This window comes from Vanellus vanellus (genome assembly GCF_965231255.1).
Source record: "Vanellus vanellus genome assembly, chromosome: 3".
NCBI lineage: Eukaryota > Metazoa > Chordata > Aves > Charadriiformes > Charadriidae > Vanellus > Vanellus vanellus.
In genome coordinates, this window is record NC_138907.1 from 63,530,925 (window position 1) to 63,660,532 (window position 129,608).

Here is a 129,608-nt window from a genome sequence, read left to right on the forward strand (position 1 = left end):
GCCAGACTCGAGCTAGCTCCTCTGGAACAGGGGAAGGCAGCAGCCAACCTGTCCTGATGTCCCATGGACCCTCTGGGGCAGTGGGACCCTGCTCTTTGCCAGGAGCATGTTGCACTTCCTAACTTTTGGCTTCTTGTAACTTGTTCTTTGTTAAGAGGAACTGGGGTCTCGAGGAGCCCCATGCGGTAGTTCTAGGGGCTTCTGGTTGCTTCTATAGTAGCAAAATAGCAGGCACAGTGGCAAGCTTTGAAGACCAGCTAATGTTTCATTTCAGTCTAATTTTCAACATTTCTTATATGTGCATACAAACACAGGTGCAGATTAAAAGATACTCGTGAAAAATAAAACCAGTAGCCTGGACTTTCCTTCAACTTGGAGGCATCGTGGTAGATTCTTCACAAGTCCCATAGCTGACTCTGTCCTTTTCAAAGGCAGACCAATACAAACCTCTTGCTCCCATTGTTATAACTCAGTTCATCCTATAGACTCACTGCATGTAGGCCCATGAGACTGCCTGTCTTGAATTAAGCACGCAGGTATTGCTCAGCTTCCAGCCCTTTCCTCTCACAATAGAACAAAGAAAGAAACTATAATAAATAGATAAATAATTTTTAAAAACCCACCATCAAACTTAGCAGGGAAAACAAGACGCTTGGCCAAACCTAGTTGTCTGGGTGAACTGACATTTAATTTACCCTGATAACACATCAATAATCCTCTGTGCTACAAAAGAACTATGTGGTTCAGCTTGTTCGCTCTTGGGGTTAGTGCTGAAATCCCCTAGCCACACGCTCAGGAAGGGATCCTTTTATCAAAAAGCTTTGCTCTTTGCACCACAAGTATTGTACGTAGCTGATATTGCCCCTCCACTATACCCTTGAATAGGACTGACTGCAGTGATGTGGCAGCGACGTGCTGACAGCAGAACTTAGCCCCACTTTGATGGGATAATGCAGACACACAGATTTGAGCTAATCCATTCCAGAGGGTTAATATCAAGGAGAAGGTCTCTGTGGACATTACTAGCTTGGTGGCAAAACTCCGCTGGTCCAAATTCAAGAGACTAGTCTCAAGGAGGGCACTGTATTAGGATGCTGGGACAAAAGGAAGGAAGGGTTCAGAGGCTGAAGTCGCTGGCTCAGCAACAGCAATTAGAGCTCACCATAGTTCTGAGGTCACATATACCAGCAGGGACTCCAGCTGTATGAGAAAACAAAAATGTGGTAGAGCAAAAGGACTATGAGGAAGAGACAAGGGTTTGAACTTGGCTGGAGGAGTCCGTCTCCAAACAGACCCAGCACGAGTGAAGGTGGTGGTATTAGGCACAAAGGGTAGAGGGGACAGATTTTGTGCTTGCAGCTGGTTAGGGAAGACAATAAGCTCTGCCCTTCTCTTTCTGGAAGGTAAAAGGACACCCTGTTCTGCATTAAAAAAAAAAAAAAAGGAAAACAGGAGAATTTCCATACTGGAAATTCTTACCCCACCTGTGCAAATACCTTTGTATCCATTGGCAACAAATCTGGAAGGTGCATCTGCTTCCAACCAACACACCAACACCCACTGATCCAACCTCACATGCTCTTACTCTATGCCCCCCCATTTTACCAGATCATAGAAAGGGAGGAGGAGGGAGAAATCCAGCGGATTTACTCTAATCCCTGAATGCAGCTTTGGATCTGCTTTGTGTGGTCTCTAACCCGCCCCCTGGGCTATGTAAACAATATCCTGTGCTGAACAGGCCATTCTGTGCAGCCCGTGGAGAAGAAAAAGGAGACAAAGGGTAGTGAGAAACAGAGACAGTATAGAGTTTAGGTAACCATAATATAGTAGTGGCAGAGTTTGTATTTTATGCCAAAGAAAAAAAAAAATCCCACCAATTTTCTTGGCTTTCTTACTAGAACTTGCTGAAGTTAAGAGGCAGAGAGTGGTTTTACAGATTCTGACACGTTCAGCCAAATGCTAGAGCAAAAAGCTCGGGAAATACCTTTCACATTTGAATGTACAAAAAAATACATCTCATGGTTTGTATCAGCCTGGCTTTCTACACGCCTAGGATTTCAATGTAAGTCTTTGCCAAACATAAGGAGTTTTTAAGGGTGTTAATCACATAGCCCTTTTTACAGAGTGCGAAGTGATTTGAAATCATTGGGGAGCATTAATACCTTGCGGGGAGAGTTCCAGGTTAGAAAACTGCAGTTTGCAGCACTGTTAAGACATATAAATCACTTCAGCTAATGTGGAATGTGATGATTTGAAACCATCGGGTTTGGAAATGGAAAAAAGATGTGATCTTGAAAGATTCAAACCGCTTTGAATATGCTAAGCCCAATCCTACAGCTCTGATTGAGACATATTCAACAAACATCAAAGTACAAGCTGCAAGATCAAATACTTTCTGCTGGAAAGCTTCCAGCAAAACTTAGCCTTTCTAGCTCTGCATCTATTTGGAAACACCGGGCCTAATTGTACAGTAGTTTGTGCTTGGCATAATCACCTGCTGTCGTGCAAACTGGGCATAAAACACCTTTTCTGATCTAGTAATAATTGTACATCTTTTTGCCATCTTTGTGAGGTGCAAAGCCACGGTGAACAAATGCTTTGTTCTGCAAGGAGAAAGAAGTTGGGGAGACAATGTTCTTGCTTCCACGAGATTGCAAGGCTGTAATAAGCAGAAAAAGATGGCAAAATGAAGGGCACCCACAAAATTGTGCAAGTTACATAAAATGGAAGTAGAAAAAGAATGGAAGCCCAGCAGCTTTATTCCTACGAGCAACATCAGCTGAGGAGTAGGAAAACATTATCATCTTTACCATCTTGTCCTCTAACCTTGCTCACAGGCAGTCTTGAGGACTGCAGGGAAAACACAGCTTGCATCCAGTTTATATATTATTTATGCTCAACCTGCACTGTCTGAGACCTAGTACTGTGCTAATAGGAAATTTTAAGAGAGGAAGGCTCTAAAAAGGATTTAGGAACAAACAGCTGTCAATTGGTGATGCTCAGTAAGATGTAATTAGTGACACTGGATCAGACAGGGTGCATTTAAACATCACACTCACTTCTAAAAGCCATTGTGTATCCACAGAGAAAAGAATGAAACACATTTCTAAGTTTACCAAATTTCTAAGCATACCAAAATCGTTCTTCTGAAGAAGTTTCCCTGCCTTTTGCCATGACTTAGTTCAGCAGTAAGGATGGTATGAGAGACCAAACTGCACTTGTATGTGCAGGTTGTGAGGAGTTACGTATTTAGCTCGACTAATATTTGCTATTGCAAAAGATATCGACCTTTTTTTGGAGGAGCTCAGTTGCTACCTCTGCCTTGTAGCACGCCTTTGCAAGTCTGGAGGGGAGTGGTGACAAGCGCTCTGCCTGTCTTCCATGGAGCTCCACTCAACCTTCGATGACAAACTGTGTTTTTCAGGCTGCTGTGCTCCTTCTGCTGTCTGCGTTTGCACCGCCAAGATCCTGCCAAAATAACCGAGCCCGGGCCCGAGCCCTTCCGAAGGGGGAGGATGGAGTGTGCTACCAGGAACAGCTCATACAGGGATCCAGAGTGAAACTCTGCTTATCTACCGTCCTCGGGGAGGACTTGTATGTATATATGCTCATCCATATGTATGTATGCTCTTACACACAGCGCTTACATAATATGCTTTAGACTGAGGTTAAACACTCTAGAATTATAAATAACACCTTCCATGCAGCCTTAATTTGGTTCCTTGTGTAAGTGCAATAAGAGATAACCTTTAATTAAAAGTTCTTTTTTGTTGTTCTTTTTTTTTTTTTTTTTTTTTCACAGGGATCTTGTCATATGGTGAGAACAGCGATAAGAGAAAGAAGCAAGATTGGGAAGCAATGAGGCTCCTTGCTTCCTTTGCTCCACTGTGTAGGAAATGAAACTTCTGCAAAGAGCAAAGGCAGAAGGCTGCAGGAGAGAGCACGTCTTTTGGAATAAAGCAAGCGAATCTTACAAAATAAAACTGAAGTTGTGTCCGTGCCGCTGCTACAGACTTCCTCCCCGACCGTAACCACAGTTCCCTCAGTCTGCCTCACAGATAGTGAATCTACAGTTTAGGCAGGACAGGGCGGAAAAGAAGGGCCAACATCAGAGTGTCTGGCAGCTTTGAAAAAAAAAACCAGCAAAGACCGAGTCTTTGTAAGAATTGGAAGGCACAGACACAGGAGACGTCACTCAGTAGGATTGGGTACCTACTAATATCCTAACTCTATGTGGTATGATACAGTTCTTCCATAATAGAAAATTTGCATTTGGCAAAATTCCCCTTGGGACAGTTTTTAAGCTGGACTCCAACACGTGAAACACCCAAGTTTTCGGAAAGACCAGTTACTCTACTTGAAAACGACAACAGAAAGTACTTCCCCAGTTTTTCTTCCCATTACCAGCGGTACATTACACGACTTCATTTCGGAGGCGAGCCAAGGAGTAGCTTAGCAGCTTGTTAGAAGGAATAAACTGAAGACATGAAGGCATCTGCATAGCAGATGTCACCTGAGCAGTCCCAGGCCTGTGCTGGGCTGTGCCTGCACGTCCAGCGTGGCCCTCAGCCTGCGTTGTGCTGACACATCCCTTGGCCGACGGACAAATTCGGCCACCTCGTTACAGCAGAGGAGCCTGCAGGCAGCTCCCGCTCGGTTCCTGGGATTATGCCACCCCCATGGCCTTGCCTTTATCTGCAAGTGCAGCAAGAAGTCCTCCTGCAGACATCCTTTAGGAATAGCATTGTTTTCTTGTATGGAAATTACTCAGTAGCTCGAAGGACCAAAAAGGAGGAACCTTTCCTTGGAGGAATCTGCCATGGGAAAATCTGTCTGGTGCCTGTCCGATGCTGCGCAAACGCGGGGTGCCCAGCACCTGAAGGGACATTAGAATTACTCGCTGTCTATGTTCCTCTCTTTATTCTATCTTAATAAAATGGCCATTTTATTAATCCATTTGTCATTGGACATTTCCTACTGAGATACAGAAAGAGCATCTCTCTCTCTGTCCCACCTCACCACCACCCCGGGTCCAAAACAACGTCTTATATGACAAGAAAAAAAAAATATTTGAAAGCTACTAAATGTAAGTTTAGATGATACCATCATTTGCACCACTACATCAGTAAAGCAGATGTTCCAGTCAGGACTGGGTTAGCAGTGTATAACATGCATGGACAAATTCAAAGAAACAATACTTACTCTGGAGAGTTTCCATTCCACAGAAAAGCCCTTGTGCTACCTGAAAAGCCACAGGGATGGGCTCTGTGATGAGATACCTTCACAAGAGCTTTTTCTAGGATTTATGGGCTAAGACCTCTCAAAAGGTTATTTTGTCTACCTGTTATGCAAGGACGGAGATACTTTGTAATGTAACAGGTAGGGTTATGCTATTTGGGCTTCAGGGGATGGAAGAGAGCAAGGAGGGATGTAATTCTGTTTAATGTAAATGTCCTTGAGATATAAACTCAAAAAAATAGAGACCTCTAAAATGGACTGCTGTTTTTACAGAGACACAAACTCACACTTCGCTTTCTCCAACGAGGGCAGAGATGGAATCATAGAATAGAATCACAGAATGGTTTAGGTTGGAAGGGACCTTAAAGGTCATCTAGTTCTAATCCCCCTGTCCCCTCCCACTAGACCTGGTTGCTCAAAGCCCCATCCAGCCTGGTTTTGAACACTTCCAGGGGTGGGACTTGGACAGTCACCCCAAAAGCCACATCTCAGAGCCATGGGAGGTGGAGAGGCAGCACACCCACCCCTCCCACTGCAGACCACCAAGCGAGGAGGAGCTAGGCGGGTGCTTCCCAGATGGGAGATGGCAGTGACCCCAGAGCAGAGAACCATCTTACAACTGTGGGCAGGACGGGGCTGAGCACCCAGCAGGACCTCAGGCTCACTCAGGCTTTTCAGACTGGGCTACCTGCGTTGGGGATGGGAACGTCCATAAATAGTGAGTGCAGTGATGAGACCTGCGATTTTTACTCTGATTGCCCCCTTGCTTCTATAGCCGTGGCCGCACACGTGGCTTGATCGCGTCTGAACTGCCCCATTAACTCCTAAACGTTTGCAAAAATAAAGGTCCTGTGAAATGCAGAAGCATTCTTAGAAATTTGATGCAAAAAATGTATTTCACTGGTGCCCTCACCTTAACAGTAAAATACCCTCAGATTTTAGATTTAATAAAAACCTTGCCCTTGTACTATAGACAGTGGCTTGGAAATAGGATCCATTCACAGGCAGAAAAAAGGGAGGCAAAGAAAAAAGCACCTCGAGCATTCTTTACCAAAGAGCTTTCCAAAACCTCATCTTTACATCAGCCTCTTGATATTTTTGCAGCCTGACTCATAAAACGTTGAGTGTGTGTGGGAGAGGTAGAGTGGGAGTGAAGGGATGGCACTGCCATTTAAAAAATGATTATAAATAGATAAAATGCTAACTGTCTGCATTTTACCCTCAAGACACCATTAACTGGCCGAGATTATTGCCATCATCTATAACCAATAATACAAAGATGATTAGTTTTGTTTCTTAAATTTAAAGGAGAGTGTCATAAGACTTGACAGCAACACACGCAGCTTGCGAGGTGTGGCTTGCAAGTTTGGGTGATTTTTCTTTTTTTCTTTAAAATGGAGATTATCAACATAGCAATTTAAAATACGTGCTTGCACAATCGCTAGCAGTCTGGATTGCAAGAAAAGAAAAATTCGCGGTGTCGTTTACTTCGGGCTGTTTATACCGTTTACTTCCTCTTGCTTCTGCCGAAGCGTGTGGGTTTCGTTTTCCCTTCCACAGAAGCCCCGGGTGCGTTTCACCCCTGGCTGTCACCCACCACCACATCCTGCCAGCGCTCGGGTTGGGCTGCGGACCGCCGGGGGGAAGCTCCGGCTTTGACATCCAAAGGCGAAGCCTGCCGTCTTTGGATGTTTTAAAAACGTCAGAGAAGCATGTTGGGTACAGAACAAAACTTAGTGATGACAGTGGGAGTGTGGTATCACCATTTTTTTTTAACCCTTCGTTTTCTGGGCTGCATGTTGTTATACTTTTAGGACAGGAGGTGTTCAGCTATGCCAACAAAGCTGTCAAGACCCTTTCTAGGGCGCATGTCTATGAACGGGGTCCCAAGCATGACTGGGAGCTCTTTTTCTCACTATGTAAAGTATCTGAGAGGGAACCAAGCTGGCATGTCCTACGAACTTATGGGTCCCTTCCAACTTGAGATATCCTATGATTCTATAAACTCCCAAATGTGCTTATAGAGAACAAAACAATTCTGAGGAGTCCCACTAAGGCAGTTCCTTACTATCAGGCCAGCTGGCGGGGCTTGCTTGAGTGTAAAACACAATACAAATGTAAGCGCACAGAGCATGCATTGTGTTCCACAATGCACGCAGAGACGGGTTAGGGAATCCCGCTCCTGGCCCTGAGCAAACCGTTCCACCTCGGTGTGGCTGCCACAGGAGCATAGACCAACTGCCTAAGGAGCCCCAGGTACCATTTCTTACACACTGACTTCTCTTCCTCTGCTGACATGTTTTTCAGTGCACCAGGTGCCATGTCGGGGTCAAGGACACAGGGCCCAGCAGCAACCTGTGCTCATCTGCTGCAGGTGCTCACACCCTTCCAGACAGAACCATTCCCCAAGACAACGAAAGGTCTCTTAGTGGACAATCAAGAAGAAAATTACAGACATTTCTGTGCAGGGCTGAGGACTACTCAGCGTCCATGCTTCCCAGCACAGATCCTGGGGGAGTTTAGGCATGAGTGTGGGCTGATCCCCTGTGCACATAAGTCTGGGACAGGGACTCTGGTGTTCAGCGCAGACACAAGGTGGCAATGCCTCTGGGTATATGGAAGCTCGCACGATTTTAAGTTCCCCAGCTCCAGTCAAACCGTAGAGGCCTGTGGACTTGGAGCTACCTGAGTGCCTTGCAGATGTTATGAATCACATACATACTTGAATTTAGGTACTCGAATGCCACCAAAGGTACCTATAATGCAATTATAATGCAAGATCTTCGGATCTTGACTTCTGTGTCAGCTGCCACATAGTGTTGAACTCCTGCTGAACAGTGGTGCCTTCAACTGCTGTTGCCTTTATGCCTTTTTCTTTTTTCCTGAGAAAACCGAAAGCAGATTTCCAAGAAAATCATACTGTGCTCCAAAATACAACTTTATAAAGGAAGCTTTTCAGAACATTAGCTACAGAGACAGACCAAGACTAATAAAGACCTGGCAATAATATGTCTTCTATCTCCAAAGCTTAACAAAAGACCTAATTCTGCAAAACACAAACTCTCAATTATTCAGCAAAGACCACAAAATGCAGCTCACTATATTCCCATTCAAAATAATTATCATTTACTGAGCATTTCCCCACTGGGAAAAAATAGTCAGGTTTTGAGTACATGTTGTATCAATGAATACACATAATATGCATATACAAATACATGGTACATACTATTGTCCTCTCTGGAGAACAGCTTTGAGGATGGCAAGGTGGCCCTAAGACTCTTAGTGTCACTCAGCTTGCAGTGGTTGTGGTCCAAAAAGGAGCAAGGTCATGGACATAATGCTGCTATATTTGTGAAAATGCTGTGCTCGCAAACGCCCAGGTCTGACTCCAAGCATTTCTCCGAAAGGAAGTTTGATCGGGATCTGATCTGACAAGACTTTGGAGCGTGTTTGGAGATCGCACTGCTCCCTCCCCAGGTACCAGCCTGGTATTTAACCTCCCCAAGCCGCTCAGGTGCTCTGGCGGAGATAAGCATAATTTGCAATGACATCTGGGCTACGCTGCAAGATAACGCTTCTTCTGGTGCGTTATTCAAAATACCTGCCAGGAGACGAGCTTCAGCTGCTTAAATATGCATCTACAGTGCATTTATGGCTAAAGCTGTACTCAGAGTGGCAGAACTAAACTGAACGGCCACTCTCGGGAAAATTTTATTAGAACAATTTCACATTAAACAGTTTACATAACTAGTTCTTAAATACACTGGCTTTCTAGAAACACTGTCAATCACTTATCCTGAACTAGACCATTCCACTTTCTTTTTTAAAAAAAGGAGTATCTGGAAATATTGACCATACGGATTCCTGATACCATTGCACTGGAACAACTCTTCAACCTGCTATTGATTTTCTTTGAGAATGTCATTTCAGATCAAAACACTGAAGACATCTTGCCTTGAAAATCAAATCCTTAGGAGATCAAAGTTGTTATGGGTGCTGGAACTTTGAGCAAATGCAGACTGCCATTTTTTAGTGTCACCTGTAACATTAAAAGTGTTGACTTGGATCCTGTCTGCATGTTTTGGAGAGCACTAAGCAGTTCTTTTGTCCTTGTCTTTTTCTCCAGTACATAATAAATGCACCAAAGGGGACAGTTTGGCTCTTTATCATAAGCTTAATGGACGGTTTCCAAAGTAAAAATTGACTGCTCTGTAGGGAAGCAGAAAAAAAAAAAGCCCAGAGTATTTTGGCATATATCATCATCTTTTGGGTTGCAAAAGAAAGTATGTCATACCGACTTTTGTCCTGACAGGTATTCAGGCTTAAATATGTCACTGGGTCATCAAACTCATATACTTCAACCCGGCCAGATCATCTGTTCCAAATACCTGTCAGAACACTGAAACATATTTTTTGGTCTAGGGGTTCATTTTCCTTCTAATTGCTTTTTTCCTATCTAGTCGGACCCTTCATGGCCGACTTTGAAATGAATCGCTTTCTTACACATCAGAAAAAAAGATCCATTACAGAACAAGTGTCCCCTATTTACTTGAGAAGGACATGAACAAGAATATGAATTTTGCAAAATTATTGACTTTGCCAGCTTCCAAAAGAAATGCATGTTCGTTTTTTTTTCTTTTTTTGAGCACTTGAAACCACAATTCCCATCATACAATTATCAGACAGAGGAATTTCAGGCAACACCGAACATGAATTATGTTGCAGGGTGTACACCAATCCTTTAGGACTTTTGTACTAGGTAGAGGTGATACAAAGATATCGTTAATGGTTACTGTTTTGATATGGAGCCATAAGGCCAGTCCTGTGGCATTCACTGGTTCACGGTGCATTATCTTAGCAAAGGCTCTGCAACTGTTTAAACACACTTAATAGTGACAGAAGAGAATCTCAATCTATTTCTGAAACGTCCCACTATTTTAAAATAAAACTGCTAAGTATCAGTAGAAAAATCGGTTTTCAGCATGTAAGAATTTCCTGCTACTCTCACTCTTGTTCTTTCCTTCAAACATTTTTCTGGGAGAAAGAAACCAAGTAAAGATAACCAACTTTGCACAGATATGAATGGCAAAAGCGACATTGCTGTCACCGAGAGAAATCTATTGAAGCAGAAAGAACACCCCCAGCAAAGCTTTGGAGGGCAGATGAGAAACAAGCAAAACACAACATGCATTTTCAAAATTCATTCCAACATGAGAGAGGTATGGAAAAGATAACATTGCATACATTTCAAGCCTTCATTTGCTCAAGTTGCCAGCAAAAACCTATGCTCACAGGAGAAATTGCTGCGAAGTTTAAGATGTTACCACCCCCTCGCCAGAGGTTACGCAAACCTGCACCTCAGCACCTTCACAACTCGGTCAAAACCGCTTTGAAAAGCACATTTATTTCCAGTCACTGGATATTGCATGGCAACAGCTGAGGTGAGTATATATACTCCACTCCATCAGTTACTCTAACCATCCCTGCTAAAAACATCTTAAGTAACATCTAATTAGTAATTCAGTAATATCTTAAATTGTACCAGCTAGATTTGCCTGGAGCTCACCTAATCTCTCTTTGAGGTTCCACCGCACTCTCAGATCTTATGTAGATGGAGACTGAATTAGCTAAGCTACTCTTCCACTAATTTCCCAGCATTATCACAGGCAGGTAACAGCCCTACTAACAACTCTTTTAGGCTGTTGTCAAAGATCTCTGCATCTTCCTACTTCCTGGCAGTCAGGAGAATAACTGGCTATTTTGGAATCTCTGGTGCTCCCAGCTGACCTACAAACTTCTTTCAGACCCATGGCTGGCAAGGTCATGAACTCATCACAGGGGACTGCTGACTGTCCTACCGTTTACAAAAATAGGTAATGCCTTCCCCATAGTTAGCTTTTCTATTATTGTGTCAAGTGCTCCACTACATCTTGTGTCCAGGCCATTTGCCATGGTAATTATTTCCTTCACAGGGGCACGGTCCCACGCACATGAAGCAATGTTAGTATTTTATTTTCTCTGCAAATAAAAAAACAATTATTAGAAACAAAGTCCACAATGCTTGCATATAACCTGAAGTGAAGAAGTCTACACAATTCTGGGGCCAGTAGACACATTAAATGTTGCACCAAAAGCAAGTTCTTGGATATACATCCTTGCAAACATTGCTCCTCTTCTGCTTTCAGAAACAAGGAAAACAAATCTCATCTCCTTCGGGCAGTACAGAGTCACATTCTCCTCTCGTTGTTCAGATTTCTTTGAGTGCCAAGTTTCTATGTCTCCTTCTATTCCCAGAAGCCCTGAATACACTTATTAGCATTGTTAAGAAGATACATCCAAAATGAGAGAGACATAAAGGTCTCTTCTTAGTCCCATCTCAGCTCCAACTCAGCACTGAGCCTTAAATTTATCGGGGTTTGGTTTTGTTTATTTTGAGGGCTTTTTTTTTTTTTGGTTTTGCTTCTGTTTTTTTTTTTTTTTAACTAAATTTTCAAGACTAAGGCCCCTTCAGTGCTTAAACTCGCACAGAGAACTGTCATGGCTGGGGCAGGCTGGTGCCCTCCCATACCAAAACCAGCATCTCAGACAATCACAAAGCATTCGTTATCTGTCAGCATACTCAGGCTGTCCTGTGAAGGCAGACAATGACTCAGACTTTCACCAAAATAGAGGCAGAGGAAAAACAACTGTGGTTTTCTGGTAGCGCAGAGCTGCCTGGTCTCACCCCTAAGGCAGAAGGCCTGGGTCTCAGTCCCCCTTCTTTCCACCTGTGGAGCACAGGATTGCAGGTACTTGTCAGCTCAGGCCTGGAAGCAGAATAGCTGCACTGGAGTGGTAGGGGACTGGAGCCAGTAAGCTGTGCTGAGCTCCTTCTCCACTCCAGCTGGCTTGGACCCAGACAGCTCAAGTTTCTCTGCGTATCACTTCCCTGCTCTCCAGATTCTGGGGCCAGCACGGGCAGAGGCAGCCCAGATCTGTTTGCACACAGGATTTAAGTTGTTTTCCTGTTGCGCAAAGCAGAGCAAACAAAGATGAAAGGGGCAGCAGCTGGAATTACACAGCTTGTAGAGATCCCATAACCATGCACGTATTTCCTGTATCTGGAAATAAGGAGACACTTTCCAAGCACTTTACTTAGCCACCTTTTACAAGTGCAAGGGGAAATTAACCCATCCTGGGACTTTAAGAGCTGCAGCTGCAGAGTGGAAGCACAGAGCAGTAAGCAGTTTGCTTACCCGCTGCTGCTTTCCTCAAACAGCACTTTCTCCCTACTAAGGGAGCATTTTTACCTGCTAAGAAGAATTAGCAGCAAGCCAGAAAACAATCAAAAGGCCTTTATTTCCCCCTCCCCTCCCACTTTCTGCCTGGAGTGATTTAGAGAAAGAATAATTTCTGTGAGGATAATAATCACAACCTGAAGCTACTGTACCATCTTCTGGTTAACACTGTATGAAGGCACTGAGAGACCTCCTCACCCACTTCCTTCAAAAATCTAGAGGACAAAAAAATGAGAGTATATTACACTGCCAGAGGCGAATGAGGTACATCTATAATTCGTGGCTTTTTGTGCACAATCTGGTCACTTCAAAGGACGGTCATTCTTCAACTGAATCATGTTGCAAAATTATTTCTATCTCACTGTCATGCTTTCTGTACAGTTATTTAACTATGTTCCTTACAGGAATTCAGTTTGCTTTAATTTCAGATTGCAAATAAAAAGAGAAATAACACCAGTAAGAATTACATAAATTTAAGTATGTGCTTTTATTTTATACTTTCATGGCACATTTTGATTTGTAAACATTAAATTACCAGTCCTCTTCTTCATATGTTGAAAATAACCACCAGACATTTCAGAGCATTACCTGAGATTTTAAAAAAAAAAAAAAAAAAAAAAAAAAAAAAAAAAAAGAGAGAGAGAGAGAGAGAGAGAGAGAGAAAGATCTGGCAATCTGGCATCTTTTACCTTACTCACATACAGTACCATTTTAGGAAGAATTATAAAAGGGAATGTTTTCCAAAATAGGACAGTTTCCTTTTGACTATAAAGATATAGAAAATACATCAAAACACCTTAGAATGATCAGCCTTATTCAGAGGATGTTGCAAGTCTGTCTCAAACAATTCTACTAATGCATAGCTGAAACACTGCATCAGTCCTGCAGCAGCATGATATCAACGTTGTCATGAACACCTTGTAGAAGTAGCTCCCCTTGATAAGTGACAATTTTCCGTCGTTTTGCAGCCTTAAGAGTTCCCACTAGGGCTTCAAAGAGGTTGGCACACTTTTCATCAGCAAAGAGCACACCAAATTTCACGCTCACTTGTCCATCAGCATCTAAATCAAAGATACAACATGAAAACACATGCAGATTTTCTTTGGGTTAGGAGATTACTGTAACAAGCACTCAGAACACAGAAAGTAAACCCCATGGTGTTTCCCAGTTTACTGGGGGATATATTATAAATGCTGATAATAAACAGTAGGCAAAACTCCTGCTTGGCATAACTTTCCCTTTTTTCCAGAGATTCAAGGACCAAATACCTGCTCTGTGTATTTTTACTAATGACTTTCTGAAACCCATGACCAGCACAGGCTACTGAACCTCTTCAAAGCATAAGGAGGAAATTAGTTTTAAATCATTAAAATGTTCACTTTTTTCCCATTTATTTACTTATTAATATTTAAAGTTCATATTGAAAAAGGTGCAATGTGAATTCACTTCTCACATAAAGCAAGAATTTTAAAATATATGTTAAAGTTAGCTAGGTTATTTCTAAAAAGCAGATGCAGTCACACAAAATGCAAGATGTATCCACTTCGGCGTTGAGAAACAAATGGAACTGAACTGAATTGCCTCAGAACTGAAATATACAAGCAGGTAGAACATTCACAAATTGCATAAATATTTGTAAAGAAAGAGAAGTTTTAACAATGAAAAACAATCTTCATAGAAAAGGCTACGATCTAAGAAAGTTTAAGGAAGGTTGGAACTACATCCATAACTCCTGGATTAGTTTTAGACATACAGATCAATTCCTTCCAAATAATACTACGATGAACAGAACTGAAGTGTATGAAGAGAAGTTCAGAAGTTACCAAGGAAGGAGGTGGAAGGAAAAAGTGAAACTTTCTTCTTTGATGGCTGTAGCAGGTATTGGAAGTCTAAAAGAAAAGAGTCATTTTGCAGCTGATTTTATCGGGAGCTGGGTTTCAGGCCTACATCCTCTGTGCTGCAGAGGCTTAAACGTTTAACTTCGTAACAGAACTACTTTAAAGGATGGGACACAGGGAATACCATACAGTCAAACATTAAGGAAATAAGCACGTTTTCAGGTTACCTGAGCCTGTTTAATTAAATTTGCTGAGTTCATAGGTTGATAAAACATGACTATATCTGTATGACATGTCTGTCATATACATACATGTATGTGTAATATTACTACATCTGTACAGTCAGAGATATGACAATACTTACTTTTGGTCCCCAACCGCCGAATCTCCTCAACTAAGAGGTTAATTTCATGCTCCACATTCATTGTGGTCTAAAAAGCAAAATAAATTTTGGTAAAGTTATTAGGAGACCTGTAAACCTTTTGCACTGGTCCTGGGCTGTTCTCAGTTCATCAGGAACGTCACAGCACTTTGTAAATCCCAGTAGCCTGGAGACACATGGCTACAGGATAATCTGAGATTTCAGTCCTGAACAGATAAAGAGCCTCCACACCTCCATATTTGAGAGGCTCTGAAGAGAAACTACAAACTAAGTAAATTCTAAACACAAATATAAGGAGCTAATCTCAAAATATGAAAAATGTGGGAAGGTCAGGGCCGGGGAGGAGGGGTTGTTTGTTTTAAAGAATGAGGTCAAGCTGCCACAGAAGCAGAGCATCCTGGTAATGTCACAGGTCTTCAGGGGCTTTGCAACTTTCTATCAATGCCCTCAATAAAAATGGAACACCTTCCTTTAAATTCCTCTCTGGAATATGTGCTAGATTTGGGTTTTAAACCACACCACAGCTTTCCACTTATCCTGGCAAGATACTGCAGACAGCCAGCTGGTTACAGCAGGTTTGCACACGCCATGCTTGAAAGGACAGCAGCTACTGCACGCCTGCTGCTAGAGCTCAACTGAACCAGAGACAAACTATGCAAGCGTCCCAAAAAGGCCAACATATACTTCCATTCATAGCAATCCCAAGGAACTACTACACTGCCAAACTTACCCTGTGCACCTCTTTGATGTGAAACAGGGCAATTTTCACCAGCGTGCACCAATGCCTTGCAACAGTTGAGCCATGTGCAACTTAGTAGATGGCAACACTACAGTCACACAAAACACTACTGGGCTACAAAGCATCCATGGTTAATAACTGCAGGCACCCAAAAGGCGTTTTGGGGTCTATGCTGTGCAAAGCAGCACCAACACAATGAAACCTTTAGGCGTGGAAGTCCTTAAGCAAAAACTGGCATCCACATTAGCAAAAGAAACCAGGCCCTGCAGACACAGCAAAGTATCAAAAATGCAGCTTCCGCAGGCGAACAATGCAGCCTGGAACAGCAGCTATAAAAAGAGCGCCTGGAACTGAGCACTGTCCAAAAGGGGCTTGGTGAGCACCAAGACCCTCTCACTGAATAAACCAGGAATTCTGCACAGATTTGGTAAGTAAGTGGAGTTAAAAACTTGACATCTGGATGCATCACAAACTCTTCCTAAGGCAAAAGCTTCCCCTCCTTTCTTTTTTTTTATTGAGTTAAAATACGCAAGAGTGACATAGTTCCACCTCCTGACCCCTCATGATTTATCCAAGAGGCAAAAAACCTTTGTAACAAAGTCTAATTTTCAGATCCCAAATTCACTTGCAAAAATCTGTCTTTTTGACATGCAAAATTGAGCAAGCTTAGTATCAGCATGGGTTTCGGGCAAAGCCGCATCCAAACCAAAGTTTCACCCCTAACGCATGGCAACGACACACGTTCAAACGGTGGATGTCAAGAGACTAACAGCTAATGTTGCAAGAGGATGCAAAGCTGCCACAGTACCACCCCTGCAAAGCTGCCTTAAAAGGGCATGGCAACAGGGCAGCAGAATTTTGATTGCTTTGGATGATTCTGACAAACTTTTAGATTTTGTTTAACTGAGCACTGAATAAATTGTTACAAGCCACAGAGGAAAATATCTACCAAAAAGCTTACACTATCGTTATTAATTTGTCAAGCTGCCAATTTTAATATTGCTTGTTACAATGGCATAATTAGCTTCTCCTTAAAGACATTCCTTTAACTTTGAAGGCTTTTTTACTTTAACTTTTAAATCTTTAAATCAGCGTTAATTTACAATTCTTTTTCCTCATACACATACACTGCCAATTTAAATAGCAACATTTAGAATAAAAAAAAAAAATTAAAATTCTGCATTATTGTGCAACACTTTTGAGATCAGAGAAGCGTTGCTGTGTGTGCGGAGCAAGGGAGAAGGGATTCCAGGTATTTTAAGCACACTTAAATATTTACTTCATATTGTCATATACGCGACACACCAACGACCAGAAGTGCGCGCCAACGATTAAACTCTAGTATTTCGGATGGCAATACACTGCTGGAAGCCAGCATGATTTTTTCAGTACGTGCCACGAAAACGAAACTTTCTCTTTATTTGCCGGAAATCCACCTCACGGTTACCGAGCACAGACCCATCCTTCCAACCATCCGCACCGACCTCTCCCGTTGCAGACCCTGCAAACAAATACCCGAGAAGACGGAAGACGGCTCCGCGGCGGCCCCGCGTTTGGAGGCAGAGCGCGGCCCGTCGTTCCCCCCGCTCGCCTCCCCGGGCTCTGCCGCGGCCCGGCCGGGCCGGGGCTCCCGCCGCCGCCCGGGCAGCGCCTCTCTCTCCCCGGAGCGGAAGGAAGGACGGCTCTCGCCAGTGCGGCACCCCCGGGCCCGCTCCCCCGCTACTCACCCGCTGTCGCCGCCGCTGTCGCCGCGAGGGGCCGCCGCCGGCGGGAGCCGCCTGAGGCAGCGCGGGGGCAGGGCGAGGGGCGGGCGGCCGTTACCCGCCCTCCGCCGGGGCTCCGCCCCGCCCGGCCGCCGCGCGGAGCCGAACCCGCTCCCGGCAGGGCGCCCCCCCGGCGCCGCGGTGCGGCCATTTTGGGTTGGGCCGTTGCTGGCTGCAGTGGGAGTCGCGCTGCCCCGCCAGGGTCCGTCTCCCCGTGGCGTGCGAGGGCTCGAGGGCTGGCGGGGGGCAGCGGCCGGCGGGCATCCCCGCCTCGGGCGCTAGGCCCGGCTCTGCCTCGGCCCCTCGGAGGCGGGCGAGTTGGCAAGGCCGAGCGCTGGCCCTGTGTTCCCGGTTGAAGGGCTGAGTCGTTCTTCGCACCCCTCACCTGCCGTGAGGACCTCACTCCTTTCTGCATCAGTGACTCCCAACTTTGTGCCGTCTACAGGTTTCCCCAGCGCACCGGTTTCCTCCGCGTCTTCAGTAAAATGCCCCCCAAGGCCAGCTCTTCCCTGATGCCCTCTCTTCCAGTAGGTCCGCTCCCGACATAGTATGCTGTGTTGCGCCTCATACTCTCCATCCCCGCTGGCTTCCCCGGGTGACACTATGCCGTGTTCTTTTCTTACACTCCTCCCCACATTAGTTTTCTCCTAGAAAAGCAGTTCTTTCCAAAGACAGTGAATGAGCTAGGTTTGTATCATTTACCTTTGATAAAGTCATGTTGCGGTTTATCTAATTTTTAATCCAGCGCCACGTCCTTGCACTCTGCACTGCAGAGAGAAGGCAATTTAATTTCTTCCGTTTTGTATCTGGGTATTCACTACTGCTCTTGCCTCTCTTACTTCCTCTTCACCTCGCAGAAATGTCTACGTCTTCTCTCAAGGACAGAGGCACTAAACCCGCAAGCTGCGTTAACTCCCACGAAGCAGCGAGGCTGCTGCCAACCCGCTCCTCAGAGGCAAGGCTCACACCAAACGCCTCTGGAAAATTCTCACTGGCACAGCTCAAGGCATTGCCGTTCCCGGCTGTCTCTCCCCGCTCATTGTCAGGCATGACTGCCCCTGAAGCAGAGTTGGTATGAGAAGCTATTTCCTGTCCCTGCAGTTCACTTTTTCATCCATTAGCTTCTGAAGGTGAGACTGAGATGCTCTCTCAGGCTGTGAGCTGTGCCAGTTAGGTCTGATCCCTTACTATAGTCTCCCATCCCTGGTGTAAGGATGAATAAAGAGCTAACAGCACCTTAACCCACTACAGCAAGCTCTGCTAGGGCTCATTTGGCAGAACCTGCAGCAAGATAAATCGATTTGCACAGTGGAAATGATGCCAAGAAGATCAAATTCTAATCACTCTAGGGATGTATAACTGCAGTCCAAGCCCTTTCCTTTTCGGAGGGATTTTTTTGATGTTGGTGTTTTTACTAAAAGATTAACTTTTCCTTAAAATGATCACTGTTTATCAGTAACAGAATCTTTGGATAGTCAAAAAAAACCCCATGCTGCTTTCTGCTCAAGGAGCTCAAGCAGGTGATAGCATATCAAAACATTTTCTGGAACAGATTAGCTGTATTTAACATCAGTAAGGGGTGCTCTTTTAAAAAGAAAAAAAAAAAAACCAAACACAAACCCTGATAGTTAGGAAAACAAGTTAAGATTGAAAGGGCTACATTCCTAAGTTGATAATGAAATTAATGAAATTTAAATGTCTGAACTGAATCATAAGACCGTGGAGAATCCTCAGAAAAATCTGAAGAGCATTGACGCTCTGTGCATTTGATGGCATAGGTGCTCATATTAAGGCATACTGCTTTTCTTAAGATCATAATTTTGTTGGCCAACATAATGCTAAATACTACAGTAAAAAGGATAGACTTTTAAGGAAAATCTGAGATAAACCTTTTAAAAGAGAATCTGATTAGTATGTTAGCAAATATGGCAAATATTCCAGTTATTTAGCAGTATAGAATAAAAGTGCTTATTTTCTGTTTTGATTGTTAAGAACGTGCTTTCAGTTGTATCACAAATATACTCAAGATTTCTTAATCATCAGAACAGCATTACATTTGCACAAATAATGTAGGCCTTTGCTCTGCGTAATGTGATTCTTATTATGGATAATTTATTTTTGATCAAGTGAAAGTTTGGGACTTTTCAGACCAAAGGTATTATTATGATTATGATGAAATCTATGTTAGAAATTATTTTCTAAGTCTGTTTTGAATCATAGCCCATATTTTATAAGCAGATCAACTATACATCTGGGAAAGATGAACAAAAATCTGTAATTTCTTATCTTATTTTCTTTTAACCCTTTTTTTTGAGGAAGTACAATTTTTATTTTTTTTAAAATTCTATGTTTTGAAAAGTGTCATGTACCCCAGTATTGGTCCCCAGGAACACACCAGGAGATTATCAAAATACAGTATGCTTTCATTACTATTTCTTTCATGGCCCTTCCTTGTCATGTAATATGAAAATAATTCTAGGTAAATCAGTGCTCAAAAACATCTGTCACCGTGACAATTAAGGGAACGGTGATGCTGCCAAAGTATGAAAATGAGCTGCGCAGCATCAGCACTAGGTGACTGATTATGTCCTTACAGGGGCAGCAGCAGTCAGCAGGAAACGTGAAAATCATGGAGATGGTGAGTTTTGGTCATCCTGCTTCCACAGAATGATACTTAAAAAAAAGAAGGTGCAGAATAGTTCTTTACAAGCACACAGGATACACATGGAAATATTGCTTATGCATATTTCATATCACTGGTTAAGGTCATCATTGGACTCATAATTCATATTCCCCTTGCTGCATTTACTAAGAGTGCTCCCCAAAAGTCATGAGATTCTGCCTTAAAACAGACTATTCTAATTCGACCTTCCTTGGCATCTCACTGTACTGTTACTGTCCCCCCAGATGCACAATTTTACATCAAGATAGCCAAACAGAGGAATGATGCAAGATTTAAAAAACATAGCTTGAGAACATCACAGTAGATGTACTGGATCTGATCAATCAATCAATTTAACCCAACATTTTGCCTCCAGCAGTGACCAAGAGCAGGCATTTAGAAACAGTATAATTAACAAAAAGTATCGGCGTTTATTGAAAAAAGTCATTATTCTGTCTTCTCCTTTCTCCATCATGTTCATGCCTATAGCTCTTCCATCACTCATCTTATTTTCAAGCTGAAGAGCCCTAGTTTTATTTAATGATGAATGCCTTTCCATGCTGCTGATCCTTCTTGTTGTTCTTTGTAATTTTTCAAATAATTCCGTGTTCTTATTTGGGATTGAATTAGTAGAACTGTCAGCATTATTCAGCATATGGGCTATAGTATATTCAATGACATAATGATTCCCAAAACTTTACTTGCTGTTTTGAAAAGTGCTGAGTACTATCCGTACTGATTTCAAAAACTGTTTCTAAAGTGTTAGTAATTAATTGTTCTTTCACAGATAATTAGGATTATTTTTCCCCCAGTATATTACTTTGCATTTTTCACCGGCTGTTTTACTGTGTGATTTGAAATAGGACCACACAAACTTTGTCACCTCTTTTCCCATATCATCAATGACAACTTTGAACAACACAGGTCCAAACAGAGATGGTACTAAGAGCACACTAGTAACCTCTCTCTCTCATGGAAGTTGACCACCAGCTCTACCTCTTTGTCTCCTCTTACCTTTCAGCTGCTTATTGATTCTGAATGGAGCCTGTTTTCTTACCCCATGAGAAATTAGTTTTGTAAGTATTTAATGTTTACAGTAACCCTGTTGTAAACATATCTGTTGTAACAGGTTTCTCCAGAGACAGGCATGTAGCAGCATGGGCCAAACCTGGAAAATGTAGGAGAACGTTACAAGGCCATTTGCTAGGTAATGGTCTTTCTTTTTTTTCTGTTTTCCAGCATATATTAATTAAATATTCTCACTTTACTGGTATTTCTTGATAACCTGTGCTGTTTTTGTTTTGCACAATACTGTTGTCTTGAATTTTTGTTGCATTATATGTGCTTGTGAACAGGCAGACATATGCACCCCACGTGCATCCACACAGTTTTCTGTTGAGATCCTCCCCAGCTAAAAACCATTAGAACTGCCACCATGATTTGCAGACTTCACTGCTAGAAGAGATTGTCTTATCTATCTTCTTACATAGTACGGGTCTTACTTTGTTCTTCAACACGTTTTTATTTGACTTGTTGATTTAGTAGAGGCATGAGTTTCTGCCACATGTGCCTGCATCCAATCCTATTGCTTTAACACTCGCAACTTATACCTGTGCAAAGTGCCAGAGATTTTCCTTACTGTCTCCAAAGCTGGACAGTGCTGTGATTCAACCAGGAGCGTGCATATGTGTCTTGTCTCAGCTCAGCCCCAGCACGTATCTGTGCCGTTGGCCTGCCGTGAGTCACTTCTCCACCTGGGTGTGCCATATTATGCAACCCACAGTAGGGCTGTGACTCAAAATGAAGTCGTAAAGCCACTTCAGCCCAGGCTAAAACAGGTCTTTAAAACTATGTCTTCGCATGACTTAAAGATTTCAAGTGGTAAAGGATCTACTACATTCCTTATTCTTGTGGACTTCGTAACAACACAGAAAAAGTAAGGTATCTTTTTCCTAGTACAAGACAGGGCCTTTGGCTGCAACAGGGCATTAAAAACCACAGCAAGTGAATGCTGTTACAGAAATCTGAGGGGAGTAAGCAATATTCAGAGAATATTGTTGTTAGAGATAGTCAGAAGAGCAACTATATTGTTTGAGACAAGCCAGTCAACCAGGAAAATGGCACTCTATTCTCTTACAAACTCCATATCCAAAGCATCTCCATCATTTTGGTCCAATTATTAGTCTTACTTGGCCACTCTCTCTGTCTTAAGTCAGCAGTTGTTTCAAGGGAGAAAGTTTTTTTACCAAAATGAAAAGTATAGTGATGGTCTGGAAAACTTTCCGATAATTTTCCTGTAAAGCCATGCTTTAAAATATGAATTGTGTGGGCCCTTAGCTTTACTTTTCCTATAATGACCAAAATAGCCCAAACCAAAACCAAAACAGAACAGCAAATACCTCACTTTCTCTTTTTTCTCTCTTTCTTTTCTCAGTGAGATGAAAAAGTAACCTAGCAAAACATAGGCATTTCTTTTAACATAAAAGCAAACACGATGGACTAGCCTCAGAACAAGAGAGACTACAAATATAAACACTGTGACTGCTGGTAGTCTTGGCACTTGAATGAGCACTTCCATTGAGGTAAACTGAATGATTCACTTAGGCTGTTACTCCCCTGAATCTGTCCAGGAGAGGGGTCTTATTTCAGAAATGCCCTCAAGGCATCACACCCTTCTTGTTATCCACTAGGTGCCTCAAACAATGTAATGCTGCTTCTTCCTAAATTAAGCATGTAAATCTTTACTACAGTTGAACAGAAAAGGAGTACTTAAAATATTGTTGTAAATCACTGAAATTACTTGCTCTACACCTAACCCACAAGTAAACCTCTGTATGGAATGACAGAAAGATGCTGTGTCAGTACAGGCTAAATGACTGGGCCCATAATCTTAGTTATACAGTACACACTGTAAAAAGAACTATGAGATGACTCTAATCACGTGTCTGAGAGTAGTTACTCGAAAACTGTAAGACTGAACTGAAAACCTCCCTAAATATGCACAAAGTCAGAATTAGTAGGGGGTTTATTTTGAGCGCGGGAGATGCTTTTCTGCACAAGAGGATGTGAAGTGAAGAGGATGTGCAGTAAAGTCTTGAGGGAGCTGAGTATCAAAAAGTGTTTGGAGACAGTTTACAAAGAGAAAAGGGAATATATAATAAATATATAACTGATACAGATATCAGCTGAAGCAGCTGATTGCATTCAATGTGTTTTATGGTGTTCTTTGCTGCAACAGCTGAATATCTGAGAGAGGAACATGAAGACTACTTTTTCAGATTCCTGGTATCAAAAAATCTCTTGTAACAAGGGAACAGCAGTACATGTCCTGATATCTACGACAGCATGGTAACAGCTGAATCATCCAGTCCCTCTGTCCTCTTGTTTGGTATGCATCGTGAAAAAAAAAATCACCTCCCCTTCTGCCTTTCCTTCTACATATATACATACACATACTGACATTCTGGGGACTTTTTCAGAAAACCAAAAATACTGGATTTGCATAAAGATGTCAAATAATGGTAGCGAGATGACAGTTACATTTATATAGAACTACTATTCACATTCACATCAAATACAGCTCTAGGTGTAATATCTTTATTTATTAGTTTCATATGAATTGCCTTCCTAAAGCTCAAGTATTTATAATGACTCATGACAGAAGTACATCAAATCTTTTCCTGAAGGAAATCTTATTGAAATGGAACTGTGGATTGACATTTGTCAGAATGCATTTACTTAATATATGAAATCTTGTCAGGGCAAAACTCATTATGTTAAATTTTTTTTTAGTGAAATGTCAAGACCTCTGGCTGGCCATATAAGCATGGTTCACAGAAATTTATAGTTTAGTTGGCTAAAAAACATAAGTAAACTTTCTTTATCACCAGATTAATGACAGTTAATAATCCTTTAATGCAAAAATCCTCTTTATAAGCATTTTTAGGGATAAACCTGTAATTTTATTAGTCTATATTCCAGGTTCTTAGCTCAAAAACTGTGTTTAAGGTGCACATTGGATCATTTGAATCTGATAATCTTCAAAATTACACTGAATTTATGCTCTATTTTGAACTTTATTGGTATCTGCATATGGGGAAGTGTATTTTCAGAGTCAAGTTTATATATAACCTGCCTTTTAAGAATTCTTTGGTTTCAAGATACCATGCCAGCTCTGAAATCCAAATGAAGTTCAAATTCGTAACAGATCAAACTTTATTAATCTCACTGGCACTGCAGCCACAAGTCTTTTTGACCCTAAATAATTTGATTTCCTGCTGTTTGAAACTGCAACAAAGAATGACGATCAGACTCCCAACGCAGCTTCCCAGAGCACTGCTAACAGTCTCACCTATTGACCAAATACCCCAGGAGGAATTTCTGTCATGGTGTAGAAGGTCAAACTGTATACTGATTTCAAATAGTAGACAAATATCTACCAGGGAAGTACTATGAGAACATCACATTAATTTACACTTTTAAACACACCATATGGTTTGATAACAAATGATGTGCCAGTTTTCTTCTTCATCTAACACCTAAGTTTTATGAATTTTCAAGAATTTTTAATCTGCAAAGTTAATTGTAATTGTGAATCCCAAAATTCTGGGATAAGTCTTACCCTTTTAAACTTTTCTTTGAGGAAATTTTTGTCCAAGCACCTCTGACATGATGGAGAAGCTTAGATTTAAAAACATAGTTAAGAAAATTACTTATAACCATCTTCTTGTTTGGTTCATAGTTATTGAATGTAATTGTGTTGTATGTATATAAATTATATTTGCTTCTCAAGGCGTTGTGATGTCATATTTTGAAGAATATATTATTTGTTCTCTGTCACACGAGTAGCACAAATGAATCTCATTTCCCTTACTGAAGGAAGCACAAAAGCTGCCTTGCACATAGACAAGTGTTTTCTTTGTGAACTGTTACAGAAAATTCCCAATGGACTTCCTCTGAATCTAAGTCTTCTTTATGTAAGTTTAGACCAGCTTCAACTTCCTTCTGCTATCAGGAACCAGCACATTACTCCATTTTATAAAGTTTATTTCCATTTTGAATTTAATGGAAGTTTATAAAATAATATTAGATGACATGAAAGTATGCTTCTGATGGTGTGCAAATTTGGCAGAAACTGGGGGGGGGGAGCTGAGGATTCCAGAATTTATGTATTTGTTTCTGCTCTAAAAACCCTAAATAACTGTAATTACAGTGCTAACAGGAAACAGAAATGGTTTTATTTTTTCTTTAGACAATCAGTTGCATCATAGACTAAGCAAAGTAAGTCAGTGTAAGATGAGGAACTTCCCAGCTACATAAACAAGGTATGCATGTCCATCAGAAGGAAAAGGTATGTGTGGGCACAGGTACAGTATTTGGGATAAGGTACAGAGGAAATATTAGCCATCTTCCTCAGGAGTACATTCAGGACAGGTGGAGTCTTAAAATGGAAATAAAAAAACAGAATAGGGACTTGTTCTCAGTTATTTTACAGAGTCACATAGCTGGAATTGTAAGAGGACAGTTGACAGAAGTCCTCTGGGTGGAGAAAAACTGGAGAAACAGACTCTAAAACAGAGGCAACTGATCATTAGGTCAATCTGTGGATCAGTTCTGTCTAGTATTAGGGAGGCATGCAAAGCCAAAGACTCCAGCCAGCCAACTTTCCCTCTTTCCTCTTATTGATTTATTTCACTTGCCTGTGGAAGCAAAGGGGAAAAGAGATCTGATGGGAAAATGTAGTGAGAGCCTAACCTCTTGTTTTTTCTTAAAGGGTGGGTTGTGACCTTTCATGCTCTAATCCTTTAGAAGACTTCCCTTGACCTCAGCTGGCAATTTCTCAGTGCAACTTTCAGAAGAAAGACTGACCACGTTGCACACTTGTTTAAAATGGCTGATGTTGCACTAGGATGTACATCAGCCATGGAAAACCCTTTATCTGCAGATGCTAGTAAAGTAGGACTCTATGAACTGCACAGAGAACAATCTCCCTGAAAAGTCTGTGGACATTTAAGAAATCATTGGGAAAAGTGCAGTGGCTAAGATTCCGGGTAGGAGTTGAAAGATCCCTAATTTTCAGTCAGGATTTTAAATTGTATTACCCGTGTATAAACCTTACATCAGTATTCATCTCACCAGACTTTAGCTACCTGAAAGTAAGGTGTCTATTTTAAGTTGGTTACTTGACTGACTCTCTGCATGTACACAGTTATGTCTCTATAGTAAAAAAGAGCAATAAATACCTTGCCTTCCAAGAAGCACCACTATAGAGAGAGTTTCAATAAGTAGGTCAGAGATGACAACTAGCTTTTAGATAGCTGAAGACACATGGGACAAATAATAGTTCTTTGGTCACAGCTGTAAGCCGAGACACACAAACCAAAGTACCAAGGCTGTATTGTTGACCCCATTCTGTCAATTAACCAAAGATTCTCCAAGCAAACACACAAATTACCCTCAGTATTAACAGCTCATCACAATAAAAAATAGTCATCAATGAAGACTTGGTACATCAGTTAATTGGTTACTACAGATCAGAATGTTTCTGTTACAGAGGCGAACACAAGGTGGAAAAACTAGCATCTCACACCAGAAGAAACACAGGCATTTTTTCGTTCACTTACTTTCTAAGGAATACACATCCTTTATTTCATTACTGGGAAATAGAGTTTGTATGCGTTCCCAAGCCAAAAACTGACTGCACAGGCTATTTTTCTCACAGGTCAGATGTGAGGAAACAGAGCCATTTCACTTCCTTCCAAATCTCTATATAAAGAGAAGAGGAAAATGGGACCAGACCTATTGTTCTTACAGTTTCCTGCCTCCTTTTTCACTATACCTCATTCGAAAAAGCAAGGGTCTGCCACTTTGAGTGCATCATCTCTATTTAGTGTATTTGGGTATCTAAGAATATATGAATGGCTCTTGCAGTACACAGACAATATCAGAAAAGCCTTTGTTTGATAAGAAGGTCGTACATCAAAGGTAGCCACTGCCTCTGTTTTTCTTTCATATAAAATATAGTAGCTCTTCATTCAAACTGTTCTCTCTCTTCCAAGATCAAACTATACAAATAAATAACCTGCCCACAAAATCACAATAAACTATTTTTGCGTTTTCTCAGCTGTTTTTCCTAAGTCATCGGTCATTTGAATGGCTGCAGTATGTTGATCAAATATAAACAAGAGAAAGGTTTGCATTATGAAGCACATTTGGCCCTTTCTTGGCTACACTAGTCCCAGGCTTTTTGCCAGGGTTGCAGCAATTCTCATTGGAATGAACTGGGAAGTGGTACAAGAAGTTTCTGCTCTCTCTCAGCAACAAGATCTAACTAGAGATGTGGGGAAGCAAGCATGAGCCCTCTGTACACTCCCAGCAAGCCCTGCTTTGCTGTCTGGTGCTATTTCTTCTACCTGTACAAGAATCTCCGCAAAGGAATTGCAGGGATTGTGCCTGAGGCTTGTCCTCTCTGTTTCTCAGACACCTATCAATACAAGCACTATCCAAACATTTCTAAAAGCTGGCCATGAAGTAACCTACTAGTACATGTCTCTGGGTCAGGAGAGGAAGAGGAGGATGAGATAGCCTGCTACCTTCTAGCACCTGTTCAAACTAGGAGATGTAGGCTGCCACCACACCAGGTAATAGCAGTGCTTGGGTTCCTGCAGAGAATCAGCGTTGCCTTTTATCACAACCGTTGTTTGATCTGTTGGGCAGTACAGAAGAGAGACCAATTTGGGACATAACAAAGGCACACAACAGTTACAGGAAAAAATGTGTGGCTAGCAAAAGATGCAATTGTCTCTCTGTATGTATGCTCATATATTCATTCTATCCTGCCAGTTTCTAATACGCTTATTTTATGATTAATTTAAAGAACTGTAAGATCTGAACCTTTTTTCTAGAAGGAACAAGGAGAAATAAAGTACTTGGCAATGATTCCACTTAAATTCAGAGAGCTGTAGCACTACGTAGGCTTAGCCCCAATTCTACCAAATACAGTCCCTCTAAAATGACTGGAACAGAACATGATGTTTCAAAAATAAAGAAATGTAATTTATTCAGAGCATTTGAATGTGTGTTAATTAAGTATGTTTCCACTCTGCTGAAATAATAGGTTTAATTCAAATAACATTTATTGATTTTACATTACAGGGCTGTCATTAGCATTTGCTAACCAAGTCAAGTTTAGCAGGAAGTTATGATGGTAAGAGTTTTGCTTCAGGAATTATTTATACACTAACAGGAAAACTACATCTTTCTTCCTTGACATCTTGAGTCTCTATTAAGAGAGACTGAGATCAATTTGCATTAGCAAACAGAAGTAGATTCAGTTCTGTGTATGTTGTATATATCTTACTGTCAAACTCAAAAAATGTTTTTTTTTGTGAATACGAATGGTAATGCAATGAAAATGCTACCATATTTCAAAATCAATTTCTACTCCCAAGTACCCTAATGTAAATGCAAAGTTACCCTCCTCAATGTGATTGAATTATTCAGGGCCCGCTGCGAGCTGGCTGCCAGAGGGGCAGCCACAGCCAGGGCCCAACTCCATCCCACGGGAGCTGCCTTCACCTGAGGCTCTGCCACAAGGCCTGGTCGGAGCTGCAGCCCCACCACATCACAGCCCTGCCTGTCCCTGGCCATGGGACACACATGCAGACCTCCCAGCCCTGCCCAGTGCCCTGGCTGGGGGCAGCAGGATGGGATTTTCATGGGCAAGGATGGCCACTGCCTGTCTTGTCATCACCCTTGGCTCCCGGCTTTCTTTGGTGATCTCTGACAATAAATGTGGATAAAGAGATGTAATTGGAAATAGATCTTCAAAATAAGTCAAGATGTTCGGAAGGAAAAAAAAAAGACGAGGACAGAAAAAAATAACATAAAAATTAGAAAGTGTGAAGAAATTAGTCTGTAAAACATATTAGAGCAAAGCTATATATAGAGAGAGACCTTTAATTATTAGATTCCTTCCTACAGCCACCACAGATGGAGCATGCAGCATTCTTAATATCCCTCCCATACCTGACTCAAACAGCAGTGCAATAGCATAACAGTGTTGTTTTTAACAAAAGAAGCAGATTTGAAAGCACACTGGGGTGTTTCTGATCTAGAGGACTTTAAGAAAAAGAAATAAACCTGATTATTGCTATCTTAAACAAATACAAGACACAGAGGGACTTTTACATTTTATTTATCTTAACATATCAAGAGCAGCCCACATCACCATGGAGAAAAAGGAAGGGATTAAAATCCTTGGGAAACTGATCTTAATGGAACACAGCTAAAAGAACAGGCTGAGTCAAAGTCTGACCAAGAGGCAGAATCACACTGTGAAATAACAAACTGGTGAATCCAGAACAGAGAAGGTACCAAAGCACAAGGAAAAGGCGAGCTGGAGTACAAATCCCAAGACTACCAATATTGTGGAGGATTGTATTGCTAGTGTGAGGAAGAAATATGTAGAAAGAAAGGTTAAAGAAGGGAATTAAAATCCTTGCATAACTGATTAGGCTACAAAGCTGGTGAGGGGTCTGGAGGACAAATCTTATGAGGAATGACTGGGGGAACTGGGGTTGTTTAGCCTGGAGAAGAGGAGGCTGAGGGGAGATTTCATCACCCTCTACAACTACCTGAAAGGAGGTTGTAGAGAGGTGGGGGCTGACCTCTTCTCCCTGGTGACAAGTGATAGGATGACAGGAAATGGGTTCAAGTTATGTCAGGGGAGGTTTAGACTGGACATTAGGAAACATTTTTTCACTGAAAGGGTTATTAAACATTGGAATAGGCCGCCCAGGGAGGTGGTGGATTCGCCATCCCTGGAGGTGTTTAAAAAAAGGGTAGATGTGGTACTTGAGGACATGGTTTAGAAGTGGTTTTGTCAGGGTAGGTTAATGGTGGGCCTTGATGATCTTAAAGGTCCCTTCCAACCTCAGCAATTCTATGATTCTATGATTATAATTGAACACTGTTAAGGAAAAAAATTAGTAAGAAGGAAAATAAAATATAAGTGAAATGGAAAAGGAAAGACACATTTATACATACAGCTAAAAGCAGAGCATAGGAAAAGGAAGGAGGAGTGAGTATGTGTGTAACATGGGAGAAAGAGGTGTGAAATTTTGCTTTCAGGAATTCTTCCGACTTCATAACCAATTTCTGACAAATTCAGTAATGTGCCAGAAGTTTCCTGAAGCAGCCATTAACAACCCTTCCAGATAGAGATCATTAGTCAATGGAATAATGATCCATTAGGAAGGGATAACATCCTCTTCCATCAGCAAGTTGCAGTGCACTTCCACATTCAGGGAGCAAGAGGAAAGAATAAGAAGTATGAGAACAATGAGAACTGCTCAAGAATCCAGGGAGATGGGAGCTAAGTAAATAAAGGTAGTGAAGGAGGTATAAGACTGTTTTCAGACTAGCTGGGGTTTCAGTAATGTAAGCTTTAGGGCTTCAAAACAAAGAAAGATATTGAGGGACCACAAAGGTAACCCAAATAATTAAAAAAAAAAATTTAATATAACCTTATAATACTTCAAGGCAATTGTTATCAATGTATAAATAATTTTATGATGAATTATGTATGTCAGATAGTGCCAAATATCACAAAGAAAAGTTAATCTCTTACCCCTCCTGACTCTACAGAGAATATATTTATAAAAGAGGATGTAGACACTGCCGTGAATAATCTGGAAATAAATATGGCAGCAAGACCAGATGGATTTATACTTAAAATGTTGAAAGTCTCTGCAATGAGTTTTAATTTCTTTAAGAAGAGACTTATTTGATAGTATCATGCAAGCAGGAGGCATCCTCTCCTTTTGCAAACACATACACTTGTGCTGGGGTGAGGGTAGATGCCCCCCACCTTCTGATATGCAGAGATGAAATCTCATGTAGAAATCTGCCAAAATCATAAAGGAATAAAGGTTTCTCCTTTCCAGTATTTTCTACTTTGATTTTTTTAATCAAAAAAGTTTTCCTTTAGAGGCTTTCATTTTACTGCTTAGTCCTTTCAACCAATTGATGTATTTGAAAGAGAAAAGGGGGCAATTTTTAAAATATGTGCAACTTTTAAAAGCACCACAATAGAGACACACAAATAAAAAGCTTAAAGGAGAGACTGAGGAAAACTGAGCAGGCGCAATGGTGAATGATATGGAAAAGATATTATTCATTCTCCATTGAGGAAATTTACACAGAGAAATATTATTAAATACTCCACAGATAGTAGATGTCTCCAGCCAGGATCCCATACATATTTCAGTGGTGACACAGCACATGAGGGAGGCTGCTGAGAAAGAAGTTATTATTTTCCCTTCCGGGATGTGCCTGCACAGAGGTGCAGGAGGGACCAGAATGACCACATTGTGGTGAGTAACAACATCGCTTTAGATCCACCGTTTGCTTGGTGAATGCTCACTGCAAACGTACTCTCCTTGTGCAGAAGGAAAAAAACAATACCTACTTCATTGTTACTGTCTGCTACATGGCTTTGTGTGGAAAGGATTTTTTCGTTCACCATGGAAAATCTCATTGCCTAAAATGTGGTACTCCCTTTTGATGGAGAAACAATCCCACCAGGACTGGTAGAACAGAGGGTAGTTCTTTGAAATATTGATGCTGTTTTGTAGAAGGTAAAATCAGCAGCAGGTGAAACCCGATCATATGACAAAATTGATGTTTTTCAAAATTGCAAAAATGTAAACATCAAGGTTGGAAGGAGGTTGTAAACTGTAACACACAGAACATACACACAGAAATATACAAAGTACAAACATCTGTAAAGTGTCTATATTTGCATTAAAATGTTGCTTCTATACAAAGGAAATAAGGATGCTTTTAGAAAAACAGAACGGGGACTTCTTTCATTTGTAAGTGTTAACACCATTCTCAAAATATTCTTCTGTCTAGGAATAAAAGACCCTATCTCCAAAGGTATCTTCTTTTTAAAAAAGATCAGGCAGTAACAACAGAACACCTCTAAAGTCTGAGACAGCAGGTATTTTTAAACATCTCCTATTCATTTCCAGCCTTAATCTACTTGTCTTTCCACTAAAGAATCAGGATAGAACAAGTTCCCGTAACTCCTGATGAGATGTGAGTAAAGGAGTATATTGACAGAGACTGTAAAACCTGCTCCACAGCATTATGTATGCGTAAGTATTTAGAAAGGCAATGACAAATAACCTCGGGGCCATTTTTCTAAACTTGGGGAACCAGGTGCAAGATGGAAAGTGGCCCCAAATACATACTTAATAAGGTTGAAAGTTATTTGAAGGTGTTTTAATAAAAAATAAATAAATTTGAGCACATAGCTTACTTTTGTGTAAATAAGGTAGTACATGAGACCCACTAACTATAATAAAAACTTAGAGATTCAGAGGCCCATCAAAAGCAGGTAGATCCTACACATGGCACTCCCATGACACTTGATGAAGACAAGACCCTGCATATGTGTATGAATTATGTTTATTTTTAGAAATGAGTCTCAGCATGTACAACACTAGTTTTTAGAAACCAATGTTAATTTCACAGCTGATAAAAGATACTGAAACTTGAGCAGTGTTTTAACTGGCATTTCCTATAAATGCATAAAGCATTACTTTTTTTTTTTTTAGTAGCAATAGATGTACATATTTCTGGTCACATATCAAGTTGTAAAAGTATTCATTTTCTGAAAAAAAAAAAAAGTTTTATTGATGTATAATTTGGCTTTGATTCTAAGGGTTGTTATGGGCAGCAAAACAACCTTGCACTACCTTCCGTCTGGGTCATTAGACTTGGCCATCCTACGACAATGATGATTTTCTCTGACTTTGATCTCTCAAAAGGATAACTGCTTTGATATCAGTATATGTCATCTAAGAGTTACTTCACAGAAAGTAAAATACAGTAAAATTAGGCACCATGTGGAGAACAGCTTCTCTTAGCTATTCAGAGTTCTGAATTCTAAGATACATTAAAAGGAGAGAATGAAAGGTATAATACCTAAAAAGCCAAGAAAAGTTCCTCTTCTTGCTCTGTTTAAATCATAACTCAAGGCAGTTAAGTTTTTAATGTACCAAAGGCTGAATCTACTATATCAAAAATGTATCACTAATGATAAATTTTGGTGGGTATTTTGCCAAAACCCTTCTTCTTTGCTTATCTAATACCAGCTCTGGGAAATGCTGAGATACAGATCTTTCCAAACCAAAAGAACTAAAAATAGAGATATGGTTTCATTGTTTGGGTCAGATGCACTGAAAAGTGCTAACCCTGCAAGTGCTTTCCCCGTTAACCACTGAAAAGTGCAACTACAGAGAAATTAATATATCTTACAAACATGCAGGAATACTATTTTCCTTAGTTTGTCCTGTAGCAAACAGCATATACTCCAGCCAAACAAAACAAATCCTCATTGAGAATCCACTGAAAAGATTTAATTTTTTTATCTCAGTAGACGCTAAGTCTGACCTGATGGGAACGGGTATTGTTCTGAACAGATCCCTCCTCAGCCTAGAGGTCTGCAAGGGGCCTATTGGGTGGGGGGATCCCACAGCCAAACACAGAAACATTGTATTGGGACTCTCCAAAGCAAAGATGGTCCCCCAACATATAGATCTTGCAAATTAGAAATGAATTTGCTACACGTCATGTCATTCCTATTCTTTCTGCTCAGTCTTTGAACTAGCACAAAGCAAGAAGGTAAATTTACGGTAGAGGAGTTGGAAATGAGACTCAACAACCTCTTTTCCAAAATAGCTACCAAAACTGTTTCAGACTGGTGCTGTACGCAGTGAAAAGCCCAGCATATTCCCCCAAAGCATACATACAGCTCTCCAGTAAGCAATGACATGACATTTTCACATGACACATCAAGCTTTTAGTGAAATATAGTTATTAAACTTACTTCAGAACTGTTTGGCATTTGGACATGTGGGAATAGTCCATTCTAGCGAACCTCCTCTCTGTATTCTTCTTTGTGCCTTGCACAAACTGTGGCAGCCAAATGATCATCATTAATGTCAAAAGAGTGGCTCCACTGCAAAAATGCAAATAATAAAACAGCAACTCAATTAAGATGTTCAGATTACTTTTAGAGATAAAACTCAAAATTATCTTGACAGTAAAAGTATTTTGGGGTCTTTACACTAACTTATGAAGAACTTTATAGCTACAGATATATATTAATCTTTCTAACTCCAGTGCCTGAACTAGCATACAATCACTGAACCTGTAAGAAGCAAAGGCATTGAACCCAATCATCTGCTAATAAGTGATTTAAAAACCTCCTTTACAAATGGCTCTGTATAACTAATAGAATTGCTGTATGCAATTTAGCTGTGGAGGAAAGGTTACATTCGTTTTACTTGCAGAGATACTGATGTGACAATAGCCCCAATTAAGTGACCTACAATGCTAAGATGGCCTTATCTAAGTCTATAAAACCATAATAACTAGATATAATACAAAAAAGCTATTTTTTATAGCCCATTTTGAGGAATTTTAACTAAGAAATGTGATCAACCTGTGAGGTTTCATGATTAATATCATTTGGGGTTGCAAAAGCTTGATAATAGTACATTTCTGGGAAGATCCTTTTGTCTGTTTAACTATAAGCTAACATACACTGGTTTTCAGTGAGCAGCAAAAAGATATACTGCATATTTCAAACAGCAAAGATGAAGAGGCAGAAAGGAGGAGATGCTTAAGGGAAGTAGAGCAGTTGGCAACCGCAATCTGGAAAAATTGGAAGAGTTGTGAAGGAAAGTAAAGTGGAAAAAGGGAAGAAGGATAAATTAAAAATGAGAGGATGCCTCTAAGTCTGAAGTACTGCACTGCCACCTTAGTGGGATTTAAATCAGATCAGGTAGTCAGACGTGTGTAGCAGGAGACCATGGCATTCCGCATAGGCCCTCTACTCGGTCAGGGACGTCAGACTCCCTCCAGAAACCAAAGCAGCTTAGAGGGAACTAACTTGGTTGGTGTAGTGTAGTGAGAGCATGGATGTACCCAGAGAAACACACAAAATCCAGGAAAACACAGCCAAGAGATACAGAGAGCGAGACCTCTGGCTGAAGGGATACATGAGCTCTTCTCTATTCTTTCTTGGAAGACTGATGTACGGAGCGATTATCCAGTCCACTTCTGGTGTGTTAGGTGGTGCTGCTGCATAAGGCATTGATGGTTGGGAGAAACAGCATACTGAGGAAGGCAATCACTTATAGCCGGGCCTACGTAGCCGAACGGGTAATTCCTCACCAGTTAACCGGCAAAACCTGTACCAGTGGCGCTCCCGCGTGCCCCGCGCCCCGCGGAAGGCCCTGCCCCGCCCCGGCCCCTCCCGCCGGTGTCGCCCGGGCAGGCGGCCGGCACTCGCCTGCTTTCTAGACCGCTCCGCAAGAGCTGAACGCTGAGGAGCTTCTCGCAAGCAAGGCAGGCGGCCCGCAGAGCCTCGCGGGGCCGGGGCGGCTGCGTGGGCGGCGCTGCCGCCGCGCACCCCACGCGGAGCTTACCGGGGACCTTCCCCGGCGGCCCGCGGCAGTCACGGCCAGGCCAGCGGGCGGCGACGCCAACGCCGCTGTCTGGAGGAAAGCGGGGGGTCTCCCCCGCGGGGAGCCCAGCGCCCGCGGCCCAGCGCTGCGGCCCGCCACCCCGAGGGGTCCCCCTGAGGCGACCCCTCGCGCGGCGCCCGGTCCGCCCCGCCACACCCACAGGGGGCGCTGCCGTGCCCGCGCGCCCCGCGCATCCGGGGCTTGGGAAGGGGGTGGTGCGCACGGGGCGGCCACCACGCCCCCTTCACGCCTCCCGGGGGCGCCGCCGATGGCGTTTGTACCGTGACGCGAGGAGGGGGCGGGCCCGCAGGCGGCGGGGAACGGCCGTTGGCTCTTTTCCCCGCTAACCCCGCCCCTCCCCACACACACAGCGGGCCTGGCGCTTCCGCCGCCGCTCGGGCGGTCGGCGCAGGCGCAGGCGCGGGGAGGGGGGCGCGCGCAGGCGCGCCGCTGGGTGGGCGGGGCGGGTGGGCGGTTGGTGGCGGGCGGGGGGAGGGGAGGGAGCAGAGGGAAGGTGTGAGCAGCCGCTCGCGCGCGGCGGTTGGCTGGAGCGCGCGGCGGCGTCCGTCCGTCGGTCCGTCCGTTCCCCCCGCCTCCCCGCGACGGGCCGGGCGGCGCGAGGCGGCCCCGCGCGCTCACCGCTGCCCCCTTCCCTCCTCCCCCGCCGGCCGGGCCGCCGCCGTTGGATGTGGGGTGGCGGCGGCAGCGCGGAGCGGAGCCGGGGTGTAAGATGGAGGGCCTGACGCTGAGCGAGGCGGAGCAGCGCTACTACTGCGACCTCTTCTCCTACTGCGACACCGAGAGCACCAAGAAGGTGGCGTCCAACGGGCGAGTCCTGGAGCTCTTCCGCGCCGCGCAGCTGCCCAACGACGTGGTCATGCAGGTAACCGTTGCGGGGCCCCGGGGGAGGGGGTGGGGGGAACGGCGGGCCCGGGCACCGCCCCGCCGTGACTGCCGGCGGGGAGACAGCCCCGTCCGGGGCTGCCGCTCCTCCCCTTCCTCAGCCGCCCCGGCCCTCGCCCCCTTGGCTGCCCGGCAGCCTTTTTGCCGGGGGTCGTCTTGCTGGCGGTGGCGGGCCGGGGCGGGGGGAGGCCGGAGCCGGAGCCGCCGGGAGGCTCGGGAGCTTTGTCCGGCCACCTGAGCCCGGGCGGGAGGGGAAGGCTGAGCCTCTCCGGCGGAGAGGGAAGGGCGGGGGGTGCAGGCAGTTGCTGCGCTGAGCATGCCTGTAGCAGGGCCCTGCTTATGTGCTTGTGGGGCCTCTGGCTATAAGGCTAGGAAGGGGCTGTAGGTAATCTCTGCTGGTGATGTCTAGCAACTGGTAGGCAAGTGTCTTGTTTTCTTGGTGTCGGCGGAGGCCAGCCGAAGCGCGAGAACCTCAAAGCATTTTGGGGATGCGGGGGAGATTGATTCCCACAGTCTGCTGATGAAAAGCAACACGAGGAAATCTGGGTTTGTATATCGTTGGGTGCGACTGATGCTGATACACTCCACCTAAGCCGTGCAGTCTTTTTTGGACATCAGTTCCCGGCAGGTATTAACTTACCTGTAGTCATCAAAATATTTCTAACAATGAAGAATGCAGTGTTAAGAATGACACGGGCCCATACTTGCAATATGTATGTGCACAGTTTTAGCACTTACTTCCTTGGTCAGCTTACGTCTAAAAGGTGTAGCAGTATTGCAGAGCTGCCGACATAGAAAAGGAAAAGTCTGCTCTGATATAACTTGTGTAATTATTTTAGGAAAGTATTTCCAGTGAATCATTCTTATGAACAGCTATTTGTAATAATTTGCTGCTTCTGCAGTTCCCTCTGTCACTGTTCAATGCTTTCAAGTTTATGTAGTGTTTGAGTTGCTATGGGTAAAACAGTATCTAAAAAGCCCTGCTGTCTTGTGCAGTTTCATCCTCAGTCTAGTGAGATAAGCAGCGCTTTTAACAGAGCATTAAAGTTACTGTAGCCGGAAATACAGTACACAAATTTCAGTGTTCTGCAATTTAGTACCAGATTTCAGTACAATACTTAACTAGGGTTACTGTTTTGGGCTCCTAAGAGCAACTTGGTTTGTTCAAATGAGTTTGAGATGCAAAAAAAGTGGAAGAGGGATGAATAAGAAATGATTCTTACTGGTAAAACTAGTAATCTCTTATTTGATGACTTGCTAGACTGGACTTAATGGTAAGAGAGTCTGCATGCTCAGTATTATGAGTGAGGTTTCTCAAGGGCCACCCACTGCTACTTTTTGTGTGTGGCCAACCAATTTCAGAAAAATCATCCCAGGAAAGTGGGTGTTTACATGTTTGTTGTGTTTAAAATCTATTTTCCATCAAACTTGTCTGGATCACTGTAAAGACAAAGTAGGCTAGTGCTAGAGATTTTGGTTTATGCAGGGATTTAGTGCAAGGACTTGGAATTTTAAATACAAATGGCCACAGATTATATCCTTATCTGTTGCAGAGGAGGTCAGATATTTTCTTGCAAAGTAGATCACATCTGAAGAAGAGAAACTACTCAGGCATCATTCCATGGGTTCTAAATAAATTAACTCAAGAAGCAGACCTGGCTTATCACTGTAGTGATCTCAAGGAAAACCTTGCAGTTAAAACGGCAAACAAGATATTAGATTGCCTGAGGAATGAGACTGTAAATAATACAAAGAAAGTCAAAATGCCCTTAGCAGCTTGACCCACTACAAATATCTTGTGCAATCACTGCTGGTAACCTGTAAAGTACCTTATACTGTGAGGGGAAAGTATCTAGTTGTCTAGTTATATTATGTTCTTGAAGTATGGCTGTACCTCAGGTTAACAGAGGCATGAACATTGGATGGGGGTTCTTCCAAGGGAAATTGCATTTGATGCTTTTGGAAGCTGTGGCTTTGTAACTGAAACCTTTAGGTGATACAACTTAAGAAATAAAGAAAACGTGTGAAGAAGATGGAATTTTTGTTTGACCACATGGTGATGTGTTCTTACCTGTTCATTTGAAGCACCTGATGCTTGTGGGGAAAGGAGCTTGATTCAGTTACCCAATTCTTATATAATCCTGGAATGCAAGTGTAGTAGTAGTCGTCACGTGAATGCTAAGTCCCTTTGTAGGTGTGCAAAACATAGTACAAAATTACCACTCTTCAAACTCACGGGGACCAAGCAGTCCAGAGGAACTACCTTGAATTTTTTTCCTCTTCAGTAGTACAGTTCTGTAGATACCTGTGAATGATTCAGATCTGATTCTGTTGGAAATGAAAATGCATGCATTTTTAGACCCACAACTTGCTTTGCTTGCAAATCTGTTGTTTAAAGGCTGCATACACACGTAACCTTTCCAGCAAAGAGTTATGTTTATGTGAGATATATGTCTTGCAGCAGGAAAAGTGAATGCATGTGGCTAATTGTTCCTACTCGTTCTCATTTCTGTCTCTAAGGGACACTGTCAACTGTGTATTAAATGGGAATAAATGAACATTTAGAGAGAAACAATTACGTTTGCTGCTTAAAAGTCATATGCTCACAAAGCAACAAAACCCTCGAAAAGAAAAGCTGTATGTCCCCTTAGTACACATCTACAAAAGCACAGCCTTGTTACCAGAACAAAAATACCACAAACTCTGTTACAACCTTAACTGCACATGTGAGAACACCAGCCTTTATTAACCCATATTTCTGCCTTTTTGTGCACATCCTTGAAATTATCATTAAGGTAGAAGATTTGCATAAAACAGCGAATAAAAGTATGTGTGTTGGGATAACAGGTCCAGCTACTTCACAACAGTTAGATGAGTCTTTAAATTGCTCTCAGGGTGTGGTTTCACATTGCAGCTCAACCATCTAATGGTGAGTTGCCACTGAAGGAGGTGGTTCAGTCTTCCCTCTTCCCCCAGCCGTGTGCTCCTGCTTCTGCTTGCAAAGACACTAGTGCCTGTCAGATGCTGGCATCAAGAGCTATGCAGGCAGAAAATTAATCAGTTTTTTGTTGATTTTAGCTCTGTATGTCAGTGCTGGCACAAGAAAGGAGGCAGGAAAACCATTTGCTGATGGAAGGGAAGAGGAGAACTTTCCTCTTTCTACTGTAATTGAGTATTTCAGTTGTGACCTAGCGTGGGTTTCGTGGTAGCTTAAACCACTAGAAGCTGGAGCTGCCTTATGCTGGTGCTGACATTCATTTGACAGTGAGCTGGTTCAGGGAGCTTGTTCCACCAAAAGTTAGGGGGTTTTGTCAAGTTATTTTTCACTTGACTCAGCTGCCTGACCTCGTGGCTCAGATGTACGTGCATCGGTGTCTGTATTGGCAAGTGGTACGACACAACACAAATGATGATGAGGAGCTGCTATCTACCCTGTATCTGTATTTCAGAAGCTTTCCTTTGATAAAGTTCTGGCCTGGTCCTGTAGACTGAATGTTAGCTGAGATTCATTAGGTGCACTCTTAGGGTGTATCTTCTAGGTTAGCTTCGTACAAAAGAAATCTAGTTGCCTATGCTGGAGTGGCTGCACAGTAAGAGCCCAGTGGGGGTGGTCAGGAAATTGGCTTCAAAAGCACAATTTGCATCTGACCTAAAATGCTAATGTAGGTATGCTATTAAAGTCAGTTCTTGGTACCTCTGTACTGGTGGTGAAGTTGCTTATAAAAGCTGTGGTCAGCCAAAAAATGTATTGTGAATTTCATTAGTTGTGCATGGAATTAATATAAAAGTTGTCCCATTTGTTCAATTTGTAGAATTCTTATTTGGGTAATTTAATCACAGAACGTTTTATGAACTTGCACTCTTTTCTTTGAATCATAGAAACTTCACAAGACAAGAAGCAAATCAGTTTTGCATATGATGCTCATCTGAAATCAATGAGTCAAGGCATCTTGCTTTAAAATATGTTACTATAAAACAACAAATATGCAAGTATCTGGACGTACCTCCTCTAAAAAGAATGAATTGTCATCTTGAGTGTTGGCATTGTACAGCAACGTTACCTGGCTTCTAATTTAGTGTTAGAAAGTCTTTGAAATGACAGATGAATCATACTGTTATGTCCAGTTTCTTCAATTACAATATGCTTGCATTAGCCCATTAAAAACCTAGTGTAAAGCCTATTTTTGGGTCTTGTTAGCCAGTTTCAAACTTTTTTTTTTAATTTCTAAGGAGTTTTTACAGACAGATTGGTTTTGATTGTTCTTTTGTCATTGATGGAAAAAATGTCTACCTCAACTCTCTGACGGAGTTTGCTGCCTTCACATCAAAAGTTGTAAGAAAGTGCATACCTGTGATGCTCATGCTTCGTTGTGAAGTCCAGGCTCTTAGCGTAAAGCCTCATTCATCAGCTACAGTTTCTGTGCTGTGCAGAAAGCCAGCTAACATGCAGGCATATGCTGTCTTCTGTTGTTCTTGGGGTGATAGCTTTTGCCAAGCATAGGGAATGGAGAACATGGAATGGTGGTTTCCTCAGATGCCAGAGCTCATCTGTGGCATGCGGTGCAATTGTAATTGGAATTATAATCCATAGGCAGAACATGGCAAAATGAAATTGCACATTCTTAATTTAAAATGTTGGCCTCTGTTGGAGAATGGATGTAGAGAGAAAGGGATCTAACAAAATAAAGACTTGTTCACAGTGATTTTATTATTGCAGTTAGTGTTTCAGTGAATTTTCCTACACAAAGGCTACCAGCTTACCAAATCAGTAGAATTTACTAAATGGCTACTGCAAATGGAAGTTGAGCCGTGCTTAGGATTACCTGTGTGGTGGAGACATGCAGAAGACTCAACCTCATTCTGGTTAATTTGCTGAATTTATTATCTCTTCAGAGCTGGTGGGGTAAGAAGTTAGAATACCTTATGTGCTGCAAAGCCCATGTCTTCCTTTCAGTGTATATTTAAAAATACATAGCACTTTCAGATCTTTAAAAAAAAAAAAAAGTATGCTGTGTAAAAAGCTTTCCTCTCTTAATACTGACCTTTACCTAATCTGTGAACGAGCCCAAATTTTAAAAAGAGATCACTTAATTGAATTCAACCCATACATTTTGGGTTTATATTTTTTATTTTAAAGCTTACAGTTTTTCTATGTGACATTACTTTAAGATATAATTAGTTTAGATTTCTTCTGAGGCAATATTTACAACAGGTCATTACTAAGGTGTTCTTCCAGTGTAGAAATGTGTACGTGTAGCATTTTTCTTACTTGTTCTTAATATTTTGTTAGCCTGAGCACCATAAAGTTGATAAGTCTATAGCCTTTTAGGATTATAATCATAGATAATTTATATATAAAATTTATATATAGTGTTTATATATTTAAAGGATGTTTGTACATACATTATGCTGTATCTCACTTCTCGTTTAGGAAATAAGAATTGTTAGAAATCTGTTGTAAATATGAACAGTATCTGGATCCACAGTTAAGAATATCCAGTTTGAGTTACGTATTTCCCCCCCCCCCCCCTCAAATGTTATTGTAATAGAGTATTTTTCTTTCCTCTCTGCTGAGCAGTAGGTTAGTTTTGCTTCTCTGTAATGATGAGATATATAAGCAGTCTTATTTTCTGTGAGTGCCAGAAATGGCTCTTAGTCTGCTTTGTGTCCTGTGAACTGTGCTTTGAGTTTTCTGCAGAATTCTGGTTAAAATGTTTACTTTAATGATGTTACCTTCACAGAGACTACAGTGGGCTGCAAATTGTTTTCTCTTTACAGTTAATTAGAGTAGTCTCATATCAGCAGTGTTTAGTCAGAGAATATTCTTTGTTTTTGAAATGAAAGGCAGGAAGTTAATAGCAAAACTTTAGCAGTGATATTAGGTGTTTTAGACTTATATTTGTTTTTAGCTGATTTCTCTATGTAATTGACTGGCATTCATACTGTATAGTCACTTACATAGTAAATAAATCCTTCATAATTCTATATGCCAGCACAGCACTCAGCTAATTTCAAATATCACAGATCAGCTTTGTTTGCAAGCAGTTTCTTTTTTTCTTTTTAAATGTGCCGTCAGACGACAACAGGGATAATTAATGTCCATTTTGACGTAACTGGATAGAATTCTAAAAATCTCTTCAGAAATATCAGGGGCTTTGGCAAATGCAGCTGTCTTAGAATCACGTGAGCTGTACAAAATTATGGATTGTAAACTTGATCTTTTTCCTGTAAAGATGATTCTTTTGTATTAGGAGTTTTGAGCACTTCACCCACTCTCTGTGAAAAATGGCAAACGTGCCTTCATCTTAGTCTAATCTTCAATAAATATTATTGCAGATACCATGGAATTCGAGGACTTTTCTGTCAGTCTGTATGACTTTTCAATTGTATTTGCTAGCTTTCAAAATATTACTCTTTACAGACGAGTTACACCTAGGTCATAAATATTTGCTGTTTAGATTAGTCCTTCTTTTAGAATTCCTGGACTTCAAATTGGAGTTTTGCTCTTTGCTTAAATGAGTTTGAAGTCAGAAGTGACTGTAGTCAATACGTTGACTACTGGATTTTTCTTGTTGGAGTTCCAGTAATGATTAGCATAAGAATGTATTTCCCACTTGTTCTTTTTCCTTTATCATTGGTTTAGACCATAGGGATATTGTTAAGCCAGCGGTTGTCATTCTTTCTGAACTAATGCACTGAGTTGGTGATTGTGTTTGTGACATGCTTGTTTTTCTGTCTGGGGTTGGTGTCTAAAGAGTTAAATTATCCCCTGTACTTGTTATACAAAAAATACATTATAACTTTGACATGGCTGTCTGTGTATTGGAACTGTGTTTTGATAGGTTAAAGGACTTGGAAAAGATGACAGTGTGACCTGAATTTCTGGAATGATTGACTTCTGACATCTAAAATGCTTCTGAAGTATGGTAACAAAGCAAGGAGTAGATTCAGTTTCAAATACATCTTTCAACTTCAGTAATCTGAGAAAAGGGTGGCCATGACAGAGCTGTGTAAAATTTGGCATCAGGTGCTGACTTTCTCCTGCTTCAGACTATTAGTTGTGAATTTTGTAGAAAGTCTGTTCTTACTGCAATAGTGCGTGAGACTTTTTTCTGAATTAAAATGTCTTAAATTAGTTAAGACCTGGTGTTAGCAGCTGTATTCTGAATCTCAAATGTAGCTCTGTAATTGTGCAGTTTTTAAAATTTTAACTGAGGTTTGTTTAAACTTTGATAGACACATTGTTAAGACTTGTAAAGGCGTTACTGGGAGAAAGAGAGCAGGGCACAGCTAAGTAACTAATTAACACTAATCAGATTGATGCTCAGAGGAAAACAGATTGAGATGGAAAAGCTGCATAAAGTAATGGGTACAGTAGCTTTAGGTAGACTTGTATGGAAGTGCTCAGATTATCAAGTCCAGATCGGAGCAGTCCTATTTGGCCTGGCCACAGCATGACCACTAATTCTGGGATTGGAGAATGCCTTAATCTTCATTTTATGTTAGCAAAAAAGCAGAAGCTTGTGTTTATTCTTTGAGGCTTTTTTGTCTTAGTTTTGTTTTGGCATAGGTGATGTGTGGAGAAAATATTAAAATGAAAAAAGTAACAAATTAATTATTAGCAGGTGGTATCGGTCACTGGAATGCTTAAATTATAAAGGAGCTCTGAAAGGAATCAAAATGTCTATATAAATGCTGCTCTCTTCAGCGTGTAGTGCTTAAGTAGTAATTTTGCAGGAAAAATATTCAACTTAATGCTGCATGGGAAGAGCATCCACAATTAGAACATTCATGTAACCTCCCTTGCACTATTTGTTATTGGAGTAGTAATTTGAAATACTAAATTTATTATTGTTGTAATATACCTCTCCAATGCCTGCTGAAGCTAGATACTTTCTTGGCACTTACATGGGTACTTTGGCTGCTACTTTTTGTTCCAGAAAATACAATTGCTTAAGTCTTACAGAATCATCCTGGAGCCTTAAACCGTCACAGACTGGCTCAGGCATTGAGAGTTCTTGCTTAAGTGTGTTTCTTCATCTATTGCTTGAACTCTTCATGGCACCACCAGGAGAATGGAGACACCCTTGTTTTGAGGGCAGTTCTTCTTAGCAGCCTAATACGTAAATATGTCTTTCCCTTCTAAGGAGGGTTTCTTTGGGTAAGGCAAAGAAGGAGGAGTTGCAAGTGCTCTTGATGTGACATTCTGTTCAGTTGCCTCATTTCAACCCTTTCTGCCCCTCTTAAATGCAAAACACACAACTTTCTTGAGGCTGCAGCCTTACAAGAAGTTTAGAGTTAAATGAACAAACTGTTGCTACCAGCCACATGTTCCTGTGTATCTTGTAGCTGCTGAGGTATTCAGTGGTTTACAATAGACAGATTGCGTTTAATAAAAGAGCAGATAACTAACACAGTAACTTTTTGCTGGCTTACTGAGTAGAGTGATCGTACTATGTGGTCAGGTAGATGAGCAACACTGCTCAGGAGTGGGTAGCTATGCAGCTGAGAGCATGGGAGGGAGGAGCTATTTAGGTTGAGGAGTAATGTAAAATTGCATAGGAAGAGGAGACAGGTATGTGGAATATCTCCTTTTAAAAGAACTACTTAAAGAATTAAAAATGGTTCTTGTAGGTCCCCAGGCTGTCTTTTGTTGCTTCAGTGTTTTTTTTTATTTCCAGTTCTTCTTGCTGCTTTATTACCATTACTGTTCATAAGGTACCTTTCTCATGAGCACTCTGCCAGAAGAACAGCAGTAGAGACCTCTGCCTTGAGGTCTTACAGCTATGACGTTTTACTTGGGAGGGTAGTAGTTGCTTTCTAAGGGAACGTTCATCTGGCTGTCTGGATTTCCCTTTGTTAGTGCTAATGTACATGTCAGAAAGGAATATGCTTATTTATTCTGTCCTCTTTTTGAGGGTATTTGGCAATAATTTATTTGAGTTATAGTCGAGTAGGACATTATAGATCTTTGGAGAAATGGCCCATCTAAATCAGTACCTTGAACTTTTTTGTAGTTGCATGTAGGGTGCATCTGCCTCATCTTTGTGGATTGATTGATGGTGGTTACCACATACTACCAAATCAAGAAGGGAACCACTGACCTCTAGAGAGCTGTGGAGCTCTGCATAAGAGGCTCTGCAGGTAAGATTCATGTGTATGGCTTGTAACAACTTTTGCAGGGGCTGTTAGGAAGGTCACAAACTTTGATTGCAAACGGAAGAATCAAAGCTACTGCATTAGGAAGCATCTTTGATAAGTGAGGCTAATCCACCATGAACATACATGCTGCCAGGAACAATAGGAATTGCTGTAGGCCCCTTTTGGAATTGGTTGAAGTCAGGAATGACCTAAAATATAACTGGTTCAAAAAGTACCACTGTGGGTGAAAATTCTATGTGGTTTCTTCTGTGTGTGGTGTTCAACATACTTGTTAAGATATGTATTTATTGTGTGCATCTGTCATAAATCAGAGTTTTAAATTTTCAGTGCTTTTTGTCTGCTGCTTTTCTTTTAACAGAGAACCTGCCAACCCTTGCTTAGGGAGTGGACATCCTTGTAAAACAGATCCCAAAGTACCGGGGCAGAATCTTTCCTCTGAGGCTTAAAATGCTGGTTCGTTTTTTGACCAGCTAATTAACTTCTTTCTTTCTGATGTGATTAATTCTGAAATTTCATTTGATTGAAACATATGTGTGTTTGAACTTGAAATGACCTGTAGAATGGGAAAGTTTAGTTCTAAGTATCTATAGAGAATTAATTGTCAGAGCTGATGAGTATTTTTTTCTTCTTGTTGGTGTTTTAGCAGTCTGCTTCCACTGTGGATATGTGCACTGTGAAAATCAAGGGCGGAGAAGTATTAGGAGAGGCTCAGACAGTAGGAGACTCTAAATAGTTCATTGCCAGAGAGCGTGTGTCGTCTTGGAAGTCTTCCAATACTATTGGTTTTATTTCTTTAAAGGCCTGTGTTCTGAAGCCAGGTTTGTAGCATTGACTGAGGTCCATCTTCATGGAACAGTCAGACTTAAAAGGAAGACCTTGCAATTCGTTGTGCAACAAAGTACAACAGTGTCCCAAATAATACCCTGTGCCTGGGAATTCTTAGTATCAACTAATTAAGTATATTTACTACTATGCTTTTTAAGTACCTAATAAGATAAATATATGTATCAGAGGTAATGTTATTCTTGCTGTTCAGCACATGAACATTTCCTACTTCATACTTACTGAATTGAATATACCAGTTCTTGATAGCCTTCATAAATGCATTTTGCAAATGTTCTTCGGATAGGTGTAAGACTGTTTAAATGTTTGTTGTACACTGCTGTTTGTGCTGAGACATAGAATTCAGAGCAATACTTGGACTGTTTCTTTTAGTGGCACTTTTTTGTCCTGTCTCTTTTTTTTTTTTTTTTTCTTTTCCTTGTGTGCCATCATGTTGCCAAGGTTTGTGGAGCCTTGTGGAGAACTGGGTCAGAGACTTGACTTAGTTAAAAATAACCCATCAAAAGAAGGATCTTTGTCGGTTCCCTGTCTTGTTTCTGCTATGCAGTGCTGTAAGCTGTTGCATCTGAGAAGCTACCTGTCAAGTGAGATTTTTTTTGGAAGAAAAGTTAAAAATTCTTGCTGAAAAACTAATTGGTATTGTTTTGTCCAGTTGATAAGTGAGAGACTGTAGTTGGAAAACTGTGTCAGACTGTGGTCTGCTATTAGTGAGACAGATTGAGATAAATGAAGTGACAGGAATTGATCTATTGAACAGTGGTTGCAGAATAACAAGATTAGAAGCTAGCAAATTGTGAGGAAAGAAATGTATTCAGTCCAGAAAAAAAATGCAAAGGAGTTTTGCATAGGTGTTTGGTATGTAGTGATGGTCAGGGTTTTTTTCTGCTACAATAAGAATGATAAGGAAGTATTTTTTCAACTTCCCTTATACATCCCCAGGTTATACTAATCTGTAGAGATCCGGTTAATTTTTATTGTAGCTGAGGTGAGTGGATTACATGACTTCAGGCAAGCACCTTTGTAGGACAGCATATTCTAGTACCCAATTTGAGGCTGTATTCCAATAAACTTAATTTGGAAAATATTCTGTCATATCTGTTTAATGCTTAAGTTTGCAAAGAGCTTTAGAATTCTCATCAATTGATTGCTTCATATGGGATACAGAAATAACATAGTTGACATGATGTTTTTCATTTTAATCTGTGAATCAAAATCAATCTGTAATCAGTTACATTTTTATTAAATAACCTAAAACTGAATGCAGATTATTATTTTTAATTTTTAGCTTTTTTTATCTGAAGTAAACAGTTAGCTTTTTTAATGTATTGCTTGCTTTTTAGTAAAAGGTTATTGTCAATATGCACAGTGAAACTCAAAAATAATGTACTAAATACTGAAGCACAGGTATATTCGTGTGGTCTAGTTTAACTCAAGTTTGTATCGGATATTGTAAAATGAATGTGAAAACTTGTTTTGCATCTCTGGTCCATGGTTTATATGATATTCATAGTGATTGTTTCATTTAAACGTAAGAGAAAACTATTTTACTGTAAGGGTGGTCAAACACTGGAAGAGGTTGCTCACAGAGGTGGTAGAGTCTCCCTGCTTGGATATACTCAAAATCCAACTGGTCACGGTCCTAAGCAACCTGCTGTAGCAGAGCCTGTTTTGACCAGGGGTAGTGGAGTGGATGATCTCCAAGCTCAATTATTCTGTTATTCTACGTAGGGTTTCTTTGGGTTTATTAAAAAGTGTCTTACACCAACAATAAAAACATAAAACACAGTAGGACTACTAGAATACCTCAAATTAAGAATGTGTTAATAAAATCGGGACCAAAATGTATATGCTGAATCCCAGTTCTCCTTTCTTTCTCTGTACCACTCTGATTTTTTTATTTTTAGTGGACAGACTTGTGTTAATGTCCTTGTTCAGATGAGGTGATACAAAAGGTCCTCCTTTGACTTTGTTCACTTCCCGCTCCTGTCAGCATACACCATGTGTGTTGTAACTTCTAGCCTTTGAAAGTCGCCTTAAAGTCTTGCCTCTTGCCACCCTCTGGTATGGAACAGTAGGTACTTCAGTAACTCTCCAAGCAGGTGAAATGTTTTTATCTTTACTATGTAGGTGGTATGCGTGTTGCTTCACTTATTGTTTTACCATTGAAGTTGTCTCTGCTTACATACTGTTGTACTTCTGCATGGGTAATGTTTACAGATAATGGGCTTGATTTGCCTTGTAGAAGAACAGGGAGGGCGGTGACTGTGATATTCTGGAAAGACTCTCCCGAGAGGATTCTGTGTTCTGGACAGTGTGTTTCACCACACTTGATAGATTTGTTCCACTTCACCTGGAATTTTTAAAGGTTCCCAAGTCTTGTTTTTTTTCTGGTTCAGAAACCTTTCCAAGTTCAAGGACGTTTTATTTGAAACCTGCAAGAGTTCTAGAAGGTACGTGCTTGAAACAGTGCCATTTGTCAATACACTGCTTCCTATGTATGTCTGATCTGCACCAGCTCCTGATATTGTTGATGCTGCTGTTACTTCTTTGCAGTATGATAACTGAGTGTGCAATTTGGTAATTTACAGCTGCTGCACTGAGGTTTGGGGGTTTTGTTTTTGTTCTTGTTTTTTTTTTTTTTTTTTGTATCAACAGCTTCCAGCAATTCTGGAGCTTCACAGAATTGTTGGCCTTAATCCGGTTAATTGCAGTAATGTGACCTCAGGATCTTCATATCTAGGGAGATGAAAACAGGCATGGAGCATTTTGTCTTGAAGATGACTCTGTATTCCTTGAAGAGTTTAAGGAAATTCTTTATTCTCTCTGTTCCTAAGAAGATGAAAGCCCTAAACGTAAATCTCAGAAGCAATCCCTTGATTATATTTTTTATTATTCTGGGCCCCCCCTCATCAGTATAGCTTATTACCTGTTGAACGTTTAAATCCTCCTTCAAGGAGATTAGGTAGGCTGTTTTGAGTATGTTCAAGCATGCTGTCACTCAGCAGAGGAGTCTCTATTAGATGTATGTGTTTAATGATTTTACTGAACCTTCAGTCATATCTCTGTGTTATATTCTGTTTGAAATAAAGGACTCCTTTAGCTATTTATGGGTTGATTTAAGAGCAACTTGTTCAGTGCTATAAGGGCATTCTTTTTTGTTGTTGTTGTTGTTGGGGTGGTTCTTTTTTTTATATCCTTAGCTTTTTCTGTTTCTTGATACTTGGATCGGGTGTATTTTCTACGTTTATATCTAACTACTTTGAATCCGTGGTTGTCTTTCCTTACTAATACTTATCTGTCGTGGTAGCTTAGTTATTAATTCAGTTTTTAACTGAAGTTTTTTTCAATCTGACAGTACTGACTACCTCCAAACAAGATAATTTCTAGTCCAGCACTGGTTTTGAAATTGCCCAAAGCCATTACTACCTAATGATTCCATAGGCTCCAAATGCCTGCGTTGGTGTTTGCTTTCATAAGCTTTTCCAAAGTCTGCTCAGTTATTCATCTGTCAATGCTAGGCCACTAGATCCACAAGCTTTTTCTGTGTTGGGTGTAGTCAAGTACATGGATGTTTATCAGGCTTCCAGGATACAATGCTTTTAAAAAAAGGAATTGCTCTTGCTGTCGCACTGGTTTCAATGGCTAGCTGTCTCTTGAATCTCCACCGCTTAAGTTCTGCCAGTTATTTAAACTTAGTGTAATTACTTTTGGCATTAGGTTGGGTACAGGCAATTTATTTTGGATGTTGAGGCCTCAAAGTTTTTATTTGAATGGTCACCTGTCAATTTATACTGTCAGTTCTTTCCCTATGGCACTTTTTGTAGTTCAACCAGCCTATTGAAACTAATGTATTGTATTCAACTGTATTGAATTATTTTCTCTTAGTTAATGAACTTTAGAAAATGCCCTGTTATCCCTTGGCTTCTGTCCAGACATCACGCTGTGGAAATACTGTAATGGGAAAGTAAAGTAACACAGGTGCTGTAGGACAATGTGGGAAATACAATGCAGACGTAGACAAATGCTTTAATGCAGCTAGCTTCTCTCCAGCAGGATTTTAGCTGCATGCACAGCCGTAGACCTGCTGATCCTCCTGGGACTTCCTTGGGACTAAGCATTTGTCAATTTCTACACCTTCCTGTGACAGGTTTTAGAACAGCTTATTACCATGAGGTCCTAGAATCTTGGTGCATGGTAAGGAAATACCCAATCAGTTTTTTGTTGAGCCACATCTAGCTCAACTGTTGTTAATAAGCCCATCCATTTGTCTGATTTTACGGAGTTACCTAAGTTGATTGCCTATTTCAGCAGTGATGAAGCAGACTAACTCGTTGTGGGTCATGTGGTTCAGTTGCTGCTATGTGAAAATGTACTTGACTTTTTCAGTTGGAACTTGCCTGCAAGCAGGGTTCCTCTGCCCTTCAGAACTGTGTCCTCTGAAAGCCAGCTGTCTTTCAGGACAGCTTTCTCTAAGCCCAGTAACAGTCCATCCCAGTAGCTAAAAAAATGAGCAGATGTGTCAAGAAACGAGATTTGCCAAACAGGAAACTTATGACTGAGCTCTAGTAGGAAGGGTGAGGAGCACCAATGGATGTAGATGAGGCTGAGATTCTCAGTGCCTTCAGACAAGGTCTCATGAGCCTTTGTGCCTGGAGATGGTGTTGAAGGAGAGAAGCTAGTAGTACTGCAAGGAGACTGATGGATATCTTGAGAAATATCAAGTTCATGGGATTAGATGGGATGCTTCTGAGGGTGCTGAGAGAGCTAGCTAATGTCGCTGAAAGCCAGCTTTCCTTTTGAATAGTTGTGGAGTCAGGGGTGGGTCTCAATGACTGGAGAAAGACATGTTGCAGCTGTCTGCAGGAAGGTTGATTTGGGAAACTGCAGGCTGGTCAGCTGCATTTTGGTCCCTGAGAAATTGTGGACCAAGTCTGCTTGGAAGCTATTTCTAGGCATATGAAGGTGAAAACAGTAATTAGGATTAGCAAGCATGGGTTTACCAAGGGTACTTGTCAGCCAGATTATCTGCTGTGATGGATAGAACTGTGACTGAAGAGAGAAAAGCAGTATGTCATCTACCTTGATTTCAACAAGGTTTTCACTGTGGTGTCCAGGAGCATCCTTGTGTCTCATCTGGAACATTACAATCTAGATGAGACTGCTAGGTAAATAAAAAGACAGTCTGGATCGTTGAGCTTGGAGAGTCTGATTTGGGACATGTCGTGCTTAGTATGTTTTCAGTGACCTGGCACAAACAGAAATGCACCCTCAGCCAGTTTGCAGATCTTTGATGTGCAGGGGTGTGCAGTCAGTATGTTTGAATACATGGCTGCTGTCTGAAGGGCCCAACGTTTCTCAAAAATTCATAACAAAAGACAAACCCACCTTTCCATTATATGGAACACCCACAGAAGAAAAGGGAATAAAATAACACCACTTCTTTGTTGTATTTCTTAAATGAAACAGCAATTGTGGCATTGTTTGGAGAACTTGAAGTTCTGCATTCTTCTTCAGTGCTGAAATCAATGCATGTGTGTGGATACTTCTTTGTGTTCTAGTGAATGCTTCATAGGTTTGTTTTATAAGTTAAAAGTTAAGCTATGGCAAGGCTGTATCAGAAGAGACTGGAAGGTATAAATTGTCTAACTTTTTCACTTTTTATAAATTCTAACCTTGTCATTGAAATTCTTCAGGGAGAAATTTGGGGACAGACCATTTCTCTAACTTGATCAGTAACACACTGTTCAGTTTTGTCTGAGAATTATACAAGTCTTTATTTTGTGTTTCTGGATTACATTTGACAATATAATACTAAAAATGTTGAATACTGTTCCTTTCATTGCAATTACTGAAGACAGACAGACAATATGCTGCTGATGGAGTAGCTAATAGTGACATAGGATGTTTATTATGTGCTTTCTTCGTGTGTTTGGGGTGGTTTTTTTTATTTGTTTTTAAAAGGAACATGAACCCAGTTACTCTCTCCTACTCTGCCTCACAACAACCCTGTAGAACCTGTAAAGCAAAGGTGAAAGGTGGCTAATTGGGAAAAACTTAAGTTTTAGACTTTGTGCTTTTGCTGGTTGTGAGGAATCACATACTCTGACTTATGTCACATAACATTTGGAGATTGCACATGAAGTTGTTACCAAAAGACTGAATATAGGAAGTATTTGCAAATATTTAATGCAAGGTATGTTGCTCTTAAGTGTATGAAATCACCTCTGTAGAGCAGTTTGTGTTTTAAATTTCTTTGTACAAGTAACTATGTGTTTTGTTTCAGATTATGGAGCTCTGTGGTGCAACAAGACTTGGCTATTTTGGAAGAAGTCAATTTTACATTGCTTTGAAACTTGTTGCTGTGGCCCAGTCTGGTCTCCCTCTAAGAGTGGAAAGTTTAAATACAGGTAAATCACAGGATCAGGGGAAACTGAGTGGAATTATTGTACTTGGCTCACAGATTCTTGTAGAGTAACCTTGTAAATTAGCCTAGTATATCTTTTTATACATGTTGCAAACTTAAAAAACATTGTGGAGAGACTATGAGAGAGTGTATTCTTACTATGCAACAAATATGAGGTGAAATATCTCACTCTAAGTGAATAAATATTGTGTTCATCATGGGGTAAATGAACAACTACCTACTGACTATTGTGTAGGTACAAGTTCATTCTATAGATTACTGATGTGAGAACTTGCGTGCTATATCCTCTGAATAAAATACTAATAGGACTAATGTGAATTGGAAGGAAAAGAAGAACACAACATTTGCAGGCTTTTACAGTTGCTGAGTTTATGAAGCCTTGATTGCAACAAATGAAAGGTCATCTTTTCTAAAGTCACATTCCTTCGCACTTGACTTGGCAGTTTTCTCCCTTCTTAGTGCAAATATGAAGATAGTGGTTTAAGATTTTTCTAGTGAGAAACCTGACCTGTAAAATATCTTTGAAGTCTGTTATCAGCCAAAACACCTGTTATCCTGCTCAAAGGTCGGCTCTGGTGTGGGTAGTGAAATAGGAACATGAGAAAGACTCACTCTAGGAAGATGATTCAGAAAAGAAAGGGCTTTGATATGAGGCTCTACTGCAGACTTCTGAGTGACATAAGTGGATCCATGTCAGTGTTGCTCTGCAAGATAAAAAGAAACTTAGGAAGATAAGTAGTGAGTTTTAAGCCACTGTAGCCCTTTGCAGTGTAATACACAACTCACAACTTTGAAATATCTTTGGAGTGCAGCTTTGCATTAAAGCGACCTCCCTAGTAGAACTATGTCTGTAGAATACATGTTATGATGTAATTTATATATGCTAGTAATTAAAAGAAAGTTTAGGATTTTTTTTTGTCTAAAGGATATAGATTAAACAGAGTAGTTACAAGTACAGTCTGATAGGACTGAAGTATTTGACAAAGCTATAAAAAAGAAACAAATTATCATGTATACTTTTACAGTTATGTTTATTCTAGGCTCGTACAAACAGTATATACTACTGTCATGTTTTTTTGTAGCTTTTTGGAAAAGTGCATGGTTTCAGTCAATGTTTTGCTAGTATTCAAGTTCCTGTCTGCTCATGAGCCACCCTATGTTTATAAAACATTTCCCTAGTTTTCCTGATGAGTGTTCCTGAATCTAAAGCTTCATAAGCTGTAGCAGAATGCCATAGAATCAGAACATTGGAAAAGGGACCTTCAGCTCTTAATATCTGATAGAACTGGGACTTTATGTAACAATTGTGGGATTTCTTATCAAATGCCCGTTGAAGATGACGAAGATTTAAATGTATGTAGCTTTTTCCAGGGTTTTTATATGCTTGGTTTTATTTTAATGCAAAATACCTTAACTGGAAGGAGCTGTTCTAGTTAAAAAAAAAAAAATCAGAACAAATTTGAAGGAAGGAATTGAAATGAAGGTACAGATTTCATTCCAAAATATAAAATAAGTTGCTGTAAAACTAGCAGCCATTGGAACTCTTGTAATGGAATACATTTCCTTGATTCATGACAATACTAGAAATACTTGTAATGGCTGCTGGACTTCTAGGAATAATTTTCTGCAACTGGTTCCAAACCTACTAACTAGAACAAGTACAATTAACAGAACATTTATTTTTACCCTAACTGTTTTTAGCTTTGGTTGTCTGTTGCCTTGGTTGCAGTGGTTCCAGTCCTGTCTATGAAGTTTCTGCTCCTAGGATGACTCAAGTGTTGTTGTAGCAGCTACTAAACAGCTACATTACAGCAGGCTGAAGGCTCGTAAAATGATTCTGAGCTTGGGTTACCTTCCTTTGAAAACTGGGGTTCAGCAGCCTGGCCAGCTGGGTTCTGCCCACAGTCCGTCTTCAACAGGTCTTGAAGAGGAACCGTTAGAGGCATCTTAACCTAAACCGTATAGTCTTTCTCTCTTCAAAGTAAAACATTTAAAATTAGTTAAAGCATATATTTTAGGACATCTACCTTTTAGCTTTGCATTCTGTGGATGTTTTATTTAGTGATTGTTTTAATGTTATTCACTCTTTTATCTTGGTGTTTTCACTGCTTTTCTTGTTTGGTTTCACTGTTCTTCTTGTTTGGTTTGGTCTTTGTTTCAGCGTGTGCCTCTTCCTTAGACAGGAGACTTGCTTTATGTGAGTTGCTGAGCAGAGACTACAGTCAAATTTTGAGTACTAAGTCTATCCAACATGAGTGTCATCCAGTTAATTCTTAGTTAAATAAGTGCTTTCTCGATTACTCAGATGTGCAGTGTAGGAAAAATACTGGCTTTAGTTATTATATTACATGCCTCTAAAACTGTTGTTCTTTGCTGTCCCAGAATTTTTTTCTTTCAAAATGCTAAAAATCGAGAAATTGAGCAGTGTCTATTTCAAAGTAATGTTTATTTTCGAAGTATGGAATATAGTTTTTGGTGGAGGAACATATTAACAAGGATGTAGGCATAAAAAGTACAGAGAACTTTCTAATTTATTCAATATCAAGATTTAATTCAATTGATAACAGCAATTGCATTTATAATTGAGGGATTTCTGAATGGTAACAAATGTTGTATTGTTAAAATGAGGTTTTTCTGCTGTTATGGGAAAAAGACAGAGGAGAGAGGTAAAAATGGCAGATTTCAATTGGCTGTGTAGAAACATAGTACAGCAAACCAAACCTGTGTTTATGTGGTCTTGTTTTTATAGAAGACAATAAGAATATTTTGTGTTCCTTCTGAGCCCTCTATATTATTTTGTGAAATAGTGCTAGATACTCGTGCCAGATCCTCATGTTGGAACAACTGATTGCATAGACTTCCCCTGTGTCACTTGGATGCTTTAGTGTCTGTATTACCCTGTTTTGCAAGCATACAACTTCTCGCTTGTGTGCAGTGACTTTTTCACTTTTTGTCTGGCTGTAGTTCACTGCTTAGCTACATGAATGACTTTCCTAGTGCAACATATGGGGTACGGTGCTAATGTGAAAATTGGCATCTAGGACTGAGGAAGGCATCAGGAATTGCTTTAACAGTGTTTCCATGTGATGGGTAACCACAAATTTAGCAAAGAGGCTGTGTTGCGTGCTCCTTCCCTGTGATGAAAGCTGGTTGGCACTTTGAATTATGCTTAGTGACAGAGGCTTAAATCAAGAATTTATGTTCTTACTGGAGCGTTATTCTTTAATACTGGCTACATAAAGATGCCTATATTGTTGAATACTATGGATTCAAATGACACTTCAAATATAAATCAGTTTAATGTTGAACTTTCGTGTAATAAACTGTATGCAATTTCATTTTATATTTTAATACAGTTGGTAGCACCACTGACTCATTTTCAATACCAAAAGTAAACAATGTAAGCAGTCAATAAGAGAAATGAAATTTGAGCCATGCTTCTAAAATTGTTTTGTGTTAGAAAAAGAACTTCCAAGCAAGCTGTACAGCAAATTCACAGTTTATTTATATTCACAGTGAACCAGTAAGAAAATTGTGGTTAGGATTCAGAAAAATGGTAGAAATCTTGCAGTGAAAAATTGAGGACTTACATACCCTCGTTTTTATATCAAGCTACTCTGAACCATGTGCATGAAGCTAAGGTCCTCCTAGCATTTTGTAGAAACTTTGCTTTATAGGTGTTTGTAACAAAGTGAGGTGATACTGGAATAGTCCCAGTTATATCCGAGTAAAACAGCTAATTTAGCTTCTGTTGTAGAAAGGTGTACACAGATGTTTAAGCAATAGTTGCAGTTTTTTGCAGTAGAACTATATTATATTATCTCTTGTAAATATAGACATGACATCAGCTTGCTAAACGATGATGTTGAATATACTGCAGTATTTTAGCATTTGTTTTGCTCATGAACCATTCTGTCTGAAGACTCTTTAATTTTACCTACCTGCTAGAAATGGTAGACAAATTTTGAAAATCACACTTCAATAATTAAATGTTGGCAAAACTAAGAAAAAAAAATGAGCTAAATCCAAACTATCTTGTTTGCTACTGCATTTAAGGCAGAGTTCTAGTGCAAAACAGTTATGGAACTATGTGAAGTTCTCTGTATACCAAAACCAGAACTTGGGTAGCAGAATTGTGAAGTATAATGTAGAAAGGGTATTCGCTTTTTTCCAACTGGCAAATGTTGGCTTGACTATAGCAGCAGTCTCAATGTTTAAGTAATTGAGGCACATGTGAAATTTTAACTACCAAATAGAACTGCATTTTTATTTTTAAGCATCATACTTCTGTATAGTAAATGGCCTGCTCTACTTTTTATTTTTTTAACAGTAAAGGACCTCCCTCTTCCCAGATTTGTTGTGTCAAAGAATGAACAAGAATCAAGACACACAGCCTTGTATTCTTCAGATGCTGATAACCCAGCTTCATATTCAGGTGTAATTCCTCCTCCACCTGGTAGGATACAAGTCAAAAAAGGCTCTGTGAGCCATGATGCAGTGCAGCAACGTACATCAACTGATCAACAGGTAAATTAACTTAAAAGATTAAATGGGACTCATACCACTACTTCGCTGCATAGGTGTCAATTTGATAGGGCTTCTAAGCTTTGTTGCTTTCTATATAGTTTCTTTAAAAAAAATCATACTGGTGTATATTATACATAAAGACCACATTCTTCTGAAATACCTGCATGTAGGAGACATTTTTTATGAAGTCTTATAAGCTGTGTTTAAAATATTGGTGGTAATGGACAAAATTGAGACAGAAAAAATTGGTGTGTAAAATATGGTAGCAAATATCAAGTTGAATTCATTATGATGTTAATACCTCATTTATTAGGTAGTTCACATCAGCTTCCTGGTCATTGGAACAGTGATACTGAATGCCATGGAAGACTCAATTTCTAGTCCTTCATCATCTTTATATCTGAAATACCTTATTTAGAATTATATTTTTTTTTAAACCTCACAGTTACTTTTCTCTGCCTTACATTTTATTGTTCAGCTATTTAACTGTTAAGTAGAGACAATGAGAACCAGAAATAAGATGGACATTTTCACATAGCTTTTTATTGTGTTCTAATAATGACAAAACTATTTCCTTTTGCTCAGTGGTTCTTTAATCTTCAGCTACAGGATACCTGAATAAATGAAAAATGTAAAGGCTTACAAATCTGTGCCTCCTCATAATTCCTTTTCTTTTTATAGTCTTTATGCTCTCTTTCCATAGAATGGTTTAGGTTGGAAGGGACCTTTAAGATCATCTAGTTCCAACTCACGGGGAAATCTTTTCTGGTTGTCTTTTCTACTAGCAAAAATGTGCAAATATTAAATTTTGCTGGGTGTATGTATGTATGTCTGTGCATAATTGTTGAATGCCCTATTTCTTCCCCATGGTATGGTCTTTTCTGGGCTTGTTTTGTAAAGAATTGTGGAGCTTGCAAATATCCTTTAGTCTCTGGGAATCAAGGAATCGCTTGTAAACATTTATTAATCTCTCTGGGAGTAGCCCAGACCAGTCCAATATAAAGAAAAAGAAAATTAGCAGAGGCCATCTATAATCAGTGTTTGGCTGCCACTTTTTCTCCCAAACTGTAGATGAGGACTGTAATGAAAGGAAGGCTGGCAGTAGATCTGAAGATAGCTTGTCGTCATCTAGTTTTGGGAGGAGTGTTTGAGAGAGCTCCCAAGCACTTCATGAAGAAATTAGCAATCACAGATCTTGGTATGATGATGAGGGTTTTGGTTTGGTTGAAATAGTTTTTTGTATGTTTCCAACATGGTGTTCAGTTTTAGTGAGCAGCTGTAATTTGATACACGAATCTGTACAGGTGTAACTTCAAAATAACAAAAAAATTCTGGTATTTGAGGTCTTCAAGTTCTGGATGAAGAAGCCACATATTTATAAAGGTGTATAAGCATCCAAATTTAATTTCTTCATCTTGACTGATAGAAGCAGCTTGATGTCTCTTTCACACAAGTGTCTATGGGATCATGAGAACGAGGAAACTGTATGTATAAGTCATTGGAGAGATCTGGCCCAGAAAACAGACTTGGACCAAATGTAACAGGCAATACAGCATTGAGTCCAGCAGTTTTAAACTGCATTCATGGTCTGGAACATCAGGGAAGTATTGTCTGATTTTGCACACTATTGTAAAACTGAATTTTCTGTGGCTGATTCTACATTTCTGACTGTACAATGAATCCATTCAAGCAGCCTTCTTGTCCTGATCTAATATTTATTGATTCGGACACCATGTTAGAAACAAGCTGAGAATTAGAATCCCCTTAGGCTGAGAAAAGGGCTTGAGCCCAGGTGTCTTGCTTAACCACATAAATATTGGGTTGTTTTCCACAAGATGGATACAGCTTTTGGCCATGTTTTTGTAGAAATTGCTGATCCAGTTGTCTTTACCTGGAGATACTGCTCAGATCTATAAAATCTAGGAAGAGATTCAGACTGAATCCTCATTATATGCCATCTCTTTCAGCAATGAGGATGAGAAGAGCTGAAGTCTGAAAAGTGAATTACAGCATGTCATTTTCCTAGGGATCACTGTTCTTTCTGGAGGAATTAAAGTGTCAAAGTTAAGCTTGGATATTTTACTCTTACAGCTTGTCATGCAGCTGTTAGATACTCCATTAGTGAGTTTGGGGGTTGCGTTTGATTTTTTTTTTTTTTTTCTTAAACTGTTTACTGGCTTTGATAATATGCCTGACATTTAAAAATACATTGATCTCATAAAATACTCTGGCTTAAATATTATTTGTATGAAATCATAAGATGTCTTAATCTTTAAAAACTGGGTTCATTCGTGTGCCATTTTCCATATTGATGAGATTTGTTATACATAGATTAATATCTTATAATTACAAATAATTTTTGTAAAATAATTTAACTGAGAGTATTGTCTACTGAAATGTCCTAGGTAAAACTACTTCTTTATCAATGCATTATTTTGGCAGTTCTCAATGAGCTTTGCTCAGAGGCAGGGCATCAGGAAAGGCAATCGGGTTGTGTTTCCAAAGAATAGCTATAAATGAGGTCATCTTTTAAAGTAAGCATGAGCTCAGTTTGGTAAGATCCTTTTTCTATCTCTAGCCGTTTTTGTGGTGGCATTTTTAGTTTATAATGGCTAAGTATTATATGAATATAGCACTGGCCAGAAGTTTTTCTTTTTAATATTGTTAGTGTTAATAAAAGATGACTGAAGTCACACCCAGCTGTCATGGAAGCTGCAGAACTGATTCTAGGAGTCAAGCCAAATAATGAAAGATACCTTTGCTCACTGGATGGCATGTTGACTGCACATCATAGTGGAGATAAAACATTGGAAAATACTTTTTCTGCTGGCATAATTTTTTCTTCATAAATAACAGAAGCTAAGTAGATTTGAACATTTCAGCAGAAATTTGACATCTGTAGGAGCACTTTTGTTACGATATGTATGTTGACCACGGTGTACATACAAATCTCTATGCCTTGGTAGTAGTGGCTATGTTACTAAAAATGTTAATTGACGCCAATCTTGAGAATCTAGATTCTGTTGAGTTCTTGTGCTTTTTAAAAAGAAATCCTAGTAGAAATAGGAGCTGATATTGTAGATGGAAGCCTTTTTGGCTTTTTTTTTTTTTTAAGGAATAAGACAAATGTACCGAAAGCAGTTTCTTAGAAGCAGCAGCAATATTGAGATTAGGAAGTATTTTCTTTTTTCTGAAAGCAGTTTACAAGTGATTAAATGTTCTCAATATCAGTCTGTTAGATATTGCCTTTGGATGTTTTGTTTTGTTGTTAAAGCCAAAAAGCAAATACTTTTTCCAGTGTCTTAAGTGAGATCCAGGTGTTGATGAGGCATTGCTTTAGGATACTTTCACCTGGCTTGTTAGCTTTTCTGGGAAGGCTAGTTTCAATAGATATTGAGGCTCTAATAGCTGAAAAACGTCTATGTGGCAAATGCTCATAGGCTGAACCTTGATATATCCAAGTGAAAATAAAAAGTACTCATCTACCTATATGTGCATTAAGCATAATATTGGCACTCTAGATTATATTGATTTATTGCCATACCAGTGCAGTCTTAGGAAGGAAATTTGGCACCTGTAGCAGTCAAAATTTCATCACTTCAGCTTTTTTTAACTGCATGAAAAGTTGTGTCTGTCTTTTTAAGGTTTTTGCCAGTAGTCCATTTCTGTTCACTTCTGTTTGGTAGATTGAACAGGTAATTTGAGGTAGAACATACCTGGTATTAAATAAATTATTTAAGACCATAGAAGACCTCTTTTGTCATTGAGTCTAACCCTCTGTTATCTTGAGAAATTATATTAGATAATGAGTTTTAAAAAATAATTGGGATTCTCTGTTGAAATCACCACTTTTCATCCACACTGGCCATGTTGGGGAAGACTATTCTAGAGCCTTAGTAGGAATATAGTGGAATATCCATGGGAATATGGTGGGAATTGCCACTTGGCTTTACTTAGATCGGGTAATACCTGTTTGACAGCTTTGTCCTTAGTATTTGCTGCAGACCATCACCAGTGTTTACTGGAAAACCATCATATTCCCCCTTAGCTTTGTTTTGCTTGACAGAACAATCCATAGTCTCAGTTTTGTCTCAAAGTAGTTACCAGTAATCCTCATAATCCTTCTCTGCCTTTGATCCAATTTGAATTTGTTCTTATTGAAAATATTTTACTAAATTTGTATTACTTGTTCCAAACGACATCTCACCAGCATTAATACTATTTTGTAGGGTACTTCCCTACTTCTGCTTGATATATCTCACCTCATATACCTTAGCAGCTGGGAGTAAAGCAAATCTGTCATATTTGACATATTGTTGTGGTCTGATAGCTGACCCATGCATCCGGTCTTCTGTTTTCAGCTGATTGATTGTCATTATGCACTTTTATATTAATTTCTGCTATGCAAGTCACTGTATTTTATATTTTAAAACTTGATAGTTTACAGTTACCTATGTCCTGAAAGGCATCCATCTGTTTGCCTCCTTACATTTGTTGTCAGAATTCATCGGCATGCTATTTAGTGTGCATAAACAGTTACCTAAAGTATTAAATTGGGCCATTCCCCAAATCAGTCATTCAGGGGCATTATTAGAAACTTCCCTTAGATCCCATAGTACCCATTCTAATACAATTCATCTTGGTCCTTGCATAGCCAGTTCTTTTGCACCTTAGGTTCTTGTATTAATTGTTGGTATTATCCACATTGTTGGAATTATCTTCTGTGGCCCCCCACTGAAGTATGCTGAGTTCAGGTTAAATGTAGTGCAGTTCCTTTGTCTAGAAAATCACAAAAATAGTATCAGCCAACTTAAGTAAAATTTCCTATGCTGTGATTGATCTCTTTTCCATTTGTCTTTATATTTAATTATTACTTTCTTCAAAGACTGGTGTAAAACCTTTAAAACTGTTGAGGTTGAGGCTGAACCATACACCCTCAACTCTAAAAATGTGTAGTGCTGTATGTGGAGAAGTTCGCATTGAATCTTGGACTATTTTGTTCTTCCATGTGAATGTTGATTACAGAACATGGGTTCTGCAATGCAATTACCATCTCTAGCATAATCTGTCTTCATGATGGATCTGTTCCCTGACTCTTATGCAGGCTGTGTGGTGTCAGGACCTGGATCACAACACCGTTAGAGCTACTCTTTGGATACCATGTCTTGCATCATTGTCTCTGGAGTTCTCCTTAGGAGGCTTTCTTCTATGGCCTGAGCTGTGAGATCCAGGAAAAGGTTTATAATCTCATTTGACTCAAGTATACTTGCAATGCTCTTCTGAGGTTGAGATCCCTCCAGAGTTGCTTTAGCACAGTATTGCCTTCCCTTACTCCAGTTTGTTTGACTTACCTTCACTAAGGTTTTTCTTTTAGAGCCATATACTCTGTCACCTTTATTAATTGACATGCTATTTTTAGTAACTGTGAGTCCAAAAAAGTCCAAGTTTGAGTCCTTCATAGTGTCTTGTTTCGTAATTCCAGTTTGACAAAAATCATGCTTTTTTACAACTTTTTAAATGTGTTTTTTAATTAAGATGGATTACTTAATTTTTGCCTGTTAGCTATAATCTTATTTTTTTTTATTATAGAAGAATGTTCCCAGCAGTTTGATTTAACATGAAAATGTTAAATAGTTATTAACTATTTATGTCAACATGCTTTTATTTAGATCTGTTTTCTGTAATCATGTAAAGAGAAAAAAAATAATTGTCTTAAGATAGCAATTACAATGTTCTGGTTTTTACTATGATTTTTGTTGAGGTTTGTTTGGAGAGAAATTAAAAGCTAGTGATTAAATGTTTAAATATAATTGCATTGAAAGAGCTAAAACAGTTTATCAAAATAAGATTTTAACAGTCTAATAAATGATACATCAACTACAGTATGCAGATGGTGAATAAAATTGTCAAAGTTTCCAAAGAGATTAGGTGCGTAACTTCTGTTCAGATTGGTGAAATTCAACATTGCTGAGTTATCAGTAACACAAATTAGGCAAACTGTTGTAGTTGTTACATGTTAGGATTTTGAAGAGCAATTACGTTAAGTTCTGTACCCTAATAATCTCAGAAAAATCTCATCCTGGATATTTCAGGCTTTCAAAATTACTTTCTTTTATTAATGGATCGAACAGATGAAGGTGAACAACTCTGCTTCCTCAGCTGTAACGTACACTCAAATCAGTCTTGGTTTATGAGTGTATGTTGCAGTTGAGAAACAGAGGTGGTTCTAATGAACATACTGCCTCCGTTTACGAAAACGTGAAGCTCAATGCAAAATGGAAGTGGAAACTTGGCACAACAAACCATATTTTTCTAAGCATGAGTATATGAAAATGACAACTTCTAACCCATTGCAAAGGCAGATACATAGTTGATGTCAACCTATGTATAAAGGGGTGAATAAACACGTAATTACCATTTCAATAAATCCCTACTCATTGTGTTTTCCCATGACTGCCTTTGAACCTGAGTCAATGTTCCTGCAGTCCTGCATCCTCCCCAGTCTTTTCTGGCTTGCATCTTCCTTCTTTACACTTGCATTGAGCTATCGGTATTTTGGCTAAACCGTTTTATACATACATATATACACAAGTATATGTTTGTGTATATATATATAAATACATAAATATATACATATTTAAAAAAAATAATTTAGTTTAGCTCTCCTAAGCTTGTAGTAAACTAGATCAATGAATGCCATGAATGGTATATGAGAGTGACTGTGGTTGCACAGGGGAAAGATGGTGCTAGAGTAATGCCATCTAAATTTGGTTTAAACTGCTTTGGGAATGTGTGTCTTGTAATGAACATAAAGCTGAAGATGTGGCTTATTCCTCTTCCAGAAGCGTTTTGACATCAGAGTTGGTGACACGCTTTTGCTATTTCATAATTTTGGCGTCTGTAAGCTGAAGCTCCAAATCTCTTGTGGGAAATCTGTAAACGTTCAGAATTCTGATATAACACTGACTGGAACACTGTGAACAAAGTTAATTATTTATTATGCTTGTACTTCTGATGATCTGATTACCGTTATTACATGCTTTACAGAATCACATGAACCACATGTAAAGTAAACATTTAGAATTGAATTTGAGGCTCATATTCACAATTTCTTACTATCTCTTGGGCATAAGGCCAAACGTTAGACAGCGGCTTACTGTATGGTGACAGTTGTGAGCTTCATTAGGGCAAGGCTGCTTCATGAGGACTATGTGTCAAGGGTTTTAATGTTCACATGCAGTTACTAGCAGTAGTGAGCGGTTTCCTTTAGGTAGACTATCATATGTTTGTCTGCCTCAAGTTTTCTTCCGTCTCTTTCTGGATCATCTGACTCACCAGAGTAAGAGTACCGGAGTAAATGAATAGTGTCTGCGACCAAGCATAGCTTTCCCTAGGTTTACTCATGGTATTTTGTCTAAAAATTAAACATCCTTCAAATTTTGTTTGATAAAAGATGGCTTTTATAAAAGCTTCCTCTTCCACTGGCTTTTAATTGATTTCAGTGATGCATCATCATGGTTCTCCTAGCACCTGTTGCACTATGCTAAGCAGAATAACCATTCAACCTCGGTTTTAGCCTCCAGCCTGCAAGTAGCACTCTGGATACCTTCACTCCTTCCCCTCTTGCCCCCATGTACATGGAAGGGTAAGAATGTACTGTCATCTACAATAAATTTCTTGTCAAGTAAGATGCTAAGAGGAGGAATCTGCAGGTAAATTTCAGAAAGGCGTGAAATGGCAACAAGAAAATCTTGAACTAGTGGAGGTATGGTGGAAAAACAGTGACTTTGACCATGCAATCAGCTGGTCCCTGAATTAAAAGTTGAAGTGAATTTACTGCTCCCAGCCACTTTGTAATACTCTTTGCTAACACATATGGGCATCATTTAGATGCTTTGAACAGAAAGTTCAAAGTCTTGTGGCCTCAATGGTCAGAACTTTCAGAAAATACCTAAGTTGTAGAATCAATGAGGCTGGCCCTGTATCCCAGGAAATATGAAAGTTGGAGGGGGGGCAGGGGGGAAGTGGGGAAGTGAAGTTATACATTAACGCATTAGAAAGTAACCAGTCATCATGGCCCAAAATCTTTTTTGTTAGGATGCATGTAGTTTTAGTAATTACTTTGGTTGGAGAAAAGCTTGTTTATGGTATTTTCTCATTGACTTTTAGATGTTTGCAGGTGTAATATTGATTAAAAAGGATAATGACCTTTGAGTGTTCAGCAAGGTAAACCAGTTCACTTTTGGGAATCATGTGGAAGCCTACGGTCAGTCTGGCTGTTGGTACTTGATAGTATGTTAATAGTTGTTAGCACAGAGTACCAATTTATTTTTTTTTTTTTTTACTACTGAAACAGAATTTGAGATTTCTAGCTTTGTTTTTACTTTTCTAGGAAACTCGGGAGTTCAAGCTTTGCTTTCTTGTTGTACTTGTTTTCACTAATTTCAGTTCAGTTCAAACTGGGAGATCTGGAAAATAGGAATTTCAAAATTTCTAGATATAGGGAGAAAAATTACTATATAAATACTTTACTTTGTACAATATACATTTTTCCTTTGTATTTTATGTGAAATGGAATAATCTAATAATCTGAATGTCTTATGAAACAGGTACAAATTGCATATGTGATTCTCTGTTTTCCTACCTGTTCAGGGAGAATATAGTACAATGTGGGATTAAAGAGAAGCTTGAGTCTTAAAGTCAGGGCAAAACTACCTTGTAATTTGTACAACAGAGAAGTATATCCTAGATGACATCATTCTTTGAAAAAAAATTACATCTACGTTTTTGCATATTACAAAAAGTGGCCTGTCTAGTGATTTTTTTTTTTTTTTTTTTTCCCCCAGTGTTTAATTCTGGTTTGTTTTTTAAATGAAGGTAACTGATTGAGAATCACTTGATAAAAATTAGGTACAATAATAAATTGTACAGTAAGTAGTTTTTCTCTTGAGACCTGGGTTCAAATGTAACTTTTATCACAAGTGAAAGTGAGTTTTATAATCTAGTTTCCTTTGTAGCCAAGTCATTTAATTTGGCATTGCTGTTGTCTTAAGAATGCCAAGTTGAAAATATATTAGATGATATTGTTTGAAGTGAATGTGTCCAGTGCCAGTCATATTGTACCTGACTTTTCCTGTTCCTGCATTTTAATAAGTACTAAAATTTTCACTCTCTAAAATGAGACTTTAACTGCAGTGATGGTTGTTCCTAGAAATAATGGTTTTAGATAGGCTTTTATGTATTTAGTTATTTAGTAAAAAACTTAAAAGGTTCCTTTGTTTTATTAGGAGTCCACATCTCCAGTTGTTTCACCACAGCAATCCCCACCAACCTCTCCACATACATGGAGGAAGCACAACCGCCATCCCAGCGGAGGGAATAATGAACGACCTCTTGCTGGACCTGGGCCTTTTTGGGCTCCATTTAGTGAAGCACAACCAGGTATAAATGTCTTCTGTTATGCTTCAGCTCTAACCCAAAGTTGTGGAATTCTTAAATATTAAATGAGTTCAGGGCAGTTTATCTTTGTGTTTTCCAATCCTGGAAACTTTCTTGCAGATTCAAATGTTCATGTTGCTGGCAGCACTGTGGAATCTGTGGTCTTGCACATGGCAGATCCGTTTCTTAGTGTGGTATGGGAAATGCTTAGAGTTGGGAGGGAGGGCAAGAGAGTATGAAGGTTTCCCAGTGGAAAGTTTTCTAATACAAAAATGACATCCTATTGAAATTGTGCAGGAACTGTCAGTATACCCCAAAATGTGGGAAGCTCAAGGGAAAGCAGCAGATAATGTATTGTTTGTTTGAATTATGTTTCTGGTAGATTAGATGAATTGTCAGAACAACTCATTCTCTGAAGAGGTTTTTTGCTTTCTTTAAAGTTTACGTAAACAGAACTGAAGCTACCGTATCTCCAATCTGTCAAGGTAGAACCACTTGTTTCGGTACAGCTTTTCATCCTTTATTGTTCTTCGTTTAACATGAAGACCCTCCCTGTTGTTGTATTGCTGTGCTCAGATTTAAAAAGCTTTCCCCCTTAATATCTCATATTTCAAAAAGTTCAGTTTTCTTTTCTGATATCTGATAGAATTTATAAATATGGAACAGCGGAGCAATTCTAATTCAGGTTCTGGTTTTGATGATACTGATAAATAGTATGTTGCATTTTGTAGGCTGTAGATTCAGATTGAACTGTGGTTGGTTGGTTTATTTCAGTTGTGATATTCCAATTTGATCTGTTACAAATGACAATAAATTGAAAGGTGAGTTATAAGCATCCATGGAGGACCAGGGATTCAGTTGTTAGAATTGGTTTGATAAGGAAATAAAACTTACTTTAGAAGTGAAGTGGATTGTATGCAGAGGTTTGTGCCAGTGTCCTGAACGTTATTTGCTAGTAAGTGCCAGTCAATTTAGAATAAAAAAAAAAAAAAAGAATATTAGTGTGGTCATTGCATATATAATCACTTCTAAGGGTTCAGTCCAGGCATTGTAATTTTTCAGCAGTCAAATTCTTTTTTTTTTTTTTTTTTCATAGTTTAGTTGATGTGCTTTTCTTGCAAGCTGAAATACAAATTTATCTGGTAGCTGATTTCTAACTTGTGAAGTTTTTCTAACTTGGGAAGTCAAGGACTCTGGGAAAGTATGCAAACTGGGAAAGTATACAAACTATGTTGAGGAGTTCAATACTGTCCTCTTAACATGGTATTACAACTTTAATATTTCAGTTTGGCAATGCTTTCCCTGTGATGTCTAATGGATAAATTTTTCAGTACCAGTCTGAAAATATTTCTGAACTAGTTCAATATTCATTGATTTTATATTCCATACTGAAACACATTCATAGTGTGTTTAAAGTAATTTGGAGATACTGTTATAGAAGGATTGTCTGTTCTGCCAATGCTAAGGATAGGGTGGATTTTCATGTATTAGTTTAACAAAAATTGTCATCCTGCAGGTGATTCTTTTGCACTGCAGATGATTAATTATTCCTTTGAATTTCAGCTGTTCTAGACAGTTCATCATTCTTTTTACCTTCTGTGCCTACTTTTTAAGGGATAGCATTTTGTAGAAAAATGTTCTGCTCACATTTAGGCAGAACCAGATAGACTGGTGGTTACTTTTCTTAAAATCAGCTTTGCAAGCTCATCTTGATTCCAATGCAAGATGTTTTTGAGAAATTGGGTAACTTGCAAGTATGTGATATTATTTCAGTAGGATTTAATGCAGGAGTATGCCATTTCACTTGTGATCCAAGAAAAATAAGAACCCAGGTCTCTCTGCTTGTATTTCACATTAAGTAAAACCTTATTTGAGGATAATGGGATTGTCAGCTGAAAGCATGGAACCTCAAGTGTGAAAATGTTTCTGACATAATAATAAAAAGCATGCTGCCTTAAAACAGAAAGACAAAAATCAAAACATAACTTTTTGTTTGGAGAAAGACGTGTTTAAACAGGAAGATTCTGACTTAGGCATAGGACACTCCATTGCATCATCATACTCCTACCAGGAACAAAATTGAATAGTGCTTTCTGTATCAAATTGGGCGGTAGAATAATTACTAGATAATGACTCAGTTGTTTTTTAAAAAATCTTACACCTTGTCATGTATCAGAAGTTGTAAGCCTAACTTATAGCTGTAGTTCTGATTTCTTGAGGAAGAAAACCTGTTCTCATCTCAACAGAGCAAAGGAATTTGGATTTTACAAATTTTTTTTGCCACTGTGTTCTCCAGTAATTCAGTTATGATAGTGTTAGTGATGCTTCATAAGTAGCTGGTCTCTCAGGCACTGTCATGACTAGGTCAGTGTGCTTACACATATGAAATCACAAGCCGAGGCTTGTTACCATCTTTCTTCAAGCCTTTTTGTAAAGAGAGCCCCAAAGGGTGCATCTATTTTACTTTAATATCAGGAATTTAAAGTTTTGTGACAGACATTGATCACCTGTGTAGAATGAAGTTTATAGTTCCTTCAGGTCTCATCCTTAAATGTCAGAGTCAATTCTATTAAAACCTCAGTCTCAAGTCTTCCAAGTGTCTTTGATTTAATAGTTTAAGATAAAGCTGTTAAAAACATGTTATGTCTCAGTTCTGGCTTGTGTCTCTGGTCTGGATCGGTCTTCATAGAATAGTACAGTGGATGACTGAACCCCTTGAAGGAAACAGAATTGTATATGAGATGAGAGCCTCTTGTTCCTATAGTTACAAGAGAAAAAAAAACCAACTTCCTACTTTTACCTTTTCAGCTCATTTTGCACCACAGCTTCAGCTGCTAGAAAGACTGACAAACATGGGAGAAAGAACACCTTCCCAACTTCAAATGATAGTTGAGTAGCATGTCAGAATAGGGGCTAGAAATTATTTTTTATTACCTTGTAGTCTGTTTGGACTGGATGCAAAGCAGAACATTTATGTTGGTACTATCCAAATAATGATTTCAAACTAGTGAAAAAACCTGAGGTCTTCTGTTCAGTCATAGAACCTCTGTTAGGTTTCTTTTGGCATTACATCAAGGTTCTGTTTTGATGTCTGAATACGTATGAGAACTTGCAGCCCTAAGCCACACTTTTTTCCTCATTGGGAGAGACTTTGCTGCATGCAGTTCATGAAATCAAGAACCCGAAGACTTCCTGGACAGAAATGGAACATGTTTACTGTACTAACAGTTCACTTGCATCTTTAGAGTCCTGAGACATTTATTTACTGTGTTTGCAGGGGACTGAATAGTCCTTTTTCTCCTAGTTACTACTTCAATAACTGTTGATAATTGGCCTTGTTACAAGTTAAAGATTATTCTTACCTGGATGTGCTTATTAAGGGAGAGAATAGTTCTACAGCATTTTATCTTATTGCCAAAATTGTACTCACCTTCTGGTTTCATTTCATCACAAACTGGTGGTAAGGCAGGCTCTTGCTAATTTACAAAGTTAGTTGAAAATTTAGTTCTCTGTAAGTAAACCCACATTTGTATAGTCGTTGAAAAGTACAGGCTACTCAGATATTATCTAGATAGACCATTTCTTAAACTTACATTTATAGCTTAAAGTGAGGGGTTAACTTTTCTCCTGCAGGAAATGAGATAATTTTCCACAAGTTATCAATGTGTTTAAGATATTAAATCTAGAGGAGAAGGATATAGAGCAGCAACAGGAATTCAAGTTAGAACTTCGTGCTAAAGGTAGTGCATTAGAATTCACCAGCTAGTTCAAATCTGATAATTGGTCTTAGGCCTACTCTCCATTCAAAGCGCTGTTAATGGTGTTTTCACATGTGAAAATGCACAGAGACCATTGGAGGTTGCTTCTTCATGGTGTTACAAAACATAAAATAAAAATACACTGATTGCTGTGAGTCTTCTTTGTGACCCCTTTTTTTTTTTTTTTTTTTTCTACCTTCCTTTCCACCACAGTGTTCCCAGTCTGGTTTTGTAGTTTGAGAAGAAAGTGAGGGATGACTAATTCAAATGTCAAATAGATGTAGTTTTAATGATTGAGAATTGAGTTACTGGCTGGTGGCAGTCCATGAGTATGCGTATATCCAGGTGTCCACAGTTACTAGTAAAGTAATCTTTCTCCAGTGTTCTCCAGCCTTCCCATCCTGTGTCCTAAAACGTTGTGTCCACAGAGTGAGTAACAGGAACAGTAAAGCAAGTGTATTCTTCTTGAGATGGTTTGAACAGAAAGGAAACGGTTCTTGTAGTACTTTTAAAGTCCTCTGAAGGTATGACAGTTTGGTGCTACTGACACCTTCATCACTGTCAAAGTACTGCTTTGGAAGAGGTGCTGTGCTAAGTGGGGTACAAGTTGAACTGTACTAAGACAAGTTGTTGAGAGAAGTAAAGGCGGAGTAAACATATATAAGGTTAGTGGTAATAATGTCAGTGTCTGAGGGGCAGAGGAAGGGAGAGCCACTGTATCAAAAGTAAAATTTGTGTGGCATATCCATAGGAGAGAGGGGAAGGACCTGTCTGAATCTTACAGTCTGTTAACCCTGTGCTGAAGGAGACCAGGTGGAGAGAGACTGAGCTTTTCTGTGTGTTTCTTTCCAGTGTTTTAGAATTAGGCCACCTACTGAAGAATAGCCCCAGTGCATCAAACGCATTGCCTTAATTATCAACAATTTTGGATAAAGTCTCTAGAAGCTCCAGGCCACATCAGGGGCTTCCAGAAGTGGTGGACAAAATTGGGAACAAAAGGAGTAGTTAATAGTGGCAGTAGTGCTAACTTTAAGAACAAACAAACAAAAACAAACCCCAAAATCCCAACAATAATGTAACCTCTCAATTTTGTATATTTGACTTATCTCCTCCTTCAAAAAATCTTTCTCCCTCTGGAAATCTCAATTTTTATTTTATGTAATGCAAGATTAAATGTGTTGTGCACGATTATGGCTATTGTATGTAGGAGAAGAGCAGTTCTAAGCATTTCTCTTATTACCTTCTCCTAGGAAAAGGGTCGTTTATGGAATGAAAGAGTAACTGCATACTGCCAGATATTAAATAGCAATTTTGTATACTAATGATGTTACTGTTACTTTACATGTTAGCCCTCAGTGTGCCTCACCGATTCTCAGATTTCCTTCACTGTTTGCTGCATTGTATACTAGTAGTGTCATCAATCTCCAAGATCCTGAAATTGTTGATATTTGTCAGCTTCATAGATAGATTCCCTGTATATGAATGGACTTACCATAGCAATAATATTTAGCCAACATCTTGACAATAAATTCCTGGGGTTTATTGCTTCAATTTAGATCTTAGTGGCAGGATTAAAATTATGACATTAATGTCATCTTTCTTGTTTGTGGGTTGTGTGGAGGGCTTACAGAAACTCTCAAGAAGTTGACCTGCCTTTTAAAAGGAAATCTGCTTCTGCATGAGGCAGAAATTCATATCTAAGTATGACTTTATTTAACATATTTCAAGAGAACATTTAGTTGTGCAAGAAGAGTAGATTAAAGTAATCAGTTTCACAATTGCTGTTTAGATTTAAGGAGTTCAGCATTTCTTTTAGGAGTCAAAAAGTAGAATGGAGTCCTGGGATTCTTCTAGACTTGTTCTAGATGGTTTGTTTTCCCTCTGATCCAAGCTCCTTACATTTTTAATTTGCAACTGCAATTTAAGAGAATTTTGGGGGTTTTGTACATAGAACAGTGGGTGGCCAAATCTTTCTATAGTTGCTTCATAGTTATTTTAATATTAAGACATTGAACATCAGCAGTACTTCAGAAGTAGATTATGACAAAACACTGGGTGAATCTCAATTATTGTATTCCAGATAGTTAATACATTGCAGATGTCAGCACTCTATATTGGGTGCCTTTTATTATTCTTGGCCTGTTTTTAAGCAACTAGAAATAATTTAGGAAAAAAGAATTATCTGTGCTAAAAAGCCTGATTCTTAAGAGGAATTTCCAAGGCCTTGTTCTTTGAATGGCAAACTAAAACCTAAAAAAGAAAAACATTTCATAATAATGATAATAAAGGTGCATGCTAATATCATATGCCACTTTTAAATAGCTGTTTGTCCATATAAATATTGCTCATTTCATTTAAGTGAAAATGTGGACTATTAATAAACTCATTGAAAACCCATTATATGGGTAAAACTCAACTTACATTTTTACACGTCGCAATAAGCTTGTTCCTCACTTCTGTCTTTTTAGTACAGATTTAAGCAGACCTAGTATAAAAATCTATAGGAGTGAGTTGTCAGAAGGTGAACTTTGTCAACTTGGCGCAATTTGGTTTTCATTTTCTTCCACATTCTACAAGTGTGTATCTCCCTGACAGCAGTATGTGTTCCAGGATTATTTTTTTTTTTTTGACTGCTTTCCATACCCATAGTTCTTACTCGGTTTTCAAGGTTGTCGTTTGAAAAGGAAATGTTTCTTCTACTTTCAGGCTCATCTACTTCTAGTGATCCCATATGGTCTGGCCATTCACCACCACCCCATCAAGAAAATTGGGTCAGTTTTGCAGATACCCCACCAACCAGTGCTCTTTTAGCCATGCATCCTGCTTCTGTCCAGGTGTGACACTTTATTGGTATTTGATTTGCTTCATTCAGATTGATGTTGCAATCTTTTTTTTTTTTATAATTTTTGTTGCAGATGTTTAGTGTTTATCCATGCTGTAGTCTGTTCAGTGCTATTTACCCAACAGATACTTGTTTCATTGAGTTGACTTCATTTGAAATGATTAACTGAAAGCTACTAATTTAAAAAAATGTCCAAAATTATTACTTTAAAACACTTGTGTTTAGCTTTTTTTGCATTTGTGCCATACTTTTTTTTTCTGCATACATATCTGCAGTCATTCCTGTCCATATGTATCTGTGTGCAAAAATACCCTGCCATTATCCTGTAGATGCAATCTGCTGATAGCTTCCTGCAGTTGTTAAACTGCTGCGAGATTTAACTATGCTTTATTTTTTGAAGGCAAGAACTTGAGAATTCATAGAAGCATTTTAGGTAGATAATACTGAGGAAAAATATTTCATTTCAGGACCAGACAACAGTACGAACTGTAGCATCAGCTACAACAACAAATGAAATTCGTAGGCAATCAAGTAGTTATGATGACCCCTGGAAAATAACTGATGAACAAAGGCAGTATTATGTTAATCAGTTTAAAACCATTCAACCTGATCTAAATGGATTTATACCAGGTAAGTTACTCTTTAAAAAATATAATTGTGGGTACAGCAGTTCTGTTACAAAGACTTTGTCGTATACTTACGTTTGCATACCACTTTGAAGAAAGTTCCGCATTTTATTGATAATGTTCTAGTAAACTCCAGTGTACTTCAAAAAAGAACTTGAAACCAATTTGCCTCTGTCCTTCTTTTAAGCCTAATAATTAGTGCCATTTTTCCCAAAAACTTTGCTAAATAGCTCATCTCTTTTACCAAACTCTGTCTTCTAATGATTTAACTTGTTTTAAATATTAAAAATGGCTGTAATTTTTCAGGATCTGCAGCTAAAGAATTTTTCACTAAGTCAAAACTACCTATTCTGGAACTTTCTCATATTTGGTAAGTGTTATGTATCTTTATTCAGGATAATTATTTAGAAAGATGACAGCTGTCTGGCAGTTATCTAATAATCTACTTACTAGAAGGTGCTATTAAGTGAAATTTCACTAATACTCTAGTATGTTCAGTTCTAGTTAAATTTATGCCAATAATTACTTTCATGGGCTTTAATGGGTCACAGCTGGCACTATTTACAAGGCATTTTGAATTCTTGAAGAAATTTCAAACGCTTCAGAGTAAAAAGTAATTTATTTGAGGTTTTTATTGTTAAAGATGCATTTACATTTAAATTATTAATCCCTTATTTGTATTTATTTATTCAAGTCTAAGTTTAAATGAGATGTGCAGATGCAGATATTTTTAAATGCACTTAGTGGGACTAGATGACAAATTTAGCTTTGACTTGGTGCAAAGCTTGTGTTTCATTGTATTCTGGAATTTGTTCTGCATCATTGCATGCTGTCATTAAGTGGCTTACCTTGGCAGATTAGATCTTTCTGTGAAATGACTTCTAGTTCAGGTATTTTCCCATTCAAAATAAATCACATTTCCTCAGCACTATCATTTCTTTAGTATACTTTACCAAAAATCTGAGGCCAATAATATTGTGCAGTACTGTCTTAAATGAGTTAAAAACCTGGAAAGATAAAAGTAGGTTTAAATGATCTTTAAGAAGTGTTATGAATGAAGGCTCATCTTTGAAAAGTAAAGCATGTAGCGCTAATATATTGTTTAATAGGGTAAGATGAACTACGGTCTGCATTCTTTGATCTTCCAAGGAACACAACAGATGTCTTTTGGAAGTAAAATAACCTTAAGGAACTTTATTTATACTAAGTTTTCCTTTTTAGGGAACTGTCAGATTTTGATAAAGATGGTGCACTGACATTGGATGAGTTCTGTGCTGCATTTCATCTGGTAGTTGCTAGGAAGAATGGGTATGATTTGCCAGAAAAGTTACCTGAAAGTTTAATGCCCAAACTGATTGATTTGGAAGATTCAACAGGTAAGACATGTTTCAGCACAAATTTCACTATTTTCAAATGATGGTATAGTTGTTATAGTATATCAGCAGATATTTATAGTTTTGTATGAGCGTAATGCATTAGTCAGTATGAAGTAAAGAAATGTGCAATATGTAGAAATCTTAGCGCTCAGAGCTAATCTGAGCATGTACTTAGTTCTGTACAGGGACATGTTATTTGGGAACAGTTCACGTATTGACCAGTACATTTGGAAATACCGCTTGTGTCCTTTAAAGGTCAAAGAAAACAAAATTGTCACAGTATTGATTTTATTCATGATCAGCTATTGTATTCCAGATTCCCAACCCAGCTATACTTCAAACTTGCTTTCAAATGAATATGCTTTCTGTTTACCCTCATTTCTGAAAATGACATGAATTTCTAGGTCTTGAAGGTACTTAAAAATTTTTTCCAGATTCAATGCTAGAGGTAGGACTGTGTAGTTTAAAAGTACACGCTCAGTAGCACAGATTTTTTTTTTTTCCAATTTTACCCCTGACCTGGCAGCAGGATTTATCCTCCATTGCTTTGGCACCTAGTCTTTCCTTGCATAGTGCTTTACCTTTGGATGCTCCCAGATAAAGTATTGAAGGTATGAGTTCTGCTTGTTAACATGTACCAAAACCTCAGTCCCATAACTGAAAAGCAAACTAATGTTCCGTGTAAAAGTGGTGTTTAAAAACAGGATATTTGTGGCAATCTTCCTCTTTGATTTTAAAACAGATAAAGGAAGCTGAATATTTTAGAATATTTTAGTTTACTTTTTAAGCAGTCTTTGCATGGTAAGGCAGGTTGTACTGTGGGTGCACAGGTACTATGATTTCCTAAAATTTTAATTTTTTTTTTACTAAATACTTCAAAGAGGATCTCTTCATACTGTGTTTGTAGGATGGCAAAGACTTTCATCTGACAATTATTGACGAGTTCTCAAACTAGATACTGTGGCTCTTACTACCTCTTCTTTAATAATTAAACCATTTTCTGTAGGAGTAGCTTGACTCTTCAAAAAAACTTTTCAACAGCAGTCAGCCACAACTGAAGTGTTTCAGTATGAGTAATCATTTTGCTATGACAAAGACAGTCGTAAGAAATATCTACAACTAAGTGGGTGAATATCGAGCAAGTGTCTAAAACCTGTTTATTCCGTCTATTTTTGTATTAAGGTGATGGACAAGGAAAAATCTTGATAGGAAATAGAGTAACATTTATTTGTATAAACCATTGGGTTTTTTAAAAAGAAAAAACAACCAACTATATCTGTACCTGATCTTCTACTGCCTCTGTTGGTAGTAGATTTCAAGGCTTTTATCGTTTAACTGAACTTGTCTGGAAACCTTATAAATTGGACATGAAACCAAGAAGTGTTATGTGTATGTTTATTATTTTTATTTTACAGGCAACTTTGTTAATATAAAACTTTGACTTATTTTCATGAGGTACAATGTGATCTTTAAATTGGAGGAATTTTTTTTTTTTTTTTTTTTTAGTTTGGGCCACCAGTGTTCGAAATAGCTTTTCTAGCACCTAACATGATTTATCACCAAAATTTATATGTTGAATGAAAGACTTCAAGAGAAGTTATTGATGTGGTTTTACTTGTCGTTACAACAGTCTAACTCACCAATATACATTTACTATTTTAATCTAAATTAACAGTTACTCATAGGTCTATGTGGAGACTAATGTGCATGATAAATTACATGGGTTCAACTTAAGGACTATAAATCAGCCTAGAAAGATCAACCAGTTAATTTTCTGTAATAATTTTCTCTTAGTTCCCATAAAAGCTGTATTTCGATAAAGCTCTTTTCCAACAGCCTTCTCAGAAATAGAAACTGTAAAATATGGCATCAGAGTGTCTTTTTGAATGCACTTTTTTCGTGGGATACAACTTTCTCAAAGAAATGTAGTGATCTACTGCCTGAAACCTCAGTATGAATAACATACTTTCAAATGGTTCAAGAAGGTGAATTACCTGAATGTCTTTTTAAACCAGTGTGCAAGATGGTAAACTTTATTTCAAATGTGTTAACAATACCCTTATTAATTCTGTCCTCTTGTTAGAAACTTTCCCCTTGACATTTCATGCTTCTGCTCTGTGCTTGAAACTTGCTGTCTCTTTCTGTTTTGACTTTTAAACTTTTGGCCAGCAGAAAGAGAAGTATCACAGGGCTCCCTCCAGCCTATGTCTCTGTTCAGACAGAGGGAGGGAAGATCTCTCATGGTCTACTCTGGCAGCCTCTCCCTCATCAGCCTCTGTGAATCTATTATGTGACCAACCGCAGGTGTCCCAAACCTGTTAACGTATTGGTCTTGTCTTACATCTGGTTTCATGGCCAGGGATATGTATTATGTATTTCTCTCACATGACATAGACCTATTGTGTAATAAAGCATTTATATAGTTAGTCATTTTTCTGGTATAGCACTACACCTCTACAGAATTTTAATAGGGAAAAAAAAATGTTAAATGATGTGCTAATATCTTTCTGATGACTAGGGAGAGAAATGAGATGTTTTAAGTTCTCAGAATAGTGTGGTAATTCTACAATACATTTGAATAGTTTTAGTATTTTGAATTGGATCATATACTTCAAAGAACTATTTGGATTGCAGCAGCTCCACTTAAGATTTAACACTGAATTGTGGTGTTTGTAGATAAATAATGTCTGCTCTTCAGAACGAGCAAGATCTATCTGCATAAGAAGAGCACGTAGAAAAAAAAAAACTGCAGTGAATGAAAATGGGAGCTTGAAGTCAGGCAGCAAGTTTTGCTTTTCTGTGAATTTTTTTTGTTTGGGCTGCTGCAGCAATGCTATTCCTTTGTAAGAAAAAGAATCTGCTCTACTTTGTGTCTTACACAACTTTATTACTTTAACCTCTGAAGTTTTCCATAGGTGTCTTGTGCATGCTTCATGTAGATATTTGTAAAATTCTGTGATTTACAGGTAGCTGCATAGTCTACCCATAGCAGTTTTCAGCCTTGTGTTCTGACCTTGTGTTTAACACTAGTAGTTAATTCAGTTATCAAGTGCACCACTGCTGAAGGGAGAATTTTGAGTGTGTTTTTGATTCACTAGAAAATTTTTATTCATATTACACTTCAGAGCAATAGATATGCAATATGCCTTCCCAAAACATTACCACTGGCATATTTTGAACTTAGTATATTATTTTGTGTATAATGACCACAGCATGTCATCTTGACTACTTGGTGCCATCATTGCACCTGTAAATGTCAGCTTGATGTAGCCTATTTTTTATTGCCAGATGCTTTTTGCCTGAAGCAGGTATTAGATGCAGTTTCTATCTGGAATAATTTGTAAAGCCATTTTCTCTAAAGGCCAGTAGTACAAGATGCTAGGTGCTGGGCACAATTTTGGGGACATTGAGTCTCAACCTAATATCTAACTCTTTACAGGAAGTTTAAAAGACCTTTAAAATTTTGAGTTATTGGTTTCTGTGCGTGGCTTTTTTCATGTCAGTAGCACCTCAATTGCTCCTGGCTTCAAGATGGGACAATTCATTTCTTTCTGGACTTAAATGTTTTGGCTGTTCTTTCTAGGCTGTGCCTCTTGCTGTCCCCAGCATCACTTTGGAGACAATGGCTTGATCTTGGTCTTCAAAGGTGCAGTTGGTCACCATTGACTATTCAAGTGTTTCCAGTTCAATTTGACGCTGGATTTGTTATGAGTTTTTTCTGAATGGAAGACAGCAGACAGACTGTTGAGCTGTCGCAGGAGGAGTGGGCTGCAGAGTTCAGCTCTTCAGAAGCCTGCAATCAGTCCTTTTTATAAATTTTAATAAAATTTTGGTACGGTCTATCACACATGCTTGTGACAGTCGTCTTCAATCACATTTCTATCAAGCAGTCCTTTTAAATGGTAATTTAATTAAGCCAACTTTCCTCTTGTGCAGTATTTTGTCTTGTTCAGGGTTTAAATTCTACAAACATCTTGTTAATGTGTCTAGCTACTTATCAGTCACTCTTTCAACTGTTCCTGTTACATTATACAGTTGTAATCTGAACTTCAGGTTTTTGATGCTTTCAGTGCATTGCTTTAGCTTATATTGTGGTATCTGGCAAACTAGATGACACTGTAAGCAGGATTTTACTGTGTTATGCAGAATGCTTAATCTTACCCAGATTTACTTTCTGTTTAAACAGAACAAAAATAAGTGTGCTGCATCATAAAAATTTGTATAATTCTGAGGGATTGTTTCTGCAAGGCACTGTACTTGCTGAAAGTGCAGAGAAAACTGAAATAACAGTAATAACGTACAGTTGTAATGTGACAGCTACCAGACTTGTTCAGTTTGCAAAATGCAGTGAATGGAAACACCATCGTTTTAGTAAGGAAGCTTAAAACTTAAAATATTCTGTAGGGAATAATTGTAGGGAATGGTTTTCTTCATCTCTATTTTCGTATTCTTTGGTTTGTGTTTGCATTGATACACTGCTTTTGCTTTAACTTTTCATATAAGGAAGTATTGTATTCTGTAAGGTAAACTCGGTGCTGGGTTTGATGTAATAAACGTTACCATGAAGTTATTCTCTCATAATGTAAGAAAATTATTTCTACGTGTCATCAGCATCTAAAAAGGCTATTTAAAAGCCAAAGTACAGGGAGATAGTATAGTACAGAGTAATCTTCAAAGTCCAATTTTCAGAAAGATCCTCGAAATAAGAGTAGCACCTGATAAATGCTATATTTGACTTGAATGTTTTTTGTCTGCTGCTAAGTATTTACTTGGAAAAGATGAAACCAAAGGGTACTTTGCACTTTCCATGAGATGTGAGCAGTTCTTCTGAGAATAAACTGAATGCAGTTCATGATTTTGGTTTATAGTGATTCCTGTCATTTCAGAAGTTGGGGAACAGACTGGTGAGGTAGGTTACTCCAGCTCTCCAGCGGAAGCACCTCCAAGCAAGTCTCCATCAATGCCATCCCTAAACCAGACCTGGCCAGAATTGAATCAGAGCAGTGAGGTTAGCACTTTTATTTGAGTTATTTCATTGCCCGTCAATAACTAAATTGTGTATGCATCCATAATTCATCATAAGTGGATTGTTGATTACAAATTGTGAAAAAGTTAGCAGGACAATAGACACAAGAAGGTTCTACACGCGTTAAATTGTAAAAAAGGTAATGTTTTCCTCCTGATTTTTCTGTCTCATTGTGAGGGGAGCTACTATTTAAAATGTCATTAATGGTAGTTAAGCTTTATGTTAATCACAAAATGATCTCGTAGCATTTATTGGAAAAGTTGAATTCATTCTTGATTTTTTTCATTTGTTTTTGGTTGGGGTTTTTGTTACCTCTGAAGGGCTGTTATAGCCAATACTTTTGCAAAACTTCAAAATAAATTTCTGTCAGATCTGGACACTAAGACTGATTTCTGGAGGTGACTTTACCTTGAAATATAAAATATCTCACCAGTAATGTAGAGAAGTCATTGCTCTGGGTTTGTCTCAGAAGCAAAGACTCAGAGTTGAATCTGAAGCCATGTTGGCTAAATTTATATACATTTTAAATTTTTGCTGTATGTACTGCTGCTTTATCATCCTTTACCGTACATATTTGCTATATAAGTAGTCTTATATAGTATTTCATCAGAATTTGAAACTGAAGTTACCAAACAGGATTTTTAAATTCCCACGCAAACAAATGCCCATTGTTTAAAAAGCCTGTAAGGGATTAATTCCTAGAGTTTTTCTTGTTGCTCTGTTTTAACACTTTTGCTTTTGACTTAGTATAAACCAATGTTCTATTCTAAGAACTACGTCAGAGATGCAAACGAGTTCCTGATTGCAACCGTTCTACAAAGATGATGTAGACTTATTTTTCTTTATAAGGGGGCGGGAGGATTGAAATTATTTTTTGAAAATTTTTCATTTAATAATCTGAGACTCTCAAGAAGAATCTAAAACTTGTTTTAACGTCTAAGATAGTTCTGTCAGTGGCTGAGTGTTATCTTACCCACTTTTCTTACTGAAAGAGCTTTTTGTGGCTTACTTTATTTGTTAGACTTCGAGTGAATAGAAGATTGGTAGTAAAAGATTTAGGCAAACCAAAGGAGAGTCAGTATGAAACAAAGTAAGCAAATTTCTAGGAAATTTGCTTCCTCTCAGAAGAGAGCACTTTGTAAATTCTGCTATTCCTCTAAAGGGCAAATGCCAGCCTTGCAGTGATGTCCTTACCAAATAAAAAATGTAGGAAATGATTTAGTGATTCTTAGTTGTTCTGTTTGACAGAGTGACTCTAAGACTGCTGGTAGGAAGCTGTGTTTTAGGAGGGAGGTGAACAGATGTTCAGTTTTTGCTAAAAATCTGTAAATGTCTGCAACTGTATTAAAATTTGCATTGATACACTCCCTCATGTTTGCAATAAAGATTTAATAAGCTAATAATTCAGTAAGGTGCATTGTAATTGAACAGATTCCTTCAGTGTCCATTGCGATTCAAACCAATTGAATAGGGTAATTGCACTGGTGGAACAAAGTTAATGACAGTTCTCTGACAGCCAAAATCTGGTCTTATCTATCTGAATGGGCAAAGTCAGTTTTGTAATGTGTTGTTGGTTTGGGGGTTTTGTTTTGTTTTTTTTTAAATCTACTAAAACTTTAATAGATTTGGAAAAGTTCTCATGCTAAATATACTACCAGATACTAACTGTACTAAAATGAGTTGAACAATTATTAAATGGTAAGAGTTTTATGTTCTAACACAAAGGAATTTCTGATTTTTCAGCTATATTGCTTGCTTGTTGCTCCTCAGCATTTTCTTTTCAGCATGAGTCAGGTCAAAGTCCTCAAGGTTTTAATGCCATGAAAAAATTTCTGGTATTATCACAGGCACTAGTCTAATTGTTTCCTCTTTGAACCTCTTATAACTGCCATAAAAAAATTAATTGCTTGAAAAAGTCATGCATCTTTGGATCATCTGTCTTTCCAGGCAGATTCATCCCCATTAGTTTCAAAACTGTTGGTTACTCTGTTCTTTCTAGCTCATAGTTGATTTTTAGACTCCAGTTGTCAGGCACAGTTACTGTAAGCTCACAAATATGGACCAAGGCATCAATCTCAAACTTCAGAATAAAGAGCACCATGACAATCCATCTAACTCTGGATACTGCATGTTTCACATTCTCATCTCTTCAGTCATCAATCACTTCTTTCTCACTTCCTGCATCTTTTCTATCCAGTCTCAAGGCTGAGTACTGAGTTCTGAGAGCTTAAAAAAATTGAAAATGCTACTATATTGTTGTTGAAAACAGTGTAGTGTCATATGGTCATATTAGCTTTGACACAGATACAGAGATTTGCTTTTGAGTTCACAACTGTTATGCCGTGTTTCAAATGTCTTGCTGTTCTTTTAGTAATGGTTCAGGTTGCTGTGAGTTTTAGTTTCTAGTAATTAACTTTTTGAAAGTATTTTTGAAACATTTTTGCAAGCCTATAAGACAACTATCTTAGTTTCAGCTAGTAGAAGTATTATCCTAGCAAATCGGTTGTATTATCTGTGCTTTTAAACCTTGCTCAGAGTTTGAGATGCAGTCCAGTAGATCCTTAATATAGGTAGCTTTCTATTAACCAGGGAATTAGCAGTAACTGGCTTCTGGTAGTATTTCAGGATGGAGCACAAATATATTCCCCAGAGCAGTCAGGAGGTGTTGGTGTTCATTTGTCTGTGCCCAGCTAGGGAGCCTGAGGACAAGTAATGAATATCCTGCAGTTTGCCTTCAGAGGAGTAGAATAAGAAGTAAATTTAGCATCCATCTCTAAAAACTAATATTTTTAACATTTATGTTAATTATAACATAGATGCTGTATGCCTTTATGGAAGTTTTGAAAAATTAAGAAACAATATTTTTGTAATCACATGGTCTGTTAGCCAGTCTCATGGGTAACTTTGAAGCCACTGGCCAAATAGAGTTTAAAGGGGTAGTAGTGGTAGTCCTAAAATAAATATTAATGCATGTTTTATGAAAATGAGCAGCTGTGTAAATGCAAGAGGCCAAATCAGGTGGAAGGCTGGCAGAACTTGGCCATTAAGTTTCTGACTTAGTAAAAAATGGCTCACTCAGCAGGTTTGTATAGCTCCAAACTACTTGTAATACTGCCCCTTCATGATGGGGTGGAGCGACAGAGATGAGCTGTTTAATACCAGGAATGGGACAGAGCAGTTAGGAAGAGAAACCCTATATCCTTACTAAAAAGGATTCATTAGATTCTGTCCGTGAAGAGGATAGTTTTGTGTGGTTAAAAAAAAAAAAAAAAAAAAAAAAGACAAAAAACCCAACCCAACAAAACCACAACAAAACAACCAGAAAAAAACCCGCCCCCAAGCCCCCATATGAATGGTATCCCATAATCCTTGCTTTAATTTAAAGTTTGAAATGAGGAGATAAGGCTCTGTTTCTACAAGGAACAGCACCACGCATGAAAGCATTTAAAAATTTGGTTAACGTTTTTCTGAATTTAATTTCTGCTGATTGAAAACAGTTATTTAGGAATTTCCATAAAGTTATTTCAGAAATAACAGGTTTAGACTAGGTTCACATACAGGCTATTCAATGAATATAGCTTAGTGTAGAGGAGCATGTGAGATTAGGTTGACTAACACCATGTAGTTTGTCCTGTATCTTCTGGAATCACTTATGTTTATTTGCCTATAGAGATAGGACAAGAATAATGATTTGTTTTCACCACTACACTAACATAATTTTTTTGTCAAATTCTCTGAGCGCTCAAATTTTTTTATTCGTAATTTTTGTTGTAGTGTTTGAAACTTGGTTAGTATTTACTTGCTATTTTACCAAAATATAATGAGTTTAGCATTCCTATTGTGATTTGTAATCTGGTTTCTGGATCACAGGCTAATTTTATGTACTTTGGTACTTTGTTGATCCAGTTGTGGCTGTAGCTTGACTTAATAAGCATGAGGACTCTTGACAACCATGTATTGATACAGCATGCCTATATCTTATAAAATTATCCAGAGATTGACTTATTTGCTTTTAGCAATCAATGGTATGTTTGAATTTAATTCTTTGCCTTGTCAGTGATTTAGACTTGTAAAAATACTCTTTTACGGCATAGAATCACTTCTCAGGGGTTGCACTGGCAAGCTGAACTGATGTAATTGAAGTACTCTGCTCAGTGTTGATTTGTCTGGGATTTTGTAACAAAATCAGATTTTATGAAATATGTTTGAAATTCAGCAGCTACAAAGCTGAAGAACCTTTCTGTGGATTTTAGAATTACACACACAATGGCTTACCCAGGTTTTTTACCTGTATGATGTTCATTGGCAAACATGAACTCTGAAGGTAATTCTGTGTTGACTGTGCACCTGTATCTTCATTATGAGATGTGAATGGAAAGATTAATATTCACGGATAACAAACTTGGTTGCACAACAATCTCAGACTGAAACAGCAATACTTAATGTGTGTTAGTGTGCTTTCCAAGTCAAGTACTGTCCAGTGCAAATATAGTACTTTCCAGTGCAACCTCTATGCTAAATCTCCTCAGTGATCTTTTACTCCCATCTTTCTCATCATGCTGACTTCTCTCCTCTGTCTGTTCAGCAGTGGGAGACATTTAGCGAACGCTCTTCAAGCTCACAAACTCTGACCCAATTTGATTCTAACATTGCACCAGCTGATCCTGTAAGTCAATCACTTAGCTTGCTTGTTTGAAATTAATTTTATTAACACTGAATTTCCATTCATTGTGTTTAGCTGTTATGCATGATTCCATGGACTGCTTTTTGGGGAATGGTGGCAGGCTTCTTAATGTTGGAGCTTATTTTAGGAATATAAATTTTCTAGTACTGCTTGTGTTTAATATCTGAGTGCAAAGAATGCTTTTTCCGCTTGATTTTAATGTAATACAACACTGCTATCAAAACCTGTATTACACAAAGTATTTAAACATAATGTTTGTTTGAAAATGTTTATAAGTCAGCACAAGGGCCGCTCCCAGTTATAAACCAGTCCTGGTTTAGATTTTTGTCTTCAATGTTGTTGGTCTTTTTTCAAGTTGCACAGCTTGATTTGTACAAACTCTTAAGAGTTGACAGTGCCAACTTCACTTGAAAAAACTACTGGGCTTCAATGGGTGTGGTATTTCATACTCCTAATGTTTTCACCAAGTTACTTTTATTAATAAGGCTTTTAGTATTTCTGCAGCTAAACCTCTGCTTTTCTAATGCTTTACTCAGTGAGGAGTGTTCTGAAGGTTTATAAAGTTAAATATCTTGCCAAATTTGGGAGCCAGAAATTCACTAGTGTTTCAAGTTCTGCTGGTTTTAAACTTGACAGCGTGTGACATTGAAGCAGTCCTGAAATGCATTAAAATTACTTCAGTATTTAGCTGCTGCCTTCATCCTGCTTTTCTTACAAATTACCACTCTTAGTGTCCATTTTAATTGAATTAATTATGGTGTTAGTGTCCATTTGATTATATAACAAAATATAATAGGTGTACATAATACGCATTTACCTGCTTTTAGTATTAAAAAGATCACTTCTGAAAAGATATAAAACATATATACATATATTCTAAATACATCGGTGCTCCACTCAGAGTTAACACTGATATTTATGTGGAAATTGCATTTCTGGTGGAAGCTAGACTTCAAACTGCACTGTCAAATTGCCTTTAGTAAACATTCAAAACAAATGAAAATGTCATACTTTGAGTGAAAACCAGCCCTTTTTCATCTGAGACAGAGTTTTTGGTTTAAATGTACTGTATTTTTATGTTTTAATGAACTAAATGTGATGAAAATCAGTTTATAGTTGTTTCTTACTGTGTATAATTGCTTGACAGTAAAGAGCTATCACTGTCTTTTCCACAATAAGATAGTAATTTATTTTTAGACACAATTAGTGAATGACAGAAATCTGAAGTTTGATTTTTATTTTTTTTCCCATACGCTGATAATGTAAAAAGTAGAACAGTGATATATGGAAAACTCATATATAGCCATATATATGTTTGTGTGTATAAACAGAAATTCAATAGAAATACAAAAATGATACTGGGAGATCATATTCTTGAGTTGTTTTCTTATGGTACTTACTAGTTGAGAAAAATTTTAAAGAATGGTAAGTGTCCTTGATGTTTGCTAAGGGAACAGACTTTGGGAATAGATACTTCAGAGTCTTTATTTTCATATGAAAGTAACAAATGGCAACAAACTTTCAGTCTTGGTGTGCAGACTTCTTATTTTAGCAGTCTCAACAGTGATGCATAGGAATGATTTATTAAAAAACTGCTTTCCCAAAGGAGAGAATCAGCTTTCTCGAGTAGTAGTTAATAACTGACTAAAGAGTAAATTCATAGACCAATTCTTCTCACTTTTTGTTGGAAAAGCAGCTGCTTTGGAGGTAAAAGATAAGTAAAATGAATAAAACACTACATCCATCCCCTAGTATGGGAACATAATTTGCCTATTGTTAGTGAAAGTTGGTAACGTGTTGTTTTGTGTAAAATTAGCCTAATGATCTGAATTACGAATTAATACATTGTATAAAAACTCATTTAACTATTTGAGACATTATTTTTGTTGTAGCTGCACATTAAATTACAGAGGACTGAAGTAGCTACAGCAAGAGTGATCTTTGCATGATAATCCCATTATAGGGGGGAAAAAAAACAATATATTTTAAAGTCATAACTATTCCTCAAAGCCTGGTGGAACAAGAATGTTAGAGCTGTGACTAGAAAGTGGTTTTAAAAGTTTGTCTTTGCAACAAGAGCAGTGCAAGTCAGTTTAAGCAGTTTTAGAAAATCTTACTGTAACTGTATTATGCTTGGAGAAATTGATCTACTTGAGTAGTCAGAACAGATTAAATTTCTGATACCAGGATAGTTTTGAAATTTCTTGTGGTTTCTAGGGTCAGAATAGAATCTGGGAATTTTTATTTTGTGCTGTCATTGCCCCACACATTCATATATTCTGAATATAGATCACAGGGAAAAAAAAACTCAGACAGGTATGTCCTATATTTCAAGGTTACTTGTGAACAAACGTAAAAGTTTTAAGATTTTTTTTTTTTTTAAGCTATCTATACTCAGTGTCCAAACCAGATGGAAAGGGCTGTCTATAAAGTACATTAAAATGGAGTCCCTTGTCTAAACTACAAAGAAAATGCTTCAATGTAAGGTCAAGGCCTATCTAGAGAGATATTCCAGGTGGTTTATTATCCTAAAGTTTAGAATATTTTACTATTTGTCTTAAACTATTGTGAAGTACCTATTTTATAGAGAATTACTCACACTATTTAAAGAGGCCATAACTTTCTGAGGCATCGTAAGTAAAGCTGAGGAGTGGGGTTTTGAAATTGTGGGTTTTGTTCTTGGGGTTTTTGGTTTGGTTGGTTTTTTTTGAAGGTGCACTTGAAGTAAAAGATACCTGGTATGCTAAAAATGGTGGAAAGTGGGTAAAAAAAAAAGGTCCTATTTAAAAAGAAAAAACACAGTTATCTATAGAAACATTTCTAGTGCCCTTGTAAAGTAGTATGCTAGGTTACACCTTAAAAATCATTAGAGAAACCTCAAGCTTATGGAGCTTTGGGTTTATGGGTATATTCAATTCCCTGGAACTGTGTTTAAAAAAAAAAAAAAAAATTGCTTAGAAATGACATTTTGCATGGTGTCAGAGATTCTTAATAGAGCAATTTAAAACTAGATTAACATCACTTAACTCTGATCTCCTCCACAGGACACTGCAATTGTGCACCCGGTTCCCATAAGAATGACTCCAAGCAAAATCCACATGCAGGAAATGGAGCTTAAAAGAACTGGAAGTGGTAGGATATTTTCTCTTGCTGATGAGGAAAGTTTTGTACAGTTAGAGTTGGCTTTGCTTCCTTAAATGTGCTGACTTTTTTTTTCTTCTCCTTAGATGAATATATCTGGAGTTGTAACCAGCATATTTAATGAGATTCTCTGATTTAAGAATTAGAGTACTGTTCAGATAGGTGCAGAGTTTGAATTTTACATTTGCTACAGTGAGGATTTGAGCATCTATAGGAGATCATTGCTTGGAGTAGTCTATGATATAGACTTGATTTGGGCGTTCAGGAGAATGTCTAGATTTCCTTATTAAATACTGAAGGAGACTATGAAGATGGAGAACATAGCCTGCATTGATAAAGCTTGTTCTACTGTGGTCGCAAATACTGAGTTTATTATTTTGAAACCTGACAGCGTTTGGGAGTATTGGTAGGCGTTTGGTTGGTTGCTTTTTTGTTTGTTTTTTTTAATATTCTGGTCAATAAGAAGCAAGGTGGTTTGATAATTTTCCTTGAGGAACAGTGGAGTCTCAATTTATAGATGTGTTCTAATATGCCAGTATTTCCTAAGTCACGTAACTCATGCACAGTCTTCAGCATATGAGAATAAACAAGTTTCCACAATGCGTTTCTTCTGAATTTTCCTTAGCCTTGTAAATAGGTAATGTTTCCCAACTCTAAACACTGAGAAACAGACATAACAGTATTACAATGTAAATTTAAAATAATTCATACACCAAAAGTGTTAAAATATGACAATTTGAGGCTTGGGTGCAGCACTTCAGATAAGGGCAGAAAACTAATGTAAAGCTTTGGCATCAGAAGTAAAGGCTAGTTTGAACACATGTGTTTATTTAGACTTGTTTTTCCATCTAGATCATGCTAACCCTACTAGCCCACTACTTGTGAAACCACCTGATCTCCCAGAAGAAAGCAAAATGAGTTCATCTGTAAAATTTACAGCTGGAAATACAGTTAGTAAGTATCAAAGTACTTTCTGATCTTTTTTTTCATTACACAAAATGTAGATCTGATATATTCTTCAATCAATGAAAAGTTGCTAGATAGGATAAGTATATCTCATTTTAGAGCTTCTGCTAAGAATAGAGACATTTCTGATACAAAGTATATATTAGAAGTAGTAATTAAAAAAAGTTCTAGTGATGTCACTGGAGATGTTTTCCTGCCATATATTTTCAAAAGGTTCATTTTTCTCAGCTCTTTTACATCTTCCTGTCTTCTCTTAATCTTAGGATGAGAAATTTGAATGTATGGAAAGTGGAATTGATGAAGTAGCATTTGATTCTACTTCCTCAGAACCATGTGACAACATGTTTTCCACAGAGTGAAAACCTGTTGACCACAAAATTTTCGGGCAATTCTCATCTGGTTTAGCTACTAAGAAAATGCGATAGACTTCTAGGTTGTTTTTTTGGTTTCTTTTTTTTTTAGGTACAGCTTTTCAACTGTTTGTTTACTGAAAATCAGAAAGGATTTTAGAAACAGCTCCTGTGTCCAAAACATTTTGCATTATTTTGATGTGAGTAGTCTAGTTGTCTAGTATTGAGAGAGGTCCTAGATTATATGTAACCTGATGGAGTCTGTTTCTGAGATTTTTTGTTTTTGTTAAGCTGGGAACTTTTCAGTAAAAAAATAAGGTTTAAAGAGCTCATTACTTTGAGTCCATTGCATTATTAAGACAGAGTATTTACGTTGGTTTATAGTACAGGAGTGTTTTAGAAAGTGTCTTTTTGCAACGTGTTTTGCTTTTCTCAGGAGCTCTGTTTCATTGGCACTATTTGTTCTGAGCAATGTGTTGAGCCTGTCTCTTTTCAAGCAGAGTTCTGTTTTTACTAGGTAGTCTTCTGATGCAAAAGAATGAGCAAGCATAGTCTTTTAGTGGGGAAACTACAACTATATGCAGGATCGAAGTTCTGAGAGTCCTTCTGTACTCCTTTTTGCTTATCCAAGTATAGCTTAACCTTTGATAAAGGGCTTGTAACTGTAATTGTACCAAGAAGTATTCTTCCCTCAGAGGAAGAATGTAGTGAAATGAAACAAACCTCATTGCAATGTAACAGAAAGTCACCCTGTAGTATCTCAAACCGTTGTTACCTTTTTATGAAGAAATGGCTCTTCTCAATATTGTAAGTAATTTGGATGGTTAACACCTTTCAGGTGAATCCTGAAGAAATCATTTAATACAAGCTAACCAGAAAACTAATTTCTGATGCTTAAAAAACCACTCTAAATCCAACAGGATTTTTTTTCTGCGGACTTGCTGCCTTGGTAATTACGCTTCTTAATATTCTTTAGTGTTGTATTTTAATAGTGTATCTGAGCACCTTCTATGCTAAATCATTGACGATGTCTATAGTGCGCTTCCTTGAGCTGTTGGGCTGGACTCATTTTTCACTGTTTGCTTTAGTGGCTTGTTCTTGTTTAGCTGTGCCAGAACTCATTTGAGAATAGGGAGTTTCAATCTTAGTTTAAGCAAGACCTTTTCTAAGTGGGTTTTGTTTGTTTGGGCGTTTTTTTTTTTTTTTGATGTATTGCTGTTTTCAAAGTGTTTAATAAATGAATATTCTTAACATTTGTTCTAGAATACTTTGTTCATAGGTTCACATGCTTTTTTCTGCATTGTACAGAAGAGTACAGATTTCTTAGTGTTTTATTGATCAAGTAGGTTAATTTTACTTCTCGTAGTTTACTGTTCATGTATCAGTATATTAAAATAGTATTTGAACTGATAACCAGTGGAGATTTATAAGTCTCATCTTGATGTGGAGGAATTAGCATTTTGTCTTTATTTTCCATGGTTTACATCAACAGTAATTCAGCTTGGAAGTTACAAATTTGTAAATAGCAGCTCAGACCTAAGCAAGGAAATGGGGACAAACTTTTCCATTGCATGAGCTAAGTCAGTATGCATAGGCACTGCACAGTTCTCTTTCTGTGCAAGCTGTGTGATTTGGAACAAAGGAGAGAGGAGCTATCACCTCAGAAAGTGACAACTGGAGAAGTTCGTCAATAATTCTTCTGATTGCTGGACATCAGCGTTGTTGAAGCTGTTATTATGCAAGTAAAAATAAAAGCAGCAAAAAATTACTGCTCTCTTCCCAAATTGTTTTAACCTCAAAGCAACATGCGACCTCAACATGTCATTAAGGACAGTTTTGTGAATATCTTATTTTGAACTCCTGCCAAATGATTTAAACAAGATCGTGAATCTTGTTTAAATCAATGTGAATCAATCAGAAAGGAAGGATAGTTTGAATTACCTTTCTTCATAATGAAATACAAACAAAGCTGGAGACTAACTTGTATAACTAACATTGAAAAGTAGAAACCTCCCTTGAGAACAAAAACAACATTGAAAAAAGTCACTATATCCTTCATAATAGGAACTTTACCTGACTATCACTCTTACTTTACTGGAGATACTGAAAAAGGATTCTGTTAGATTGCATTCAAACTCATGAGTTTGGATTAGCCAATATTGATGCAGTATGAAGATTACATTTGCTAAGTGGCCATCCTTTGCCTTATGTAACCATTAAAATTGTTTGCTGTCTAGATATCTTTGAAATTAGCTTAGAAATACTTCTTCTGTTACCAGTGTAAACCCAGTAGTTTTGTACTGAAATGATGTAAAACTGTTTGATCCAGAAGGGCTTTTTTTCCCCTTTAAAAGTATGATTACATGAATTTTTGTTTGACTAGGTTATATTTTATCCTGAATGGCCTGAGAAATATCTCCGGTACTAGAGATGTTTGGATTAGAGAGAATTTCATTTACCACGTAACCAACTTCTGCTTAAAACTAAAGTTTCTCACTTGATCCTTGAAAACTTAAATGTCATGTCATGGTGGACATTTCTGTCTTTTTTTTTTTTTTTTTAAGAATATGTATATAGATATCATTTTTTAGTTTTCTGTAGCTGTCATTGAATAGACACACACCTGTAACTTCTAATCTGAGGTTAACTTGAAATACGGTATTCCTCAGATGACTCTGCTTGGTAAAGGTCTCAAGCCAACTTCACTAGATTAATGTACCTGCAGTTTTAAGGGGGTGGGGAGAGTAACAGGTAAGAATGTGCCTTGCTGAACAGGAAAATCATCTCTGCTGGATTCTTGTCTCTGGTTCCTGGTTGATGTGTCTTAACACTTTTGACAACTTTAGTATCCTAGGAGGTTAAAGCAATCCTTTGAGACTGGGTAATTCAGAAAAATCTTGATGTTCTTCAGTAGGATTTTCCTCTTTACTGATAACTAATCAGGTGAATGTCATTGCTCCAGTGACTTTTCACTTTAAATTGGGCTTTAGCAGGTGCTCTGGAATCATCCCTTGTGATAAATTATTCTGAGATCCGTTTTTCTGTCTACATTCTTTCCACACAAATCTTGTGATTTTGGAGAGACTCCTCATTTCTGGGGGAAAAAACCTCAAGCTTTGCACAGCTTTTAAGGGTAAGGGTATCCTCCAGGAAACTGTCTACGTGGTGCTGTAATAGCATCTTTCATTTTTATAGGTTGCCTTAACAAAAAGCTGAAAGCTTTTAAAAGGATTGAGTCCAAAACAGAGCTAACTACCAGCCTTGAAGGTACAAAGTTACAGTAGTAGCAAAGCTACTGAGTTCATCTGTGTACTGTATATATTGTTTCCTTTTTCTGACTTCTAAGATTGGTGACAGTCCTTCAGCACTTGTAAAATCAAGCATGTCCTACTCCTTGCTTTTTTTTCTTGGATGTCCCATACTCTTGTTGGCTAGATTGAAGTGATTGAATGTCAAGTGTTTAAAAATTATTGCTTATGAAACTTACATTTTGTATTTTCAATACAGCATTATTGTCACTTTATTCTTCAGTACCTCCCAGTAGTAACAAACAGCTCGTCGTATTGGGCGAGAGGAGTTGGTTTGTATTGGATCCTTCAGTTATTCAGACTTGAGGATTTTGAATCCTGCACAGGTGATGCCTTACAGGGAAGTGACAAAGGACATAAACCTTTTAAAAAATAAAAATTGGATATTTGAAATTATATGCTATCTATATCTGTTAGAATATATTAGTGATACAAAACAAATGTGAAACTTTGCCCTTTCTTTTACCAGCAGATGGTTACAGCAGTTCGGACTCCTATGCTTCAGATCCAGAGCAAATTGGAAGCACTGTAGCGCGGCAACGGTCAGTAGAGTAGCAACTGAAACAAATAAATAAAATGTGTTTAAAGAAGCCTGTTCTGAGCTTCTGGTTGATTGACTACTAGCTTGTAAAATGATGGCTAAATAGATTCTTAACTTTAACACCTAGGAATCTGGAGGCAGTCTGTTTTCTAATTCATTAACAATGTATGCCATTTCTGTTAACGTGTAAAGTGAAAATACAAAAAATAATATAGTCTAAAAAGCTGTTGGGATTGGCCAATCACATGAAACTCTAGGTTCAGTCATAAATCTTGATAAAGACTTTCTCCTTAAAGACAAGGGAATGTAAGCACAGGAGATCAAGATGTTACTTGAAACCAAATTTTTGTATTTTTAAAAATGTCCATTAGGCATTAATGGAGAATGACCTTGTGACATCATAGCATAAAAGAAGAATAAAGCATAAATTAGAAATATCACAGCAGTAACTCAATCTCCTTTAATAATGGGCTTTTATAAAATGAAGGGTAGTCATAGGCCCAACATAAATTAAGGGATTGGAGGAAGCTATGCAAGCACATAACCAACAACTGCATCATTTGACATAAAAGAATGTGCTGTACTAGCTGGTGCTAATTGTTCCCATTAAATCTGCCTGAATAGGATTAAAAACCAGCTACGCCATTAACCATCTTACAATCAGTTTCAGAGGTAAGTTTCAAAACAAAAATAATTAGGGTGACTTCAATAGCAGAGAAAGATTTGTAATTGCCTCTCAGTACAGCAGCTTGAAAACTTCTTTCCTCCATTGTTACTTAATGGCAAATTTGATTGTCTGTCCTGCTTCTATGTATATTTTTTCCACTACCAACATGATGGTTTCAACATGTTCTTTTCATCTGATTTTGGGGTTGGGTTCTCTTGCTGAACTTGTGTAGATGAGTGAAGCTTTCTGATGAGTTGCGGCTTTGATGGCACTGATAGATTCTGTCCAGTTCTGGCAGTGTCTACCCAGGAAATTTTTCTCCCACTTCCTCTTTTACTTCCTTCCACTGATAATCTCTTCTACCAATTGCAACTTTATCTGTAGAGGTGACGTTGTTCTTAATGCTACCATTAGTCCACAGTACTTTTTGTATTTTCAAAAAGCAAAAACTGACAAGGCTATGTTACATAACGATACTTCAGGAGTGTCTTTGAACCACTTTCTCCCTTTTTTTAATTCTACTTGTGCCTTTTATACTAGACTAGTTAGAGGAATGACCCTAATGGTCAGTGTAATTAGGCTTTATTTTATCAGTTGGAGGGTTACACAGTGTTAAGAAGCATTGACCTGGAGAGTATATTAAGAAAGCAAATTTTTCTATTGCGATAACTCAATTTTCTGTCTGTACTTACACATTCAGGAATTTCAGGGTTTGTGTGAAACTTAGGTAGTTCTTAACTCTCCTAGTTTTATATCTTATGATAGTTATAGAAGAATGTTACAGAAGTCAGTCATAGAAAAGATGTTATCACTTATTTATGAGTTGAATAAAAGAGTAGCTAGATTGAATAGAGTTGAATAAAAGAGTAGCTAAAAGAGTAGCAGATTCAGTAAATCTGTCTTGCTCAAATTGGAGTAGTTAGGAAGTTTCTCCAATCTGTTCTTAAATGGAAGCTGTACAAAAAATAAATATAAGTATACAATAAATACCACTTAAATGGCACTTAGTGCAGTACTTCATCCTTCTGTCCTTTCTGAGTGTGTCCTTGATGAACTTACCACAGGTATCCACTAGATGGTGATCCTACCTAAGAATGAGTTAAAATTTCTGAAGATGCTACCAAGTATATAGATTTGGAGAATTTCAGGCAGAAAATTAAATAGCTATCTTGTATGCTGAGATACTCATTAAGCTCGATATACACAGAGGCAGGTCCAACAGAAACTTAATATTCTTCTTCTATGAGATTGAACTTAACCTATTTAAAACCTAATGAGGATGTTGACTACATCGTACATACCTTGCAAATTATGTAGTGACTACCATCTGGATGGAATTACCATATTTAGGATTCTCTGTTCCTGAACTATGATTGTTTGGGATGTGTGTCAAGCTATTGGTTTCCCAGAGATTAATTACTTGTGGTAATATAAGAATAATTTGGATAACGGAGATTTAAGTAAATAGAAATATAAAAACAATTGTGAAATCAAAGAATACCAGAAGTTTAAAACTGATTTTTGCAATCTTCAAAATCAATGGCAATCAGGCTCTTTTCCATCTGTCAAACTTTATTTTCTAATTGTATACTTTGAAGAACTTCTGAATTTTAGTTCTGTTGTAGCTGCCTAAAATCACTACAGAAGCTTATATGTCTTGCAGATCACATTCAGGAACATCTCCAGATAACACTGCGCCGCCACCCCCCCCTCCAAGGCCTCATCCTTCTCATTCTCGATCATCATCTTTGGATATGAACAGATCCTTTTCAGTTACCCCAGGTATACTGTGTTCCTTGTGTTTCTCAGCACATTCCTGAAGCAGACAATTTTTTTTCCTCTGAAGAAAGATTTAGAGTGTGTTTTTAAAACACTGCTTATGAATGAAAAAGCTGAAAATATTGTTACTCTTCCTGTTTGTATTAAAACTTGTACTCTACTTTGCTTAAACAGAAAATCTAGAAGTAAATTCTGAATGCTGGCATTGTAGTCCTTTGGATGAATGTGGGAAGCAACGTCAGGAAATAACATTTTTGTAGTGCACCCACATGCAATGAATTGCATCTGCCAGCAGATTTTCAAGAGGAGCTCTTCTGGTATCAGGTGTATTAGAGATGGGTGTTAAGTATTTCACTTCAGGTGAAATGACTAAAGGTCACTTCTGATGCTCTGCTTAGGGGTTTTTATTGTACTTCTGACTTGTCAGTATTTTTCAGAGTCACAAAGTATGAGAAAATGTTAAGAGTGTATAAAGAGGTTAAAGCTAAAAAAGGACTAAGATCAGAAAAGTATGACCCTATCTGTACTTTGAGCTAGAACAAAGGACACGGCCCACGTTCTGATTCCTTGTTTTGTCTGTTTGTGAATTGGAAAGGAGATGATGTTACAATTATGGTCCTCAATATGACACGTTAATATGTAGGTAAAGTGCAAGATTTCTTAAAAAAAAGATTAGACAGCACTGTAATGTGAACAGTAATAATCTTGTCCAAACACAATGCCTCTTTTACAGGACAGCAACAGGCTGGAGTTGTTGCCTATCCCCCTGCAGTGCCTCCAAGACCACAGCCTTCACAGGTGATGTTGTCACTTGAAAAATCATACTCCAACTTGGTGCATCATTTTTATCTAACTCTGAAGTTTAACTTCTCTAAAACGCAGGGTATTGCTTGGTATTTTTTGAAACTGCCAGGATGTGAATGATGGTAAAAGCTAGACGATAGCCAAATGTTAGCCTTTTCTGAATAAAAAATTGCTTCTGGTGGAACTATGGGAAGGGATTAAAGTAGAGACTGAGGAGGAATGAGTGGCTCTGGAGCTCTAAGTTGTAGGAAAGAGAGGAAAGTTACACTTCCACATTTCTTTACCTGTCCCTGTATAGCTAATAGGCCGTAACACAGACTGTGAGAGCTCTTTCAGAGTTTTGCAAAATAGGTGTTTGTCTTCCATGTCTGGCACAGGGTATAGTTTTACATAATGTGCCTGCTCCTGAAAGGAGTGATCCCAATTCTTCCTTTGTCGTAAACTTAGTGATCTTTGCAGTCCTGGTCTGAGTCAGTTCAGTTAGCTGATTTGGTAGAAAACACATCCTGTTTTGTTTTGGTTTTTTTTTTTTTTTTCCTTTGTCTCAACCAGCTGAATCCTTCAACTGCTGTGCGGATTTGACATGGGACAGATAAAATTGCTTTTTAGTTACTCCTTTTCAGCAGCAGCTACTTAGTTAGAATCAGAGTTACCAGAAGTTGAAGTCAGTGAATGAATCCAGAAATCATGTGCAAGGAAAGAGGGTACAACGACAGATATATTCCATACGGTGTGATCACATAAGCATGTTTCCCTACGGGTTTAGACTAAAAATCTGTATCGAGTGTGACAGAGCCAAGCTGGACTGTGTTACAGCAGAAACATCTACTGTCCAATGAGTCTAGATAATCCTATGGTGCATCCATCTTTGTTCTCATTCTCTGGATAATAGCACATCTGATTGAACTTCCTTTTCTTTTAAATATTTGTCTGTTTTTATAAACACAGATTAGTCTGTTTGTGTCATGGATAAGATACGGTTTGTCCTACTGACAGGACATAAGTCTTTGTCCACTAAAGAGCCAAATAATCTTTAATGGTCTGTCACAAACTGTTGTTTGGCGAGTTTCTTTGCATCAGATAACTGTTAAGAACAATGTCGCTAAATGTTTTTGTTATTTTATTGCAGGGTGCAGGTCCTCATGTGCATCGCCCAGTAGATGCTGAAGGTCTAATAGCTCATACCAGTACCTCACCTCAACAAATACCAGAACAGCCAAATTTTGCAGACTTTAGCCAGTTTGAGGCATTTGCTGTTTCAGGTGTAAGCAAAGAGGAAGAGGAGGAAATTGAAACACACTCAGAAATCTTGCAGGTGAGCAGAAGTGAAGGTGTTGTCAATTGCTTAATACCACTAACAGTTGTTGGACTTTGTTAAAACCTACTTCTGCTGTTTTCAGTGTTTTTTTGTGGTGTCCCAATTCATTGCTAGAAAGCAATTATTTTACACACTGCTACACTTATTTATGCCAAAGACCTAGTCATAAGAAACACTTTTTTTCAGTTCTATTGATTGTAATTCAAAAGATTTTATACTTAATAGCATATACATGCGCAAATGTAATTGTGTGGGTGCATTTAATACTTGGCATAGGCAAAACTTTCTGCTCACTCTTGCCAGCCTTCCAAATGACTTACTGTTAAGTTTTAAAGTAGTCTGTCATAATAAATGAGATGACTGTCAAGTATTGTAAATGTCTGCTAAAACTCCATTACTTTGGTTTCATTCAAAGCCATTGGACAGACAGCTAAAGTGAATAGAGCTCTGGCATCCTCATATAATAGATGTTTACAAAACCTTTTTTACCACTACAGACACAGGACTTAAAAGTTTGGAAGCCTCATGGTTTATTCCATGTCATAATAGCTTACTGCTATTACATTAATTACTTTGTGTTTTCCTTTCGTAATTTGTAGCCTTCATCCAGATTGTAAGTTCTCTGGGGTGCTTCTGCATCCTCGGTTGCAAAAGTACCTGTGGTGCTTTAAAGTTGTCCCAACTATCATCAGCATGTCCTTGCTTCCTTTAATCAGAAAGGTCAATGATGTAGAACTATTTGAGTGCTCTCCATGTACTGCATCGCAAAATCAGCTATGTTAGCTTAAGCTGCTACTGAAAACTGCTTAAGTTAAGCTTGCTGATTGTTTTGCATTGAGGTGGATGAGGAACAGTCTCATTGTGTTCCATTGGAGCAATTAACCTTTGGCAGTAACAAATAGATAATGGTGGTAATGTAATAGCAGAACCAGCTGTAGCAGTTTATTATGAGGCCACAGCCTCTTTTGTACTATACAGTGCCTCATAACAATGGGGATTTGACTTTATTCAGAGGTCTTCCAACAACCAGAGTACAATTCTTGAGAGCAGAGTACTTTCAAGTAACTATTTTGTTGGGGTTTTTTTTCCATACTGGTTTTAGATATTGTATTGAATCTATGGCAGGGGGGTTGGAACTCAATGATCGTCAAGGTCCTTTCCAACCTAAACCATTCTATGATTCTAATTACAGCTTTTTACTTCTGTGCCTCCTCTGTAAGCTGCTTACAGGCCAGAACAGTGTTTGTGACCAAGATAGTTTTAGATGGTTTTGCTCCAAAGCAGGTATTGTTGTTGTATTCCAGCTTGTGCTTCTAAAGAAGACGTGAACTGGAATTTTAGTTGTTAACTATATTAATGTATCAGAAACGCAGCATACTTGTATTTATTCTAACTGTTGCCGAATGAAATATCTGTTAAGAAGTAGTTTTCTAAATATAGTTTATATCCCTTCAGGTTGAAAAGCCCTCTGACTCTGCAAGTTCTCTTAGAGGTGCCAAAGCAGATGGAAGAGTTGAAGACAAAGCACCTGCTAATGTCCCCACTAGTGCGGTATGCAAAGTACACTTGGAAGGACAGCACAGTTGTCTGATATATAAGAAATTATTCATCTGTTTTGATTTGGAACAGCGACTTTATACGCTTCCACTTGATCCCAGTTTTCTTAGGTCCAATACGTGCTTGAAATAGGCACATCTATGGTGAATTTTTGCATCAGAAGATGTTCATAATTAGCTTTATTCTCGAGATAGCAAAAAATCAAGATACTTGCGAGGGCTCAAATTTTTGAAACAGAGCAAAACTTTTAGTGCAGAACTTGGTTAACAGTAGCTTTTTTTTCCCCTGTTACAGACACATAATTACTGGGGGAAAAGCGTGCTCTGAGATACTGTGTATTTGCAGTTATCAGTTGTACCATGGTGTTCTTGTTTGCACAGTTCTTTGTCAGTGTGTGGCAGCTTACTGCCCTTTCACCAAGGGGTAGGATAAGTGTTTTTTCCAGACCATATGAGAATGCAGTTAGACATCCATCAGAAAATATCTGATGGGATGTAAATTCAGGTAGCTCAGTAACTGGTTTTAAGAATATGTAACACAAACAAGTTACCAGGTTATAATCTGAGTAAAATGCGCTTTGTGAGAATTAATAGGCTGTGTTTTCCTCTTCAGGGTAAAGGCACTACCCCACTTGCTCCACCACCAAAGCCTATTCGCAGAAGATTAAAATCAGAAGATGAGCTAAGACCTGAAGCTGAGGAACATACACAGAAAACAGGTGTCATAGCTGCTGTTCTTGCTTCACAGCCATCTATTCCTAGGTAACCCAAGAAGTGTATAAATACATCTGTTACTGGAAAGTTTACATTTAAACGGCATACACGCTTTCTGTTCCAGGAGTTGCAAACAATTTCATTGTGTTTGAATTAGATTAATTTAACGGTTTAAAGGTTTTTGTTTTTCAAACAAGATCATCCTGAAGCCTCTACTACTGGGAGACCTTTTAGAGATCTTGAACTGTGGAGTGTGAACTCTTATTAACTTCTGCAAGTATGTTGGAAATAAGTGGTGGAAGTATTAAGATGTAGTGGTTAATTTTAGATAATGGTCACTATGAACAGTCCATAAAGTGCTTTCTTTGTCCTAGCATGAGACTAGATTGTTACATTAGTCCTTTGAGGTAAATGAATGTGGTACAGTTTGTTGAGACTTTAGAAAATCGATTATGACAAGTTTTTTTGAATGGGCTGCTTGCTGTTTCATTGAAACCAAGTACGTGTGGCTTCCACGCAAACAAGGTTGATCAAGCCAGGCAGAAGAGGGAAAATTAACAGTGTAACAAGTTAAAAATTGACAAGAGGATTCTGCTTATTTAAAAAAGAGGGACTATGAATGAGGTAAACAACTAAGTGACAAAATGACTTATTACAGTACTTCTAATATATTCTCAGATCAGTGGGGAAAGACAAGAAGGCTATTCAGGCATCAATCAGACGTAACAAGGAAACCAACACTGTTTTGGCCAGATTGAATAGTGAACTACAGCAGCAACTAAAGGTAATCCTATAATCTTTGTTTAAGAGAAGAGCCTGAAGAGGGCAAGATATTAGTGATGCACAGTAACAGGCATCTCTGCAAACCAATAATATACATAGCAGAAGATATTGATGTAAAATATTTAGTTGTTTTTGTAGATCATAGAACATACCTAATTGTGACAAGCTTGGTGAAATTACAAAGGACACTTTTACTACTACAAAACACATTTTTCAATGTATTGATTTGCTTTCAGCTACACTAAAAATAAAAAAGCAGAAATCTTAACTTAGTATTAATAATTTGAGGTAGCTGTTGTGGTCATCAGATACCTTAAAAGCAGTATTAAGAAGAGCAGCTGAAGTGGCTTGCTGTCTTCTGAAGGAAAAAGCAAACCTTCAAGTCTTAATAAAATAATAAATATTTTTAAACAAATATAATAATCTGGAATACAGAAATTGCAGCTAAGAATAATGGTCATCTGTTTATCTAGGTCAGCTAGTATCATTTTGGATTTATCTGTAGGCACCATCTTCACATCTTTCTCTGGCTGTCTTTCTTAAGATACCTAATTTTACTTATCAAGTTAATAAAAAAAAATATCTTAAATGCGAACATGGATTGATGTGATACTGTCTAGACTGGAAGACAGTCTATTTTAAAAACTATCAAGCTTGGGTTTCACTTGTTACTGTTTGAGAGTCAAGGTGCATTAAAAAAAGAAAAGGTGATTTTCCAATCCTTTAACTGAGATGAGAGCTTTTACCCCCTTAATGTTTTAGACTTCGTTTGTAAATATTACAGTTGGGTTTGCAGCTGGTTACAACTTCGTGGCTTTGAGTGATTTGAAAGAAATGAAGAAATACTAAATGGCTTCACCTTTGAGCAAAGTGTTGGTTTTCATTTATTACTATTACTAGCTACAATTACTAGCTAGCCAGTCTTCTCTTCAAATTATGGGAAGAGTTCTCCAGATTCTAGAAAAGACTTAAACAGTAGTTCTCAAAAGCTGACTTTTACCAATTTTGATTGTATGAGGAATTTTTTAATATTCATTCTCTGTGGACAGTCAGTAGAAAATCTTTCTTTTGTAGGATGTTCTTGAAGAGAGAATCTCCCTGGAAGTCCAACTGGAACAACTCCGACCCTTCTCTCACCTCTAAGCCTACTGCCGTTAACTGTGAATTTACTAATTTTGAAAGGGGTATTGGTTTCAAAGCCTATTTAAAGATCCATGCATCTAGCTCAGTGCACTCTATTCTACATTAAATGTTGTGGTTCTGTTTTGTCAGTTTGTCCACTTTTGTATTTAAGTATTTTAATTTCAGTACAGAGAAAGAAAAAAACTTTTTCCTGGAATGTGACACTGCCTCTCACATCATTTTCTGTGGGCATCTGTGATCTTTGTTGGACTTGAGTTTGCAGAATTTGTCGCCAAAATTTCCAACTGGAATTTTTTAGTGGTTTCTTTCTTCCCATTGAAACATCTTTGCAGAAGAGCATTGCTAATCAGTTGACTTTAAACTTTAAGCACATAAACTCTTCTTTTGCTATGGCATTTATTTTATTGTGCCAGAAAAGAGTAAAAACTAGTAATCTGTCATCAGCCAATGTTACTTCCCAAGCTGCCTTTCACAATTGGAAAGTTGTTCACAATTCTGGAAAGCCTGCCTCTTTGCAATAAACAACTTATTCAGGTTGACAGAGTTCTTGCAGGCTGTTTGCCGTATCAACTGGACTTGATTGTGTGGTTTTGTTGCATACATTATAGAGTATGTAACCACAGATTGCCAGGTGTTCACATTTTATCCATTCATGGTCCTGATTCAGCCGCATGCATATAAAGATTTATGGTACAATTGATAGTCTGTCAAACAGACCTTTTTCAGTCCTCCCTTTTGTGAAAAGAGTTGGGTGTAAATCCCCAACATATTAATTACACATTACCTAAGCACCACCTGTAATTGCATGTTTCACACATTACCTTTTAATAACAGATCACATCCACCAGTCTTCACTATAACAAATTGTATTGTCAAGTAATGTGTCAATACCTCTATGAACCTCCTAATTCCAAAAAAAAAAAAATCAAACACAAAAATACAAAAACCGAACAGTTTGCGTCTTAGGAATTCTGGGGTACCTTCTGTCATCTTGTTTCCAGGCCTTATTTCTCTGGCATATAGACAGGCTTCACTATTAACAGAGTTCCCTGAGTGTATCCTGCTATTCAGGTTGATGTACTGTATTAGGATTTGTTGTATATTGTATGATACACACCTTTTGATCTCATATGTAAATTTGCATTAATTGCTGACTAACAGCAGATATTCTATTTAATGGCTTCTTCTGGCTGTGGGATCATAGATGTTTAACTGCATGGATGTATCTCTGCAGAATCAGAACTAGCAACTGTGTGATTTTTACACCAATAAAACAGCACAATATTTTAATTTTGTTGATTCATCTTTACCTGGGAATTGAAACTAATTCAGATAGGGGGGAGGGTGTTATTACAGGTCTGCAGGGAATTTTTTTTGTCATTTTGTGGCATGTACGAGAAACAGTTGACCATAATCCCTTGACCATTTTCTTCCCTCATTTTTTTTAGCTGTTGATCAGAAGTCATAGAATTGTAGAATCATAGAATCCCTGAGGTTGGAAGGGCCCTTTAAGTTCATCAAGGCCCACCATTAACCTACCCTGACAAAACCACTTCTAAACCATGTCCTCAAGTACCACATCTATCCTTTTTTTAAACACCTTCAGGGATGACAAATCCACCACCTCCCTGGGTGGCCTATTCCAATGTTTAATAACCCTTTCAGTGAAAAATTTTTTCCTAATATCCGATCTAAACCTCCCCTGACATAACTTGAACCCATTTCCTCTTGTTGTATCACTTGTCACCAGGGAGAAGAGGTCAGCCCCCACCTCTCTACAACCTCCTTTCAGGTAGTTGTAGAGGGTGATGAAATCTCCCCTCAGCCTCCTCTTCTCCAGGCTAAACAACCGCAGTTCCCTCAGTCGTTCCTCAAATGATGATGTGATCAAATTATCATGGTAATCTGTGGTAATACTCCTTTTGTATCCTCCTATAAGTAAATTTAATATAGTTGTAACTTCTAAAAAGTAAATGCTAAGTACTGACTTGGGTCAAAGAAATGTATAGTTCTTTAAGATTAACTTCTGGTTTGATTTCCTTGAGAATACCTTTCCAAATTAAAACTAAATGGATCTCCTGTTAGCGGTCCTTATCCTCACTGTCTTCTGTGCTTAAATGAAATTCCCTTAACATCTGCCTCCCTTGCAAAAGCTTAGCTCCAGTCAGATTTTTTCAGCTGGATATGCTGTTTGTTACAGTGAAAAAGCAGTGTTTCTCTTTTTGGTTATCATATACAGCCTGGTTAATTATGGTTAATTTTTATTATTGTAACTATTCCAACATTTTTTCAAATGTCATGGAATTGTTGCAGATGGCTTATGTATATAATCCAAAGCAAGATTCCCTGCTGTAAAAGACATGAATGTCATAGTTGCATGAAAGATGGTACTTTCTATTTGCATGTAAAGGGATTAAGAAATGATAGCTAAATGGGCATAACGGTTACATATAAATTACATTTCAACTATGTCTTGCCAATTAGTAGGTAAAATGCAAGGCTTTGACTTAAAATAAGACATAACTAGGGAGATGCAAACAAAAAAATCCCCAAAAAACATAAACCAAAAAACCAAACCAAAACTAAAAAACTTTGAAGTTGATGGACTCATCTCTTCTATTATAACTACTAAGTAGCAAGAACCATGTTTGAAAAAGTGGGTCACTTAACTGTAATCAAAAAATGTTGATTTCAAACCAACTGTATCTTGTCCATAGTTTATTTTAAAGTTAAAAATACATTTTTAAAATAGAACTATTTTCATATTAATATTTAAGTATTAAGCCTATGTTTATAGCAGCAGGATTCTTAAATCAGAATTTAACATTTTAAGCTTAAATGTAAAAAGCCTTTTACATTCAGATGTGACGTGTACATATGAATTTCTGTAACATCCATATCTTTCTAGTAGAATGACAAGTTAGTGTCTCAAGTGAAGAACTTAGGCAATCTGAACATTTTTGTGTCTTGCCAACAGTCTATTTTTAAGATTTTTTGTGGATTACTTTTAATGCATCATTCAGTACGTTTTAAACCAGTTTTTCATGATCAGAAGAGCTTCTAACTGAAAAATTACTTATGTCTTAAGAACATCACTGCCAATGATGTTCAGAAGTTACCTCATTTAGTAATGTAACCCAACTTTAATCCCTTAAAATTATTTCCCTGTCTTCTCCATTTGTTTGATCTTGATCCAGTTACTTGATGACTTTTTTTATGTACTTAGATTGTAAGCTCTTTGGGGCAAGGAATTATGTACCGTACAAAAGATGTGCTCTCTATATTGCAAGTATAAATGTAGACTACTAAATAGTGTGGAGTATGATTCATGTACCCAGCTAGGATGGATGGACAGCACCATGCATTTCTGAAACACCTGCAAAATGTGTTTCTTTGGACTTTGTGATTGGAAGAGTCTCTTTTCTCGTTTATTTGCATTCCCTTTGTTTCTCTTACTGTGCCTCTATCTTCATTCCACCTGCTTTGGAGTTGCTTTTCTCTCCATGCATTGCCTGTCTTTGGACTGCAGAGATTTCCAAAATGCAAAGGTAAAAAAAGCTGAAAAGCGACTTTTTTTGAGCAGTATTTTAAGTCTACCCAATGTAAGCTAATATTTTCAATTTTTTTTGTACTTCACGTGCCCCTCATTTTACTTGCAATTGTATAGTACGTGAACTAGAGGATCTTTTATTACTGAAAATGTCTTATGTGGGATAAACAAAGTTGAGGTTATAAAACTTAAAACTAAAGAAAATAAATTTGCAGCATTGTTTCTTGTGTGAGATGTCTCTGTCCCTTATGGATGGGGTGTGCTGTGTGTGCTCTGCATTTAGGGCAAAGTTGAGTTACTCTCCTGGGTTCACCTATGCACAGATTTTATCTTTAAATGCAGCTTCACGGATGACCTAGTCTGAATCACTTTTTCATAAAAGAAAAAAAAAGAAATTAAAAAACCCCACTGTCTCCTGACTCATTCTAGTTGAATGTAGTTTCATGAAACAGTAACATGTTACAAAAACTTGTTACTCCCAAGTGAGTAATAACAATGCAATCTTTACTATGTGTGGAAGGTTAAAAAATAACATGTGTTTTAAACTTGTTAGGATGCTTAAATTCCTTAAATACTTTACAAAGCAGTCCATGTACAGTTGAGTATTCAGCTGTACTCCCCAAAGTTCCATTTATTGAGACATACAACTTAATTTTATAAGCAGAATTCCAGCATGTTTTTCCATGCATATTGATGTACTAATCACTTATAATACAGCTCTCTAGAAGAAAACACATGAAAACCAAGGACTTGATTCTCTAGTAACAAAAAAAATTTAAATGTTATGTTCTTTCAATAGTCTTTGAAAATAACTAACTAGCGGTTGTAGAGGAACAATGTTAAAAATTTCTATATACTAATAACCATACGAGACTATACAATGTTGTCCTGATAATTAGTACCTGAGCAAAATACACACCTTTTTTTTTTTTTCACGGGAGTCTTTGAATTAATTGCTTTTCAAAATTCAGTTATTTGTTTGGGGGGAGGATTTAATACTGTGTAGTTTCCTTTCAGTAATATTTCTTTAAATTGGTAAAAGAGGTTTTAAAAGTGCAATTCCTGCTTTAAAGCTAGATTGTACACTAATTGTACCTAACCTATATGCTGATTGTACATGGTTGTACACTGTGTACTACAAAGTGATTTTACAGTACTTTTTTTAAGTACTTTACTGACACATAGGTATTCATTGTCTTGCATTTAAGTTACTGTCAGAAACAGCCCTTGTTTCATTATAATACTCAAAAATTCAGAATTGTAACTTTACAAAATACCAAGTTTGTGATCTCACAGCTTATCCACAGTTTTAAGACGACTGTTAGTAATATTCATCACACTTTGACAGCATACTATAGCACAGAAATCTACCTGAATTCTCTTCTATCTCTGGTCAAATATGTTCTTGACACTTTCGCTCTTACAGATACTAAGGATGCATCTAATCTGGAAGTAGTTGAAACTACTCTGTCGTTTTGACTGGTCTTGATTATGAGCGACCTAGGAAATGAACAAAACCATCATAAATAGCGAAAGCTGACATTCAGTGGAATACTGATGAAAAAATGAATTCTAGCAATACTGCTGTTGAACCTTACATGGCTGGACTATTTGTTTCCCAGTCTACTTAGGAGCTCACAGAGATAGAGATTACATCCTACTCTAAGACGTATGTAAACTTTGATATATCCCATATAGTAGCAATGGTGTCTTCTGCTTTCTGTCATCTAACTTCAGAGGTCTGGCTGTATTTCTCTCTGTGGCTCAGATAAAACTGCCTTTAAACTGACAGCAGAGGGTATGGTCCATGCGGTAGAAGTTGTTAAATGTAAGAAACAGCACTTGGAATCAAGAATGTCTCCTGCAAGGAGCCTGTTGTCTTTGGTGTCCATTCAAAAGGCAAATCAGAAAGCTTAGCGTTGGAAAGAACAGGCACTAAAATCAGTGATTTGTCCTGACGTGTGGTTGGGGGAGTGGGGAGTGGAACAAGCACTACAGCAGTTACTGTAAACTGTAAACACTTGTGTATGTGAACACTTGCCAGGGGCTTCAATCATGCATGATTGGCTGTGTCAGACTTCACAAAAAGGTAGGTATGGTAGGTAGTTTCAGCAATATATGCTTTCTCAGCAGAAGCTGAAGGAAATACTTTGGAAACCCCTGTGGTCTCTTAGGAGTGTGTCGTTAAGCTGCCATGGAATTCGGCACTCTACTATGTGCTGTTGTGGCTTATTTTGCAGATCATCTTGAACCGATACAAAGCTTGAGTTCAGCCTAAGTATGAAAATACAGCATGTATTTCAAGAAAAGGATTATGAAAAGAATTTATAGGAAGTTGTATTTCAATGTATTCTATCAGAAAATGCAGAAGTGACGTGCCTCCAACTTTAACTTGTTTTTTTCTATTATGTATCCCTGCCTTTGGAAGAAGAGTGCTGCAAATTGCAACAAACCTTCTCCGAGAGTTTCCATCCTGTTGTCTTTCACTGCCCTTATGAAGGAACTTAATCACCTGCTTTCTGATCAGAAGGAACCAAGAGGTCATAGAAGAATCACGAGGTCCTTTCGCTATAGAAGGATACTTAAAAGAAATATATTCCTTGGTTTGCTCTACCTTTCATCTTTGGGGATAAAGTAGTGCTGAAGCAAGAAAATTCTGGTGGAAAAGCAGCATTAATTCACATGTCATTTTATTAAAATTAAGAGGCTGATCATTTTGATGGATTTTATTGTTTCCACTAAGTTGCTTCCATAGGTGGACTCCCTAACCAAGAAGCATACTAAAATTGATAATCTCTTAAAACTTTTGATGCCAAAACTATCAAATGTTATTTTGTGCTTTTTTATCCTTCCTCCGGTAGCCTTTTCAAACAATGAAATCCTTTGAAGTTCCTTATTGCAAATAGCCGTGCATGTAGGATAGTAGGCTTTCAGTGGGGCTGCATTTCAACACAATGTAACAACTCAAAACTGTCCTGATCTAAATTAATACAAAGCAAGTACTGATAAAAATTGAACTGAAAATAAGTATTATGTTGATTCCAATCTCGAACTCTGGGTTTAAAATGTTGATAAAGAGGGTGTTATGAAGTATTGTTTTATATTCATGTCCTCACACTTTAAAACCCATCAGTAAGGATAAAAGAAAAACAGTGACAAATAGGTTGAATGCTGGATCCAAAGGAAGTTTGCAGCTGTGTGTATCAGTATCTATAGATGTAGTGCTATTGTCCAGCTTGGGTACTTCATACTATGTGCTTAATTATAAGTCTGAATGTGTATTTACCTACTCTGTTTAAATTTGGTAGGAATACAGTTGAGATTTGCCATGATAGGCTCTTGCATCTGACTTTATGCTGCATCCACATGTTTGGATGATCAAGCTCGTGATTTCAAAATGAATTTACTGAGTGAGCCTTTTAGGTGAATTATGTGAATTTCTGTGTAGTCCTTTCTTGGGCATATAAATTTACCAGTAGAGGTGTGAAATTGTGCATGCACGTGGCTTTCTTTCCGAGCAAGTCTGCATTTTAAGTGCATTCCTGAAGCCTTAAGGTGAAAGTCCAGCCTGATGCAAACTCATAGTATTACAGTACATCTAGTTGCTGTGAAGTTGCATAAAGTTAACACTCTTAATACAAAATTCATTCTTGCTTCGTGTGGATTTACAATCTGCTTGTAGTTGTCTTAAGAAAATTTCAGTCCTGACATGGGATCCTGTGGAATCAAACCGTTGCTCAAATTAACTCTTCTATCAAACAAGCTATGAGAAGTTCCTTTCCATTTCCAGCATGATACATGTGGACTTCCGTTGTTGATCCTGACTTTACCCTGCAAACTACTGAGTCTGCAGGATAAAGCGTGTTCCTGAAGAAGTTTGTACGTAGTTGAAGTGGTAGACTGAACTTTATAATTTGCTTAAGGTCTGGGCTGACTTCACTCCGTAACTGTTTCTGTGAGAATATCTAAGGTCTGCCTGGGTTTCAAACGAGAACAAAAGAAAATGTCATCCTCTAAAATACAAGCCAAGTTAGTTGGGCTTTTAAAAATGGGTTTTACTAATCTAAAAACATTTCCAGCTTGCTTTCTCTTTCTAGACTGGTGCTTAGCATATGTTTGTAGTATTAAGACTCTTTTTCATTCTTGAGTTAGGAGCTAACCCAGTGAGAGGTTTCTGGTTTTGTTGTTAAGATCCTCAGGATCTCGATAAATTCAAGACACTTTATAAATGTACAGCTTTGATCAGACCTTGTTTGATTTGGTAGCCTATTCAGCCCTTGCTACTGCTCTGAAAGTATTAAGATGGTTACAACTTTTAGCCTGTACAAAGTAAGAAAAAGACTTTTTCTCAGCTAGGCTGCATATTCTTTCCTGTAAAACCAGTGAAAGTTGAAGTGGGTCTGCCAAGGTTACATTTTGAAGCAGCTGAATTGTCAACTTTTAAAACTAAAATATGAAATGCTTACTTTTTTTCTTGTAGTTTCTGTGGTTTTGTTTTAGTTTTGGGTTGTTTTTTTTTTTTACATTAAACTGGATTGAAAATCCTGACACAGAAATTGAAACAATTTTTATTTGTTGCAGTGGTAGTCTGAATGGTTTTAACCCGGAATGCCGATTTTCATTTTCTTCTAACATACCGCTATTTTCTTCCGCAGGTGCATTGCAACTTCAAGGGTTCCATATAAATGTTTCTTTTATTGGCACACGCTTAACTGTTAGGCCGCATTTGTTCTAGTATTTTGAAATTTTCAGTATTTTAGCCTTTGGCTTAGTGCTGCAATACTGATCAGATCAGTGCTGCTGCATTGGTCGGGGTGGTCAGATTATTTGTAAACTACTCTTTTTCTTTCATTCACTCTGGTGCCAGTCTTCCAGTCTGTGGGAAAAGTTAGTTTGTTCTTGGTTGTTTCATGTTGTGTTTTGTAGTTTTAATACTATGAAGGACCTGTATGATGGAGGTCTCGTACTAACCTTGGAATTTCTAAATTGGAGGGGAAAAAGTTATGATCTGTTACAATGATTAAGTTTTTAAGATTCAAAATTTAGGTCTAACATCAGCCATTAGAAATGTCTTGTGGAGTTTTTTTTTTGACTTAGAATGGAGAGATTTACAGCTCTCGTGGAAGTGTGCCATAAGTCTCTGTGTAACGCCTTATTTCAGCAAAGTTCAGTGCTAATATGGAAATCTGCCATGTCAGGTCTCATTGCAGAATCAGAGCCGAGGTAACTTCTGATACATTAGAACTCTTGACTAGTGTTGTCTTTTGCTGCTACAGATTGTCATTAAAGAAAAGAAAAACAACAGCCTTGCAGGGATAGGGGTGTGAAAAGCCAGCAGTATGAGCAAAATTGGAGTAACGGCAGCATTACGGCTTCCAGTCGCTTGAGATAACGGATACTCTCTCAGCAGCTCTTTTGAGCAGATTCTTGCTTGCCTGTCTTAGTCGCTAGGGCAGACTTCGTCAGTTGTAAGATCTTGGTATCAGAGGAGATCGCCTGGACATGACTTCGGATGCTACTTCCATGCAATAAAATAAACTTTCTTCACAGTTTCTGGTGTTTGCGCATAGTTCTTCTCGCATGTGAGCAGCTCCCTGGCAAGTTTGGTTCATGGGTCGGCTGTGTCTTTGTCCTAAAATCCAGAGTTAGTTATTTCAGACAATAACTTTAAAATTGAAGGTCTGTGACTGGTACAGGTTTAGAACAATACACTAAGGGGATAAAATACAGAATGGCTTTACACGGCTTGAGAATAAAAGGTTTGGCTTTTTTAACGCTTGCATAATTGTAGAACAGAAGGGTGATGACCTCATAGTTGAAAAGTTGTCCTGCAGTTACTCGGATACAATTATCCCTTTAATGCAGAGATCCTGAAAAAAAAGCTTGTGTTCTTCACTAAGTAAGTACAGGGCAGCCTGTCAAATCAACAGCCTCTAAACTTTTAAAAGTGTATAGCAGCCCTGGCCACCAGTGGAATATTTTTATTAGAACATTTGAAATTTTGTTCTAGGGTAGATCAGAAGTTGTAGTGAAAATGTCATGTTAATAGTGTTTGAAGAAAGGTCTACTTTTCTGTACTCCTGCATGGAGCAGGACTTTTCACTCTGAGACTTAATAAAATTTTGGTGCTGTTCGGTCAGTACTGTTAAATTTCTGTGGTGTTAGGGACTAACAGCTAAAATGCAGCATCACTTCGACTTTCACTTCGTTCTGATGATGGTTTAAACAACGAAATGATTCTAAAAAAAAATAAAAATCTTTTTTCTGCTTTGTAATATCTATAGATGTTTTTTTCTTTTGATCAGAGGACAAGAACAACAGAGAATTGAATTCAATGCAAGGATGATTTGTTGTTAAAAGTACACAAATCAAAATTATGTATTCATTGAGGCATTCAGCTCTGAATTCTGCTTACAAATTCCAAAATAAAAATGGTCTTTAGGCACCTGCTTAGCAAAAAGTAGCACTTGCTACAGAAATACTGGTATGTGCATTTCTATGTCTGTTTTCCTGGTCACTTTCATCTTCTAGCATTTATATAGTAAGCTGTAGCTTAAAAATATACAGAAAGCAATGTAAAATAATTTCACTCCTTATAGACTATATCTGGTGATTTAGACATTGTTCTTATCCTGTGGTTGGTCCTGTGATTTGGAGAGATCTTACTTTCTGTGATATGTTTGAGAATTATATAGAAACTTTATCGCATTTGAGTAGAAAATGTTTAAAGTATTTACTTGTATTAAGCTTCTAAAATTATTCGTTGGTCTAGCTACTGCTATAGTTGCTGTCTAACTTTTGGACTGGCAGAAGTCTTACATATGTATGTGTTACAATGATTATGATTATAACGATTCTGGTAAAAGCTTTTCAAGTAAGTATTAGCAATGCACTCAAACTTAACGCAGCAACAAACTCCTGAGAAAATGCTTTTAACGGCTCTACATCCCCAGCCGTAAGTGTCTGAATTCATCCTGCGTGACAGATTTTAGTTACAAACAGCAAACTTGGCTCATATATCTCATGCCACCTTTTCTTGTAAGAGCCCAGTGGCACTCGGTGTTTCTCTTCAGCGCTGCTCCAGTCTGCGCAGTGTTTTTCTAACAGAGGTGCGAATGTCCTTTAAGAACATACGATGAGCCATGAAACAGTGATTTGACCTAAAACAGACATTGAAGCTGAAGCTGGAACTGACAGGGAGGTGGATGAACTGAGCAGGTACCCTCTGGGTACACGCTACGCTGAAGAGCGCAGCACACCTGAAGGCATGGACCAAGTCATGCTCCTTGCAGGGATAATTACCAAGCTCTCTATATAACAATTGAGTAGCGGGGGGAAAAAGCAAATACTAATTGGCTTTATTAGGCAACAATAAGGTAACCGCTTCATCTATGAATGAGTTAATGTGACACTTGGTTGAAATAGTCATGCAGTCCTTATCCTGTACTGTACGTGGTGATTTCTATGTCCTGTGTATGTTGAAGAGTTCATAAAACTTAGCTGTGCTCATCCACTTTCTTTATCTAGTTACATGTGTTAAAAGTGCGCGATAAGGTTTTAACAACTTGCAGGTTCCCAGTCAAAGCTGAAAGGAAAGGAACAAGATTGTCCCTTGGTTGATGAGGAGCAAGTCAGAGATCAGTTAGATAAACTGGATATCCACAAGTCCATGGGGCCTGATGGGATGCACCCTCGAGTGCTGAGGGAGCTGGGGGAAGTCATTGCTGGGCCGCTCTCCATCATCTTTGAAAGGTCCTGGAGAACAGGTGAGGTGCCTGAGGACTGGAGGAAAACCAATGTCACTCCAGTCTTCAAAAAGGGCAAGAAGGATGACCCGGGAAACTACAGGCCAGTCAGCCTCACCTCCATCCCTGGAAAGATGATGGAATAGCTTGTTCTGGGTGTCATCTCAAAGCACCTGGAAGAAAAGAAGGTTATCAGAAGTAGTCAACACGGATTCACCAAGGGGAAGTCATGTCTGACTAATCTGATAGCCTTCTATGATGGGGTGACTGGATGGGTGGATGAGGGGAGGGCAGTGGATGTTGTCTACCTTGACTTTGGCAAGGCTTTCGACACTCTCTCCCACATCACCCTCATAGGCAAGCTTAGGAAGTGTGGGTTGGATGAATGGACAGTGGGGTGGATTGAGAACTGGCTGACAGATAGAGCTCAGAGGGTTGTGGTTAGTGGTGCAGAGTCTAGTTGGAGGTCAGTAATGAGTGGTGTCCCTCAGGGGTCAGTACTGGGTCCAGTCCTGTTCAATATATTCATCAATGACCTGGGTGAAGGCACAGAGTGTACCATCAGCAAGTTTGCTGATGACACAAAACTGGGAGGAGTGGCTGACACGCCAGAAGGCTGTGCCACCATACAGCGTGACCTGGACAGGCTGGAGAGTTGGGCAGAGAGAAACCTTATGAAATTCAACAAGGGCAAGTGTAGGGTACTGCACCTGGGGAGGAATAACCCCATGCATCAGTACAGGTTGGGGGCTGACCTCCTGGAGAGCAGCTCTGTGGAAAGGGACCTGGGAGTCCTGGTGGACAACAGGATGACCATGAGCCAGCAGCAATGTGCCCTGGTGGCCAAGAAGGCCAATGGCATCCTGGGGTGCATCAAGAAGAGTGTGGCCAGCAGGTCCGAGGGAGGTTGTCCTCCCCCTCTACTCTGCCCTGGTGAGGCCACATCTGGAGTACTGTGTCCAGTTCTGGGCTCCCCAGTTTAAGACAGACAGGGAACTGCTGGAGAGGGCTACAAAGATGATCAGGGGATTAGAACATCTCTCTTATGAGGAAAGACTGAGGGACTCGGGTCTTTTTAGTCTAGAGAAAAGAAGACTGAGGTGGATCTTATTAATGCTTACAAATACTTAAAGGGAGGGTGTCAGGGGGATGGGAACAGTCTTTTTTCAGTGGTGCCCAGTGACAGGACAAGATGTAACAGGCACAAACTTGAACATAGGAAGTTCCATCATAATGTGAGGAGGAACTTCTTTACTTTGAGGGTGGCAGAGCACTGGCACAGGCTGCCCAGAGAGGTTGTGGAGTCTCCCCCTCTGGAGACATTCAAAACCCGCCTGGATGCCGTCCTGTGCAACCTGCTGTAGGTGACCCTGCTCAGGCAGGGGGGGTGGACTAGATGATCTCCAGAGGTCCCTTCCAACCCTGACCATTCTGTGATTTTGTGAGCTAAGTTGTAAGAGCTAAGCTAGTAACACTATTCTTTTCAACGCAGGTTCCATATTAATAGTCAGACTGTTTATTGTGGGACTTTGAAAACTAAAGCATTTCAAGCAATTATTTGACTAGTCAAAAACAGACAGTGCAGGAACTTTTCTAAACCTTGTTTCGGGTCAAAATTAAAAACCAAGCTAAAAATTATTAAAACTGAACTGACTCTTCAGAGAGCCGAGTAGCATTATAGGGATTGGCAGTTATTCCAGAATCTGAGACTTGCTTAAACAAATCTTAGAGTACACCGTTATTACAGGAAATTAATATTTATGGTATTAAATGTGGTTGGCCTGAATTCCTTAGTAAGTGTTACGCAAAGTGTGTCACTGTTTTTTTCAAAACCTAGCTGAGAAAGGGTCATTAGGAGAAATATTAAATTAAAACTGATTTTCTTGGCTGTAGGTGATGAACTGCAGCTTTCATTTTTATTGTTCTTCAGGATCCAGACATCACACGCTTAGTCTGAGAACAAGACCATCAGTCAAAGGACATGCCTGGAGTATGCCATTCATCGGGGAGCAGACAGATGCCTTTTGGAATGTTTAATTATGTCGGTAGTTTTAACAGGAAAAAAATGAGTTTGCTTGCACAGGAATTCAGGCTCAGTTTTACTTAAGGTCTTTTGTGCACAAAAGTGGTGAGAATTGCCAGCTGAGGAGCCCTTGCTCTCCTCTTGTCTCTCAGCTTGGCAATAAAAGCCCTGGTGCTACTCTGGCTGGAGCGTTGATCTTTGTACTTGGTCAGTCATTTATAGACTGACCTTCTGACCAGAAGAAAAAAGACTTTGTAAGTGATAGCAGGCAGTCTCTGCAAGTAGTTTCATCTACTTCAGTAGATGTTCAAGCTACTCATAACGAGATGCTGCTAGTAATGGTTCTGGTCTAGGCAGAGGAGAAGAGGGAGCGCCTCGGTATCAGCACCTGGGACATATATACATATAGCACTACAAAGTTGCTAAGGGGAGAACAGTTATTGAAATAACTAAGCGATTGTTTCCTCCAGGTATTAAGAAATACTGGTTTACTTGCATCAATTTTATCTGACCACGTTCAATTAACTGCTCGCCTCATGTCTGTTCCAGCTCTTGCTCAGTGTCGTTTGCTGCCCGTCAGCAGGTAAATGTTTAGCCATTTCCATAAAAGCAGGGATTTGGCTCATATAGCAGCTGCTTGGGAAGACGAATGCCATAACCGCAAACGTCTCCCCCACACCCCCTCCTCCTTCCTCTGAGCTTTCATTGCTCAGGTCAGGAATATCCCTCTGGTCAGCTGGGGCCAGCTCTGCTGGCACTGTCCTCTCCCAACCTTTTGCCTACTTGCTGGGGGAAGCCTTTGTCACCTACTTAAGATTTTCCATGGCATCACGATAAGTGGGACCACTTCCTGTGTGCACGTGGTTTCTGTGTCTGCACCAGTGATGGGAAGTGGTGCCACTACAGCGATGCAATGGAAAATGTTGAGTGGGTGACACCAAAGCATGATGTGTGGGCTCTGTAAGGGACTCCAGCAGTGGCGTTCTTGGGTTCCCTCCTTCGAGCATATCCATGCTGTTGCAAAAGCATTTATTTTACGGAGTTAAACTGCTGAAGTGAGCTGGAGATCGGAGACAAAAAAATAATTTCCCTGACACTGTCATGCTAGAGAGGGAGCTGGTTTAAAGTTTGCATCTTTTTAATATTTTTCAAATTCTGCATAAAGACAGTGCTTACCAGTCTAAACGTACATCCACGCAGAACGGGTGTGATGATCATGTTAAAGTGTTGGGTAGTAACAACGAACAACTTCCATTCCTTACTCTATTTGAGGGTGTCCCATTTTCATACACCTTTCAAATGACACGGTACTTTCCTAATTTAGTAGTGAAACTTGAAAAACGAAACTTGAGGATTTCGAAAATACGTGCTGTAGAGTTGTTCTCCAAGCAAACAGTCGCTAGAGTCAACGCTTTAAAAACCTCCCGCTGTTACACCCTGCTGCTGTTTGTCAGGCTTTTCATTAGGGAGAATGAGCGAAGCGCCAGCAGTGTCCTAACGCGCACGGTTACAGCCCTGCCCGGCTGGGGTTTTTCCCAGCACACACGAATTCGGAGGCTTCAGAATGTTTGTGCAACCCTACCCAAAGAGCCTTTGGGGTGGTGGTTCTACTCCCGACCCAGCTCCCCAGCAGTTCTTTGGCTAAATAAGTTTACAGAAGTAATAGTGTGTTCTATTGTAATAGGGTTTTAATTTGCTAGTGAAGACCCAGCTTTTCTGGCAGAAAAACCAACTTCATTACCTAACAACATGGGATTGCAGATTTATAAACTTAGGCAGTTCAGCCACTCTATTTTTATACCATGTCCTAGTGGATTTGATGGCAGAGAAAGCCTTTCCCAGTGCTGTTGTCACACGGGGAGCGAGGAGCTTAAAAACATGCTTTTGATGTTTGCAAAATACAAATTACTGTTAATAATTTTCCTTGTAAATCCATGCTTGGCACACTTTTATGTTCTCCCAAGGCAGATTTAGCCCAAGGGGCTACAACTTTCAAATGTGTGTGACAAAAATTAAGAAACGGCTATCAAGTTTTCCATTTCAGACTAGCAACCTCGAGTGCCAGGCTGCTTTGTGGGAACTGCCGTTTTTTGTTTCTGTACCTTTCTGAATCCATGGCTGTGGCTTTAAGTTAGATCTGCTGAGGTAGTTTTGTGAGCTTCAGGAACAATTTTTTCAGAATTTAGAATTCTGGTACTTCCAGACACTGTCATGCCTTGGAAAGCAGGTCTCCTGCCAACTTCAAATTTCAGTTGCATTCTTAGGATAAAACCCTCATGGTTTCCATTAAATTAAAGACATTGCATTTTACAGTGCATCTATTGCAAGTACTCCTGGTGCACCACAGACAATCACCGCTGCACCAGAAGGCAAAGATGTCTTAGCTAGTTTAGGCTGAAGAGAGTTGAGATCCTCCATGGAGCTATTTATGCACCAAAAGCCAAATCACGTGAGTGCAGGTATTTGCATTTGTGATGCTTTTTCTTATGTGCATACTCTGTTACCCTTATCAATCATTGCATTCTGAGAGTTGCTTTGTATTTTGTGTTGAAATTATCTCCAGTAGTTTGAACATCTCGAGCATTGGTTTTCAGAGAGCAATACAATTAGTTTCCCTGCTCCCAGATTGACACAGATGTATCCTTTGTTCATTCAAAAGTAGTCCTGAAAGGATGTGATTTGGGGAAGTATTTTTTTTCCTGCAAGCTTTTAATGATTTTTAAAGAAATTATACAATAAGGCATAGCAATAGTAGCCCATTCTCAAGAGCAAAGACGCAAACATGCAACTAGCATGGTCTTTCTCGGTTGGTATCTAGAAATCAAAACATGCCAGCTGATCCTGTCCTAAATCTGTGTTCTTTACCCAGTGTGCAAGCCAATAACACACAGAGCAGAGGTATTTCCAAGTTTATTCCATTAATGCACAGAAATGGGGTGCTTGTCCCAAAACGGCAGCATGCCTTAGTTCCAAAAATCTCCACTTTTATACATTGATTATTACACATTCAAACAATTAATACATATTAATTGTTATTCTCTTTAATGATTGGTCGAGATTTCTTCGCTTCCCATGTAAACTAGTGTGCAGACTCTGTCCTCTTCTTCCATTGTTCTCTTTTGAGTAGGTGGTATCATTTGGGTTGGTGGTCAATGAGTCGGTGGTCGTGATCTCCCCCTGCTGAAATTGCCTTTTACCTACTTCTCCTCTGATCTTGGCAGTTCCACGTGGTTTTCTCAGTTTGCTGACCAGGCCTACAGTTCATCACTCTCTTGGTAGGAATAACCTACTTATCAACCATGCTACATTGTCTGGTGGTTAGTTCCTTAATTGAATTGAAAATAAATCATGTCTAGTTACTATTTCTCTATTTTAATATTAGGTAAATAATTAAACAGGGTTGGGGCAGTACAGAGAACTTGAGCAGCAGCAGGTTTCCTTGGTTGCTTCAATTACATTTTACATTTCATTTTCGTAGTTTATGTCAATTTTACTACCAACAATCTACAGCTGTTTTGCGTTTGCTGTAACAGTTGTCAGGCTGTCGCAGCCCCCTGCTGTGAGCCCGCTGAAGCCTGGAACTGTGTGTAGGCTGCTCTGCTTTATTGATGCAGGTCTAATAATAAAAACATCTTCTCTCCATTTCCAGAGCAGTTGTTACGTGGGGCCTGCTCTGATGTCGTCTTCTCGCTATCAAATATTTCATGCTGCGTGGTGGTTGGTAGTTCTGGGAAGCGAATAGAGGATTTGGTATGTGCTCATTCATATTAAGTATTCTGTCTTCTTTTTATAGCGATGAAGAGGGCTGTGGTAATAAAACCCATGTTTTGTGATGACGGTAGCGAGATTGCTCAAGGAACAGATCACTGACAGTGAATTTAATTATTTGTAATTAAAAAGAAATGAATTAATTAAAATGGAAGTATTGCTGGCTAAAACATGTTCTGTGTTAGTAATCCTAAACAGCCTCTGAACTCAGTCTTTGCATATGGACAGAACTGATTCATGTGTGTGAGATTTGACATGAAGTGCCAGATTCAGTCGCGTGAGGAGTGATGAAATGCAAGTGCATTTAGAAGGAAGAGCTCTAACATGCAGTAAGCCTGCTTGCATCCTCACGTGCTTTGGGATGGTCTAGGCCAAATTTGGCTGCCATCTGCACTTTCAAGAAGTGAGCTCTGAGATAGGTAAGCTCTGCCGACGTCTCTGGGCAACCTGTTCGTTTCACAAACCTCACTGTAAAAAATGTCTTCCTTCTATCTAGTCTATATCTTCCCTCTTTTAGTTTAAAGACATTACACTTTGTCCTATCGCAACAGGCCCTGCTAAAAAGTTTGTCCCCATCTTTCCTGTAGGCCCCTTCTAAGTACTGAAAGGCCACTATAAGGTCTCCCCAGACCCTTCTCTTCTCCAGGCTGAACAAGCCCAACTCTCTCAGCCTGTCCTCATAGGAGAGGTGCTCCAGCCCTCGGATCATCTTTGTGGCCCTCCTCTGGACCCACTCCAACAGGTCCATGTCTTCCCTGTGCTGAGGGCTCCAGAGCTGGATGCAGTACTCCAGGTGGGGTCTCACCAGAGAGGGGAAGAATCCCCTCCCTTGACCTGCTGGCCACCTCTCTTCCAAATCTTTTTCTCTAAGACACTTTTCTTTCCTATTAGTTTTTCTTCCTGATTTTTATTTTCTTTTTTTGCTTCACTGAGGTTTCCACAGATGTCTCTTGGAGTGAGGTAATCTAGATCAGTGACTCAGGAAAGAGCATCTTTGAAACACCGTATCTGTTTATCAGTGTGAGTTCAGGCCAGGAAACATTCAATGTTAATACACTTTTATCTCCATAAACAACTTTTCAGGAAATGAAGTAACAGAAAGATAGCTCATTTTATGCAGCCACTTATGTACTTTTATAATTACAAAAGCCTGTCCACAAATATGTTACAGTAGATTTTTTCCTTTTCTTGCGAGAGCCTAGAAATGTGATTAGTTTATAACAGCCTAAAGAGAAGCTCAGTCTCCCAAAGATCTTGCTGCAAAATTTTCTTGTGTGAATCCAAAAGATAAAGAGTGTAAAAGATGCAAATGTGTATCCAGGAGGAGATACGAGAATTTTCATTTCTTAATTATTGGGAATTAATACATTCTTCATGACTTGCAATTGCCTGTGGGCTTAAGATGGTCAAAGAAAAAGGTGCGAATTCTCATATAATTCTAAACAGCTGCTCAAGAAAGATACTGGTTTATGTCCATATCTCGAATTATACCTATGCATTATGTACTTGCATAAATTGCTACAGAAATTTAGAGATCAAGACATCCACCAGACCACACAATCCTAAGTTATTTGAAATGTGTTGAAGTCATAAGCCTAAGCAGAATTAGATGACAGTGCCCCAAAAGGAAAAAGAATTCTCTTTATTGTAGAACCGCTTAAACTATGAAATCTAATTCTTAAAATGTGTTTTGGGACCACTATGCATTACAGCGCTGCAATATACAGCACTCGCAATAAGGCGCTAGTGAGGGCACAGCTCTCCTCCTTAAGCAAGGTGTGCCGGAAGAATGTCATTTTGCTTGTATAAATGCAGCTCTGCTAGAGACGTCTGCCACCATAAGTAGCCTTGAACCTTTACACACCTTGAGGCATGAGGCTAAAACACACTGCTTTTTTGTTTGATTTTCAGAAGTCTGCAGAGAAACAAGGCCATGGTGCTGACAGGGAGAAGTTACTGTGCAGAAAACGATAATTGCCAAATCATTGGTTAAAGAGTGGAAAAAACCCCTTGGCTTCATTTTGTGAGCAGCATGTTGTACTCCAGTTCTCCTAAGCTGTCTTTGGGTTTCACAACATCACAGGTACATACCCAGCAGCAGGCTGGGATGTGGTGGTAATTTTACCAGCATGCAAAAACTCCTAGACAATCTCAGCAACAAAGGAGATGACTCGTGCAAAGAACAAGAACATCTGAAAGGAAGAGCCCAACTGGGACCCCTACTGGTTCGTTAACCGTTGAGATTTGCCTGATAGGTGAGGGAGGGAATAACAGTGTTTGAGGCTGAATTTGTAGCCAGAGCACACTGTGGTGTTTAAATGATCTTTCTGTCCCCAGCTGCACAGTGCAGACTTGGCACTACTCATGATTCCAAAAGGAGCTGGAGCTAATGGAATCCACAGCTACATCTTGTGGCTGAAGAAGCATCTTCTCCGAAGATGCCAAACAGCAGGCATCTTTTGTTCCCTGGCCACATGCCCACTTTGAGCTGACAAAACCTTTGCTTTCAAGTAGAAGGATAAAGATTTCATTTCTTGTGCAGTCAGTATATGCAGTATAGAATCTGAATGTATTACCTAAAAACCAAATATAAAATAAATTTAGAATGAAAGGCATAGTTTGATGGACCAGGATAGAAACTTTAGATCTAAAACTAGCCTGACTTTACACTAATAAAGGATTTTTTTCTGACTGTGAACACAAAGATGACATCAATTAATACCAGACTATTTATAACACAGGAATGACTACAAAACTGCATATACTGGATTTATTGAACCATAAGTGTTTACCCAATTTTGGAATTTCACAATACTTAATTAAATTATGTGGCCTGCTAGCATGCATGCTAGTTCTAATTTAGTGACATTTTATGATTATTCACAGTAATAAAAAGCAAACTCCGCAAACATTCAGACCATGCAAGAACTCATCTTCTTAACACAGCTGAACAGATAACAACTTCTCTAAAGGAAATGTCATATTTAAATTTTTTTACTTTAACAATAAATTAATTTGTTGCATCAGTGATCAACAAAACACTAAAGATATAGTATGCAGATTGTCTACATACCAATCAGAAAGGCAAAATCATCACTACCTTCATAAAAATTGGAGAAATACTAATGAACTCAATATACATATATCATTTTCAACCATATGAACAACACTGAGCAGAAGAAATGTACTTCCAAGTTTCCCCAATTTTTCAATTAAATAAGGCAATAATAAAAAGCATAGCATCACAACAACCTACTTCAAACTCTAGATACTGAGTCCTGACATAATGCAGTGCTCAAAGAGGAATGTGCAAAAATAAAAATCAACACTTTGATTTGCACTTTGATTCTTCATTGTGTAAAATTAATTAAAAAAAAAAAAAGACACCAAAAAAACCCAACAAACCCCAAACCAACAACAGTTCAAGATTCCACTGTCAGGAAAAATAAAAAAAAAGCTTCTGGGAGAATCCAAATTGATAAAGCTGTTCTTTCAGCCCGTGGCACTATTTGGAATATCTTGAGTATCTGCTAAATGTAGTTTTTGGCTGAAGCAAACCATTAAGGAATAACATTTTTGCATATATATAAGGTATAAACAAGATGATAGCAGTGTTACATGAAACTATGCTTAGTCCTGTCATGGTTATGCACCAGACCAGGTGAATTCAGTTCTATGAAGTCCTATGCTAGTTCTCAACCAGTATAATAATCTTCTTTGATGAGACTTAAGCATTAAATATATCAAGAATTAGCTGGTGGATCAAGGGGGGTGGCAGATTATTTTTATCACTATTATGTGATACTATTATCACATTCCACTTGTGTTCTTTATGAGACCTAGCCTTAAATGGCTTTCCACAGACACAGAGAATGTATATATATACCAGTGCAGTATCTTAAGTCCCAAACCACAGTCCCACCTCAACGTCTACTAAGTGTGTAACATCAGGAATAACTAGACTGCAGTATAAACTGAACACCACGCTCTTCAACTGTATCCTTGGCTTATCAAAAGCGTAATGTAAAAGACAAACTAAGATATTTAGCTTCATCTTCTGGGTGGGATAAGAGCACACATTAATTCAGTTATGAAAGCTCTGCTGAAGTATTTGACTCAACCACAGTCTGACCCTAGAAATGAAAAATTAGGTCAGCCCACTATTCACAGTAAAATCAGTGTACATATTTCTAGAAAAAAATTTAAAAGGTAATAGGATTCACTTATCCATGGGACAGAACATTTATGAATACTATAGAAGGAATATTATTATGTACATCTGTTGCAGGGTGTCTCAGCAAGGCGCATGTAGAAAGACTGCTTCTGATGGGCTTTGCCATTGACTGTCAACACGTTGTCTGTAAACCAACATATGAAAAAACAGCCTATAATCAACAGTGTTAAGATCAGTCATTTATATATTGGAAAAACCTAAAACCCATGCTGTATAGCAGCGCTAATTTAAAAAAAAGGACATTACTGAAGCAATCTGACTCCTTTGAAGACACCAGTTACTCGGGAAATATACTGTAATTTGATTACAGTTAATAATTATAATGCAAAATAGACATTTAAGGAAAAGGATACATAGATGAATTTAGTTCTTCTAGCTGCAATATAAAGACAGAAATTATCAGAAATGGCATTTCAGTTAGTCAAATGCAACAATTATGCTGATATGATGACTAAATTAAAACAATGAAGCAAATCACTAATAGTTTGGGCTGAAATGTATGATTTTTATTACTTAAAGCAAAGCAAACCTGCACTGAATTCTACACCAACAGAGCTAAGTCCCAAATTAAATTTAAATCTGTTTATCAGGAAATTTAAAGAGATTTTAAGTTTGGGGTCTTAAGGAAATGTACTAGAGAAAGGAGAAACTGAAAGTGTAGAATATACAGATCTACATTCCTTGTTACGTGTGGTCTCCCCTACAGGTAGGCGGATGGACCACAGGGAAAATGGTCATAGTACCCTGGTACATTGGCTGTCTCTAAAGAGATCTCTACATAGAATCACAGAATCACAGAATTATCAGAGTTGGAAGGGACCTCTAGAGATCATCTAGTCCAACTCTCCTGCTAAAGCAGGATTGCCTAGAGCACATTTCTCAGGACTGCATCCAGGCGGGTCTTGAAAATCTCCAGGGAGATCCTCAGACAGTTTACAGCCAGACTGCTCCACTCACCAAAACAAACAGCAGCCTACAGAAAAGGCAAACAAGGTACTGTGTTTTCTCAAAACTAAGCTGATGGCAGGGCTTATGTCTTGGTTCATTACAGAACTATGTTCCCCTCAACTGTAAATCACTGCCCACCCCAGTAGTGGTGTTTTCCTGAGCTGAGTTCTGTGGGCAAAGTTCTGTGTTTTCTGCCTTCCCAGTACTTACATCTGATAGCAGCCTATCCAGGTTGGAGTCACTAGCTAGTTTTCTTTTATCTTCAGGAAGTTCTTCCAGCTCCCCGTAGAGCTCCAGATTAAGTCGAGCAAGTTTCTCCTGCATACTCCGCACATGCTCCATCTGCTCTATGGAACATTCATTTCCTAAAAGGACGAGCAACAGCTTTAGATAAAGAAACCTGAGAGCGCAAATAAAGGTGTGAAGATACAGCTTTTTACATCAGAAAAGAAGAATTTAAACATCAGATTTACAAGTTAATTTGCTTTCTCAATGATTTCTCCCTGTTTCACAGACTGACGTTTCTGTCATCATTTCTGGTCTTATAGTGTGCTGCGCTTAAGATAACTACCAAATGTACTAAACTGTTTTTTAGAATATATGTGTTTTTTCTATACTCTGAATTTCTCTCAGATTTTGGAAGGCCCTGTGTTTTTAACTTTAAATATGACCACAGTAAACCTTCTTTCTAATTTTGATTCACCTTGGGGGTTTCTTTCTTGTAACTGATGTCTGTATATAATACAGACTTTTCAGGTTCTCTTGTAAAATCAGCGTGGAATTAACGTAACATGCTCATCTAACACTAAGCTTGCCAAAGCACATATGCATCTCTCTACTCAGTATAGGGAAAAAAAGGAAGCAGAAGTGTCATGGTTTTTCTGAAACCTCCATCAACTGTGAAGTAGTAATAATAGTAAGATGCTAAGACAGAAGAGTAAGCTGGGTAAAATGCAACTTGCATTGGATGACATGAAAGTTGTTACAAATAAAAGTGTTAATATGCAGCAAAATCAGGTGCTAAATACAGTTACTTCTTAATATTCCTCATTATCATAAATAAGTGGCTTTAAATTTGGTACCTTAAATCCATAAGCCAAGGCACTGCCTTCGGTAAGCCATGCTGGGAAGCACAATCAAATAGCATTTGAATAATCCCACATGAAAGACCTTACAATAGGACTGTAAGATCAATTAATTGCGTTAAACTTCATTTCATATGGCAGAGACCAAAATGACAAACTGGCAGACTGTCCATACAGCTCATCTGTTTGCAAATGTTACCACTGTATAGCTATAAACACAATTATTGTATACAGACAATTCATGCATTTACCAAATGCTTGAAGTTTGCCAGAGTGGAAGTCATTCAGGAGACTCAGAAGTCCCCTTTCCATTTCCTGGACATCTGATACATCTGTGAGAAAAGAATGCTGGATGGGTGCTGCCTGTGCCCCTTTTGCTTCACCTCCTGGAGGTTTGGCTTTCTCTTTTATTACACTAAAAAAAAAAAAAAATTAAACAAAACAAAAAGATTACTTTGTGCTTTCACTGAGAATCTGAAATGTAAGACGAGGCTATATCTGGGATTTGAAAAATGAAATGGAAAATGAGTAATTTGTATTTCAATCACTCCTTTTAAGTTAAAAAATGGATCACCAGTTTGTCTTAAGAATAAAGAAGAACATTACTACCTTGACAGTTTGATACTGAAAAATGAAGGATTCCAACAATCTGCTTTCCTATTAATAGTGGGAAACATCAACGGAACATACGTATGTAATGGCCATCTTAATAACCTAAAGAGAACCATTACCCAACAATGACACGTGGCGCATGGGGCATTATCTACATAACATCCCCCAAAAAGCATCTGCAAACTCTCTTTAAGCCAGAAAGAAAAACCCTCAGCCATCATATGCTCCTGTTGTCGTAAACACCTACAGACTGCAACCAGTCTGAAAGACAACTTGTTATAACCTATACAGGAAGGTGACCTTGCCTCCAGATAAATTTTCCTAGAGCTTCTTCTTCCCACCTTCAAATAACATCCAAATTTAGTAAAACTCATCATCAAAAGCAATCTCCCAGTATTCTAACACATACCAAATGGAACTAGTCCATGCCTGAACAAATGTTAAATGCGCCAGAGATTCTCTACAGCCCCCTCTGCAACAAAACCATCAAAATTTCTGGATCCCCACACATTTTTCTCTAGACATAAAATTCATTCAAACACCATGTGCCCACAGAAACTATATGAATGATGCTGAATAACCATTATAAATCCAAATGAATATGCAACCAATATGGAAGCTAAACACTCAATTACCAGTAAGAAGGAGCATATTCCATCTCTGACCCAGAGACAGACAGACAAACTGCATCCTGACCTCATACAATTCAGGTAAGGGACTATTTTCACCCCTGACTTGCCCATCCATATGTGCACACAGCCCTCCTCACACTGGCGTGGTTGCTTCTGCAGCCTCATGGTGAGTCTGTTCAGAATCCGGTTCAGTGAAAAATTTTGAGCCTAAGAATTAACATTCAAAATACTATGGGCTATTAAAAAAGTCATAGGCTTAGCAAAGAAGCTTTATTTAATTAATGAAGATAATAGTGCTTACAGCATAGTAAGACCCACCCTTCCCTTGAATACTCCTGGAAAACTTATTTCATGAGAATCTTGTGGATTAAATGAAAATGAATTAAATGCTCCTACTCCACTGTGGAACAGCAGTTCACCCTCCCACTGTGATGTCAATTACCACTCTGGCTTGAAGAGTTCAAGAAACTGTCTGCATTATCACAGCTTGGTAAGCTTCACTTAACAATTGAGCAAGACTGTACTTTTCCAAAACTTAAAGCAAAAAGGACATTTTCTTCTCTAGGCAATATTGTGGGCTACAAGACATTAATTTCTAGTACATTCCAGAATAGTGTTGAGACTTAAGTGAACTGTGCAGTCATCTGCAGAAACCGCCAATTTATAGCACATTAGTATTTATTATTATTTCCCTCAAAATATTAATACATTTTCCCTAAAAAGAAGGTATAGACTTTACATTGCAGAAATTCATTATTCATCAGGCCAATACTGGATCCTTCAAACAGACTATCTGCGCCAAAAAGGACAGTTCAGTATTTAATCTTCGGCTAATACTTATAGGTCAATAAACTTGGCTGCCTCTCTCCAGCTAACATTTCACTTTAAAATCCCTCTTCACTCATTGATCTACTGTACCTGCCATGGCCAAGAAATATACTAACATGCAGGAAAATTAATATTCTCAAACTGAAGTAGATGTATCATCAATAACATAAACTATTCCAAAATGGTACTTCTGAAGAGCCGAATGCCTCCCTCTGCACACAAGTACAGCCTGGGAGCTACCGCTGCCCCCACTGATGAGCTCCCAAACAAAAAATACCCGGAAATTCCAGTTCTAGCTCATCTTGTTATATTTATGTCCTTCATTTCCTGCTCTACTTGTCAGTTCCAACCTTGCAGTCATGTAATATGTTATTTGTTCCTCACAGCTGTACATCTGGGGCTCTGCTATCTCCTATATGATGCCCACCATTTGTCATATTTGATCACCCAACTCTTGTCTTTCACCAGTCACATCAGGCTATCATCTCTTCAGCTAAATTGTTATCAGTGTAAGCCTACAGCATTCTGTAACACTTTATAAAGCTTACAAGGACAGTACTGAGCACTTTCCTTTTCTGTAAAATAACCGTTATATTGCATTAAACACAAATTACTTTGCAAAAAAAAGACACCATCAAAAATTTTCACGAGTCTGAAGCTCTTTCTTTTCATTCTGCCCCAGCCAGTCTAAATACCCTTTAGACTGTCTGAGCATTGGCAGGTTTCTGGCTCTCATTTCCACTGAACTTGCAAGATGCTCCCAAGCTTACCGTTTTAACTTTGGTTTCTGTACCGCAGGCTGTGGTGCAGGATTTGAAAAGGCTGTACTTTTACTGACTGGCACTGAGTTTTTCTTGGAGTTAGCAACCTGAGCAGGGTGACTGGTAGATGATTTGGGGCTCCTCCTCTTGATTTTCCTTTCTTCCATTTCTTCCAATTTACTGCATCTAGACTAATTTGTTGTCCTCCAAAGGGAAGAAAAAAAAGTAAGAAAGAAACATCCATTAAAACTGGCATTTACAATACTAGCAAGGGGGGGGGGGGGGGGGGGGAAGGTCACAGTGCATGGGAATACAGCTTTATAGTTTCTTCAAAATGAGCGGTCACTCATTTCTTCAAACAAGAGAATCCAGTTTTCCGGAGAGGCTGCCCAGGCCTGCCTGATGAGCAAAACAGGCAGGAATTAAAATCATCTGCATCAGCTTCAGCCGACAGGTACCTTCAAAATGATCTCAAGTTTTGCGTCCCATGGATTATTGCTAGAAAATAATCCTGTGACTACTCAAGTCCACGACAACCAAAACACTGAGCAACAACGGTGGCATGAGGATGCTGTCATTCATCCTTGCCAAATGACCTCCTCTGAAGGGAGAGGCACCGGCCTTGTCAAAACTCAGCTGATGCCCAGTTATTATTGCTGCTATGTATTGATAGGTATACCGCTGCTATTATCCATGCTATTGCTGGGTGCTACCTAATAATTCTGCTCGCCTGGGGAAACGCCTCCCTCCGCGACCCACCACCCCGCGGGGGCGGCAGGGGGTACTGTGGAGAGAGCGGCCGCCATGGCTGACCCGCTGAGGGCCGCTCCGCAACCTGCCCTGCCCTCGGACCCCGGGCCCGGCCAGCCCCTACTACACGTCGTCATTTTATTAGCGCGGAGACTTGTGATACCGCCTGCCACTCCGTAACGAGTACGACCACCTTCCCCACCCCCACATCACCAACCGCCGCCCCCCCCCCACCCGCCGCACGTTAAACGGCCGCCGAAGCGCAGGCCCCGCCCCCCCCGCTACCTGGGGGGGGGAGGCCCCGCCCCCGTAGCCGCGCGCACGGACCCCTAGCCTTGTCGGCCCTCACCCCTCCCCCGAGGGAAGCGGCGGGCTCAGCCGGTCACATGACCGCAAGCCGCCCCGCCCCGCACTGCGAGATGCATTGTGGGAGTCCCGCCCCGCCGCCGGCGGCGGGCCTCCCTCGGCGGGCACGGCGACTACCGCTCCCAGAACCCCCCGCGGCAACGGGCGGCCGGCTCGCGGCGCGCGCAGGGCACCTACGCCGGCGCT

The 129,608-nt window shown here is 38.8% G+C and overlaps 3 protein-coding genes across 8 annotated transcripts; 1 reads left to right on the forward strand and 2 right to left on the reverse strand.

Annotated features, from left to right (window-relative positions):
• Positions 1-13,057: 13,057 nt before the first annotated feature.
• ABRACL (ABRA C-terminal like) lies at positions 13,058-33,841 on the reverse strand. 4 transcript variants are annotated; one of them, XR_014268977.1, is made up of 4 exons: positions 33,797-33,841; positions 14,718-14,784; positions 13,312-13,576; positions 13,058-13,103 (listed from the first exon to the last, which is right to left on the reverse strand). XR_014268977.1 is itself a non-coding variant. In XM_082481052.1 (3 exons), exons 1-3 carry the CDS (start codon positions 33,812-33,814, stop codon positions 13,392-13,394), a joined length of 270 nt encoding a protein of 89 aa, XP_082337178.1. In that variant the 5' UTR covers positions 33,815-33,836; the 3' UTR covers positions 13,148-13,391. The 4 variants fall into 4 exon arrangements, 3 of the variants coding, with proteins under 3 accessions (XP_082337178.1, XP_082337179.1, XP_082337180.1); XM_082481052.1 differs by lacking the exon at positions 13,058-13,103 and having other exon boundaries at positions 13,148-13,576; positions 33,797-33,836; XM_082481053.1 differs by lacking the exons at positions 13,058-13,103; positions 33,797-33,841 and adding an exon at positions 17,202-17,276 and having other exon boundaries at positions 13,148-13,576.
• Positions 33,842-36,008: 2,167 nt separating this feature from the next.
• On the forward strand, positions 36,009-103,959 carry REPS1 (RALBP1 associated Eps domain containing 1). The gene is made up of 19 exons (XM_082481408.1): positions 36,009-36,324; positions 52,633-52,756; positions 57,104-57,300; positions 66,588-66,741; positions 73,203-73,330; positions 73,806-73,968; positions 74,271-74,334; positions 75,186-75,340; positions 80,227-80,348; positions 88,095-88,182; positions 89,044-89,145; positions 93,285-93,357; positions 95,687-95,805; positions 96,536-96,600; positions 97,736-97,921; positions 99,380-99,475; positions 100,094-100,242; positions 100,873-100,978; positions 102,052-103,959. Exons 1-19 carry the CDS (start codon positions 36,172-36,174, stop codon positions 102,118-102,120), a joined length of 2,313 nt encoding a protein of 770 aa, XP_082337534.1. The 5' UTR covers positions 36,009-36,171; the 3' UTR covers positions 102,121-103,959.
• Positions 103,960-121,962: 18,003 nt separating this feature from the next.
• Positions 121,963-129,459, reverse strand: CCDC28A (coiled-coil domain containing 28A). Of its 3 annotated transcripts, XM_082481764.1 has the most exons (7): positions 129,406-129,459; positions 128,621-128,705; positions 128,316-128,510; positions 125,725-125,888; positions 124,599-124,753; positions 123,794-123,816; positions 121,963-122,753 (listed from the first exon to the last, which is right to left on the reverse strand). In XM_082481764.1, the coding sequence occupies exons 3-7, from the start codon at positions 128,471-128,473 to the stop codon at positions 122,699-122,701; spliced, it is 555 nt and encodes a 184-aa protein (XP_082337890.1). In that variant the 5' UTR covers positions 128,474-128,510; positions 128,621-128,705; positions 129,406-129,459; the 3' UTR covers positions 121,963-122,698. The 3 variants fall into 3 exon arrangements, with proteins under 3 accessions (XP_082337890.1, XP_082337889.1, XP_082337891.1); XM_082481763.1 differs by lacking the exon at positions 128,621-128,705 and having other exon boundaries at positions 129,342-129,417; XM_082481765.1 differs by lacking the exon at positions 129,406-129,459 and having other exon boundaries at positions 128,621-129,093.
• Between the last annotated feature and the right edge of the window lie 149 nt (positions 129,460-129,608).

Coding starts and splice junctions, on each gene's coding strand:
- ABRACL (XM_082481052.1), bottom strand. Junction 13,577..14,717: donor TCGGCGGTTGGGGACCAAAA/GTAAGTATTGTC, acceptor TCTTTGATTTAG/ATGCTGATGGACAAGTGAGC.
- REPS1 (XM_082481408.1), top strand. CDS start 36,172: ATGGAGGGCCTGACGCTGAGCGAGGCGGAGCAGCGCTACTACTGCGAC. Junction 73,331..73,805: donor TGCATCCTGCTTCTGTCCAG/GTGTGACACTTT, acceptor ATTTCATTTCAG/GACCAGACAACAGTACGAAC. Junction 74,335..75,185: donor CTGGAACTTTCTCATATTTG/GTAAGTGTTATG, acceptor TTTCCTTTTTAG/GGAACTGTCAGATTTTGATA.
- CCDC28A (XM_082481764.1), bottom strand. CDS start 128,473: ATGGAAGAAAGGAAAATCAAGAGGAGGAGCCCCAAATCATCTACCAGT. Junction 124,754..125,724: donor TGGCAAACTTCAAGCATTTG/GTAAATGCATGA, acceptor TCGTCCTTTTAG/GAAATGAATGTTCCATAGAG. Junction 122,754..123,793: donor GAAGAACTAAATTCATCTAT/GTATCCTTTTCC, acceptor GGTTTGCTTCAG/CCAAAAACTACATTTAGCAG.